Here is a 144,179-nt window from a genome sequence, read left to right as displayed (position 1 = left end):
ACGTGCGGCGCCCCTCATGGTGGCTCGTGGTGTTCGTCGTGGTGGTTTGTGGTTAGCTCGTGTCTCTCTTCTCCGTTGAAGGTTGATTGAAGCGTTCAATCACGACTAACTAGCATTAGTGGAGGTTTAACTTGTGCCCGTGGACCAAGTAGAGGAATCACGCTTGGGGTTCTTTATCTCCCATTGTTCTTGCTCGATCGCACGTGGAATCACGCTTCAAAGGTACGATTATTTGTTCTTTATGTGTTATGCATTAGATCCTTGGATTAGGTACTGTATGAATATGATTCATGTTATTTCCGCTGCGTAGTACCTATAAACTCCTACAAAGGCCCCGTACTATAAACAAATATCAAAACCCTTACCCTTTGAGAGAGGAATCGAGAGATCTACGAGAGTTGTAACCCCACAAATTATCAATGAAATAATTGTTCCCGTATATTGTTCTACCTCTTTAATTATGTATTGCAGGTTTGAATTTTTATGGTTTACAGTAACCTCTATGTTAAATGTTGTCAAAATTAATATAGTTACCTTATTTTTCTGTATGGTGAGCTCTATGTAAATGTTGTCAAATCTAATATATATATATGGGAGTTTTTTTCCGAGTTTTTAGAGAGCCACATAGGATCTAATTGTCTTAGTGTGCCAAATAGGATTATAAATTTTAGTAGTACCAATTAAATAAAAGATTATTAATATCTTTTATAATAAAATAATTCAAATGTCACGTAAGAAATATTGGGAAATGAGATTTTAAAATTTAAATTATAATTAAATAATTCAAATGTCATGTAAGCAATATTGACGAATGAGATTTTAAAATTTAAATTATAATTAAATAATTCAAATGCCACATAAGTAAAATTGACGGATAAGATTTTTAAATTTAAATTAATTAAATATAAAATATTGTCTTTTCGTATTAGAAATTTTATCTAAATACATAACCAATTTTAGCTCATTAATTAAAAAAATTTGTTTTAAAATATTCAAACAAACCGTGCATTGCACGGGCTTCAGCTAGTTGATATAGTTACCTTGTTTTTTTTTTTTTATATATATAGTGATCTCTATGTATATGTTGGCAAATTGATATAATTAGTTAATTACCTTATATTTACACGACCCGGCTGACCCCTATACTAATGCTATCAAAATCTATACAGTTACCTTATTTTGTGGGTTGATTATTTATTGAACATTCAACCGCTATGATTGCCATAAGCTTAAGTTGACTAAGGGCCTGTTCACATTTACTGAACTAAGCTGAACTGAACTGAACTGAACTGATTGGAGCTGAACTGAACTGAGCTGAAATGAATATTTTATGAGAGAGGGAAATTAAGAGCTGAACTGAACTAAACTGATTGGAGCTGAACTGAACTGAACTGAACTGATTGCAGCTGAACTGAACTGAACTAAACTGAACTGAAATTAAGTAAATATGAACAGGCCCTAAATAGATATAGCATGTGTAATGTAAACCCATATTCATAAACAATAACAAATTGTCTCTTAAATCTTGCTGTAATATTTATACTACCCAGCTAAACCCTATACTAATGCTATCAAAATCTACATAGTTACTCTCTCCGTTTTAGAATAATGTTCCTGTTTCATAAATCGATGTAAATTTTTACCCAATTTTGACCGCAAATATAATTAATCTCACACTAGCAAAAAATATAAAAGTTAGATTTTAATAATATACTCACCAATACGAATCAAACTAGATCTCACATGACTATATTTATTCTTATAAATTAAGAGAAATTTAGAAGGATTCTTTTTTCCTTAAAAAAGTCAAAAATTCCATACAAGAACATCAATGTGAAACGGAGGGGTACCTTATTTTGTGGGTTGATTATTTATTGAACATTCAACCGCTAAGATTGCCATAAGCTTAAGTTGACTAAATGGATATAGCATGTGTAATGTAAACCCACATTCATAAACAATTACAAATTGTCTCTTAAATCTTGCTGTAATATTTTACAAGTCGAACGACTTTTCGAAACAAATAAAATATATTGCAGTAACAAATATTAAATACAAGTTGAATTGAGTTTTCCAAAAAAAAAAAAAAAAAAAAAAAAGGAAGTAGTCAAAGAGAAATGCAAGTTGAACGAGTTTTCTAGAACAATTTTTGTTGAGCAAATAAATGAAGGATAATGATATATGTAACTCTTCTCGTCAAAAAAAATGATATACGTAGTATGTAATTCTTAAGGTCATATATAAGCATTAAATATGCATTCTAAAATGGAATTAAGGTTGAGAATTTATGATAAAATTACGTACAAATCGATGTAATTAATATTAATTTATCTTCAATATTTTCTTATTTAACTTATACATATTCAGTAGGGCTACGTTTAACATTTTCCATTTTATGAATTACAAGTTGAGTAAGAAATATGAAAATTATGGAGCGCACAAACGAACATGGGGGCCACTATCCCACTATATGGTAGCATTCCAGTAACTTCTTTATTAAGAGCGCGAGCAACCAAAGAGAACTAAACCAGCATTTTTTTTATGCCTTTTAATCTCACCTACAATTACAAATCTTTTGTCACAAATGGCAGAAGCAATCATATTGCCGATTGCAAAATCAATAATGTTTAAGATTGCTTCATTCACCGCCGATCTAGCCTCTTCACATGTTGCTGAAGAAATCCAAGCTGCCAAATCGGCTAAGGAAGATCTAATAGTCATAGCTCACGTGCTCACTGCTATTTCCGCAGTCCTCCATGACGCGGAAAAGAAGCAATACACCAACGATTCCATGAAAGTTTGGCTAAGAGATCTCAAGAGTCTTGTTTATGATATTGATGATCTTTTGGACGAAGTGGCCTTCGATGGTTTACAACGCCGTGTCAATGATTGCCATTTTCGCCGCCAGCTTAGGTATTATTTTTCTTCCTCAAATCCCTTGATTTCTTCTTTTCGTTGGAGTCACAAAATAAGAGACCTCCGTAAACAACTAGAACTTATTGTGAAAATGAAAGAAGATTTTAATTTGACCAAGGAACCTGTTGAGTACTTAGTTGATGACATCATGAATCCTTTTGATGGAATTGCATACGTCCATGTACCAGATATTGTAGGAAGAGATGATGATAAACAGAATATATTAAACAAATTGACAAACGCAATGATAATAGGAACCTCCATGCACTTCCTATAGTTGGGATGGGTGGGATTGGAAAAACTGCATTAGCTAAGTTGGTGTATCAGGATGTCCAATTCTATGATCTAAAGTTGTGGGTATGTGTTTCAAAAGAGTTTCACAAAACCAAAATCATAGAGGACATTCTGAAAAGTGGTGGAGTTGAACTTGGTGACAATACACCCAATCACCGATTATATAATCCACTAATAGAAAAGCTCCATAAATTGCTAAATGGAAAAAGGTTCTTGCTTGTGCTGGATGATGTTTGTGTAGAGGATTTTACGGTGTGGCAAGAGCTAAAGAACTTGCTAGACGTTGGTAATCCTGGAAGTGTAATTTTGATCACTACAAGAAGTCTGAAGGTTGCTTTTATGATTGAGACAATTAGTTCTTATAACTTGAAAAGTCTTTCAGAGGATGTTTGTTGGTCAATTTTCAAGAAATTGGCATTCAAGGATGATGAGGAAGACAAATATCAGAAACTTAATGAGATTGGGCAGTCTATTGTTAAAAAATGTTGTGGCATCCCTCTTGTTGTGAAGACCTTGGCGAGTTTGTTGAGAAGTGTAAGAGATGAGCAAGAATGGCAACGAATAAAGGATATGGAAAGTTTTATTGAACTTGATCAGCATTATGATAATGTCATTCAACTATTAAGGTTAAGTTATGACAAACTTCCATCTCACTTAAAAGCGTGTTTTGCTTACATGTCACTATACGGGAAGAATGTGAAACTTTCATCAAATAGTGTACCATATTTGTGGAGCGCGCTTGGCTTATTGCCAGTAGAAAAGAAAAACGAGAATATTTGTTTATTGGAATATTCTTATTTCACAGAACTGGAATCGAAGATCATTATTGATGAAGATAAAGATCTGGATTCTCACGTTGATGGTGTTTTATCCCACTGTAAAATGCATGATCTTTTGCATGATCTAGCTGTGAAAATTATGGGGGAAGAACTATGTTTTGTAACTTTAGATAAGATGACAGGTTTAGACTTTGCAAGACATATTGTTTGGGGATACGAGAGTTTTGGTAGGTTAAAAGATAAGGAGTTTCCTAAAGAGCTTCTCAAAGCGAAGAAAGCCCGCACGTTTCGATTTGGTTATCAGATGAATCAGCATATAAGTCGATCCTTTCTTGAGGGAATTATATCTAACTTCAGCTGCTTACGCATCTTGGAATTTGGGAATCTTTGGTTTGAAGAATTGCCAAAGTCAATAGGGAACTTAAAGCGCTTGAGACATCTTAACATGTCAGGGAATCCTATCATCATATCTCTTCCGGATACAATTTGCAATCTGTTGAATTTGGAAACATTTCTTATCCACGAATGTGAAAAACTAGAAATGCTACCTAGAGATTTGTCTCAGCTGCAAAACTTAAAGAAATTCATGGTGACAACATGCTTGCAAATGAGCTTGATTGGCATAAAGCTCATCGAATTGAGTTCTCTACAATTCTTGTCATTTCATTCATGTCATGGATTGACATCATTGTGGGAGAATGATAATGCTGGGTATCTCACTTCTCTTCAAAGTTTGCACATCTACAATTGTCCGAATTTGACAAGTCTTCCAAATAGTATGATGGGCCTTGTTAACCTTCAATACTTACTAATTACAAATTGTGCAGAACTAAATTTGGAGATAGGAGAGGGCCTTCAAGGTCTTCAAAGACTCCGCCTAATGTGGATCGAGAATTTGAAACTGACAAGTTTGCCAAATGGTATTCAATCTGCTGCAAAATCACTTGAATATCTCATAATAAAAAATTGTGGAAGTTTGGTGAAGCTTCCGGAATGGTTCGATCATTTTATCCGTCTACGTACAATTATAATAATTAATTGTCCTAAACTGTTGGGTTTGCCCAAGTCATTTTGCCAGCCTTCTTCTCCGAAACAGCTATTCATCAAGGATTGTCCGTACTTATAAAACAGGTTTCGGTTTCCATACCCTCTTGTTATTTACTGCCTGCATTCTATTTGCTTGACGAACATTGACTTTGAGCATTATTTTTTACAGTATTCTTTTGCTTAAACATAAACTTGCATTAAAAATAAAAATAATGTTGATAATAATATGTTGTTGATTTATGTGGTTTTATCTTAATGTATTCAAGGTAAGAAACACACGCATACGTGTGTGCGATATAAAAAACTAATTGGTTTCAAAAAAAAAAAAAATACAAGTATATATATATAAGAAACTAATTAAACTATATTCTCCTCTTTATCAAAACCTTTCTGAGTTACTATCAGTTTGTTCTGTGTAAAATAAATAAACGATAATAGTAAAAAAATTAAGAGTAGTTTCAGTTATTATAGGAATATAGGGGGTGGGAGCAGTTGGAGTTAAGGTAACAATCGAGGACTAAACTTTTTTATTTTTCACTTTTTGGGACCTTAACTTTTTTCTTTCACCCTTTGAGACCCGTGGTTAATAATCATCCAATTTAACCCAACTTAAAAAATTTACTAACCTACCTAAGCATTAAAGCCTAGTTTATCATGTTTTTATTATCCTTAACTGACGCCTAGCATGATGCATATTAAATGCCGAAAAAAAAAAACTAAACCAGCTTTTTAACACAGGTTCTTAGATGGCAAAGTTTCAAAGTTGTCTTCCATTCATCGTTTTAACAAATTGTAGAACATCTTTAATCAAGTTGAGCCATCTTGAAACAATTCATTTAATAATACAATAAAGTTATCTAAAAACTTGTTTGCTCCTCACAACTCCCACATAAAGATGGATATACAACAACAATGAACCTTTTTTTTTTTTTTTTTTTTTAACCACAACAACAATGAACCTCAAGTTGTGGATAATGTAATCCCAAAAATGTTGTAAATTAACAACAAACCTAGATAAGCCACATGCCTGCTAACAAGTAACAACTATACAGGACAGGGCTTCAAAGTTCAAACCAGAAAATAAAAATTTGGAGCACGTAATCAAAGCACATATCAACTCTCACATCCTTGCTAATTAGAGTTTAAAAAAAATTGTTCAATAATTTCAAACCAAAATAAGTTGAAATGGAACCTTATTTAATAAAATTGTTCAATAAAAATTGTTTCCACTTTTTTGTTGTCAGTTTTCAAAATTATTATGATTTTAATAAGTCTAAATAATTTTTGATCCATTATGTGACATATATAATATACTTTTAAAAAGCAAAAAACTAAAAAACAGAAAACCACAACGATGCTAAACGAACCCTTAAGATTATATGTTCAAATTTGTGAAGTCAAAATTTGCGAGGAAAAAATAAAACAAAAAAACTTGATAAAGGTGTACTTATACGGCCAATACGGGGATATCAAATCAAATTATATAAAGCAAAATGATTTGAGTACGTGAGTATTATATACTTCCTCCGTTTTCTTTTACTTGCAACACGCCTTTTAGGCACGTAATTTTAGGAGATGATTAGTGAGGGTAAACGAGCGATTTTTTCAATATAATTTTTACACGAAGATTAGAATAGGGTTAAGTGTTATTTGTAAAAATTATAATGAATAATTTATCCGTTTACATTACATAAACCCGACCTCAAAACATGTGCCACAAAGCTGTGTTGCAAGTAAAAAGAAATGGAGGAAGTATATGGTAGGTTACACTTGAATTATATAATATCATTTGTGTGTGTATTTATTTTCATAAAGGGATATATATTTAGTGTATTTGACCATGATACTTACAATTATCTGTTGTACAGATTTGGGATAAAGGTCCATTTATTCAACTGGACTATTTGTTTCAGTGAAGATGGATGTTGTACATGGTTGCTTGCCTCAATGCAATGACTAGGTTTGCGGAAGGTTCAAGGAAAATAATGTGTCTTCATGTATGAAATAAAATTCTTTTGTTAATGTGAGTCATCAATTTGTATTTCCATTTATAGCATAGTGGATGATGCTATGCAAACTATTTTTTAAGTCATTATAAGGAGTTACGTGGTTTTACCTTACTCTTAAAGTGAGGGTTTTACACGTGACGAGCATGGTTAATTTGGTGTACATTTATGAATGTTTGAGATATATATTTGTTACAATTGGAGTGAAATGTAAACAAATTTTACTTCTAAATAATTCACATGAGAAAACACACAAGCAGGTGTGCAATGTGATTGATTTACAATTAGTACCTATTATATACACCTGGAGTACAATAGATCATGGTTCTCCTTACAAATATGTTTAAGTTATTTTGTGTACACTTTGTGTTATTTTGCTTAAATGTTGTGTTATTTTGTTACAACAATATGTTATTTACTTTTTACTTCAACCTCCATTCATGCTATTTTTAATTTACAAAATAACAAGTACTTATTTAAAAGTAACATGTACTAGCATATAAATTGAAATAATAATAAGTTTTACATCAAAATAACATTAGCAACTTTGAGTTTAAAGAAAATCGAATACTTCAGGAGGTACTAAATTTCTTGACATGAATACATTTGAACCCTTAAATGGATTCAAATAAATTAATTTCTAAGAAACCCAGAAAATTGGAAGAAGAAAAGAGGCGATAGAAAGTGTCTTTGATTTGGAATTGGAGTAGTGATAGGAAGAGACAGAGTGAGAGGTTGATTTCTGGGAAACCAGAAAATTGGATGAAGAAGGGAAGAGAAAGTGTGTGATTTTGAGTTGGAGTAGCTGAGAGAGGAAGAGATAGTATGGGAGGAAGATGACCGAGAAAAAAGGCAAAATAACATACATTTATTTAAAAATAACATATATATAAACTGAAATAATCAGAAGTTAATATCAAAATAACATGAATTTATAAAATCTGGAGTACCATGTGCACTCCAGGAGTAAGATAGAAATTGCGTTGATCTAGTTAAACTTGTTTATTTATGCTTAGCCAAAACAACTAATGGCAAGAGTAGACATGTACGGTTGGAAAATGATCTTATTTTAATATTACAAGCTAAACGAACACAGAAATTCGTGTGTTAATATATTAGGCTCGATTCTCAGGTTTTTTTTTTCAAATGGAAGGTTTTTTTTTTTCACGTGATATATAGTTTTTTTATAGGTGGTAATTTTTTTTAGATGGTTGTTTTTTTTATTTTTATTTTTATTTTTTTTAAAGAAATGTAAAATTAAAAAAGACAAAATTGAGAGGGGTATTTTGGAAAAGTGAAATTTATCATCCAAAACCCCCTTTCACTTTATATATAGTTTAAGTGATAGTTGATTTTTGGGGTTGTCATAATATAAATGAGTTTGTGCTTCTAATGAATGTGATTTATAATATATACTACCGTCACTATACTTAATACAATAGATTAAAGTCCTATTCAACAAAAGTAGAGATAGCAGGTAACTTTTATTGGTCAAGTAGTTGGTAACTTTAGTAGTTAAAGAGCAGGTAGCTTAGTTAGTACGTAGCGCCGACTAGATAGAGGTTAGTTGATAAAGTAATAGTTAATATTATAAGTATCTGGCAAAATAGCGATAGGAATATTATAATACAATAAAAACCATAATATTTTACTATTTTAGAGAAGTAACATAAACGCTACGTCTACAAATAAGCGCTACTTGAACCACTTTCTTGCCAAATATTTTTTTTTTCCCTAGTAATGTGGCAAGCTAATCAAAATGCTAGCTAATATCTCAATGCTACCGTCAAATAGAGCCTAAGTGAGTTGGATCATCTAGCAAAGTAGCTTGCCACAAAGTTAGTGCTCTGATTCTTCTGTAGGATAATTCAATTCTCACTTCAAAATGTGCTGCTAGAACTACAGTTGTTGATTCAAGAATTATTAGCACCCTGATTTCAAGTTTGCTGTTGATCTCCTAGGTCTGGGTCTCTGGGATATGGCTTTCCATCTGGTGACTCGTCATGGAAATGCCACAAGTCATCGCATGGTAAGAGCATAAGAGAAACCAATAAGAATCCAAGGCTTCAGGGCTTCCAATATACAAAGAGACATCCACAACCAGCATTTTCAGGATTAATACCCTGTGGTACAGAGATGAATATAGCAGAATAAGCCACAAAATCAGTCATCGTAAAAAAAAAATAAAAAAAAAAAAACTAATGAAAACTAGTTTCAAAGTGACCGTACATGTTCATAGGACTTACATAAGCTCAAGGGTTTTGACTTTTGAGCATATAAGAGCATCTCTGATCTGGTCTGACTTTTGTAGCACTGCAAAAATTAGAAAGTTATTTAGTACAAAATATATATCTTAAGCCTACATGTAAGCAAAAACACATTTATTTACCTGCTCTTTGGAATAACAACCTGCAGCAAGTAAAGTGCCATATTTCTTCCCATTGTAAAGGCTTCACTGCATATTACTCGTACATATGAAATCTCTGCCGTGTCAACAAACTATTGCAAGTAAATGTTTCTACAAAGGATCACAATACTTAAAATTACTACTAGTTACAGAATGTTTTGTTGAAAACAAGTATAATAATCTAGAAAATTCTTGAATTGTCTTGTAAAAAAAAATCTAGCATAAATATCTAGTTGTTAGAAGGACCTAGATAAAAGACTAGCACCTAGATTTATCTAGATAAAAATAGAAAGATGTAGAAGTAAATTGTTGAGGTAAGTCGGTGGAATTATAACCGACATTACTTAGTATAAATAGGAGCATACTTGCATGTACTCACTCCACTCAAGCCATGCAATAAACACATTATTTACATCATCATCATTGACTCCAATACTTCATCAATTACCATACTACTACAAACCCACTAAGTACTACTCTTCCCATCTCCAACATTTGGTATCTAGAGCCACTTAATCCAAAGCCTCCATTTTACATTCATCATCCAAATTAAAATATAACAACTCCACATAAATTCAAATGGCCTCCCCTATTCCAAATCCAAACACAAACTTAAACACAAACACAAACAATTTTAATCCCCAAGTAAATTGGGTACCTACATTTAAGGGGGAGAAATTTGATCAATGGAGTATGCAAATGAAATCAATCTTCATCACCCAAGACATTTGGGAAATTATTGAAGATGGTTATGAGAAACCCAAAGATGCCAATGAAGAGGCTTCTTGGGATGCCTCTAAGAGAGGCCAATACAAACAAAACATAAGAAGGGATCATTATGCCCTTTCCATAATTTATCGTGGGGTAGATGAAACAATACTACCTACGATCATGGCCGCTACAACAGCAAAGGAGGCGTGGAGTATCCTGGAGACAAAATATAGAGGCTCGGAAAAGGTAATACTCTTTAAACTTCAATCTTTCTGGGGTCAATTTGATAGTCTACAAATGGCCGATAATGAATCAATTCAATCTTATGTTGATCGAGTCTCAAATATTGTTAACCAAATTCGATCTAACGGAGACACAATTGAAGATGTTAAAATAATCCGGAAAATACTACGTACTCTCACCAAAAAATTTGATCACATAGTGGCTGCTATAGAAGAGTCTAATAAAGATTTAAAATTGCTCAGCATGACTGAGCTAATGGGCTCTCTACTGGCTCATGAAGAAAGAATGCGTAGATTTGATGAGCAACCAGTAGAACAAGCCTTTCAGGCTAAATTAAAATTTTCTAATGGTGAAAATAAAAATGGCCATGAAAATAATTTTCAACCAAAAAAGAAAATTTTTAATAATCGAGGTCGGGGAAGAGGAAATTATAAAAATCAAGGGAGCCGAGATAATAACTCTTTTTGCATATTATGCAAGAAAAATGGCCATAACACAAGAGATTGTCGGTACAAATGCAAAAGATGTACACGACACTCTCATTTTGAAAAAGATTGTTATTTCCGGCAAAAAGAAGAGGCCAACTTCACTGAAAATAATGATCAACTATTTTATACCTGTCTAAATGCTCAAGAAGAGAAAAACGACATATGGTATATAGATAGTGGTTGTTCCAACCACATGACCGGAAATAAAAATTTCTTTGTAACTCTTGATGAAAATATAAAATCACAAATTACTCTTGGTGATGGGAGTAATCAAGAAGTTTCCGGAAAGGGAACAATTGTTGTTAAAACAAAAAATGGCTCCTCTAAATTCATCCCCGACGTCTTTTATGTTCCTGGGCTGGCACAAAATTTACTAAGTGTGGGCCAATTAGTCCAAAAGGGCTATATAGTGAAATTTGATAATAATCAAAGTCACATATATGACAAGAAAAAGGGGCAATTAATCACCACCACTAAAATGGCTCCAAATAAAATATTTCCACTTAAGATGCAATTGGAGTCAAACATTGCCCTAAGCACAACAGTGGATGAGTCCACCTTGTGGCATTTGAGATTCGGGCATTTAAATTTTGACAGTTTAAAACTGTTAAAAAACAGAGAAATGGTGATTGGGCTACCACCAATCACTAATGAAAAGAAAATTTGTGAGGGTTGTATATATGGCAAAATGCATAGATCACCATTTCCAACTTCATCTTGGAGGGCTAGAGCTCCATTAGAGCTTGTCCATGCTGATATATGGGGTCCTACCAAGAATCCGTCTCTTGGCGGAAAAAGGTACTTTCTGTTGATTGTTGATGATTTTTCACGCATGATGTGGGTATATTTCTTGGAGAAAAAATCAGAAGCATTATCCCACTTCATGCAATTTAATGCCCTCACAGAAAAACAAAGTGGGCATTCAATAAAGGTTCTAAGAACCGATCGTGGGGGAGAATTCAACAAATTCTGTAAAGAGCACGGCATAAAAAAGGAGCTTACAGTCAGACGCACACCACAGCAAAATGGTGTTGCAGAAAGGAGGAACAGGACAATTGCTGAAATGGCTCGGAGTATGATGCAAGGAAAAAATCTGCCTAAACATTTTTGGGCAGAAGCTGTCCGCACAGCTCTTTACATCCTGAACAGGTCTCCCACGAAAGCAATAAGAAGCATGACGCCGTATGAAGCTTGGCACAAACGAAAGCCAAGAGTTGAGCACCTCAAAGTTTTCGGGTGCATTGCATATGCCCACGTCCCGAAGGAGAATCGGGATAAGTTAGATGGAAAAGGAGAAAAATGTATCTTCATTGGATACAGTGACGAGTCAAAAGGATATCGTCTCTATCAGCCCGAATCCAAGGAGTTGATTATCTCCAGAGATGTTATATTCAACGAAGGAGTACAATGGCAGTGGAACGAGAGCAATTTAGAAGTTCACGATCTAGAAGTTCCAGCAGCTGTCATTCCACCTTCAAGTCCATATCAAGACGAAGGCCCAAGCAGCCCAAGATCAACACCAAGCAGCCCAAGATCACCACAGAGCAGCCCAAGGTCACCATCAAGCTCAGGTTCAACACCAGAATCAAGTCCAACACAAGAAGTTCGACGATCACAACGACCAAGGCGTCGTCCAGCTTACTTGGATAAATATCAGTGTAATCATGCTATCATGGCCCTCATTGCCAGCGAACCACAAGGCTTCCAAGAGGCGGCGCAAGAAGAAAAATGGATTGACGCCATGAATGAAGAAATCAAGATGATTGAGAAGAATCGCACATGGGAGCTTGTTGACAAGCCACAAGACAAAGAAATAATAGGCCTCAAATGGGTCTACAAAATCAAGTACAATGAAGATGGCTCCATTCAAAAATACAAGGCTCGCCTAGTTGCAAAAGGCTATTCACAACAACCCGGAGTTGATTTCAACGAGACATATGCACCAGTTGTTCGAATGGAGACGATCAGGTCAGTCCTTGCACTCGCAGCTCAACTTAATTACAAGTTTTTCAATTAGATGTCAAGTCTGCTTTCCTTAATGGCGAGCTAAAAGAAGAAGTATATGTTGAGCAACCGCAAGGATATGTAATCGAAGGCAAGGAAGAAAAGGTGCATCGCCTTCGAAAGGCCCTCTATGGGCTCAAGCAGGCTCCTCGTGCATGGAATAGCAATATTGATGGCTATCTTATTCAAAATGGGTTTACAAAAAGCCCAAGTGAGCCATCACTCTACATCAAGACCTAAGGGTCACATGATTTTCTCATCTTGTGCCTTTATGTAGATGATCTTATCTACATGGGCACTAACTCAAAAATGATCGAAGATTTCAAGAAGGCTATGATGTCGGAATATGAGATGACCGACCTTGGAGCTATGAAATACTTCCTTGGCATGCAAGTCAAGCAAAGTCCAGGAAGAATTTTTCTCTCACAAGAGAAATATGTTGAAGACATGCTCAAAAATTTCAACATGAGCGATTGCAAGCCAATGGCGACACCAATGGCTACGAATGAGAAACTCTCCAAGTATGACGGAAAGGATAAAGTAGATGCGTCGCTCTATTGTAGCATGGTCGGATCTCTCATCTATCTCACAAACACAAGGCCCGACATAGTACATGCAGTCAGCATTGTCTCTAGGTTCATGTTCATGAGTGAACCTAAAAAGACACATCTTGCAGCAGTAAAGAGGATTCTCATATACATCAAAGGGACGAAGAGCCAGGGAATAATGTACGAGACCGAGAACGACTACAAGCTCACAGGCTACACAGACAGCGACTGGGCTGGAAGCATCGATGATCGAAAAAGTACGAGTGGATACGTGTTCCAGATAGGATCAAAGTCCATCTCCTGGTCATCAAAGAAACAGGCAACGGTGGCACTATCATCATCAGAAGCAGAATACATATCGGCTACAAGTGCAGCATGTGAAGCGGTCTGGCTAAGGAGAATTCTTCAAGATCTACGGCAAGACACTGAAGAACCAACGACCATCTACTGTGACAATATGTCAGCTATTGCCATGACAAGGAATCCAGTATTTCACAGTCGCACGAAGCACATCGAGATACGACATCACTTTATTCGAGAACTAGTTGAGAAACAGGAGATCGAGGTGCAATTCTGCAAGACGGGAGAGCAGCTTGCAGATATATTTACCAAGGCATTACCGACAGATAAATTCCTCCACTTCCGAAGACAACTCGGTGTTCAAGAGTTTTCTGATTAAGGGGGAGTGTTGAAAACAAGTATAATAATCTAGAAAATTCTTGAATTGTCTTGTAAAAAAAAATCTAGCATAAATATCTAGTTGTTAGAAGGACCTAGATAAAAGACTAGCACCTAGATTTATCTAGATAAAAATAGAAAGATGTAGAAGTAAATTGTTGAGGTAAGTCGGTGGAATTATAACCGACATTACTTAGTATAAATAGGAGCATACTTGCATGTACTCACTCCACTCAAGCCATGCAATAAACACATTATTTACATCATCATCATTGACTCCAATACTTCATCAATTACCATACTACTACAAACCCACTAAGTACTACTCTTCCCATCTCCAACATGTTTTGTATTGTTTCATCTTATTTTATTTTTGTAAAAATAAGTTCAGATTTTTTTTTTTTTTTTTGAGATAAATTAAAACAAAATTTCAGGAAATTCAAATGAAATAAAGGCCTGTTCACATTTACTGAACTGATTGGAGCTGAACTGAACTGAACTAAGCTAAAATGAATATTTTATGAGAGAGGGAAATTAAGAGCTGAACTGAACTGAACTGAACTGATTGGAGCTGAATTGAACTGATTGTAGCTAAACTAAACTGAAATTAAGTAAATATGAACAGGCCTTAAATTTAGTCAAAATAAAATAATTTCAGATATATTAAAATAAAGTATGCTCAAAAAAATTAAAATAATTTCAGATATAAGTCCATATAAAATAGAAAAAATTCATACTAGAATTCTATCAAAAGAACCATAAAAGGCCTAATTATTGGGCAATTGATTGTTGATAAATGTATAGGGTATACCTTCACACAAATTTGGCCGAACTTCTCACAACGCCAAAGCAGACAATCAGTCAAGTGTGCAAACAAGCCCCTTTATCTGATTCAACACCAAATATAGCTAGGGCATTTCATTGAAATACATGCAGGAGGACAGATATTTTCAAGTCAGTTCATTACAAGGCATTGGAAAGAAATCACTATACTTCTATTAACTCAGATTGCAAACTAACATGAGCCTAGGTTTTTTCTTCAAATACAATCGATCTGTGATCATCTAATCATATCTCCGATTCGAGAGCTGCAAGAAATGGCAATGCATACATTATAATTCGATCTTTGTTTGCAACGACAAAGTCTTTCGCAGAAAAAAAAATTGCAGTAATAATTTTAATAAAGCACCTTACAAAGCAAGAGCTTCTTGCCAAGGTCATCACAAAATTTAATCATCACTTTGCAGCTCAAAATCAACATAACTTCGCAATGTTGCTCAAAATTCAATGCCAAATGACCATTACCGATAGAATTTCTACAGAACCGTAAAACAATTAGATTGATTGACACATCAAAAAGCAAATGTAAATGTAATACTTGTGCTTATACAAATGTCCCATGTATATTTTCAGTTCCTTAAAGGGAAACTGCTAGTTTAGTTGAATAAGAAACATAGCACCCGCTATTGTTTAAAAATATTATATAATTTAAAATAAATAAGTAGCAAATTTTCTGCGAAAACTTTTTGTAAATACCTCCTTGAGTTGGTGATGTGAACGGTAGTAGATTGAGAGTTTATTAAAGGAGTGTTCACGCTTTTGTCAAAAAAAAAAAAAATGAAAAATAAAATAAATGAGTGTTAACAAGGGAAGCTGTATTTATGGAATTTCAAGTCTTCCCAACATTGCGTAGACCATTAATTTCGGGGGCACCCCAGTTTCTCTTCTTGAGAAACAAGGTTTGTATCTCTAATGGCATTTCTGAAATTTTTTTGCATTGGAAATTGATAAATAATAATATTTTAATACATAAGATTGCTGATTGTAATATTTACTGAAATAGCTGATGTGTATCGTTAGTCACGACGTTAATTGTCGAATTCAATAACTATGAAAGTCATTTTTCCAGATCTAAGTTCTCTGTTACAAAACTGTCTTCAAATCAACACTATAAACCTTCCTCATCGGCAGCATATGTGCTCAAAATGCCCTGTTAACAATGAGGATCACTGTTAATTATTTGATTTGATTTTTATTTATTTAATATTTGATTTTATTTTTTTTATAGAAAAAAAGACCTGAAAGTTATTTAGGACTATATTTTGGGATTTTATGATGTCAAGAGCATTTATTAAAAAAAAAAAAAGAAAAAAAAAAAAAAATTGGAACATAAAGTATAAAGATTTGCATAATCCATTAATTTCCACTAGAGATAAAGTCAACTTTTAACAGGGTTAATTTTAAAAAGACACTAATAAATACATAAGAGTATATAAATTAAGTAGGTAATATGTTCTGTTACCTTAACTCTTTGAGTACGACGTAACTATATATGTTGATGATGATTGACTTCACAAAATATCCAGATTCGGGATGTGGCATATTTTGGGCCAGTCTTCCCCGACTGATTTCTGACATCTATCCTTGAGCTGAGGGCCGGATAATCTTATTTTAAGTGTAGTGAGGGAGGTGAGGTGTCGCATTGCTTCCGGCAGTGATTTGAGCGAGCAATATTCTATTTCAAGTGTAGCGAGGGAGGTGAGGTGGCGCATTTCCTCTGGCAGTGATTTGAGTTTGTAGCACCGGTTGAATTTAAGAAGTTTTAGAGATGTAAGGCAGTTGAAGCATTCTCCAAGGTCTTCCAAATTGCCGCAGTCATAAAGAAAGAGGGAGTCAAGTGAGGTTAAGTACTGAATCTCCTTTGGCAGTATTATTACCTGTTGGCATCAAGTTATTTCCAAGAAAGAAAGAGTGTGAAGAGATTTCCATGGCATCCCTTCTATATATATTCCTAATGTGAGGGATTTCAAGTTGAGATGCTCTATTTCCAGATTCTCCAATCCCCTGCAACACCAAATCTCGAGGTATTTAACAGAGGAGAAGCTGTGTAATCCCTCCCTAATTGTTCCCAAATTTTCTATACCCATCAACTTGATACTTACAGCGCTTCCAACAAACTCCCTAAATCGAGAATTGAAAACGCATGAATTATCTATGCTCAATGACTCCAAAGAGAATGGATTGCTTTGAACAACACCTCCTTTCATACAAAATGTCAGTGCTTCATTGACGCTGTTAAGCTTCAGTTTTTTTACAAGTGGACATGAAGGAATGTATGTCAATCTCTCACACTCTTCAATTTCCAATTCACTGAGACGAGGAAATGATGGAATGAAAACAGCTTCCTTCTCCATCCATCTTATATCCCTCCACCATCCCTTTAATGCTGTCATCCATATTAGCTCTAACTTCTCAAGAGAAGGGAAAAATTTCGCTGATGGAGATGGTATATCACTGTCTATGTACTCCAAATTCCTAAGACGATCGAGGTTAAGATATCTGAGATGGCAAAGTTGACTCAGTGATGATGGCAGATATTGCAACTCATCACATTTCTTCAAGTCGATTCTCACAAGCCCTGCCGCCCAACTTGGCAATTTGGTACCACCATAGTTCTCCACACTCATCTCCTGAAATTGGACGGCAAAGAACAAGCTCTCCAGCAACATCTCTTGACCTTCTCTGTGAGCATCAATTTCAACCCATAACTTTAAAGGCTGAAGTTTCACAAGCATACGATTATGTGAGAATGCCTTTATGGGCACATAATTTGAGTTCACATTATGGCCAACGTAGAGATAACCTCTGAGGTTATTACTGATAAGAGCTATCAAGTCCATGAGCTTACCTTTTTTATCATCCCCACCCACTATGAACCTCCGTAGCGTGTGAAGATATGTTAACTTACCCATCCCTGCTGGCATATGAGTCAAGCTGTCACATCCAAATACATCCAACACCCTAAGATTTACTAGTTTGCTTGTGTGTCCAGGCAATTCCTTTAGTTTCTCGCAATCAACCAATTTAAATGTTTGTAGATTGTGAAGCTTAGTGATCGATTCAGGGAGCATCACCAGTTCATTATTATGTGAGAGATCAAGGTACCTCAGGTGTAACAATTTACCTATTGTATCTGGTAAGTTTCCAATTGTCAAAGAATTCCGCAAATCCAATACCCTTAAACGACAACAATTTGAAATGATTGCATCCACATCAGTAGCCGAGCATACAGAATAAGTAAAATAGGTACGTAATGTTTTAGTTGGATAATTACTTGAGTGAAACCAGGTAATCAGACCTTCATTACTGTCAACTAATAGATGACGAGCTTTCCCTTCTAAATCATTTGTACATGCTGTCAATGTCAAGCATTCTTTTGCTGCTACTTTTCTAGCAAGCTCATGCATGAGATCATGCATTTTAAATGATTTAACTTCATCAAAAGGACCCTTTATAATGTCTTGAAAAAAACATCTATGCAATAAAATTGATACATATTTTTCACCGACATCTTCCATGCTCTCATATTTAGCACTTGGAACAAGATATCCTTGTGCCATCCACAAACGAATTAACTCTGTTTTTTCTATGTAACAGTCCTCATGAAAGAGTGAACAAAAGCTAAAACAACTTTTTATCCCAGGAGCAAGGTGATAATAGCTAAACATCAATGTTGGCATTATGCCATCCTCACCTACACACATGCTAGCCAAATCATTACTTTTGAATGACTGCCAAGTTGCTATATCTTGATTACGCAACAAACTAGCTACCACCCTTATGGAGAGAGGCACATTGACACATTTTTTCACAATTTCTCTTCCTATCTCAACAAAGTCAGTGACTGCTTCGTCTTCCCTTTGTCCAAGTGAAATCTTCTTGAACAATACCCAAGAATTCTCTACTGATAGCCCTGGTAACTCATGAATTGGATAGTTTCCAATAGCTCCTGCAACCTTTCTAGAACGGCTAGTCACCAAAATCCTACTTCCCCTTCCACCTAAAATCAAGAAGTTCTTCAACTCATCCCATTTTCTACCATTCTCATACCATACATCATCTAAAACAAGCAAAAATCTTTTACCTTCTATCTTATTTCGAACTATTTTGTGCAGGTCCTCAAATCCTAGCTCACTCATCCCAATCATCTTACCTAGTATATCTTTCGTGTCAAAATCTAAAGACACACAAACCCAGTACATCTCATCGTTGAATGCTTCTTTAATCCTATGATCCCTAAACACAAGTTGGGCAAGAGCAGTTTTTCCCAAGCCCCCAATCCCCACAATAGTCACAAAAGAAATATTTTTCTCTGAGTCATCTTTTAATAACAAATCCACAATGGTCTCCTTGTCAGCATCTCTCCCAATAATACTCTCTTCATACACATAAGAACACGTTTCCTCTCTAATTTTCACAGGCTTATACAGCTCACTAAACCCAAAATCCCTACGGTTTTTAGCCAAGCTATCCAACTTCTCCCTAAGCTTCTTAATCTCATTTGACTTATCAAAAGCAAATAGGAGTTGGTTTTTAGAGGAGAAAAAGCGGCGTACCTTCTTAAAAATCTTACCACCGGGCATTCCTTTCAGCTGATGAGCAATGGTGTTGAACTCATCCAACAGATCATCAGCATCATAGACAGCATCCTTGAGGTTCTCAACCCAGTATTGGCCTTCATTTGTGAGCTCCTGGCACTTGGAGTCGGCATCCAGGAGGCACTTCTTAATGATTTCAACAGTATCAAGCAACTTCTTAAGCTCAGATTCATAATCACAGATGGAGCATAGCTTTCGAACTTCTGCACACTGTAATGTCGCAAACAGCGTCTGAGCAACAGTGAGAGCAGTAGCGACATCCATGTCACAGTAAAGTTTTCAAGAAGAAAAAGCAGAGAAAGAATGATGAAGCTAATAAGTATAGAATGATCAATATACTTTTTGTGGTTGGTGAGAAATGCAAGCTCTATGTCTGTCTATAAATAAAGGGTAAACCTTAGCTTTTTCGACTACATAGGATGCTTAACGGTCATCTTTAAAATAAACAGAAAGAAACAATGATTTTAACATTTTAAAACTTCATTCACATGAAGTTGGACTGCCCAATGATGAATGGTTCCCTTAAAAAAAAAATACAGTTTAGTTAAAAGTGACATACTAGTAGTTGGTCCTGAATTCACACGCGTATAGAATGAAACAATCCTCCATGTATAGAATGAATTCGACGCAAGTATCCAAACTTGTATCTCTAACAATGTGCCAAGTATGGCAAATAATTGTTTTATATCACCCTATTATTCCTTAATAAAGTATCAGTTTAATTTCTTAAAACTATATTCACACGCAATTGAACTGCCCATTGATCAGTTTTATACAAGTCCCTAAAATAAATAAATAAATTATCAGTGCAGTAAAATACGTAGTAAATATATTTCTTATAATCTGAAACTTCAGGTAGTAAGCAAAGTTCATGTTACCACTAAGCAAAAGCGATTATTGATAATGGATTAAGGTCTAATTATAAAATTGTAATCAAAATTAAACACCACCAGATTCATAATACATACGGAGTATATAATTCATACTGAAATCAAATGAAAATGAAATAAACATCAACAAACTGAAATTAAAAGATGAAAGTAATTGGGATGCATTTTGTAACCGAAGATATTATTAAAGATGTTTGAGACTTGGGAGTATCGAACTCGGAGACTACTAAAAATTGTGGCATTGAATTTGATGGTGAGAACTGAGAACAACTTTTGATGTAATTGTGGGGAGAATTTACCCCAGGTATAGGAAGATGAACTGATGAATGCTTTTTTTTTAATTTTTTTTAGGGATAGGGAAGTGTAATAAAGGGTGAATTTATAAGTAGTAACTAATTAGCTCGGCTTGTTTGCATTGAGAGCTGAAGTGGTGGTTTTTTTTTTTAATGATAGCTTAAGCTTTAAGGGCCTGTTTTCGTGAACTAAACTAAATTTATTAAGGATGAATTGAAGTGAACTGAATATTTTATAAGAGAAGGAAATTAGGAGCAGAACTGAAAATAAACATATGAGAATAGACCCTAAGTAGTTTGTTGTTTGTATGAGCTAGTTTCACAATAAGAATATATTTTTGCATAAATAAATATAGGATAAATAATAAATCAATCTATTGTTATATACTACCTCCGTTTCTTTTTAGTTGACACGTATTCCTTTTTAGTTGACACGTTTCCTTTTTGGGCAAATTTTTTACCTTGCATTTACAAGCTACCCCACTTGCTTTTTCATTCTCTATCACTCTCTCTCCTCTCCTTAATATTTGTGCCTAAATCAAACGCGTCAACTAAATAGAAACGGAGGAAGTATATATATATATATATATATATAAAGGGGTATTATTTGTGAGACATAAAATATTCCTTATTTACTCGCAACAAAGGAATATTTTATGTCTCACAAATAATACCCCTTTATATATATATATATATATATATATATATATATATAATGCACAAAAAAATAAATGGAAATTTTTTTATTATTGTGCAATTATTAAGAAGTTACATTTCAAGGAAAAATTTAAATGGCATGTTATGCATATGAAGAGGTTTTCAATTATATCTATATCTATATCTATACTTATACATTAAAAAGCGTTCCTAAATTTTTCAATGTGCTACGTTTATCTCATTCTTGCATCAGTGTAATGTCACATCATCATTCAACATTCCACGTGTATCTCTAGCATATATTTGTTTCATGTCATGGTTAACCAAAAATCATACAATGAGGTTTGAACACAATATCTTATTGAATGAAGACCATCTTATTACCATCTAAGCTAGAAACTAATCATGTTCTATCTATGCACATAAATATATAAATACATATTAGAAATAAAAGCAAAAATATTCAAAACTATTTATTATTGTAAATGTATTATTATACTTTACTGACAATAAAAAAAATCAAATTCTTTAATAATAATAAAAAAAATATACTCAAAGTAACACCCAGAGCAACGCCCTGGCTGAACACTAGTTATACACATTAATACATGGAGTTTTTTAACCATTAAATGACTGGTAGTATGAGGCGTCACATCATATGCCAAATGGCATCCTGACACGTGGCAAAATAGCATGTCTTGCCATGAGTTTTGATAATATACTAGTGCGTACCCCGGGCGATGTCCCATGTTGCTAGTTTGTGTACTTCTTGCTTTAATTTAACAATTATGTTCGACTATTTGTATATAGATAGTGTGTGTAGTAGTTCAAGCGTTGCCTCAGATGTATTTTTTTTTTTTACATCATATGTATTTATATATTAATCTTGTGAAAAATAAATGAATTATATTATCTCTAATTTACTTAATAAATGAAAGGATTATGTAATATTATGTGAAACTTGAAACATTAATAATAGTTGGTTAAGATAGTAAATTATTACCTATATGTATTGGAGGTTATGGGTTCGAATCTTGTTGAAAGCATATAGTTTGAATGATGATGTGGCGTTGTGACATAGTATCTTTTAAAAAGAACACCTTTTAATATATAGTAAGATATTGATTAAACATTCAAACCAAAACCCTAGCCGTCTTCTCTCTATTTTTTCTCTCTAGGGTTCTTCAAAAAAAGTGTTTCATAGGCCGAAACATGTATAGCCAAATTTCTCCTAAAAAAATTATTGGCTATATGTATCCTTTATTGGCTGGATGATATTGATTGTTATTAAATTATTGGCTATATGTGTTTTATAGATGAATTTAATGTTACTTTCTATTTAGTTGCATGTTACTTACTTTGTATAGAAGTAATATTTGCTTTGGCTCCATCATAAGATTATGAGTAATCTACCTACTAAATAGAATAGCAAATCGAGAGAGCATAAATAAAACTCGTTGTAAAACTTGTAATATTGTATCAACGTGTCATATACTTACTCGATTGTGTCTCAGCACTAACAAGCTCCAAGAGGATGGATTTACCCAACAAATCAGTCATATCGTCAAGCCCTCAGTTAAGATTAAGGTTGCTCAATAAAAAAAAAATTATTGGCTATTTGTATCCTTTATTGGCTGGATGATATTTATCCTTTAACATGCAACACAAATAGAAAGTAGAAACAGAACGAGTATATAAAAAAAATGCATTTGCAAAGGATTTATTTTAACCAATAAATAAAATGATTTGTCATTTATTTTTAATTAAAAAATTAAATTGTCACCTAAGAAAAATTAAAGAATAAGGTTTGGGATTTTAAATTCAAGCGCCACGTAAAGTAAATAAACCTACGAAAGATAACTTTAGTGTTAAAATTAAAAAAAAATTATCTTATAATATTAGGAATTTTATCCAAATATCTAATGAATGATCTTCATATAAAAAAATCTTAAATTAATAAAAAGATTTACTAGAACCGTGCATTGCACGAGCTTATATCGATCTAGTATATAATACTAAAACAGACACTAGTAATGATGACACGTGTCAATTCCTGGTGTAATTTTTTCCCTCCAAAAAAACACCTTTCCTTTTTGCTAAAATCTCCTTTGGGAATTTTTGTATAATATAACTATCATAATATTATTTCAAATCTTTTATATGTATCTTTTATAATACATATATTCCTTTATCGCCATTATTACTCCATTTCTCATATCTTTTAATAATAGGACAATTAAGCATAATATATACTTCGTATTACTCTGTATGTCACATATGTAAGACATCATAATTTATTCTTCCAAATGATGAATTTATTTTAAAATACGTAATTTTGTAACAGTATTTAAAATGATGAATCTATTAAATAATAGATTCGTACTACACACAACAACATAGCGTAACATTATAAACACTTTATCTATGCATGTATTCATGTAAAAAATTTTGATTAATTAAAATGTTATTCTTTTTTATTTGAATCTCTAATACTTTCATATATTATCATATTTTAGGAAAAGTTTACCAAATATCATTAATTTGGGTTATTATTCTTGTCCATTAGGTGTGATAAATAATTTAAATACTTATAATAATAATAATAATAATAACAACAAAAACAAAGAAATGATATTAATTATCATTGAATTTTTAATGCATTCATATGGTCTAACATGTTATTTTAATATACTCACTTTTCATATCGATTATTTTCATTATAATTCATGTTTCCTTTCATTATATATGCAGAATAGGATAGATGATAATACATATGTTATAGTTGTATTTTCTCTATGTTATTTTTAAATAAAAACAGAAGTTTATTGATTAAATGTAGTGAAATTATCATGCATGGTACGGGACCTAATCTAGTTATTTTGGCTATTTCCGACCCTTTCCCTTGAGTTTCTTTATGTTTTTGTTCTTGAATTCAATAAATATACACTCTTTGAAGGTAGTAAGTACTCCTATAGTGGATTTGAGTGTAGTAAGTGCCCCTACGGTGGGCTTTGTTCTAGTTTTGTTTTTGTTTTTTGGGTTTAGTATGGTGCAAGTTGTTTCATGGGTAAAGATTTATATGGGATCGAAGAAAAGGTTAATCATTCGATTACAATCAAATGAATCAGACGGAAATTTTTTTCACGGGTACAATAGATCGATAGACCCCCTCATCGAAGAAGGTTGTGAATTGATTACATCGATATGAAATAGGGTATGAAGAATGTACGATTTGCAACAACGATCGCAGCTCTGCTAAAAGGATGTTTCTATTTGATTCAATTATCATGTGTTTATTAGATTTTAATCTCTTTGTAGATGTCGTATGACTTTTTATTTATGAATCAATATTTTTCAAAAAAAAAGGGTGAAATTATTTTTTTATTTTTAAACAATAGAATTTTCATTTAATATTTTACTGGGAAAAAAAAGGAAAAATCCAAGTTGATTTCTGAGATAAATCTGTAAATATATATCCTCTCACAATATATTGTTTTTATTTTATTTTTAAAGGAAAAATTAGAAAATAACACCCCAAAATTGTCAAAATTTTGATTATAACACCACAAAAAAAAAAAAAAAAAAAAAAAACCTTTAATTACAATACCATAAAAAACCAAAAAATTGGTTTCACCACCACATAACTTTGCCATCCAAAAAAAAAAACCATTCAGTGGGCCCTACATAGTACACGTGTCAATCAACTATTGGATTTAAAAAATTATTTTTTTTTAAAAAAAGGAAAACCCTATAATCCTAACCTAACCACCACCTCACCGCCGTCAACCTTACCCTACCACCGTCACCCCAACCCAGCCTCCATTGTTGTCTCCCCGACTTGAAACCGTCGCCGAACCACCTAGACCCCAACCCAAACCAACCCAGCCCCCATCATTGTCTCCATGACCCGAATCCATCACCGAACCACCCAAACCAGCCTAGCCACCGTCGCTGAACTCCTCTACCCTACCCAAAGTCGACGCTGAACTCCTTCTCCCTACCCAAAGTTGTCGCCGAACCACACTGGCACACTCGTACCTAAACCCACAAACCGCCCTACTTCTTTCACCTTCACTTAAAACCAAATTGGGGCTGGTTTCGTGGGTACATTTTGGCTGATTTCGACGGTTAAGGGTGGTTGGTTGGCTGGTTTATGGGTTGAGGGTGGTCGGTTGGGATTGAGTGATGGCGGTGGGGGGCTGAGTTGGGGTAAAGACGGTAGGAACCGGCAGCTCCAATGGTGGCCGGGTAATTTTAGGGGTTTTCCCTTTTGTTTAAAAAATTTCTTTCTTTTGGTTTTTTTTTTAGTTTTTTAATCCAATAATTAATTGACACGTGTACAACATGGGACTTACTAACGGTTTTTGGATGGAAAAGTTAAGTGGTAGTGAAATCAAAATATTGGGTTTTTTTGGTGGTGTTATAATAAAAGTTTTAAAATTTGTGGTGTTATAATCAAAATCGTGACAATTTTATGGTGTTATTTTCTAATTTTTCCTTTTTTAAATAATAAAAGTGAAATAATAAAGTGACACAGAAATCAATGCATAAAATTATGAAAGGATATAAACTAGAATGTTAATCTCCTAGAATAATCTAGTCTCCCTCGGGAAAAAAAAAACAAAACAAAACAAAAGTAAGTGGTGAGCAAAGTGTAATAGCAATATATGAGAACTATTTAGTGAAGGATGATGAACTAATACAACATTTTTCTTTTCTTTTTTTTCTTTTTCTTTTTTATTAATATTTTCATTTAGTGTAATAAGATAGTGACAAGTGATTTTAAAATTTGTGTTTTTATAGACTAAGTATAAATAGTGCTTGGGTCCAATTTACTCCAATTAGCCCGGCCCACAAATGATTCAATCAAGTGTCAAGGTTCAACTCTCCTACAAGCATGCCAAGTTAAGGTAAAGTGGCTCAGCCCACATGGCATGCCCATATGACTAATGAGCCCAATATCCCTTTAAAGTGTATGGTATAAAAGACTTAACCCTCTCACTCTCAGATTTTTTTACATTAAGCCTCAAGCATTAAATTCTCTTGCATAACTTTATCTCTCTAAAAAGTTACTATGCTAAATTCGGCATTGGAGAGGCCTTCTTCGGCAAAATCCCCAAGACTAGTTTACGTGTGTTTGCTATACAGGGAATTCTCGTCCTAGCCATCACTTGAGCCGAGTCCAGTCTTCAACCCACAAAAAGGGTCTAGCCGAAGGACCTATTATTTACACCCGAAGCAAATAGTGATTGTTATATTTGATTTTTATAAGTACAATTGAATTGATTTTTCTTAATTATGGACGTTACAAAATCTCCATTTCCAGATTTACCTCCATTTCTTATGGATTGTAATTGAGTCACATTATATCTTTGATTTTATCTCTAGTTGTTACACACTTAAATCTCGCTCTGAACTTCATACTATTTCAGTATTTCCAAACTTCGTGCTACTACTTTCTCATTTAGGCATAACCGCATAATAAGTGCCTTCAACATTTGTGTTTAGGTGTTGTGTTAGGAAAGACAATATATTTTCTCTTTGCAAGTCATTGCAGCATTGTCGAGTGATCTGGATAAAAGATGATCTATTGAAAAATAAAGGTTTATACACATATTAGTGTAAGGATTAAGGGTTCAAACTTTTTTTTTACAATCCACCCACAACAACAATGAACAAGCAAGTATAACAATCAAGAACAACCATGAAGAAATTAAAGCAAGTAAAAGTGAGACAATATTACCGTGGGAAACCCGAGAACCGGGAAAAAAAACCCACCCTTGCACTATGGAGTAGTATTGATGATGAATGAAATCAAGATTACAAGCATGAATTGTATGGAATTCAAATGCTCCTCAAAAACTCTCTCAAACCCTCTCTTAGTGTTTAATGTTTGTGAATAATGAAATAAGAGATCTAAAGCAATATATATAGTCTAGGTATTAGGAGATAATCAAAGGCTAAGATTAATCAAGAGGGAGGAGAAAGTTAATCATGACCACAAAAAGAAAATCGGGCCCGTAAAACAGAGCAACCCCGTGAAACCCATTGGAGCGGGAGCTCCAAAGAGCATGAGCGGCTGCTCAAACAAACTGAAAAAATAGCAAACGAGCCTCGAATGATGCGGGCGCTCCTCAGATAGGTGTAATCCCCCGTAATTTTATGAAATTTATAGTTATATTTTAACATATTTATGTGAATGTTTAATTTTGATTATTTATTTACATAATTTATTTTACTATGATATAAGCAAATTAATTTAATATTTATAAAGTTAATAAAAGTATTTTATTAAATTATTTCTCTACCCATATTTTAATCATGAGTGATTATGCAAGACCAATCCATTATTTACTAAGCCTATTCTTTTTTTTAAAAACTCACTCACCTTAAGTTCAATACTACAATCTTAGTCTTATCTCCTATTAGAACTAGCTAATCACCAAGCCCATATTTAATAATAATAAAAAAAAACCCTCAAACATAACCCCTTACTTATTCTATTCTACGTACATAAGCAAAGAAACCTCAAAAATTTTCCTCAGCTTTCCCCTTTATTCACGAACAGCAAGAAAAAAAAATCGGTGACCATCACCACCACCTGCTGCCAACGCTAGCCCACCACCGGCGTCCACCTTCTGCCGCACCGCCAGCACACCACCACCGTACACTAATAACAGTTTGCCTCTTCTCCTCCCTCCTTCCTTCTTTCTTATCTTTTGTTAAATTGTGTAAAGTTATAATCTTTATTAGGTTTTTGTTTTGAATTGTTACAATCGTGGTATAATTTTGATTTTTAACACCACAAAAACGCCAAAAAATGGCTTTTAACACCATAAAAAAAAACTTATATTTTAACACCACTTAAAAAATTGAAATTTAGAAATTACCACCTAAATCCAAGTATTGTTAACGGAACAGTTACATGGGCCTACTCCAACGATTACTTTTTGATTTCTTTATAAGTAGTCACAATATACTCCTTCTTCTTCCTAATTGCGCTTCATATTGTCATCAAATATGTAGGTTACGAAAATTGCAAGAATCAAAACAGGGGAATTCAACCTAGCCAACTAATAGATAGAGGTATGTATGGAATTATTTTACTAATTACTGCATATATTAGTGAATTTGCCCAATTTCAGAATTAGGGTTCATGTAAATTCAAAATTGGGTATTTTTGTAAGACTAAGTTATTGTCAAAATTAGTGACGTAGATTCTCAATTAGGTCATATATACATCATTAATTGTGTTTGCATGTGTGATACGATTGCAGATTATGTCGGTTATTAGTTTATCTCCTTCAAAGGAACCAAAATGCCAATGTGGTGTTCCTATGGGCAAGCTAACTAGCTGGACAAGGGAGAATCCAGGGAGGAAGTTCAGGTCCTGTAAGTTTTATGATCTAGTTATAGAAACAAGGGGATGCAAGGCGTTTCAATGGGTTGATCAACCTGATGGAACATAGTGGCAAACACAGGTTATTAACAACCTGTTGTTGGACAAGAAGTTGTTGAAGGCTGAAGTGAATGAATTAAAAAGGGAGGTTGATGATATCAATGGACAAAGGATGTGCTTGCTGAATGAAATTGACAATCTGAACATGAGGTGTAAGGCTTTAACTGCTGTCAGGAAGAAAATGAACAAAGAAGTGAAGCAAGGAAAGAGGTCCTCCATTGGATGTGTTGTTTTTGTTAGCACAATTATTGATGTGGCAATTGGAGTCTATGGGCTAGGTGTAGTACTCAGGGGTGTTTAGAGTTTAATCTAGTTGGAAGTTGTAATGTGTAAGGGTTGTTTTATTTGCTTAGAACAATGTATGTGTGTTTGAAGTATGAAGCTTTGAATTCAATAAAGTGTCAAAGTATTAACTAATAAAGCACTTTTCCAAACAACACTTTCCCTTCAAATATATCAATTATAGCAGTGTTTGGCATTCAATACCTTACAAAAGTAGTGTTGTGCAACTGTTCAAAAAATAAGCAACTAAAGTAATGTTCTTCAAAAGCATGTGTTAATTGGCAGTTATTGCCTTACAGAAATTGATAATAATGTTCTAAGTTAGACTTGTAAATGTTCAAAAGCATGGCAACTAAACTAAGCACTGAATTCAACACAACATCACTGAGTCAGACTCATCTTGCTCCTAGTTTGGAGCTTTTCTCTAGTAACATGCCCACTTGGTGCAGTAGTTGGTGGTGGTTGACTAACACACAGTGCACTAACAACATATTTAAAAAAATCAACATATTAAGCAACTAATTATAATTTGAAGGCAGCAAAATCAACAGCTCCAACACACAATGCACTAACAACATAAAAAGGCACAAATAAAACCAGTAAAAAATTCCGCAAACCCTAATTCGCGCAGTATCATTTAGGGTTTTATGTCCAGTTTCCAAAATTGCCCCAAAATTCAACAACAATTTGCAACTATATCATCAATTATACCCAAAAAAAGCATTTAAAGGATAAAAAAATACCTAATTTGGAATCTTCCGCCAGTCATTGTCAGTAAAACAGCAACTTTGGCCTTTTTCTTTGAGGAAGATGATGACGCAAATGGCTGAGTTGTTGTTTTCGTACGACCTTGAATTCTCACCTCTCAATTTCACTCCTCAACCACACAAATTTAATAAGATTTGATTTTGGCAGATGCTTTTTTAAGTAGATGAACAAATGCAATTCAATTGCATGCAGAAGGTGGGTGAGAAATTAATGGAGGGAGTAATGAAGGAAGTAGAATCGTAGAAAGAAGGTTGAAGTTTGGTGGGAAAACATAACTGTGGGCCCCACGAACTTTTCTAGTGACGGAAATCGTTATGTGGTGGTAATTTCTGAATTTCAATTTTTTAAGTGGTGTTAAAATAAAAGTTTTTTTTTCTTTGTGGTGTTGAAAGCCATTTTTTGGCGTTTTTGTGGTGTTAAAAATCAAAATTTCCTTATAAAAGAGTATAAATTTATAAGTTTATCATGTTTATTTTATGAAATAAAATTTTAGATTTGGTTTAATTAAGAATCTATACTTATATTTATTATTTATATATTAAAAAGCGTTCCTAAAACAGAATATGTGTCACGTGTCACCCTTTTAAGCTCTATAAATGTGCCAAGTCATCAATATATGCCACGTCACCTCCACAACAAGAATTAGATTTGACATCTAAAAAATGTCTATAGCAAGACTTGAACTTGAGACCAACAAGTATTACTATGCAAGTCTTACCGCCTTATCTATACATATATTGTGTTAATTTATCCAACAAAATTATAATTAACTTGGATAAGATGATTAGTCCTTAATTGTACTATTCATTACATATCATAGGATAATTTAACAACTTGTATTAAATTTTGTTACAAATATTAAATATGGTTCTTCTAAGACAAATCTTTTTTCAAAATATTAAATTTTGAAGATGATTTTCAATATATTAAGCAAAAATTAATCTAATGTTAATTACAAACTAGCAACTCGGGGCATCGCCCGAGCCACACGCTAGTTAAGGGTTTAAACCTTGGTTTTTCACGATTTTAGGGCTTAAAACGTGTTAGTCAAGTTTCTTAAGCATATAGTGTTTATATTATGTTAAAATTATATTTTTATTTATTAAAACTAATTTTCAAATTATAAAATATGGATTTTTTTGGATTTAAACTATCCTAAATCATATTTTTAGAGTTCTATTTATACTAGCTACTTGGCTATTCTAATTGAACTATGTTGATGGGTTGCTAATAAAGTTTCAAATTTAAAGTTTTTAATTAAATTTCAGACTTTGTGATATGAATTGTATTATCTTAGTAGCAAATAAGACGTTTTTATGTTTCTACATATTTTATTAAGCTACTACTTTGTTATTTATTCAAGTGTAGATTGTTGATTTTCCAAAAGATAATAACAAGCTAAGTTTTCAGATTTTCTTACTAGCTTAAGTATACTGTAATTTTATGTATAAATGTGTATTTTAAGGTTTTTATGAAGGAAATATAAGGAACTATATATAAGCTTTTGATTATAATAAAAGGGAAGGTTTTAAAGTGTTGTTTAATTGGATTTTGAAGGTTTAAAAGTCAGTTAGTATTGCTGTAAATTTGGTTGTTTGAGTATTGATTGAAATTTTATTGTTTGGTTTAGGAGAGGTCTTTATAGGAGGTGATTTCTAGTTGGTTAAGTGGCCAACCAATTCGTTTACTCAAGGTACGTACGAGTTACAGAACCTTGCCTTTAGAAGCATGTTTAGGAATGAAACGAGAACTTAGTAGCATGTATAGAAAAGACTGGGAATAACTGCTTGGTTATACATTGTGAATTCCGAATGATGTGTACTATTTTACTTGGCAAATATTATTTATGTATTAACTTTGCAAGGTGCAATTAGAGGCAAAGGTATGTAAGTATGTGGAATGGTTTATTTATTAATCATTCATGATTATGAAAATAGGATGAGTAAAGGAAGAATTCAAGTCTTATAAGACGAAGTTAAGGTTTTGGGGTGCCCTATGCACTCAAGGTGTTTATACACCGAGATAGTTAAAGGATTAAATAATAAATGTTGCTTGTCACTAATAAATCAAGAAATAAAATTGAAAACTTGTTTTACTTGATTGAATTGATATTGGATTGATTGTATTGTTTGCATATGAGTCATCACCAAGTCTAAACTCGTAAATCACGTAAAGTGCAAGATAGATGAGCAATAAAACTCTGGATTGGTGCACTTCTGGAGTAATGACAATCAGGGGTTTACACGGGGTATTAGCCGTGTACTTTTCTCGAGGCCGTCTGATCTACGAGTCTCTTATTTCAAATACTTTTCAAAACTAGGAGTTAGGTGAGATCTCATACTAACTACGGTCACGGAGTCGCGACCGTGGTCGTTGGATGTTTATTGATGTTTCCGAAAGGAGGCATGGGGTTTTCTTTATTGATGTTCCAAATGGAGCATAGGTTGGACAACCTTGTCTATTGCTTAATCCAATGAGTAAATTGAAATGAGTTAGCTATTATTAACTAGTGAAGTCTTAATAAAATTGATAGTTGAGTCGTGTGTTGAGTCTATAATTTAATGATGCATGATGATTGATTATTAGTAGTATGATAGAGATTTCTTAATTTATTTCACAACTTGTATGTACACAACTTTGCTGATTGCGTGCTTTTGTATGTGTTTTTCTTTGGTTATGGCCTTCGCCTTTCAATGACCCTGTGACGATCCAATTTTTACACTTGTAATATTGGGGAGCAGATTAACCACATGTTCTTACACATGCAGCATTCACATCAGGGTTGTGGGATTTTGAGTGGAGAGTTGGTTATTGTTCGCAGTTTATTTCTTTTCGCAAGTTTGAATTTATTTAAACTCTGGTTTTATTTATTTAATACTTTTGTTGAGTTTTGAATTAGGGCCTTAATAGTTCCAACTTGTAAAACTTAATCAGGTTTTGTTTGTTGGTTTTGAAACTTATTTAAAACAAATTTAGTTTTTCCGCTGCTAATATTTGATACAGCCTTAACGTTTGAACACGTGGCGGTAGCACGCTAGTAATTCTCTTGGATTTATTCAGGGCATTTACAGGTTTTAAGAGAGAATTATTGGGGTGTTACAATAGGAGCGGGCTGTCACGGGTCATCTCCCTTGCCAACAATGGGCGTCACATGGGTCACTAGGCAACAGGGCATAATCGTGGCTAGGGGCTTGCCCTTGGTGCTCAGCTGAGCACTTCCCCCTATAGAGCTTTATTTAGTACCCTGCTTAAAATCCTAGTGAACACCCAAGTGACAGTAACATAATAATGGGTCATTTGGAGACCCAAATGAAGTCCAAGTGGGCCCAAATTTGGGGGTCCACCATATTTTGGGCCAAGGAAAACGATGGTGAAGTCGGTTTTCCGAGATGAGGTCCTGAGATACAAGTATTGGCAGCAGGTAGCCCGGAAAACGAGGGAAGCTTCTAGAAGGTTCCGGAGCTATCTACAAGGTTCTTTTGGAGACTATTCTAGAGTGGATGACTCTAGAATAATCAAGGAAGGTCTGGTACATAGTAGGAGTCTTCTAGGTTCTTCTACATATGTACATAACTCTTGTAAATTTCTAGAATGTTCTAGGTTAGTCTTTAACATTCTAGTCTTATATGTGTGTAGAAACCTCCATGTATGTATGTTCCTAAGGAGGTGGGAACTCTCTAGATTGTTGTAGTCTAGAACCCTCCATTTGAGGAGGTTAGGAACGTTCTAGAGAAAGCTTGTAAGTAGGGAGGAGCACTATAAATAGGCTCCAAGGCATCATTTGTACATTCAAGTTGAGAGCAATACAAAAAGCATTCCATAAGCACTTGTGTTCTCTTGCAACTCAATCATTTCCTCCTAAAACTTAGAGAGAGTGAGGAAAACTAAGGCACAAGGAGTGAGTGGTCGGGCATACTAGCAAGGGTGATAGCTTGTGTGCTCAATTATCTACGACACTTAGTCGTAAATTCGGACTAAGGCACTAAGGGTAAGTGCTTAGTTCAACCAAGGGGACTTGTTAGCACCAAAGGGACGTGCTAGCAAATATATTCTAGCAGCACAAAGGGTTGTGCTACGTGGGCACAAGGAGTTAGTGCCAAGGGAGAAAGCCTGACTCGTCTTACGACGGACTGTAAGTGGGTGGCGCATGGTGCGTGACTAGGGCAAAGTAGTCGGCACGTGACAGGGCGCTCCTTATAGAGGAGCGGCCGCTCCGAATTCCCCTGCTGGATAGCTTCTCGTAAAACAGCCATAACTTTCTCGTTTCTTGGCCAAATTTAGCTTATGACCAGTCGTTAGAAAGATCTTGAGATAAGCTATCACTTCAAACTTAAATCATCTCAAAATCATTCCTAGATTGAGAGATATGCTCATTTGAAGTCATCCCTTTACTTAAAGTGGTCAAATTCTTCACCTCATTGATTTCACCTTATGCCTCCTTGATTTATCCATCTCCACACTAATCCTAACAATTAGGGTAGGTCTTGCTTGCATTAGGGTATCATTTTAATACCAACATCTAATTATTAATACCAAAAAATAAATTAGTGTTTGTTGGTACTGACAAGGATGAATTTTGATATCATAATAATACCAACGGGTGTTATTAGAGTTCTCTAGGACTTGAGCTATTTGATCCCAAAGAGCTCTCCATATTCCTTATGTAATTGCAATTGTATAACTGAAGCCAAGTGTTAATTAACACTTGATGTTCAACATAGAAATTGTCATTGGATGTAGTGGAGAACCAATCAAAGATGTCACGTACGAGTAGACCTGGAAGACGGGTCGTGTTCTGGTTGGGTCAGTTCGGGTCGGGTCAATTTCGAGTCCATTTTTAAAAGCTTAGAAAATATTCACAATAGTTAGATTGCCCAATGATGGATATATTCATGGCTTTGAAACATAATGTTCCCTTAAATGTTGCATTTTCTAAGTTGCATATTTTAGAAGCTTAATGTATCTATTAAACTTAGAAAATGCAACATTTAAAAAAGGACCAATTGTAAACGCTTAGAAAAAAAAATTATAGAAAATGTTACAAAGATGATATTAAAAATGTTTTTCTTAAAAAATGATATTAAAAAGGAAAATTTGAAACTAATACTCCCACCTTTGCTCGATCTTTCCAGGACAATCTCACATTTGAATATTGCTAAAATATTCACATCTTTGGGAAGATCGAGCAAGTTAAAAAAAAGTTACAAAAATGATAAGCAAAAGTGGAAAAGAATAATCCCACCTTTGCCCGATCTTCCCAAAACAATTGTTATTGTTCGTTTGATTTAGGGCCTGCTTACATTTACCGAACTGAGTTGAACTGAACTGAACTGATTGGAACTGAACTGAATTGAACTGAACTGATTGGAGCTGAACTGAACTAAAATGAATATTTTATGAGAGAATGAGATTAAGAGCTGAACTAAACTGAACTGATTAGAGCTGAACTAAATGGAACTGAACTAATTGGAGCTGAAGTGAACTGAAGTGCACTGAAATTAAGTAAATATGAACATGCCCTTAATCGCCACAAGAGTTGGGTTCTAACGGATTTTAATAGATCGATTAAGGGTTTGAAATTCTTCACGTGAATAGTTGAATGGATGATTAGGAAGCTAAGAAATGAGCTTAGTTAATGCCTCTAATTTGCATGATTACACGAGAGTAGGTTTGATTGTGATTAGGGAATCCATTGATAAATTGAAAGAGACCTTTGGTACTATCTAGCTAAGGATTACTCTTTCTAGTGAACATATAATGAATTGATTGTCTGGTTGGGGTAAGAATTTGTCTTGTATTTATTATTATACTAGTGGTGATACTTAATTCTAGATGTTTTTATTATTTGTTTTTCATGCTTTGGTAGTTTGATAAATTTCAGCCTACATTTGATTGACTTAAGTACTAGTTATAATTCACAGCAACCCAATATTGATAATACCTTCTCTATAGGATTGACCCTGACAACTTTACATACTATACCCTATTACATAATTAGAAGGATTAGTTAGGTTTTTATTATTTTTGTTTGGTGTGAAACCGTCTATCAATAAGTTATGGTAAATAAAACACACACAAGGTCTTGTTAACTTCACCTAGCCTCATTCGTTCTTTCTTAACTAAAATTATTTTTGTAGTTTTTAAACTATGTGTACTGAATAATGAAATTAATTTTATTGAAGTAAACTTAATTTTACTAAACTGAAAATAATTTTACAAAATTGATTTAAATTATCTTTATTGATTCTCTAATATATATCATCTTTAAAGATTTTTAGCTAGTGAAATAAAATTAATTTTACTAAACTTATTTTATTAAATTGAAAGTATATTCGATTGAATAGGATGTAAGAGTAACTCTTTTTTTTAATTATTTTTTTTTATTTTTTATTTGTTTGTTTGTTTACTTAAAGAGCCACAAGGGCGGATAATAAAAATCGATCCAAGGATCACCTGAAATCGAGAAGGGAGCTCTAATTTAATCACCTGAGCTATCCAACACTCTCTAGTAACTTTTCTTTGTAAGGTGTCCTACTTTACATGATCCATTCCATCAAGTAATCTATTATAGAAAATCAACCAAAATCATTAGGATAACCGCAAAACTTCATATGTGAAACTATTTAATTTGATTTTGGCGAATAAGCCCGTGAAGGAGAGCACTATATCTAACATACTGACAATTCACTCTGCTTGAAATTTCAATTCCAAAGCATAAATAACGTGGTAGGAATATTAAGTTAATAATAGTGCACCTTTATTTTGATCTTATCATCCATTAATATTTGCGGCATTTTAGTTATTTCTCTCATACAGTACATCACCTAAAAAAACAGCTTAAGGAACAATTACAGTCTTTTGACTTTATATTTGATTGATTTTTTTTATTATCCATAATCAGGGTACACAATTATTGGTCTCTTCATCTGTTTTTGATTGATTTTTGTATCTTTCTTTTAAACGTGTTTCTCAATTCGATCATAATGATTTCTTGCCTTAGCTTTTCTTGTTTTCTCCGTTACTTGTGGGAAAAAAATAAAATGCAAGTTTATCACCTAGTAAATAAAAGAAAGATATAGGGCCTGTGCACATTTACTGAACTGAGCTAAACTGAACTGAACTGAACTGATTGGAGCTGAACTGAACTGATTGGATCGGAGCTGAACTGAACTGAAATGAATATTTTATGAGAGAGGGAAATTAGGAGCTGAATTGAACTGAACTGAACTGATTGGAGTTGAACTGAACTGAACTGAACTGATTGGAGCTTAATTGAACTGATTGGAGCTGAACTGAACTGAACTAAAATTAAGTAAATGTGAACAGACCCATAATACACAGGGCTATGTATAAAGAGCTAAAAGATGAAAGTATTGTTGAAATATCTTGATTAATTACACTGATGTGTATAAAGTTTTCAAATTTGTAATGATTGGCTGAAAAAATAATGGAAGTGTTCTTCTCGTCCTTATTTAATTTTTAAACAATAACTATGAGATTATTAATTGCCCAAAATTCCCCGATTCAATAATGTTCAATGAATATCAAATGAGGGTGTATGTTAAAGTAATTTTGAGGGGACACCACATTCTCCCTTCTTGATTTATATAATAGAGATTTCCTAAAAAAAAAAAATTATATAATAGAGATTTAATTTAAACAAACATTTCCGCAACATTAGATAAGGTGACTAAAAGTAACAATTTTAAATTGAAATTGACAACAGTTACCTCAAATGACGTGTGATTTTGTGTGATTTTGAGTTTTAAAAAGAAATTATATTAGACTGTTATCGTTAGCAGCAAGATCCTTTAAAAATATTTCTTGCGAGTTTTAGTTTAAAAAAGTGCAATGCAGTACAAACCTAGTATAATCAATGCATTCCTTTATCATTCCCCTTAACTAAACAAAAATATATTCTAAAAAAAAAAAAAATCGTTCAATTAATGACTTGTTTGAAATGCAATCATACTTTTTTCTAAATTTTGCATATCTATTACGGAGTACTACATGCATGTTCTCTTCAGCTTAATTTCAGTTTAGTTTAGTTCAGTTTCAATCTTTTCAGTTCAGCTCAGTTCAATTCAGTAAATCAAAATAGGCCCTACGTACGTTAAACATAGCATCCTGTGAATCAATTAATACTGCTATTTTGATTGTACATGCATGTTTACTTCCTTACTCTTGACTAGAGCTCTATAATTTATTACGTTTCAGTGTAAGCAAGCCTACTTATATCCAATAGATACTATTTATAGTCAATTAGTCATCAAATATATACGTGAAAATATACAATAGGAATGTTGGGCATTATAAAAACATGCATGCAATAATGCATAGTAGCTAATCCTCCCACGCGAGGCCATGCCTATAAAAAAGACACCCTCCCTTAAACTTTAATCTCACAAACAATTTTCTTCTAATCCTTCAACACTCTAAAAAAAAGTCCTTCATTCTCTAAAACTCGTTGCAGCATACAAATATGTACGTAAACTTCTTCTTCACAACACCTTTTTTTTTATAAGTATTTGTATGTATTTTTTAATTCTTATTGGGTGCAATTCTTTGATTTCAATACATCTATGCCATACTAGTGAGTTTTTTTCATTATTTAAGTAGAATTATTCTCCATGAAATTAAGATTATGGGAAATTAAACTCAACTCCATGATCATCATCTTTTGTGAAATTTAATAACCTTTAAGCATTTCATAGGTAAATAGCTCGATTATAAAATGGTACATTTTTCAATTTTGACGGCTAGAGATGTTTCAGATTGGGTAGAGCTTCATCTCCACGCATCCATTCCTCATTATTTCAACTACTCCGATCCATTCACATCCATCAGTCACTTGTTTCACCCATCATCCATATATATACGTCGTCAATTCGTTATCCGAGGATGAAACGGGTGGAGCTGATGACTTATGATGATTAAATATTTACGGTGAAAAATTCCACAAATTCTAAATTTATGGCTATCTGATCTCTACAATAAAATTTCCAATTCATTAATTATAAAGGAAACAATAACAAGTTGCTTATAAAAATTTAATTTGCAAGAAAAATAAAGTATTTTTTTTATATTCTTTAATTTTATTAAAATTCTTAGATTAAAAATAATTAATTTATGTTAATTGATGGTTGAAGTTTAGAGTTGGTGTAAATACACTGCTACGCTCTCACATCATAGCCTTTGAGCTTGAAATATGAATGCAACATAAGGTTCCCTATACTCCGCACTAAATATTTTACAGGAGTGGGCTGGTGAGATTTGAATCCATGGCCTTTTGTCATCCTTAATTTGCTTTAATCAATTAGTATTATGTGCACCATGGTGCACCTAGAAATAGGTGCACCACGACTATACTTTTGAACACTTAGTAAAAAAATTTAACATTTTACAAAAAATGAACATTTAGTAAAAAGAATATGAACACGTCACAAAAATTGAACATAAACATGCAATTTTTATGTTCATATTTTATCAAGAAATGTTCATTTTGTATACATTAAATGTTCAGTTTATTTTACAAAACTATTGAATTATTACGAGTCAGTTCAAAATTTGTCTGACTCGTAATAATTCAAAATTTGCGATTGTTCAGATTTTTTTTACTAAATGTTCAAAATTTGTTATTGTTCATATTTTTTTACTAAAAGTTCAAAAATTATAGGTGTGGTGTATTGCGATTGTTCAGATTTTTTTACTAAATGTTCAAAATTTGTAATGTTTAGATTTTTTAACTAAATATTCAAAATTCTTGATTGTTCAGATTCCTTTTACTAAATGTTCAAAAGTATAGGCATGATGCATTGCAATTGTTCAGATTTTTTAACTAAATGTTCAAATTTTGCGATATTCAGATGTTTTTATTACATGTTCAAAATTTGCAATTGTTCAGATTTTTTTACTAATTGTTCAAAAGTATAGGCGTGGTGCACCTATTTCTAGGTGCACCATGGTGCATCTTAAAATTTGCCTTGCTTTTATATCATGTTAATATGCTATAGAGACTTAATCAAAAGGTTAAGCTAATGCATGGTTAAGTAAGAATGTTTTTTTTTTTTTTTTTTTTTTTTTTTTTTTTTTTTTTTTTACAGGTGGTTAAGTAAGAATGTAGAGTGTATATTAAATTCTAGAATAATGAAGCTTAGGGTTAGGATTAAAATTCATAGTAGTTACAAAAATTAGTAAAGCCATTGTAAAACTATAGATCGAATATCCATATTGGCATATTGCGTTTACCAATTTATAAGTTCCACGTCTATTATAGGAACATGTTCTCTCATCGTATTTTGATGAGTAACTAGTTTTTGGGTCCGGGCAATGCCCCGGGTCATCACACATGGCTAACAATTAATCTACATTTTACTTATGACTCAATTAAAATATGACTTAGCTTGGTGGTAATACATTAAGTGTTTGAATTGGAGGTCACATATTGTTAAATTTCAAAACAATATGAAATGGGCCTAGGCAACCCGAACAAGGAGGAGGAGAGTTAGGTCCACAAACAAGGCTTTGGAGCTTCCATACTAAACCAATTGGCAATAGTAAAAATTACTCCTCTACCTTATAAAGTGGAACCACCTCTCCTCTTTCTCCAATGTGAGACACTCACAAGTGATATACATTGGGTTCCAACACATATTCGATCAAATCTTGTATTGGCAACTTTTTTTAATAAGAGAGTGACACGTGTCACGTATAATTACTGAGAATCATGATGAGGAGAGTGACACGTGTCATGTATACTAATTTAAGAACGTCTTTTAATATATAGAGTATTGCTTGATTTCATAATTGGTTAATCTGAATTGTGAAAATTTGAAACAGTTGCTAAGCTAAGAAAAACATGAAGCTGTTGTGGGTTATAGCCGTGTGTGCTTGCTGGTTAGCCTTACTGGTTCAACCACAACAATGTGTGGGCTTCACCAAGGAAACCATTGAAAGACCAAGGAATTCAATCAATGTTCCAAGTAATCATCCCTTTGATTCGTCGTTATTGTCAGTGGTATCGCCGTCAAATAATGATCAGGGTGCTGATTCAGAGCAAAAGGTGCACATCACAGGATTTAATGGCCTGTGTGTTTCTGTGAAAAACGGAGAATATCATAATGGAAACGATATAGTTCTAAGTGGATGCAAAGACTCGCAAGAAGATCAACTTTGGATCTTTGGTACAGACCAAACAATTCGATCTAAAGGAAAGTGCTTAACAACTTATGGATATACTCCAGGAGACTATGTAATGATCTTTGATTGTAAAACTGCTGTTCCTGATGCCACCAAATGGGAATTTCAAACCAATCTCGGAAAGATTGTAAATCGCAAATCCGGGCTCTCCTTGACTGCAGAAAAAGATGATAATGGCATGTATAATCTTGTAGTTGAACACTATCACTATGTACCTAGACAAGTTTGGCTTCCCACCAACAATACAAAACCACCAGTGACTAAGATTGTTGGTTATAACTCACTTTGCTTAACACTAGATGGCGTCCAAAGTGTAAAGATGGATGTGTGTAATGAAAACAAAGAAGACGATAGGTGGGCATTGTACCCTGATGGTACTATCAGGCCGGAACAGCACCAAGACAAGTGTCTACGTTTCGAATATGGGCAACATGAGATAAGTGTAGGAGCATGCGGTGGATGGACTAATGAGCCATGGATTGTTAATGAATCCGACGGCACCATTTTACATGTGGCCACTGGTATGGTGATGGATGTCAAAGTGACTCAACTGCATCCTCCTGTCTATTCACTTTATCTCAATTGTTATGACGGAAGCTCCGTCTCCCAAATTTGGGATATCATTTCAGCTTGATTTCAGCTTATTTCAAGCTTACATAGTTTGATACCTTCTACCAGTGTTTACACTACTAAGTGTTTATCAAAAATAAGAACAAACTTTTATAGTTTTGATTAGATGTTATCTGCCATATCTACTGTATGATCAGAAGTGTTTGTGTACTATATGTATTGTATGATGTATTTGTGTTCTCGTTGCAATAATATAAAGTGTTGTAATTATGTCTATGAGACTATGACCAAAGCCTGTTTAATTTAAGATGTGTCTATGACAAACTCGCTTCAAGATTCCAACATGTATAATACTATTACTCACTACTTTATTTATCTCTATTTACTTGCCCCATATAACTGTCATAAATAGGGCGAGTAGTAAAATGCAAAACTGAGATAAAGGCAAAGTAAATACCACAATCTGTACCAAGCTTTTCCCAAAGTTGCACACAGGGTATTGAAGTTTACAATGTTGCAGTTAGAATACTGGAGTAGGACAGGGTATTGTGACAATGTTAGTGCTATTTATCTCTCCAGTAATCCAGTTCAATATCAGCGCACGCACTAATTACATTGAGATGAACGAATGTTCGTGAGAAGGTTCAACGCGGCGAATTTTGTGTCCTACATGTTTCATCCCGTTACTAGATTGCAGACATTTTCACGAAAGGTCTGCCAGAGGTTTTATTTGATGATTTTCGAGACAGTCTCAGCGTTCGTAGTCCTCCTGTTTAGACTGTGGGGGTGTGTTAGATTATGGAAATAATCTTTTGTAATAATCTTGCATATATTTTGTGTATATCTTTCCTAGTTTAGCTTAGCTTAACCTAGATGCCTAATCTGTATATACTAATCTTTGATGAATGAGAAGCCTATGGCAAATATTCACATATTCTCTCAAGAAACTCTTTAAATCTTTAACAACCGGTTACTTGTAATATAAAAAATAAAAAATAAAAATAAAAAAATAATAATAATAATAAAAAATAAAAATAAAAAAATAAAAAAATAAAAAAATAAAAAGGGAAAAATGAAAACTAATACTTCCACCTTTATTCCGTCTTCCATAAACAATCTAACCTTTTGAAATTCTAGAAACAATCACACCTTTGACGGTTTTTCCACTAACAATCCCTGATCGGTTGGATTGCTTTGGTAACCGATTTTATTAGGTTACAAGACACATGTCGAATTTAAAAAAAGCGGATTAAAGTAATGTAATAATCACTCAATTTTGCTAATAAATAAAGCCGAGAGGTGCAATAATCCAAACATTACTGGCCAACCAATTTGTGTATGTCAATTGCTAGCTTCATCCTTAGGCCAATAGCCCTTAAAAATCAAGTACGAGTATAAAATACTAAGAGAAAATATTTAAAATTTATGCTAGATCTACAGAAGAAAATACATAGTGAACATTACCAAAATATCTCGGGGTCTTAAGCATGTAATAAGCTAGTGGCAGACGAGACGTAAAACACAAGGCTGCGCTTCAAATGAAATCATCGTGCAAGTCTAGATATAAATTTGCAATTTAACCAAAAAAATGCTTTAATTTTCTTCAAGATGATGTTGAAAGAACTATGAAATGCATCATCGAGTAACTCGGTAAGGTTTCCTCCCCACTCCCATCCTTTTATCTTAATATTGAAAGGTTTCAAATCTTTCAATCAGGGTTTTGCCTTCAGAAAATAATGCCTTCAGAGAGTAAATACAAAGCCCTAGGGTTCACCAGCTTGTGGATCAGATTGATTGACCACACCTGAAAAAACAGTGGGCTCGTCTTTCACCCCTAACTTCGCCCCAGCATCATATACAGGTATAGAATTATTATTGGTCATTTGTGGTTCTGCAGGAGGGCCAGCATTATTTGCTGCTAAATCCTTCTGTTCTTGATTTTCTGGTTCCGGAAGCTTATCAAATCCAGAAGGACGACGTTCCCGCCTGACAGGCCTCTCAATACTGCGGCTCCGGCTACGACCACGACTCCGACTGCGGCTGTAGCTACGGCTATAACTGCGGCGGGGACTTCGGCTGCGGCTCCAACTTCGACTTCTACTTCGCGAACGACTACGGCTCACACTTCTGCTATAACCTCCCCAAGTACGAACCTTCTCAGGGCTAGAACTGTAACTCCTTCCTCTACTCCTTGGAGTCACATCTCTCCTGTTATTATCAAACCGCCCTCTGCCACGGCCACGGCTAAATCCACCATCTCTACTGTTGAACCTCTCATTGGACCCAAAATCATCCCTGGACCGACCTCCATACCCACCACTAGGCCCACCAAATCCTCCTCGCCCTCCCCTATTATTTCCACGGCCACCAAAATCTCCTCGCCCCCCACGTCCAAAATCATCTCTATCTCTCATGCCACGCCCTCCAAAACCATCATTTCTCATGCCACCACGAAATCCGCCAAAACCACCACCACGACCTCCAACATCACCATCTCTGTCTCTCATGCCACCACGACCACCGTCCCTCATGCCTCCACCACGACCACCAGAATCCCAGCGTCCCCCGCCAGCAAAAGCAGGACCAGGGGCTGATTCATACCTATTCATTCCATTACGGTCTTTATTGAAAGCAGGACCACCACGGAGAGCCATGTCTCTCACTTGTGGAGGGACTTGCTGATTAGCCCCCTCAAGCACTTTAACCAGATCACCAGCATGCTTCCAATCCTGTTCAGAAAGGAAGGTATAAGCTATTCCAATTGCCCCTGCTCTGCCAGTCCTACCAATTCGGTGTACATAGTCTTCAATTCCAGTAGGAAAATCATAATTTATCACCACCCTGCAAACAGAGTCCTTGAGAAGTGCAGAAAGTGAAATAAAAATGATATAAAAAAAATCTAAAAGCCACATCTTTGGGAATATTGACATGGTACTAGAGAGGAGAAGTTAGTTGAAAATTCAGGTACAATAGACTGTTCCAGGGACAACGTGAAGCACAGGAAGTCTTTACCTTATGTCCTTTATATCAAGGCCTCTGGCAGCAACATCAGTTGCAACTAAAATTGGTGACTTCCCGGAACGGAATTGATTCAATACATAGTCTCTCTCACTCTGAGACTTGTCTCCATGAATTGCAGCAGCAGGAAAGCTACGTCCAATACTACGTGCAAGATCATTACAGAGCTTCTTTGTAGAGCAGAAAACAATAACTTTAGATCCCCTTTCCTGGGCCCTAAGAATCTGCTCCAAGCGTCTTTGCTTCTCCATTTGTGGTACAACTTCCACATACTGCAGTTTCACAAATAATAATCATGAAAAAAAAAAAAAAAATCTTTAGAGGGAAACAAGGAAAAAAGAATATGTTGCAAGGGAATCGAGAAACTCTGGTTTGATATAAACATTCCCCACAACAATTGCATTCATGCACACAGGCACACTTCTTGAAAGCTCAAACCTCAGAAAAATCATGATAGGAAGTGTTTTAGCTTGCCCAAAAATAACTAGTCACTAAAAATCTGATGAATACCTGTGTGATAGACTTGTTTGCAGCAAGTTCATCAACATTGCCAATGTTCACTTGCACAGGATTGCGGAGCAAATCACCAGCTATTTTCCTGACTTCTTTTGGCCAAGTTGCTGTGTACATGAGAGTTTGCCTGTGAGGAGGCATTTCATTCACTATCTTGCGAATTTGAGGCTCAAAGCCCATATCAAGCATTCGATCTGCCTCATCGAGAACAAACAGCGAAACTTGTCGAAGATCAATATTTCTCGTCTCAAGAATGTCATTGAGACGACCAGGAGTTGCCACAACAATATCAGCTCCACGGCGTAATTCTTCTAGCTGAGGACCCTTTGGAGCTCCACCATATAAACACTGGGAGATGAAAAACATTTGCATAGAAAAAATCAGACAAATCAATAGCTCAAATAAAATATAAATAGAAAGAGAGCAAACATATCATTGACATAAAACATAAAAAATTATAAAAAAACCCACCGTGCAAGAAATCCGGGAAGATCTACCAAATTTATTGCCCTCCTCTAGAATTTGTGTAGCAAGTTCACGAGTTGGTGCCAAGACTAAGACTGTTGGACCAATCCGTGGATTATTACGCCGCTGCCTTAGATGCATAAATGCAGGCATCAAATAGCCCAACGTTTTCCCAGAACCTGTCTTTGCAATCGCCACTATATCTTTATTTTGTAGTGCAATAGGCCATGTTTGTGCTTGAATAGGAGTTGGTGAAGAAAAGCCAGCAGAATGTATCTGTTACAAGGAAAGACAACATGATCAATCCAAGATCCACCACCCATTTATTGTTCACATGTAACACTAAACTAACGGGGAAAGAAAAGGTTATCTAATTTGCGGTTGCTTACTTAAGCAACGCGAAGCAACAATAGGAGGCAATTAAGATTTATAAGGTAGGGGCCAACAAGCAAGAATATCCCAGTCACATGAGGAGTGATGGATGAAGGCTCCAAAGTCCATTTGTGCAGCCTTCAAAGGAATACTTGTTGCATGTAAAGTGTGAGCATAGCAGTGCAGCGTACGACATATGCTCCCCACCGGAGCAGATATCGCACCTGCGACAAGAAACTTTTTCAGTTAAAATAGTATAACTAAAAAGCTGGATATTGGAAGGGGACATACACCATTTCATATATAAACTTATAAGTTATAATTTATACAATTACGCATTACAAACGTAATTCATACCTCTCTTAGTATCTCTGGCGGGAAACCAGTGGCATCAAAGGTCATGAATGGGGCAGGAACATTTTCTCCCTGTTCACAAAAAAAAAAAAAAAGGCAAAAAAAGGTCAGAGACTACAAGAGAGACTTTCTATAAGATGCATGTTAAAAATTCAAGCGGACAGTACGAGTTATCTAATATTCAGGCCTAGAAAGTCCATATGTGCACAACAAGTTTGAAAGACTATATAGACTGATACTAAATGGGCAATTATTATTGTACAACTGGAGGTACCACAACCAAGGCTGCATATGGGTAAGATCCAAATCAGCAAGAATATGAGTGAGGCTATATCATGTGCATGGTACAACTGGTTGTCTCTTGAATATCTTATCCTTAAAAAAAATTAAAAAAAAAATAGGAATCTATTTTTTGACACCTTGATGAAAATGAATAGAAGAAAAGTTAATTAAAAAGAACAAATAGTATCAAAATGCAAAACATAAGCAGAAAACACTGTTGATTACAATATATAAATAGGTGGACAAGGAGTGGAAAGTAGCACAACAGACTTTGATTGACTCACTTGAAAGCTAGCACACAAAAGTGAGACTAAAATGATGTGAAAGGGGAGTGGCTATAAAGTAGAAGGGGGGTAAGGAGAATTAAAAACTGAGAACTATCAAGATTCATGGTACATTTGATTTGGTACAAACTACAAAGTGGCCAGTGCACATTCAAATAAGAATTTAGATTTTATGTTGTGTTCGGAGACCATAGACATGCTGAACTCAATTTGTTTAGCAGTGCATCATATCTTTCACGTTACCAACCACTCAACCAGAAGCAACAAATGAGCCCCTCACTGGACCATAAACACTACACAATTCTTATCAAACCAAACCTTCAACATTTCCCATAGGCAGGACAAAATACAGATTTAATAAATAAATAAATAAATAAAATTGTGACTTTCTATCCAAATCACAGATCTAATTTTTAGAAGTGTAGTAATAAGGATATTAAGTATATAGATTTGCATGAGGATGAGGCATTGGATCGTAAGGGATAGAGGGAGATTTTTGTCGATAACTACATGGAATTATCAAATTTGGTTCATGTAGCCGACCCCACTTATGGGATTATGGCCTTGATTGATTGAGTAATAAGCACAAGCACACATTTCTTTGGTAATCAATCTCTAGTTTCATCAAACATAACATCAACATCAATAATTATCACATATCATTGAACATGATGTGGATGACACCATATTGAATCTCCAAATATGCATTTAAGGTTAATTAATAGACAAAGCTGAGACAAGAAGGCAAAAGGAGTTTAATGGGGTGAAGTGATGAGCAAAAAAAAAAAGTGAAACAGAATCAAGGTCACTTTGAGTAAATAGTGACATAACTAGCATTAAAAGTGATTTCACATAATTTTTTTAAACATGAGTGTTCTTTCTGCAAAAAGACCGATCAGGGAAGGTTTTACGGGTAGATTAACTATAAACAATGTACGCTGGGGATATGTCAAGACTTAAACATATACTTCAATACATTATTTTTATTTATTTATTTTTTATCAAAACACATTGTGTTTTGCAAACTCTATTTATTTCCTTTGTTAAGGTTTTTCTCAAACATTTAATGTGTTTTTACAAGAATGATTTTCCTCTCTTATTATATCCCCTAAACACTCTTTTAAAAACTTTTTCAGATTTTATTTTTATATCCTTTTTTTCACTTTAGACTGCCATTGTTTTTTTGCTCGCTCTGTTTTCGTCCACTTTCATTTAATCACTATTCTTGCTTAAATGCTTTGTTCCATATTTTGAGGATGGGTACTGATGACTATTTATGTTAGCTGACCCCACATCATTTAGGGATCAAGGCTTTGTTGTTGTTGATTGCGTTGTTTGACTAGCTTCCAAATGCTTCACATAATTTCAGCTTTCAACTTGATCAAAAACAAAAATTCGTAACACTCATATTTATCTTACTTCACACAAGCATATGTTTCATGCAAACTAAAACTGGAAAACAGAAGCTATAGTATCCAATTATCCATACAGATAGGAAATACTACAGTACAAAACTTCAGCAATTGATCATTAATTTTGCTTAGAAATCAAATATTTTATTCAGAAACAATATACAGAGGGTATTAAAACTAATTTGATTTTGTTTAAGGAATTATGGAAAGAAAAGGTCTTTGTATGACTCAAAAATCCTTGAGAAGGAAAAGGAAAAACTTGCTGGTCATGCCTATTTCAGAAGAATTGCTTGTACTCAGGTTTTCAAAATTGAGAAACCATTAACAAGACTTCATAAGAGTTTCTGTGTAGGCTATTGTTCCAACTACAAAGCAAATGGCTGTCATAAATTCTATTGATACTAGTGTCACATACTCAGTTACTCAGATCAACAGGTATCACAAGGGTTTCAGTGCTTCAATCAAGGGCTATTGTTCAAGCTACAAAACACGTGGTGCCTATGAAATAATATTAGTCCATGTATCATATCAACGAGCATCAGAAGAATCTATACCCCATCATGACAGAAGGGATACTAGATGATGTAAGAACAAAAATACTTAACTAACTAATTAACTAAGCACATATGGACTATTGAAAGGGATGAGCAATAATAATTAAAAAAAATAAAAAAATAAAAAATAAATAAGTAAAAAAAGGCACTCCAAAAACAATTTAATTCACATGTGCCAAAACAGAACCAAAGATTTACGTACTGAAGCAGTCACTTCATGTTGCTGTCGATAAGCCTCAACTGAAGAAATGTTCATAACATCAGGCATAATTGGAGATGGCCTCAAAAAAGGTTGGTTAGTAATTGGTAGATCAACATTTGCATGATTATGCACCCCATGTGCAGATATCGCATTCATATTACCATCATGGCCAGGTGGCACATTTTGATGAGGGAAAGCACCCATCCTCAAGTCCTACAACGACAATGGGCAAAGATCAGTTTCAAAGCTTAAAAAAAATTTATATCTGAGAATGCAACTGATACATAAACAAAGTTCAATTATCTGTTGACAGTACGCATTAAGTAGTTTTATAATTTGTTAAAAACAACAGGTTCTATCCACATCAACAATGTCTGACCATCAGGCTTTTCTATTTGTTGAAATTCATTGAACATTGTTTCAGTAACCTTTCTGATAATGGCACAACTACCAAAGTTTCTCTCCAAAGAGGTTCGGGCGCACTTGAGCCCTTCCCAGCTCCAAAAATGTTGCCGGGTCAAAATCTCATAAAGGCCTAGAGTAATCATACTTAGTACGCTTCAATCAAATGAATTTCAAATATAAAAAATAGATGAACAGGGATAAGAGAAAATACTGCCAACCAAAGGAACACCAATACTGCAGACCCCACTAATTCCATTAAATGATTGAAACTCTATCATGTAAGGCAATTGTCATTACTACAAAAAAAAGTAGAACTCTAATATCTTCATATGTGTCACTAAGACTTGACCATTTGAGACTAAAAAAACCCTCCTCCCCCAAATGGATATATACCTTATGGCCTATACCACAAATAGCAAAAGAGTCAACTCCCTCCAAAGAGTAATGTCCCCAAGGTCCTATTCCATATCCATGCCAGTCAGCAGTTAAATTATCAAATGGATGATATTGATACGGTACGGCTGGGTCAAGTCACAAGTCCAAGCATTGTAGCTAACTACTAACTAAGCAAAACAGTTATCAAAGTCAATGAATTGTAGGGCAAAGGCACCAATTTAATAATATACCAATTCAAAACAGAGAATAATGTACCTGTGGATTCCGTGCCATAGGTAGGGCAGCAAGATTAGGATGATGAGGAGCCGTCATTGGTGCTTCCTTGTTCGCATTGAAGTGATATCCTGGCCCGGATCGTAGTTGCTGGGTTTCATCATAACCCAGATTTCGTCCAACAGGAGACAGGCCATGCTGCTGACTATTCATCATGGATTGGCCCATATGATTTTGGTAAGTGGAAGCGTGTTGTGGGTTAACAACATCATTTCGACTCTCCTGTAGTTTGACATTTAATGGAGGTTGATGCGTGTGCATAGAGGAAGCGAAGGGTATTGATTGACCAGAGAGAGGACTGGCCTGCAATCCATGATTGGAAGCATTAACAGATGGTGGAGCACGACCACTTGGCTCAACCTGAGAAATGGAAGTCCCAGTTTGCTTAATCTTAGAAAAATCAGAATCATCTTGCTGCTGGGGTATCGCGTTTCTATTATCCTGTTGATATGAGAATTGTGGTCCTTGTGGCATGAGCTGAGGGTGAGATTGTGCATTTTGCTGCCCCTGTGGGAGCATCGGTGGTTGCTGGTAAGCAGAATAATGCATTTGATGAGGCATAAAATGATGCCCCTGTGATTGTCCTGCAGGAGGACCTTGCTGCCCCGGTGCTTGCTGCCCTAACTGCTGAGAACTATGCTGAACTGGGTGTTGCACTGTCTGTGAGCCTTGTTGTGGTAACTGTTGACCACTTTGCTGTGTCATTTGAGACCCATAATGCTGCTGCTGTGCTCCCTGTCCCTGTTGCATCGGTGCTTGACCTATCTGTGAGCCTCTTTGAGCCAATCCTTGCCCATAATGTGCATATTGCTGCTGCCCTGCTGGGGGGACTTGCGCAGGCTGCTGCTGAGCCATTTGTCCAGTAGGGGGGCCCTGATACTGTCCCTGCTGCTGAGAAATTTGGCCAGCTAGAGGACCTTGAAACTGTCCTTGCTGATGAGATAACTGATTCATATATTGCTGTGGATACTGAGAAGCATCAGCAGCTTGTCCATGCTGTGGTACTTGCTGCACAGTCGGCTGGGATGCAGTGTCAACATGAGGTACACCAGATGGAACTGGTGGAGGTGCACTACCTGGCTTTTCATATTGAGTGATATTTGTCTCCGGATTCCAGTAATATGTAAGGCCTGAGCTCCCATCAATCAACCCTTTCCAAGGACTCGGAAGGGTGGGATCATCTGGCGCATACCTAGGACCAGCAGCAGCAGAAGCTGCTTCTGCATTTGCCATCTTCCACTATTTATAGTAGGAGACTACACAAGATTAAAAGACATAAGCATATCATCATAGCTAATTAGCTAGCACAACAAATACTCTAAAGAAACTCTACAAGCCTTTCCTATGATGCAAGCAAGCAATAACTCCACCATTGACGTTATGATTAACCGTATAAACAAAATTATCCATCACCAATACATAAAATTAATTAATGCTACTCTAATTAAGCTACACCAAATCAATAATTTCAACCCCCCTCTTTCAAAAAAAAAGAATAATTTCAACTCCCCTTTATTCCACACCCCATGTTATTCGGACTCAAGTACTTGCGTCACATTTAGTATGTCAATCTAGTAACACTCGGCTTTTAAAACGATCGTATTCCATATTTTCCGCGAGTCTCCGTACCCATATCGAAAATCCAACAGATTTTATTTAAATTACAAAAACCAAACAAGCTCAAGCTTGAACTCAGATTCAGGCCCGTCCCTGAGCAAGGGAAGGCGGGGCAGCCGCCCTCGGGAGAAAAGGTCTATTTTCATGGCTTCGTCCCAACATTAAAGGATTACTAAATCAAAAGCTTGCAACACATTAATTATCAAAGTAGGCTGGAAAATTACGCTAAATTCTTCTAACAAAAATATGAATAGCAAAATTCTAACAATGAAATCGCTAGTTATAAATCTTAACTTCAGTAATAACCAATACCCAATAGTTGAATAATCCAGATTCGAAGAACCCTAATTTGATGATACTGTCGATTACATTAACGATTACCACTAGATTATGAAATTGATATTCGATTAATCAATATTAAACATATCTTACCTCAGAAGCTGCTTCAATGGAGGAGATAAGCTCACAATCCGCTTCAATGGAGAATTCAGAGAGCGTTTCAATGGAGGAGAGGGAGAGGGAACGAAGGTGTGCAGCGAGGCAGCGCAATCGTGAAAAAGCCCTAAACGGGGGATAAATAAAATAGACCTAAGAGCTAAAAAGTAACGACACGCCACACGCCTATGTTTTTAATTTGTATAGGGTAAGTTTTAACCTCTATCTTGGCCTCTTGGGTGCGGTTGGCCATATGCCTACAGCCTATATCATGGAGTCGAAACCCTTATAAGTTGTAACGCTAACCAAATAATTCTTGTGATTTAGGTTTACGTGGTAAGGAGCTTTCAAAAAAAAAAAAGGTTTACGGGGTAAAGATGTTGAAACTGATCCAACTTAAAATTTTACTAGCAGTTGGTTACATAAATGGGACTAAGGATCTGTTCACATTTAACTTCGGTTCAATTCAGTTAAGCTTCAATCAGTTCAGTCAGCTCCAATCAAATCAGTTCACTTCAGTTCAACTCGGCTCAGTTCAGTAAATGTGAACAGTTCAATAAAAATTTATTTATGTTCAATAAAAATAAGGAGAATTCAATAAAATATATAAAATAATTTCAATTCAGCAAAAATAGTTTAATTTCAGTTCAGCAAAAATAATTTCATAGCAAAAATAATTTCAATTTAGTAAATTAATTTTTTTTTTTTTGAGAGAATAGTAAAATTAGTTTTAGTTAATTTCAGTTCAATAAAAATAATTTATGTTCAATAAAAATAAGGTGAAGTCAACGGGGTGAAGGTGAGGGATAGCTCAAGTGGTTAGAGCTCCCCTTCTAGTTCAGGTAATCCTGGGATCGATTCTCAAATTTTGTCTGATCTGATTTATTAATTTGACTAAACTTTGACCGCATTTTAATACTAATCTCGCATTTTAATACTAATCTATAAAGAAAAACATTATCAAAATGGATATTGTTAGATTCATCTCATTATGAACTTTTCAAATATGTAATTTTCATTTTTTTTCTTAATACGACACACAATTAACAATATTTAGCAATAAGTAAATGATAATTAAAAGTTCTTATATGATTTAAATGTTTCTGGTCTGATCTGAATTTATTAAAGAATAAGTAATAAGTATATATGAAACAAGTTGAAGAAAAACAGTCCTAAGACCCTATTTGCTCCACCTTATTTTTGCTGAGATTATTTTTGCGAAAATTGAATTATTTTTAGTGAAAGGAAATTAATTTTACTGAACTGGAATCGTATTTGTTAAACTGTAATTATTTTATAAATCTTTTATTATATTTCTTCTCTAAAAGTATTGATTTTTACTGAACTAAACTGAACTTATTTTTACTGAACTGAAATTATTTTGCTAAACTGATTTTTTTTCATGCTGAATATTATTTTTATAAGATGAAGTTAACAAGGCTTATTTTTATTGAAAGACGATAAATCTGAAGGTAACTAACAATTTATATACTATGTAGTGACTTTAACTCATTTAAGCGTTTCAACAAAAAAATAAAAAAAATAAAAAAAAAATCATCTAAAGGTAACTTTTAATTTGTAATGGATTTGATTGCAATTTATTTATTTTATTGTGTATTTTTAGTGGATACAATGTTCGTTAAGGCTAATATGATTAATGTAATGCATTATAAATGTTTGTTAAGGGTAAAATTTATGTTGAAAAAATTGTAAATTAAATAGTATATAAGGTTAGCTTTAATTATTTGAGAGTAACTTTAACTCGTCTTATAATAAATTAATGAAAGTCCGCCTTATTCAATAATTTGTATGGTAAGATATGTAGTGTTTGGTGAAAAGCTAAAAGATGAAATTGATCATGTTAGGTTGTTAGCTATTTTGGATAAGTGGATTATATTAACTTATTTAACTAGTTAATCGTACTATCTTAATTTCACTAATGAATTCTATTAATTGATTGTATCAAATAAATACCTAATTAATCACTTTAAGATATTTCAGTATATAAAATGACCTATAAAGACATTAACATATTTTTATTATGGTAGGGTTTTTGGTTTAATAAAGGTATATTTGTTATTTCACCTTTAAATTAAAATACTAAAACACTTGAAAATGAGTTTATTTGGTGGATTAAGTTCTTTGAATTAGCTTATGAACAAACACTAGAATTAATTTTTTGTATTGGTCAATCAACTAAAATTAGTCAAATTAGATAATAATTTTACCTCAAGCTTACCCAAAAAACATTTAGACACCAAAAATACCTAATTTTACCGGACTTTGAAAATACCCAACCTAATTTTATCTAAATTGTTATTGAATCAACCCAAAACTATTTGTAAGCCAAATAGACTCGACTTTTTTTTTTTACCCAGCTTAAACGTTTTTAACTTGACTTTTTTGTCTTTAACTTGATCTCCTGTACAAGTTTTTTTTTTTCCCTTGTAAAAAAAGTTTTTTTTAAAAAAAATTATCTAAATATTTATATGTAAATTGAACAATTTCTTGCAAATTATTTTTTTTGTATCTTTAAGTGAATTTATGCCTTTGAACTTGACCTATAAATAGTTAAAGTCTAATCAATGCTTGGATTTCAAATATTATAAGTTGGTCATCAGTTGCTTTTGTTAATCCATTTGAGAAAATATTTTCTACTTGTAGAATCTAATATCTTTTACATAGTGCATTTTTTTATAAATGTAATTTTGCATAATTGATTATTCTAACTTTGTAAGGTGAATTTAGGAGGGAAGATTTCTTCCAAGAAATTTCACTTTAGTACTTTGTACATAATACAAATTTCAAGGTTTAACATATCTCACATACTAAATAATAAGTTGATATTTGAATAAGTTAAAACTTGAATACTAATTTTATTCAAAATACACAAGGGCAGAAATTCTCAAATTATGAATGTCTCAAGTGGCCTGTAATGGCCACTGATTTGCGCACACCCCAACTTCATAACCGCACACCCCTTTTTGGCCCCACTATAGTTTACTTTCCTAAAATCCTTCTAAGTGCACTGAGTCTCACGTGTCAATGCCAATGTTTTACTTTTTTTTTTTTTTAGTTTGACTTTTGTGGGTAAATTACCCAGCTCCCAAAATCGTAAGCATTGATTTTGCTTTTTACTCCATCCTCCTGTATGCACCCCACCATTAATTTGATACCTCAAAAGCTTCTACCTTTTTATGGAACTTCACCTTTTTAAAATTTCTCAATTGTAATTGCACTTTATTATAATTAGGAAGATGGATGGAGAATTTGATTTTGAAGGGATTAATGATAATGAATTTTGGGAACTTTTTGGGCTAGATGATTTGCAGAATGTACTAGAAGAGAATGACCATGAAGACTGCAATTCTTCACATTCTCAAATTCATGGTAATAATTTTCAATCTTGTTTTATTTTTTACAAGCATCTTTGTAATTGAGGGTTAATTGGATTTCACTCAGTTATACAATAAAATTAATCTAGGGTTTTAAAGGGAATTTTTCAGTGAGTCAAGTTGATTCCAATATTGTTATACCTTAGTATTAAATCAGTTTATTTGCACATTATATATATGTCTCAATTTCAACTTTTAAAGGTTTGGTGATTAAAACAGTATGATAAGATTAGGTTTTTTTTTTTTTTTTTTTACTTTGGTGTTATTAAAAATTAAAAGAGTACTATTGTAAAACCAAAAGAACAAACTCTATTATCAAACTCTCAATAGTAGGCTAAGTGTATAATTTTAATGGCTTATTTATTATTCAAAATATAATTTTGTGACTATTCTTGTTAATTTTTTTGATTGTATAGGTTCACCACAATTTGATAATCATCAACCTCCTCAAATGCCCACTGATATGTATCAACTTTCGCCACAAAAATTTTCAAATAGAGAAACATTGTTGGAGACTGTTCGGGGAATGGCCTACTCACAAGACTTTGTTACGGTGATTCAAAAAAAAAAACAGATGGGTTATTATTGGTTCGATCGTGGTGGATCATATTGAACTAATCGTAGCCATATCCCTAATAGTGGAAAGAAAAAGTCAGGAACTCGATTAATGAATTAGATTGCTCATTTCAAATTTGTGGAAGAATGAACCAAGACACTAGTTGGAGAGTCGAAATTAAAGATCTTTCTCATAACAATGATTTATCAAGTGATATTTCGGGACATCCTTGTGCCCGACGTTTCTCAAGGGAGGAAGTTAATGAGATTAAAGAGATGATTGCTTCCGACATTGCTCCACAGCAAATACTTACAAAACTTCGAAAAGGTAACTCTAATCTAAAAGCAATATCTAGAACACTTTATAATATGAAGGCTAAAATTATTAAAGATGGGCTAGGAGGTTGTTCAATGATCCAAGCTTTGATGGATGAACTTGGTAAAGGTGGTTTTATGTATAATGTTGAGTGTGATAATGAAGGACATGTGACACATTTGTTGTTTTCTTATCCAAGTTCGATTGAATTAGCAAGAATTTACTCGTATACTTTTGTGATGGACTGCACTTATAAGACTAACAAGTATAAAATGCCTTACTTGATATTGTTGAAGTTACTAGTTTTAATACATCATTCTTTTGCGGTTTTGCCTTCTTATTTAAAGAGGAGGAAAGTGATTATGTGTGCGCACTACAAAAATTTGGTAAGATTTTGGGTTATGATAAGCAACCATCGGTGATTGTGACTGATCGAGAATTGGCTTTGATGAATGCAATTAAAGTTGTTTTCCCTAGTACTTGTAATATAATTTGTTGTGTGTATGGCACATTGAAAAAAATATTTTAGCAAAGTACAAGCCTTTTTTTGATGATGGTGATGAATATGATGTGTTTATGTCCGATTGGACAAATTTGATTGATTCTTCAACTGAAAATCAATTTAATGAAGCTTGGTCTGAAATTGAAGTGAAGTATGGGAAGTACAAGGAGATTCTCATTTACATTTAGAATACTTGGTTTCCATGGAAAAAATATTTTGTTAGAGCATGATCAAGTGAATATATGCATTTTGGGCATGTTGAGTCGAAGGTTCACATGCTACTTTGAAGAAGTACCTTGAAGTTTCGAGTGGTGACCTTCGCACAGTGAAGGAAAAAAATTTGTCATGTTGTTGATCATCAGTATAATGAGATTAAAACACAGTTGTCAAGTGAGAAGATACACATTCCTCATGACTTGCGTATCCCCTTCTTAAGTAAGCTCATAGGTCATGTTTCTCATTTTGCATTAAGAAAACTCCTTAACCAATTTGAGCTAGCTTATTTCGATTCTTTGTCTCCTACTTATACTGGTCAGTTTTCAAAAACTATGGGTCTCTCTTGTGCTCACGTGATGAGAAGGATGACAAATGAGGATTAAAGCTTTACAACATTCATTACCAGTGAGAATTGACAACGTATCACTCTCAAAGAACGGAGATAATCAAGATGTTCATGGAGATCGGATTGATGTGCTTGTACAAGAGTTACAACTCAAATATCAGCAATTGCCTCTTACTCAAAAAGAAGGTAATCGAAAACAAATTTCCCAATTTGTTAGCTCTTCAAGTCCTTTGGTTCTTGAACCCATGATTCGTCAATCTAAAACTCTTGGAACTAATTCAAGAAAAAAGAAAAAACAAAGTACTTCTATAAAGAGGGATCCTTCAGGTTTTGAGATGGTTGAAAAGGTCAGAAGGTGCAGCATGTGTGGAAACATGAATGTAGAAGATGTCCTGAAAAAACTAATCAAAATTCTTCAGTGTCCTTCATGCCTCCAATTTTGGATGACTTGACTATTCCATCCACCTCTTTTGTTGTTGATTTGAACCTTTTGCCTCCAAACTCGGTTTATATAACCCATTGTGAGGTAAAATTTTTTTGGTAAGTTGTGTTTATATTATCATGCATGCTATTGTATTATTATAAAAAAGATATTATATTAACATGTTTAAATAATATTATGAAGGTCGAGAATATTTGATATTATTGTGATGTCCACGACATAAAGTGCAGAGACACTAATTAAGGCAGGTACTGTTTTTTTTTTTTTGTAGTTTGGTTTTGTGTTTAATTGTCTAAACTAATTATTATATGCAATTGTAGTTTCGTCATAATGGATGTAGGTTTCGTCATTGGAGTAGTTAATTCGAAGTTACTGGCACAAGATCTTTGGATTAGCTTTGGTTGATAAATCGTATTAATGTAGCTTTTGAGACAATATTTGTAAATTTAACTTTTGCCCAACATTTTTATTTTGTTAAAAACTTAATTTGAGATAATCATAGCTATTAATTTAAGATGTTTAATATTTTATAATATCAAATTGATTATTAAGTTAAAATTTTCATTTTATATTTATGTAAAAAAAAAAGTCAAACTTGACTCAAGGTTGAAAACTACTGCCATTGTGCTAGAAATACTTAAGACTTGTTTCAGACTTAGAACAAACAAGAACAAATAAAGCTACTACTACTACTACAGAGTACAATAATAATAATAATAATAATAATAATAACAATAATAATAATGATAAAAGAAAATAGATTAAGAACTACAGTAAAATAAAATACATAAAGTAAAGAAAAAGTCAAGTATCAATTTGCTTTCTCACGTGCAAAGTTGTGAATTAGGAAAGTAAATTATAGTGGGGCCAAAGGGGTGTGCGGTTATCAAGCTAGGGTGTGCGCAAATCACTCGCCGCCTGTAATAGGTATTTGCTTTCTCACGTGCAAAGTTGTGAATTAGGAAAGTAAATTATAGTGGGGCCCAAAGGGCCAAAGGGGTGTGCGGTTATCAAGCTAGGGTGTGCGCAAATCACTCGCCACCTGTAATAGGTACTTGTATTTAGTCATCACTTTTTCATTAGAAAAACAAATGTATCCAAGGACTAAAGATTTAATATTATTTTCAAATCTAATGAGATTGAAATTTGGCTATTTCAAAGTTTTGTTTACCTTAATTTGTAACAAAATTAAAAAAATATCCAAAGGTGGCGTTGCAACTTAAATTTATTTAATTTTTTATTTATAGAAACCAATTTTGTGTTTTAATGTTCTCACTAGGTTAAAATCTTGGGCAATATACGATTCTTAAATATTTTTGACAATAACATTACAAAATATAAAGTATATAAAAGTTATTCAGAGATATTTCATTTAAGTATATGTGGAATAAGTTTGCCAAACTGGAAAGAAAATATCATAAGATATAAATAGTTTACTTAAAATTTTTGAAAAAAAAAAGAAGAGAGAGAGAGAGAGAGAGAGAAAGAGAGAAACGACGTGAAAAGGGCAGGAAGTTTTTTACAAGGTAATGACAAGTGTCTTGAAAGGATTTGCTTTAAGTATATGTTAATAGATTTTCAAACACATTTTAGAAAAAATATTAAACAGCAACAATGAATCACGAAAATAATATTCCCCCTCCGTTTTTTCAAATGCTTCGTTGGAGTTTGACACGCATGTTGATGTAGAACTATTTCCAATAATATCATGAGAGATTACCAATAAGTATAAATAACAACAATTGAATATTATTCATCGAGATGATTCTTACGAGTATCTATATGACTATATTTTTTATACTTATAATTCACAAACATTTGTTAGAGTGGGATAAGGGACTAGTGCAAAAACTTCTAATAGAGCACTTAAAAAAAACAGAGGGGTATTATATGAGTTCCATTCAATAAATCTATATTCGATTCTTCTATATTAAAACCCAATTTAATTCCCATTTTCCTCCCTCATGCAACCTCACTTGGCGCAAGTTTTTTTTTTCCTATGTGTGCGCATGTGTTTATTATCACAATGATAGAGTACCACACTAATAAGATCATTCCATAAGACCACGATCTTCAAATAAATGTTCAATCACTTCCTTGTATCCTATCATTTCTCTTTGAACAACGTATTCAAGGTACCAAGTCACAAATTGTGATGTATATGCTCATCACACAATTAGATCATGACAATTCCATCTTACCATAAGTTAATTAGGATGTGTTCTTTAGAGCGGCTCTACTTTGCTCTGCTGAGTCATGCTTTATTCTGCTTCAATCTGTTTTGCTCTTCTCTACTAAAAATAATTATTATTATTGAATAATTATTAGGAAAAATTAGAAAATAACACCACAAAAAAACCCAAAATTTGATTATAACACCTACTAAAAAAAAAACTTTTATTATAACACCACAAAAAACTCACAAAAATTGATTTCACCACCACTTAACAGTTTTTTTGGATGAAATCCGTTAATGGGGCCCTAGAAGACACGTGTCAAGTAACTAGAGGTTTAAATAAATTAATAAAAAATAGAAAAAAACCCAACCCCTAACCCAGCCAGCCCACCACCTTGCACCATCCCCAGCGCGACTGCCGCCGGCATCCCCTACCCCCACACTGTCGAAAATCACCCTCTCAACCGCCGCTCCACGTCTTCCCCCCTCCTCCTTCCCTAAAACCCACCCCAGGCCCTTTACACTACCGCAAAACCACTACCTAACCGTCGCGAAATCCACCACCATTTCTCAAAGCGCCGCAACATCCACACCCATTTCCCCATTTTTGCGAAATCGGCGGTCGAAATCAACCAATCGAGGGCTATCATGGTCGATTTCGGCCGTTTTAAGGTTGAAAGATAAGGAATGGTGGTTTTTTGGGGTTGATATTGTGGTGGGTAGTTGGTGATTGGTGGTGGTTTTAGGGGAGGAGGAAGAGGGGAAAGGAGGGTTTCGCCGATTTTTATGGGGCCAGAGGTGGCGGTGGCTTAGGTAAGGCTATCGGCGCGGTTGGGGAAGGTGGTGTCGCCAGTGGTGGGGCTGGCTGGGTTTGGGTTAGGGTTTTTCTTTTCTTTTTTTTTTTTTTTATTAATTTTTCTATATTTTTTATTAATTTTTTTTTTAAAAAAAACAAATAGGCATTTGACACGTGTCTGTTATGGCCCCATTAACGTATTCCGTCCAAAAATCCGTTAGGAGGTGGTGAAATCAAAATTTTGAGTTTTTTTATGGTGTTATAATAAAAGTTTTTTTAGGTGGTGTTATAATCAAAATTTCGGTTTTTTATGGTGTTATTTTCTAATTTTTCCTTATTATTATAATAATTAATATTTAATAATAATAATGATAGTAATAATAATAATGATGATAATAATAATTATTATTAAAATAATAATAATAAATAATTAATATTTCATATTAGTTATAATAATACTACTACTAATAGTAATAATAATAATAATAATAATAATAATAATAATAATAATAATAATAATAATAATAATTGCTCTACTCTACTCTACTTTGATGCAATTTAGTCTGCTTTGCTCTACTAACTCTTATTTTGCTCTGCTCTACTCTGCCCGAAACTCAAAAGAATAGGGCCTTAGTCAATTTTTAAACATGAATAATTAGTCATAAATAGTATAGTACGTACTTCTCATTAATACAATAATTAAACATTCAATAAAGGGAGGGTAAGCGGTTTAAACTCTCCCTTGAATCTGTTCACTCTATACCATCTGAATAATTAGTCATAAATAGTATAATACTATACAATAAAAGTTTGCTTTAAATAATCATGAATCTTATCAATAAACATCATGGGATTTCAATGTTCATAAGAAACTTTACAACCAAGATAGGCAACAAGTTTTGTAGTCAATTTGTGGCCTCGTTTACATCTCACAACCAATATGTGTGGACAAAGAAATCTCCAAGAACACATGTTTTCCTTGTCTTTGCTTGAGAGAAAAGGACCCCAAACCAACTGATCTGCCATTCAAACGACTTCGCTTATATCAAACTACATGAACATTAATTGCAAATGATATAAGTCTTATATACAAAAGCCTTGTTTGACAATTAGCATTTAGCTGTTAGCATAATTGTGTTTAATTAGTTGATTGTAAATTTATAATTAGCTATTTGTGTAAATGTGTTTGGTATATAACTAATTTTTATAATAATTATTTAGTGTATGTAAAACAACAAAAAACTAAATACTCTTTCAAAAAGCACTTCATGTGAGCTCTTTTAAACAGCTCCTAACCAAACGAGCCAGACCCAGTTGATAACAAATATCAACAAACTTTTGTTAATAACACCAATTTTTCTCTCTCCTCCCCTCACATGACCAATTTTTCTTTCTCTCTCCTCCATTCCCATGGCCACTACTTCCTTCTCTCTCCTCCATTCCCATGTCCAAGGTCGACGACATACGCGGATCTACAGCGGCCGGCTAGCCGACCAAAAAAAATGACACCCTAGTAGCAATTTATGAAAATTGGGGCCATATAAACCCTTTAGGGAAGGGATTTGCTCGTACTAGTGGTGTTGCGACAGTCAAATATTGGTGCAGCGGCCTGTGGTGGTCGACTGGGGTCGATTCGTAAAGGCTAGTGAAGCTAAAGGTGTTGCTGTGGGTGGTAGTTAGTGGTGTTGCTGCGGTCGAATGTTGGTGCGGCGGCTGGCGGTGGTCGGCTAGGGTCAATTGGTGGTCGGTAGGGGTTGATTCGTGAAGGTAAAGGTGGTGTAGTGGGTGGTAGTAGAGGTTGCACAGTGGTGATAGAGGGGAGAGAAAGGGGGTGTGGTTGCTAAAATTACAATATTATCCTTGGTGTGGTAGCTAAATTTACAAAATTAGCCTTGATATTAACAAGTTTTGTTGATATCTGATATTAACTTATATTTACTCATACCAAACACCCCAAAAGAGCTTTTGAAAATGATTAAACAACTCTTGTTATTGTTAAAAAAAAAAGCTCCGAACCAAATTAACACCCCTGAAGTTTTTAACTTGATTCAATAAAAAAATTGATACATTAACAATTTAGCATTAAACTAGTTAGTGACCCGGGCAATGCCCCGGGCTTGTTTCTCTTCTTCATATTCAATTACATGACAAATAATTACATGCATTATATGATTATATCGTTTTTTTTTAAAAAAAAGATGTAATATCATTTTCAAATTGGATGCACAAATGAATCATCAAACCAATATTCAACCCCTGAGCATAAATAGTGAATAATAAAAAAAATTACACGCACTAACTTTTGAGTGAATTATATATAAAGAAAATCAACCAATGGAATCTCGTATTAATATATAGCAAATCCTACATATTACACAATCATCAAACCAAAATGCTACTTATAGCAAATCCTACATATTACACCATCATCAGGCCATAATTAATTTAGGGTGATTTATTAAATGTGTAAAAAATATGAGTTAAGTATGCAAAATATATCCATTGCATGCCATGTAAGGTAGAGTAAACATATACTCACCTAACACAATACTGACCCAGTAATAAAATGTTTCTCCAAGAGGTTTAGAATGTTTAGTGTATCATTTCCTTGGATAGTTAATTTATAGGGATAAATATATTGAATACATATTAGTTACATATATTACAAATTAAATGGGTCAAAGCAATTTAAAACATTTTAATTATTCAATTATGACAAAACTAATTACTAATAATGGCTAGTCTATTGATTTGCAAGTAACATCTTCTCTTTCTTTTAAGTTGAAATCAATATTTCAATTGATCATTATTCTAAGGTGTAAACTAAATCAAGCATATTTAACCACAATAGCAAAAGTGACGTGGCAAAAATTTAAAGTGACGTGGCGAAATAACAAAAAAGAAAGAACAAATGGCAAAATGACACTCCTTGTCTTGGAGTTGTAATAATAATATAGATTGCTCACTCTATAAGATATTCACGAATCTTGCCAATTTAAGAGATTTTGGATTCAACTCATACCAAATGAGGTTGTTTAGTTGTAATGAACTTTGATAATAACGGGTGCGGTCCAAACCCGTATTTCAACAGTATTTCGACAAATTGAAAACGGACCTCTGTCGTTTAGACACTGTCTCATTTGTATTTTTTTTCAACTCATCTGTTACTACCTCGATAGAAGAGACCACCAAAAGAAGCGCAGGTGTCTTTTTCCAGTTCTGCTCAACTTCCGTCAACAAAATCTGAAAGATTGTAATTTTCTCTTTTGATTCTCAAGCTGGTACGTTTACTCTAATCTTTGTTGCTTATACTTCAATATATATTCGCAATTTTCCAGGGAATTTCTAGTGCAAACTTCTCAAATTCTAAGCTGTTTTGTACCTTCAATTACTCCCTTTTTTTTAATCATTTTTTGGGTGTTGGGTATATTTTTGTAAGTTGGTATTAGATCTCAATACATTGTGATATTGTTGGGAGTTAAGCATTATGAAGTAATTATTTGTTGTTGTTGTTTTTTTTTTTTTTTTTTTTTTTTTTTTTTTTTTTTTTTTTTTTTTAAATTTTTTTTGCACAATTGAAGTTTCAAGCTGTCTGTTACTCTTGAAATTTGGGTATTTTTGATTGAAATTGCGGATTACAGCTAGTGTAGTAAAGAACAACCTTGAATTAAAGAGTTTGAGTTTGATGCTCTCTTTTGTAGTTCCAAATAACCATTGTACTTTTGATTGGGTTTGCGTTTTTGCAGATATTTATGGGAGTTTGCTGCTCAATGCTGTGCTGTTTATTGTAGTTCAGAACAGCTAGTGTATGCTAGATTGGGTTTGCGGATTTGGGGTTTGATGCTATCTTTATATTGTGCTATCTGTTGTAGTGGGGATAGCTAGCTAGTGTACATTTGATTGGGTTTGCGGATTTGTGGGTTTGATGCTCTCTATATATTGTGCTATATATTGAAGTCCAGGACAGCTAGTGTATGTTTGATTGGGTTTGCGGGTTTTTAGGAGTTTGATGCTCCTATCGTGCACTCTATGGTAGGTCAACTGTTAGTGTACTTTCGATTGGGGTTGCTGGTTTTTGGGAGTTTGATTCTCACTATCGTGTGCTCTATGGTAGTTCAGAACTGTTAGTGTGCTTTTGATCGGGTTTTGCTGGTTTTTGGGAGTTTGATTGGGTTTGCGGGTTTTAGGGAGTTTGATTCTCACTATTGTGTGCTCTATGGTAGTTCAGACTTCAGAACTGTTAGTGTACTCTTGATTGGATTTGAGGCTTTGCGGATTTTTGGGAGTTCGATGGGATGTCTTCTGCTTAGTTGTAATATTAGTGATAGTTGAGTGAATTATCTCTTGGGGATGAAGAAGTGGTCTGGGGGCACCCTTATTTTAGTTTTGTCTTTCGTTCTGGTGGTGAGGTATACCTACTTTGGCAATCAACCACCAAAGCCAATTAAACAATCAGCTTATGACTTCTTTAGACACCATCCTAGTAATGATTCACAAGCACAGGAAATCAGTTCGAGTGCGAATTCTTCTGAGATCAATGTGACAAAAGTAGAAAGGATCAAAGAGAAGCCACATCTTATTGATGTCGAAGGACTTAGTGACTTGTATAGTGCAGTAAATGCATCGAAAGAAGATATGAAAAGCTTTGCGACATGGCCTCAGTTGCGTACTGTGCTGTTAAGGTCAGATGGGTTGCCTGAAACAAGTAAGGGTGTAAAAGAAGCTTCTGTTGCTTGGAGAGAGTTGATTTCAATAATTAAGTGGGAGAAAAGTAAATCTGCAGGTGATGACGGCAATGTTAACAGAACCAATGAAATAAAATGTCCTTTTAGTGTTAGCACTTTTGATGAGCCTTTGAATAGTAGCAGGAGACTTCTTGAGCTCCCGTGTGGTCTGATTGAAGATTCTTCTGTTACTTTGATTGGTATCCCCAACGGGCGGAATAGAAGTTTCCAAATTGAGCTAGAAGGTGCGGGGATTCCACATGAGAAAAAGCCTCCTATTATCTTGCATTATAATGTCTACCTTCCAGAAGAAAACAGTACAAAATATTCTGTAATAGTTCAAAATTCATGGACTAATGAAGTTGGCTGGGGCAAGGAAGAAAAATGTCCTGGAGGGAGGTCAACAAACTATATACAAGGTGAATTTCGTCTTATGTGTGTCAAGATATGTGGAACAATTGAATTGCTGCAATTGCATTCATAAATTTAATAATCTAATGTTGAGATGCTTTGGATTAGTACCCCCACTATCTTTTTTGTATGATGGAGATTATGTACAATCAATTAGGACAGTATAAATCATATCCTCATGTCTTGCAGTCCTGCACAGACTATTCATCTGTCAGAGAGTACAATGAACCACTTAATAGTTCAGAAACATTTCCCTTGACTATATAGGAACCCCTTTCCCACTCTCTGTCTTTTGGATGATAAAGAAAGACTAACTATATTGTAATTGTAGTTGATGGACTGGCTAGTTGCTATGAGCAACTTATTAGAAGCGCTATGGAAGAAAATCAAAATAAGAGTCTTCCTGTTGGTGACAAGAAGATTAACAATTCCGTGGCTCATGCTCATATCAGAGCTAATTTCCCATTCAGTGAAGGGAGTCCATTCACTGCCACATTGTGGGCTGGTTTGGAAGGATTTCACATGACTGTCAATGGAAGGCATGAAACTGCCTTCAAATATAAAGAGGTGAGATCATAATCATAATAAAATATAATGAGCTTTTGGTAACTTTTAGATGACATATATGCACTCTGAATTATTGTGACCAGCTCATGAAGATAAAAAAATAAAATAAAAACTCAACATAATATTTCTGGACAAATTAATAGTGACAGCTGTTTTTCTTTCTTTATGGTTGCAGAACTTGGAGCCGTGGCTGGTTAGTAAAGTCAAAGTGACTGGAGGTGTCAGCATCTTGTCTGGCATAGCCAAAGGTCTTCCTGTATCGGAAGATCTTGATATAGTTTTTGACGTCGGTCAACTCAAAGCCCCATCATTGCTTAAAAGAAGAGTTGTGTTACTTGTTGGAGTTTTCTCAACTGGAAACAACTTTGAACGCAGAATGGCCTTAAGGAGGTCTTGGATGCAATATGAAGCTGTTCGCTCGGGGATTGTAGCTGTACGCTTTCTTATTGGTTTTGTAAGTAATGCTATTATTCTGAAGTATCTTTTTAAGCAATTAACTTATACCTGATCCGGATGAAAAGTGTAATTATTGCTGCTAGTATATAATAGGTACTTATAGCTGATCCGGATGAAAAGTGTATCTAATGCTGCTAGTAAATAATAGGTAGCTATGCTTTAGAGATTTACACCCCTTCTACCACTTATTTTAAAGCTATGCTACTATTCATGAGCATCTATATGAACTTTTCATCTACTTTATGCAGCACAAGAATGCAGAGGTAAATCTTGACCTGTGGAAAGAGGCTCAAGCATATGGAGACATTCAGCTGATGCCTTTTGTTGATTATTACAGTTTGATCAGCTTGAAAACAATCGCGGTTTGCATACTTGGGGTAGGTGGCTGCTAATGCATTTTATTAACCAACATATTCTTCAATGAACAATGTTTAGAGACAATCTTTATTAGCTTTATAACTCATGCAGCTACTATTTGCTTCTACCTGCTTAGATTGTGCTTCAATCAAATATTGCCTTATTTTAGGGTGTGTCTTTACCTTATCTGAACGCCTGTGAATTTATTAGTCTTTAACTTGACTTATCTGAAGTTATCTATTGGCCATGAACTTGAATTTCCTAGCTTGTTAAAACTTGTAGTATTTGTGAATTTTGCTTGTGTAGCCCTTGTTGGTCTTAAATATTGAGTAGTTTGTGCTTTTAAACCCTAAACCTACCACATCTAAACATATTAGCCCTTATATAAACTTATTGGTAACATCTCGCTGAGTGGGGTTTGCAGAATTTGCTTGCTTTTAACATCTTGCTGTATGTCAGTGTGTAGTTTCTAAGCTTCAATCCCTAATCAGTCCAATATTTCCCAATATTTAAGAAAAAGCAAATGAAAGATAAAACTTGTATTAGTACTTAGCAAAATGATCATGTATGAAATTGGGAATTCAGTACCGGGGCTGCAGAATAACGGAGATAGGCTCCAGCAGTTTATGTTTATTTGGATGTTCAGTCTCAGTGAAACGGTAAAAAAATGAGAGGCAGTGAATAAAGATGGTAAGTTATACTCTGGTAGTATCAGTCAAAAAGGATAAACACAAAGATTCAAAGATTGTACAAGATTAGATTGTACAAGATTATAATATATGGTAATATTATAAAGGGGTGAATAAAATTTGATAGATGACTTGCATGCATGACCTTCTTTATTTCCAAAGAGATTATCATGGTATAGTAGGGATGTGAAAAATTTTAAACAGTGAAGTATTGTTATGGTTTATAGCTAAAATTCTAAAAAATAACTGCAAATCCAATGTACCTGATGCCTAATACTTTTGGGACAGTGGGAGTTTTTCATGGGGTTTATGTTCCTGATTCTGCAAAAAAATGGATCCAAGCAAGTGCTATCTTAACTATAAATTATAAATTATGGTTGACTTGCTTTTGACAATAGATGCAAGATGCAACTGGCAAGTAATGACTTCCAACCTTGTGCACGAGAAAAAGAAAAGAACAAGTTTTCATTTTTCTGTTATAATGAGAAAAAGAAGTTGAAATGAAACTGTGACGAAGAATATATTAAATTTAGATTAATTCAGAAGAGTATCTATTTACATTTTTCTCTAAATCGCAGACCAAAATTATCCCAGCTAAATATATAATGAAGATCGACGATGATGCTTTTGTGAGAATTGATGTAGTGCTTTCAAGTCTTAAGGAGAAGTCTGCTAGTGGTCTCCTGTATGGTCTCATATCATTTCAGTCATCTCCCCACAGGGACCAAGATAGCAAATGGTTTGTTAGCGAAGAGGTATCATTTATTGTCCTTAAGTCCTTTACCAAGCTCCTGTTTGACATTTATGCATTACCTTAAGTCCTTTACCAAGCTCCTGTTTTGTAGGAATGGCCAAAAGATTCATTTCCTCCATGGGCTCATGGTCCAGGCTATATAATTTCCCGTGACATTGCCAAATATATCGTGCGTAGTCATCAGGAAAGAGATCTTAAGGTAACTGGTTATATGAGATTTTTTCCCCTTTTTATTTACATAAAGTGACATGGAGCTTAAGAACTAAACAAGGAAATGGGATTATAAACTGAACAGTATGGATAGAATTGTTTAAGAATACAAGAAGTATGGATAAAATTGTTTAAGAATACAAAAAGGTTTCCTTTTGTGTCTCAAATGATTATTACTGTTGTAGTTTAATATTCTTATGACAGCCATCATAATATAAAAAGTAAAGACTTGGCAATGTAGATAGATTTCCATTAAAACATTAGGGGAGTTTATAAATGGTTGTCTATCAAAAGCCATTATGGAAAGGCGATGTAACCCTTTAGAATTAATGTGTGCCCTTGCTGTTTAGCTGGCCTAGCTTTTCTTCAGTTTTTGCATTGATGGAGATTTCTCCTGTGCTAATTGCACTCAATTTAATGCATATTACTATATTAGTGATGTGTTGTTTTTCACTGGATTAAACCTTCTTTTTTCTACAAGACCAATAACTGCACAAGGGCTAAGGCATATCTTCTAATACCACTTTATTTGGATTTGAAAATTTTTAAAGTAATTCTTGATTTGATACCTTGACATCACTTTATATCCAGGTACCCTTAACTTTTAATTATATTCATTTCTCTCCTGATATGTTGGAAAAGCTTTTTTTAACCCCTACTTTCATGTAATACCTCCATTTTTTTGTGTTCTATTCAGTTTTATCACTTCATGTGTAGATTAAAAAAAATTTGGAAAACATGAGTGTTTGTAAGAAAAATGTTGTTTAAGTAGGAGAGAGAGAGTGTAAAAGTTTGGTGAGTATAAGAAAAAAGATGATAAAGTAAGAGAGATTTTATTTATTACTCTGCATGTTTCTTTTTAATTTAACCAATTCCACTTTTCATGCTTGCAAGTGCGAAACTTCAGCTATATTATTAATTTTCAATAAGTAAAAATTATAAAATGTTGATATTTCGAAACCATACTTTGAGATGAATCTAATAATGTCTCATATGACTGTTTTTCATCATATGTAAATCACCAATATAGTCAAAGTGGGAAATGTGAATAGTGTAAAATGTCAAAATGGGTTAAAAAATAAAACCGAGGGACTATTACTAGGTTTTTTTTTTCTTCTCTACTCTTAAATTCAAATGAACATAAACTTATGTTAAACATTTTATATAAGGAAGATCCTATTAAATTTGTTTTTAATGCTTATGTTTGATAGTCTGATTATTATGTACTAATATAAACTCCTTAATCAGAGTGATTTCCATTGATCAATATTTATAGGGTTACAATGAGAAACCTAATCATATTAGGTAACTATAAGATATGTACAGATATCAAAGATAATCTTATACAAAATATATCCTAAACCTAAGATGAGAATATTCTATGGATATTCTCTATCAGTTTTTCTTGATTAACAGATGAATAAAAATCAAGTATAAAGAGTGCATAAAGTGAATAATTATCTTTTGTATCAATACTATTCACTTTAATGTAGTTTTGCTTACTTTTGAGGGACGAAGTTGGATCTCATTTTGAACTTAACTCTAATTGGAACTTTGTTCTAATATGTGTGTGTACATGTATATATAGTTCATAAATAGAAAGACACCTTGGGAGTTTTTTTTTTTTTGTTTTTTTTTTTTTTTTTCAGCAATACAATGGCCATTAAAAAAGGACCCTGAAATCTTGATGCATTAGCCTTTAGCCTGCTTAATATTCTTTTTAACTCCCATTTCAGCTTTTTAAATTAGAGGATGTTGCTATGGGCATTTGGATTGAGAAATACAAGGACAGTGGCCATGAAGTTAAATACATCAGTGATGATCGTTTTCATCATACTGGATGTGATGCTGATTACATCCTCGCACATTATCAAAACCCAAGGAAGGTGCTGTGCTTATGGGAGAAGTTGCAAAAGGAACACCAGGCTGTCTGTTGTGAATAAGTACTGCACCAAGAACTTGCTTTCTTATATTCAGATTTTTGAAAAGTTTTGACTTTTAAGACCATGTATGCTGCTAGAAAACTGCACCTTTTGTATGATATATCTGTAATTCTTTTATTTTATAATTTTTAATTCAGTTCATTTTTGTTTGGTGCAAGATGCAGCACGAAAATTGTTGGACTCAAACTTGATATCTTTGTTACAACCTGCAACGACTTTCTAATTGACTTCAATGGAGTTGTCTGCAAATGTAAGAACCAGTGCACATTATACACATGTAGATATACTGTATTTTCTCTTGTTAACAATTTATTGCAGAATACTGTCTCTTTCGTCTTAATATATCTGGTTCAATTCTTCCTGTTTAGACATTTGTGTATGGAGTTTATTTTATTTTATTTTATTATTTTTTTTATTGGCCTCTTGCACTGATAGACAAGCGGGGGCGGATTATTGTTAGGGTTGAATAGGGCTTGACTCCTAATAAATTTTGAAGAAATAATTAAACTTGTAGTCTAGTACTTAGTTTAAAGGCCCGTTATAAAAAGGGTAATGCTATATACAACATTAAGGGTTGCATATAAGCATAATTCATTTTTTAGTGTTAAGTTGGAAATTTATTAACACTTTACGAGTAAATCGGTGTAATAAATGTTTATTTATTGTCTATTTTTTTTTTTTTTTCATTTTTAGCTTTTTATATGCAGCCTTATGTATCTTTTTCCTTTAAAAAAAATAAATGATTGTTTTCCTAATTTGCCTTGGAGCCTAGAAAAGCTACTTAAATATATATTGAGTAATAGAGCATTTGTCTCCCAAAAAGTATTGAGACTACTGACAACTCAATTCAAGAATAGGTGAACAATATCACTACTCGGTAACTCAAGTATCCATCCTCTATTCGAAATTTCTGTGTAATCTTCATTTTTTGTTTCATTTATTTTTTTTTTAAAGTTTTTCGTTTTCAATTTTTTAAATTAAATTTCTATGTTATATTAATTAATTTGAGCACTAAAAAAAATGATAATTTTAGGCAAAAAGACGTTATCAATTCAAGGTCAATAAATTACTCAGTTAAAAAATAGATTACTCGGTATGTTGTTTTATATTTCTTTATTAGTATCTATCAATTGACAAGTTGTTTTTTTTTTTTTTAATTTGCCACTGTAGACAAGTGATAGTATTTTTTAAAGGGACTCTATATAAAACTGATAAACGGGCAGTTATGTGAATGCAGTTTTAAAAAATATTAAACTGATATATTAGGGAGGATAATAGATATTATATTAAATAAATTACTGTGCTCATACAACTTTGGATACTTGCGCTGAACATGGAGGATTGATTCATTCCATGCGCACGGGTTTGCTTTCGGTCTTCAAACAACCAACCAAAGTACCAAACCATGTGGCTTTTTACTGTACTGTGAATTAATTTAAGGGACTTGTATAAAATTGGTCATTGGGCACTTCAACTGCATGTGAATATAGTTTTTTAAATGTTAAACTTAAAATTTCTTTCCGTTAATCTTAGAGAGGACCGTTAAGCATCCTATGTAATCGAAACTAAGGTCCACCCGTTGTTAAACTTAAAGTACACTTATTAGCTTCATCCTTTTTTCTGCTTTTCTTCTTGAAATTTTATTGTAACATGGACGCTGCTACTGCACTTGCTGTTGCTCAGACGCTGTTTGCGACGTTACAGTGTGCAGAAGTGCGAAAGCTATGCTCCATCATTAAATATGAATCTGAACTTGAAAAGCTGATCGAAACTGTCGATACCATCAAGAGTGCTCTCCGGGATGCTGACTCCAAGTGTCAGGAACTCACATATGGAGGTCAAAATTGGATCAAGAACCTCAAGGATGCTGTCTACGACGCTGATGATCTGTTGGATGAATTCAACACTGTTGCTCACCAGTTAGAAAAAATGCCTGGTGGTAAGATTATGAAGAAGGTACGCCGTTTTTTATCTTTTAATAACCAATTGAAATTTGCTATCAGTATGTCAAAAGAGATTGAGATTCTTAGGGAGAAGTTGGATGGCTTGGCTAAAAACCGTAGGGATTTTGGGTTTAGTGAGCTGTATAAGCCTGTGAAAAGGAGAGAGGAAACCTGCTCTTATGTGTACGAGCAGGATATTATTGGGAGAGATATAGACAAGAAGGCTATTGTAGATTTGCTGTTAAAAGACGACTTGGAGGATAACATATCTTTTGTGACTATTGTGGGTATTGGGGGGCTGGGTAAAACTGCTCTTGCCCAACTTGTGTTTAGTGATTATAGAATTAAAGAAGTATTCAAAGATGACATGTATTGGGTTTGTGTGTCTTTAAATTTTGATACAAAAGATATTTTAGGTAAAATGCTTAAGATGAATGAGCTAGGATTTGAGGGCCTGCACACAGAAGTTCGAAATAAGATAGAAGGGAAAAGATTTTTGCTTGTTTTAGATGATGTATGGTATGAGAACGGTAGAAAATGGGATGAGTTGAAAAACTTCTTGATTTTAGGTGGAAGGGGAAGTAGGATTTTAGTGACTAGTCGCTCCAAAAAGGTTGCAGGAGCTATTGGAAACTATCCAATTCATGAGTTACCAGGTTTATCCGTAGAGGATTCTTGGGCATTGTTCAAGAAGATATCACTTGGACAGAAGGAAGACGAAGCAACCACTGGCCTTGTCGAGATAGGAAGAGATATTGTGATAAAATGTGCCAATGTGCCTCTCTCCATAAGGGTGGTGGCCAGTTTGTTGCGTAATCAGGATATAGCAACTTGGCAGTCATTTAAAAGTATTGATTTGGCTAGCATGTGTGGTGGTGAGGATGGCATATTGCCAACATTGATGTTTAGCTATTATAACCTTGCTCCCGAGTTAAAAAGTTGTTTTAGCTTTTGCTCAATCTTCCCTGAGGATTATATCATTGTAAAAAAGGAGTTAATTTTTCTGTGGATGGCACAAGGATATCTTGTTCCAACTACTAAAAATGAGAGCATGGAAGATGTTGGTGAAAAATATATATCAATTTTATTGCATAGATGTTTTTTCCAAGATGTTGCAGGGGACAAATTTGGTGAAGTTTGTTCATTGAAAATGCATGATCTCATGCATGACCTTGCTAAAAATGTTGCAGCAAAAGAGTCCTTGACATTAACAGCCTGTACAAATGATTCTGAAGGGAAAGTTCGTCATCTATTAATTGACAGTGAAGAAGATCTGACCACCTGGTTTCGCTCAAGTAATTGTCCAACTAAAACATTACGTACCATTTTGGGGCAATCTGTATGCACGACAAGTGATGTGGATGCAATTATCTCAAATTGTAGTCGTTTAAGGGCATTGCAATTGAGGAATGGAAACTTACCAGATACAGTAGGTAAATTATTACACTTGAGGTTCCTAGGTCTGCCATATAATTATGAATTGGAGATGGTTCCTAAATCGATCACCAAGCTTTACAATCTGCAAACATTAATATTGTATAATTGCCGTAAACTTAAGGAGCTGCCTGAGGACACATGCAAACTTGTAAATCTTAGGGTATTGGATATAAGGGGATGTGACAGATTGACTCATATGCCAGCAGGGATGGGTAATTTAAGATGTCTTCACACGCTAACGACATTTATATTGAGCAAGGATGATGATAAAAAAGGCAAGCTTAGAGACTTGGCAGCTCTTATTAATAATGACCTCAGGGGTGAAATCCAGGTTAGAGATTATCCGGAACAGAGTACACCTTTGTGCGTAAATCTCAAGTCTTTAAAGTTAAGTTGTGAACTTAAGTCTCGTCACCCATTTCTGGAGACATTGGTGGAGATCTTGTTCCTCTGTAATCACCAATTTCTGGAGTTGAATATGAGGAACTATGGTGGTACCAAATTGCCAAGTTTTGCGTTAGGGCTTGTGCGTATCGAATTGAGCGAATGTGATGAGTTGCAATATCTGCCATCATCACTGAGTCAACTTTGCCATCTTAAATGTCTTCTCCTCTATCGTCTAGAGAATTTGGAGTACATAGAGAGCAATGCACCTTCATCAGCGAAATATTTCCCGGTTCTTGAGAAGTTAGAGCTACATTGCATGCCAGCGTTAAAGGGATGGTGGAGGGATATAAGATGGATGGGGAAGGAAGCTGTTATCATCCCATCATTTCCTCGTCTCTGGAATTTGCATATTAGAGGCTGCGAGAGATTGACATACATTCCTTTATGTCCACTTTTAACACATCTGTGGCTTAGAGACGTCAATGAAGCGCTAACATTTTGTAAGAAAGAAGGCGATATTCAAAGCAATCCAATCTATTTGAAAGAGTTGAGAATAGATAATTCATGCGTTTTCAATTCCCTATATAGGGAGTTTGTAAGAAGCTATGTACTTATTGTTTTTAAAAATATAGATTTGGGAACAATTAGGGATGGATTACAAAGCTGCTCCTCTGTTAAAGAACTCAAGATTTGGGATTGCAGAATCTGGAAATAGAGAATTTCAACTACTCGGAATCCCTCACATTAGTTGGCAATATAGAAGGCATGCCATGGAAGTCCCTTCACTCTCTTTCTTCCTTGACAATAACTTGCTGCGATAAAGTGATAATACTGCCAAAGGGGATTCAGTACTTAACCTCCCTTCAATCCCTCATTCTTTATGGCTGCGACAACTTGGAAGACCTTGGGGAATGCTTCAACTCCCTTACATCTCTAAAACAACTTATACTTTGAGTTGTGCACAAAACTCAAATCACTGCCTGAAGCGATGCGACACCTCACCTCCCTCACTACACTTGAAATAAAAGGTTGTTCGGAACTGAAATCACTGCCAGAAGCAATGCGACACCTCACCTCCCTCACTACACTTGATATACAACGCTCAAACTCTGAGCTCAAGAACAGATGCCGGAAATCAGACGGGGAAGACTGGCCCAAAATATGCCACATTCCGAATATAAAGTAAGGAAGTCTACCATCATCAACATTGTAGTTACATACACCTCAAAGAATTAAGGTAAGAACATATTATTTTTTTAATTTATTTATTAATTCAACTGTAATTTTCACTTAACCTTCTTAATAACTAGAGTGCAACTTCGTAGTATATGATTTATGTATGTTGAACACTTAACTTTTTCTCTAGTGGAAATTAATGATTATATTCCAAATTTTTTAACTTTATTTTACTAATTAAATTGATATCATAAAATCCCAATATTATAGCATTCAGGAACGCTTCTTTGGGAAAAATGCCAATTACATAAACACAATTACTCTTATGTAAACTCCCAATCTACTACATCACCACTTTAAGGAGATTTTTTTAACCCTTTCCCTTGAAGTAGCAGATTTAAAGTATATTGTATTTTTAAAAATGGTTTATGGGTAACATGGGGTAAGTCAGTCATTCATCAGTTTCTATGTTGTATTTTAGTTTGGATATTGTACTTCAGTTTGGGTCGTTTCACAAGTAATACAATGAACATTATGGATATTGTACTTCTCTTTAATGTACTCTAGCATACTATCTCAATTAAGTTGTATTTTCTTTCTTATGCCCTTGTGAACTTGAGCAGTGGAAAAAAAAAAAGCATGATGTTGTTTGCTTTAACTTGATTTTGTCAGATAAGTTCTATGTTGTTGATGTTGAATAATGTTGCTCTTTTTTTTTTTAATTTTATTTTTTTTATTTTTAGAATGAGTTAGGTGAGGGGAGGTCTACATACCTGACTGATGGATGGTGGTATTCAGGTATTTGTTGCAATTCATGATAAAAAACAGAAATTTACTGATGTCTAGAGGGTATTTAAATACAGAAATTTCTCTTGGAATTTAGCCAAGGGAACTGAGAAGATTACACTTCCATTTGGTTTCTTATGCACTTATCAATCTAACTATATTATGATTCTGCAGAAACTGTGTTGGTATTGCCACACTACACCAAAAACTAGATTAGAGATCGCAAAATATAGAACGGTTATCAAAGGTAGGCGTTCTCCGGAAGAATATAGATCGTCTTTATATAAGAGACGTTCTGTATGTTAATACATATGGAACGGTTAGGATAGTTAACCGTTCTCTATTTCTTTTTACTCAAATAATTAAAAAAATAATTATTTATTATAGATGATATAGAACGGTCATCTTGACAACCGTTTTATATTGTATTATTAACTCTTTTTTAAAAAAAAAATTAGGATGAAATTGTATACGTACCGAGTAATAATTTACCCAAATTATCTAAGGCGGCTAAATGGGAAAGTGAAGCGCACTTCTCTTTCACTTTCACTAGAATACTAAAGCAAAAAATACGTGAAACCTCTTTCTCACTCATTCATCAGCCAAAAAAAAAAAAAAAAAGTGAAACCTCCATTAAACCTCCATATCAAAACCTTCATCAGCCGCTTACAGTGCCGCTCCACCGCCGCTCCACGTCTGCAGCACCGCACCAGTAAATTGAGGTAGGCTCGATGATTTTTTTTTTTGTGGTTCGAATTTTTCTTCTCAAAGAGTAATTGGATTTTGATAATTGTCAATCTAATTGCATGCATCATTCAAATTATGAAGGAAATAGAAGTGAATTCGTAGTTTTCATCTATTAAAGTAATTTGCAATTCGAATTTTAGGTGATTGAAAAACATTTCACAGTTATAGTTTTAGGGATAACTGCCAAATTATTGCAGTAAGTTCAATCAAATTACCCTTAATTTTGTCGAATTTCCTTTAATTTCAATTGTAATCAAAATTAATTTAGCCAAATTAATCTTACCTAAGTTCAATTTAGATCCTTAATCAGATTAAAAAAAAAAAGGAACAAAGAGAGAGGTCATCCTTGCAAAGCATGCTAGGGGAGAGTGTAATTTGATGTACTAGTTGTGTAATTTGGAATGGAATGGAATCACAATAAAGTGCCAATTGGGGAAATAGATGTATCTTTTCATCATACATTGGTGTAGTTGTTCATGAAAGAATGAATATCAATTATTGAGACTGGGAGGAAGTTCCGAAAGAAGTTATTGATGACCTCTTTAAATTCATTACGGTAAGATTAAAGGCTTTTTGATTAGTTCCATGATCATGAGTTAGAGGTGTAGTCCAGCAATGTTGGACTCCCTTTATATGCAAGAACTGATGTTGTGTTAATGATGCTGGACCCTTGTTGCATATGCTTCAGAGCATGCCTAATACATACATACATGAAAATAAAACGTCGATACTCATGAGTAGTGGCAGATTTGGCAGTGGCATCTATTTTATCCCAAATGAAACATGAATAATTACCATAGGAAAAAGGCATAATTTTCAATTTTATTGTACTCTTTTATGTTTAACTCATATGCCTATGTTTTAACACTTTCCTTAAGTAATAATCAAGCTGCAGTGAAGTTAATAGAAAAAAAATATGAATGGTAACAAGTAGTGATTATATAAGAAATAATAATCAAGCTGTTAATAAAATATAAGTACTTAATTTATGCTAGGGATTTTGAACTAGATTATATGTGATGAGGTTTGTGCAAACCAAATAGTCTTTAGCAGGTGCTGCAGGAATGTCTGAGAGTTTAAATGTCAGCCCAACTTTGTTTTGACTGTCTTGTATTGTATCCTTCATTAATCACTCTGTCCCACATAATTGTCTGTTTTTTTTATTTTTATTAATGCAAATTGTAATTAATTAATATTGGAGATTTAACCAATTAGGCTATGGAACAATGGTTTGATGGTAATGAGGAAAAAAATTGATGGGTGAGGCTAATACATTGAGACTAGAGTCAAGTTTATTCTTCTCAAAATATTGAATTTCATGGGTGAGGCTAATACATAGAGACTAGAGTCAAAATACAATAGACTTTGGAATTATTGAATTTCATGGGCGACGCTTATATGTAAAGAAGTACAGGAGGATATTGTGCATACGCATGCTGGGAACAAGCAGCAGGCTGCAGTTTGCTCTGTTGTGATAGGTGGGAACTGAAGGCTGCTGAAGCTAAAGCAAAGCTATCTGGTGGGGTTTACAGCTTGCTAGAGAGGCTGGGCTGATGAAAATAATCATTGATGAAATTCTAGTTCGTTCCATTTCATCATTGATGATATTATTGATGTAGCTAATTTTGATTTATTTATATAATTTCTGCCTTGATGGGGTTCCTAAAAAAAAAAAAAAAAAATCAAGATTGCAGTGTGGCTTCCAGAGAATGATCAAGCCTCATAAAAGCTTGTTTATTCGAATTCAGGTATTGTTTTGATACATGAATTTCGGTATTGTTATATCTGATATCTTTTATTTGAATTTTGTAGAGAGGATTTATAGTGCCGGAAGAACGTAGAAATTATGTATTAGGGAGAGCTTCAATCCGTTGGAGAGCTTTCAAGGCCAGATTAAGAAAGGATTGGATGTACGACACCAAGGGAGTAAATCCAAATGTGATTATCAAATGCCTATACGAGGTAACGTGTGCATTTGATAGTTGCAGCTTTAATGTATCAGTGGTAGTATATGATGAGGTGATATAGAGGATTCTCATCCTCTGTTTTTTTTTTTTTGGTTTTTTCAAAGGGAATTCTCATAAGTGGGAGTGGGACACCCATTTTTTGGCTTCATTTTCGTAGCTTTAATGTATCAGTGGCAGTAGATGTGCACTTTAAATCAATAAAGATATTGATTGTATCAGTGGCAGTAGATATATTTAGCTAACTGCTTATTTTTTTAACTAGTAGAGTTTGGTTATATTAAATAGAAGAACTTGTTTCTTAATGCTAAGCTAGTTAACACGAATAGTAGTGCTCAAGGGAATTCAATTATAACTGTAATGATATTGATGGCACATGAAGAGATCAAATTGTTATTATTATTTGAAATTTGTTACTTTGCTATTGCTATCATGACTTCATGAGATATTGTGTAAATGCTTGCAAGATCTGTTACTCTTGCTTGTTTGGTTGTGCCTTGTTCGCAACTTCGGATGTATACCTATATTGTTGACTGAGGCTTATTTGTTATCGATGCCCCACAATGACACTCTATTTTGAACTAATATATTATTAACTAATATGTATGTATTTTACATTGTTTTGTAGTATATTAAGCAAGTTGCTCATACATATTCTCAACAAATGATTGACGAGCTTAGGGAAAGGTGGATTTCATATGTTACCGGATACCATCAACCAAATGACGACGACGATGATTTATGTGAATTGTAGATCAATATGGTATTGGTATATTTTGGGGCATCAATTTTTTTTTAAATCAACATTACCAGAAAGGTTTTTGATATTTAACTCACGTATTTGTTTTTATAGAACAAATTTTGTATGAATGATTCAATTTAATTGTGGTTGGATGTTTAAAATTATATATATGAAGTATATTTTGATGGCTTTTGTCGTATCTGGAAATATTTTTGTTAATTTCATTATATAGAAAGTTATATTTCACGTACAGGATCTTGGATTTTTTTTACAAAGAAATGTGAAGATTTTCTTACAGGATATATAAATTTACAAGATATAAAACAGGAATACAGGTCTAAAATGAAATACAAAAATAATTCAGATTATTAAAATACAGGAATAATACGGTATAAAATACGTAAAGGGGTAATTCGAATAATTAAATACATATGGCTGGATTTTTTTTTTTTAAAAAAAAATAATTAGAGAACTGTTATCTAACTTAACCGTTCTCTATTGTAATGCAATATAGAACGGTTAAGTGGCCTAAACCGTTCTGTATTCCTTCCTTAGTGTACGAATTTAAGAAGGGAAAAGAGAACGGCTGTGACTAACAACCATTCTCTATTTGTTATTATATAAAACGCCTATACGACCCGTTGTCTATACTTTATACATCGCTTAGCAGAAGAACGCCCCTAAGGCGATCTATAAAGCTTATTCTAACAGTTCTCTAAGGCCTTTTTTGTAGTAGTGCCATATTGAATTTTGAGTAACATTGTAAAGCCGTGGTGATTTAGAAGGATGATAAAGTTTGTGATGACCTTGGCAAGAAGCTTTAGCTTTCTTACATGTAAGCTTCTTTATTACTTTATGGTAAAATTGGTATAAACCACCTTTTTTGTACAACTTTTTTGAAAAAACCACCTTTTATGTATTTTTTTTTATAACTAAACCACCTTTTAAGTACCTAAATTTTTTATTGCACCTCCCTTATTTCAAATCTAACAAATTGCATCTCAACCATCCATTTCCAAATCATCAACCACAGCAAAACCTTACCTTCCATCTCAACCATCCATTTTAATTACCTCAATTTAGGTTTTGAGAATAAACAAATACTATAATTTAATTTTTGTAGCAAAATTAGGTTTGGTTTTTTAGAGCTTTATTTACTCAATTTAGGTACTGTTCACATTTACTGAGCTGAGCTGAGCTAAGTTGAAATGAATATTTTATGAGAGAAGGAAATTAAAAGCTGAACTGAACTGATTGGAGCTGAACTAAACTGAACTAAAATTAAGTAAATGTGAACAGACCCTTAGTCATGCATATATAAAGGGAAGGGTCAAATGTAATTGGAGGTGAAAAAATACATGATTTAGGAGCAAAAGACACAAGTTGTGGGCCCCCTTTGACGTCTTAGTTAATTTTTTTATCAAAATTTGAAATAGGGGTGGTGCAATAAAAAATTTAGGTACTTAAAAGGTGGTTTAGTTAAAAAAAACATAAAAGGTGGTTTTTTCAAAAAAGTTGGACAAAAAAGGTGATTTATACCAATTTTACCTTACTTTATTTATCACTGCAACTTTTTTTTTTTTTCTTTTTCTTTGAAGGATGTCATTTCAACTGAAGATTATATAATACATGCATTCCCATTTCTTGCAGCTGTCAATTAAGAAATATGGTTTTATTTCTTGAAGAAAAACCTTGGCTTTATGCCAGTTTGCAATCCGAGTTACTAGAATTGACACTAGTGCCCTATACTGACTTGCAAATATCTACCCTCTTTACGGTGTTGAATTTTACTCAACTTTGAATCAAACAAGGGGAAGTGTGTACACTTGACTCAATGTCTCCTTTGGAATTGGTCGAAGCATATAATGGAATTGTGAGAAGATTGGCCAAGTCTGAAGGTATTCTCTTTATATAATTTATTAACAATCAATAGCCCTATAATTTATCCACACATTTGAATGACTTTATGAGTTTTTTCGATCATTAAATTTGAATGGGGAACCTTGCAGATTATATGCATCATAATGAGCCTCGTTCTCTCTGTGTGTAAGAGACTATTAGTAATAATTACTTCTGTGAGCCTTTGCAGAAACATTCATTTGCGATGACGCAGCAGAGATTTCATATGTTATATGAAGTGAAGCTCTTACAATGGGAGGAAAAATGACAATTTGCTTGCTGCAAGTTGTTATTGTGATAAAATTATTCCAAAGAGATGCACATAATAGATAAATAGATGCACTTTGTAGGTAAATAGATGTACTTCCTCCGTTTCTTATTTCTTGCAACATTTGCCATTTTGGGGTGGTTTACATTTCTTGCAACAAGCTTATTTTTTTCCTTATTTGGAAACTTTTTTCTATCAAAATGACCAATATACCCTTACTTAAAATTTTTTACCACATAATACTACACATAATTACAACCTATCATAACCCTAATCTAAATTAATTATCCATGAAATGACACCCAAATAATCAAATCCATTATCTTTCTCTCTCCTCCCATCTCTCATTTCATTTTCTTCAACATTATTCTGTCATAATCAAACCAGTGGTTCGACGAATTTTCTTCAGATCTGGTTGTTAGTCGCTTTGGTGGGTAGTCGGTGTTGTCGCGTTTGGTGGTTCATCGTTCTTAGTGGATTGGTGGTTTGTCAGGATTCGTTGTTGCTTTTTGGTGGGTCGTGGACTCGTTGGTGGTTTGTGACTTTGTGCTGGGTGGGTTCGATGGTTTTGCCGGGGGAATTAGGTGGTTTCGGTGGTTTGTCGATGGTTTCGTGGGTTTGGTGGTGTCGGTGGTTTAGTTGGGTGGGTTTGTGGGTCTAGATCTGGTGGTTGTGGTAGTGTTGGTGGTTTTGGTCGTGTCGGTGGTTTTGCGGGGGTGGAGGGGTTTTGGTGGTTTCGTGGGTTTGGGTGGTTCGGTGGTTTCGTTGGGTTTGGTGGCGTGGGTTTGGGTGGTGTTGGTGGTGTCGGTGGGTCCAGATCTGGTGGTGTTGATGGTTTCGCAGGGGTGGAGGGGTGGTTTTGATGGTTTCGCACGGGAGGAGGGGTGGTTTTGATGGTTTCGTGGGTGGTGGACTGGTGGTTCTGGGTGATGGTTGTGGATGGCATGCGTTCCTCGGTATTGGTGCTGGACTTTGGTTGTTTAATTGCTTTTTTAGTTTGATTAATTATTCACCTTCTCTCCTCCTTAATCACATCATTTACATACCCTTATTTTTCATTAAGTGTGCTTAAAATCTTTTGACTTGGGAACCGTGCAACCCCCCTTTGTTGCAAGAAAAAAGAAACGGAGGGAGTAATAAGTTTTTAAAGTTGACTGCTGCAACCAAAGATCTTTGTACTTAATAAATTTAAGATTTTTGCAGTGCCTCAAACCAAATCAGAGATGTTCTTATAAGCTCAAAACCCTTGGGCTTATGTAAGTCCAATGAACATGTAGGTTCACTTGAATTTGGTTTTCATAATTTTTTCCTTTGAATCTGATTTTGTGGCTAGTTCTGCTATATTCTAATATCCATCTCTGCATTACAGGGTATAACCCTTGAAAATGTTGATTTGTGGATGTCTCTACGTATATTAGAAGCCCTGAAGCCTTGATATTGAAGAGCCTCTAGCATTGTTTAGATAAGGACAATTTGGCGAACTCATTAATTAATACAAGTATTGATTAGTGGAAGGGCTTGGTGCTGACTTACAGTACCCGTGGTTTTCCCAAATTGGGTTTCCACGTATATCTTGGTGTGATTTATTTTTTTTATTGCATTTGATCTATTTAAAATTGTTTGTTATTGTCCATATTGTGTTTGCTCAAGATTAGTAGTATCACCCCACTCTACAACACATTATAGAACTATATAGCCTTTAATTCAATACTAGCAAAATACCAGTCAATATACTCAATAAGGTTGGGAACTAGGGATTGGTAGATGCTGCAAAAAAAAATACTTCTGATATTCAAGCAGACTACCTCCAATTCAGGCTGGCTAAGGTAAAAATACAGCACAAAACATACTCCTAGATATAGAAATATCAAATTTACATATTGCATATCCGACTATCCGCTATTGAACATCAACATGACCCCTAAAGCACAAATCTAAGGTAACAGACATGATTAATTTAAGTCCTCCCAGCTCTGCATCATAAGCTGTATGTCTTTGCACACAAAGGGACTTACCAAAGAGCAGGTAAAAACTGCAATGAGGCAGACAATTGCTTGCCTGAACACTCTGAACATTGAACAAGCACTCAAGCAGAGGATTGAGAGGGCTAGCCTCCTTGCAAATACAGCAATGAGGAATTTGCCATGAACTCTAAATGTGGATGGCTTTGTCATAAGTTGCCATCATCGCTTCCTTCAAAGCCTTACTCATGGTTGGGTCATCTTCGCTCGATGCCCTATATTGCAATTGATAGAATATGAGAATATTTGCCGTGTCTTTCTCATTGAATTAACAAGATTATATATACAAAGTATGCTAGGGTTAGGGCTAAGGCTATATTAGTAAAATACAACCTAAATATATACACGATTAGTTACATAATCTAACACACCCCCGCAGTCGAAACGGGAGGACCGCGGACGCTGAGACTGTCCCGAAAATCATCAAATAAAACCTTAGGCAGACCTTTGGTGAAAATGTCTGCAATCTGGTAACGGGAAGGCACATGGAGAACACGAACTTCGCCCCGTTGAACCTTTTCACGAACGAAGTGTATGTCCATCTCAATATGTTTAGTGCGCTGATGTTGTACCGGATTACTAGAGAGGTAAATGGCACTAACATTGTCGCAATAAACCAATGTTGCTTTAGAAATAGGGAGTCGGAGCTCAAGCAACAAATTACGAACCCAACAGGATTCAGAAACAACATTTGCAACGCCTCTATACTCTGCTTCAGCACTAGACTTAGACAAAGTAGGTTGACGTTTAGAAGACCAATAGATCAGATTATCACCAAGAAACACACAGTACCCTAATGTTGATCGACGAGTGTCCGGACACCCACCCCAATCGGCATCCGTGTATGAAAGAAGAGAAGAAACTGATGACTTATAAAGATGCAAACCATAATCAGCCGTACCTTGGATGTAACGTAGGATGCGTTTCAACGCATTCATGTGTTCTACACGGGGATCGTGCATAAACAAACAAACCTGTTGCACCGCATAAGATATATCTGGGCGAGTAAAAGTCAAGTACTGCAATGCACCACATAGACGACGATATCCCGTCGGATCATCATATGGATCACCAGAATCGGCACTTAGTTTACCCTTTGAGTCAACTGGGGTAGAGGACGGTTTGCAGTTAGCCATGCCTGCTTTCTGAATAATTTCCTGAGCATATTTCTTTTGAGACAAAAATAAGTAACTTTTGCCCCGGGAGACAGCAATTCCCAAAAAATAACTCAATTTACCCAGATCTTTCATTGCAAATTCAGAGCTTAGCTGAGATATCACACGACGACGAAGAGACTCTGAAGAAGCGGTAAGAACAATATCATCAACATATAGAATAATGTAAGCAGTTTCGTTACCATGGCGATAAATGAACAGTGAGTTGTCAGATTTGCTATTTGCAAAACCAATAGTAGCTAGGAAGTCGGCAAATCGCTGATACCAAGCCCGTGGGGCCTGTTTCAAACCATAAATAGACCGACGCAGAAGACATACATGATCAGGGCGAGAAGGATCCTTGAATCCCAAAGGTTGATGCATGTACACAGTTTCATTTAGATTGCCATGTAAGAAAGAATTCTTCACATCTAGTTGATGAATAGGCCATGACTTAGATAATGCAATGCTGAGAACCACCCGAATTGTAGCCGGTTTTACTACCGGACTAAAAGTTTCATCACAATCAATGCCCTCCCTTTGAGTTTTGCCATCACCTACCAAACGAGCTTTATGTCTCTCAAAAGAGCCATCAGAATTCGTTTTATGCCGAAAAATCCACAAAGAGCGAATAATATTCACATTATTCGGTCGGGGAACTAATTCCCAAGTACCATTATCAATAAGCGCATCATATTCTTCCTGCATAGCAATTTTCCAATTATGGTCACGAAGAGCATGAACCGGGTTCTTTGGAATAGGTGAGATGGAGGTAGTAGTATGAAGTGACTTGTCATGATACTTTGGATTTGGCTTGACGATCCCGTGACTACTACGAGTAGCCATGGGACGAGGAGGAGGGCCGACTGAAGTAGAGGGAGGAGAATGTGTAGGAGGAGCAAGGTGAGCACCTCGACCATCTGTGTGGGTAGGTTCCGAGTGGGCCGTGGCTGATTGAACAGACCCACGGTCCACAGGGAACCTATTCTGCCCAACAGAAGCCTCGGTGGTAGGAGACAAAGGCTGACTCGAGGGAGGTGGGTTGCGAGTAAGAATTAAAGGCTGCCCACCACCATCACCCGCTGGAAAGCCATCGGGCTGACCAGTAGGTGTGGCGTGGAGTGGCTGCCTCGCACCAGCGCCCGCTGGAAAGCCATTGGGCTGACCAGTAGGTGTGGCGTGTGGAGGCTGCCTTCTGCGAGAGTAGTGAAATGGCAGGGGTTGGAGCAGACCACCCCGCATTGTACCTGCGGCAGAAGAGGAAGCACCGCAAGGGGGCTGCTGTCCTTGTTGTGCGTGAGTAAGAGAGGAGGTGGGAGGATTCGAATGTGCAGCTACATCCGAAAGAAGATGGTGTTTGACCATAGGATTATCAAGAATACTTGTATAGTCATCAAGAAAATCATAGGAATGGGAAGAAGGAGTATAAAGCTTAGAAAAAGGAAATACCGTCTCATCAAACCAAACATGCTTGGCAATAATTATTTTCCGACTAGAAATGTCATAGCACTTATACCCTCGGTGATTTGAAGGATACCCAATGAAAACACAAGGCGTAGAGCGAGATTGAAGTTTGTGTATGGTGGAGGACGGAAATAGAGGAAAACACAAACACCCAAACACTCTTAGATGGGTATAATCGGGATGCTTTTGATAAAGAATTTGCGTCGGAGATTTATAGCCAAGAATTTTGGTAGGAAGAATGTTGTGAAGGTATGTCGCCATTGCTAAGGCATGATGCCAAAAAGAGGGTGGCATAGATGCATGACAAAGTAAGGTACGAACAATGTTATTCAAGGTTTTGATTTTTCGTTCCGATTTGCCATTTTGTGGAGAGGAGTGAGGACATGAAAAACGGAATGTCATACCATGTTTTTCAGCAAAAGAGAGAAAGGGGCCATTTTTAAATTCGGTTCCATTGTCACATTGAAAAGCTTTAACTTCTCGCTCAAATTAAGTCTTAATATATGTTCTAATTTGAATGAACAAGTTATACACTTGAGACTTAGAAGAGATGGGAAAAGTCCATAGAAAATTAGTATAGTTGTCAAGAAACAGAACATAATATTTATGACCAAGGGAACTAGTGATAGGGGAGGTCCACAAGTCACTATGAAGTATATCAAATGGCATAGTAGTAAAAGACATAGAATCGTAAAAAGGCGTTTTCATTAATTTACCCAAAGGGCAAGAGTGACAAGAATGCTTTTGAGCCTTATTACATTTTATTTGCTTACTACTAAAAAGAGAACTAAGAATTGCATTTCCCGGATGTCCTAGACGGGAATGCCACACACTAGGAGATAAAGCAGTAAATGCAGAAGGAGTGGATGAAGCAGCTTGAAAATTTGTGGAAAAAGGATAGAGGTCACCATGGCTATTACATCTCACTATTTTGCTCCCCGTCTGCAAATCCTTCACAGAAAACCCAAAGGATCAAACTCAATAGAGACATTGTTATCAGTTGTAAACTTTCTAACGGAGACAAGATTTTTGATAAGATTTGGAGCATGAAGAACATTTTTGAGATGTAAAGAATTGTGGTTCAAGGAAGAGTGACCATAACCATAAATTGGAATTTTGCTACCATTACCAACAACAATTGCATTTTTCTTATTTTTGCTCAAAGAAAAATAAGGTGCTAAATTACCTCGAGAGTGAGTCATGTGCGATGTAGCACCGGTATCCATATAGTAATTCGGATCATTCAAGGTGAGGGTGTGCATTGCTTGCTCAATGTCGGTCGGCACATAACCCGAAGCAGAAAACGGAGAATTGGTGAAATATGCTTGTTGAGGCCGAGAACCAAGAATGCCGGATTGTGAAGAATACCCGTGAGGCCTAGCTCCCCACTGATTTGGGCCCGATCCTTGTGAGGGGTATGGACAAGGTGGCGTAGCCCAAGGACTTTGACCCCAATATGCCCAAGGTAGGAACATCCACCCCTGCATAGAGCCAGGGGCATACTGCTGCTGCTGTCCAGCACGCTGCTGATGGTGTTGGTACTGCTGCGGTGGCTGGCTAGACCGCTGCTGCTGTGGTGGCTGGCTGTTCTGGCCACTACCTCGGTTTTTCCCCCCTTTACCCTTGCTCTTGCGACCACGAGACTGCTGCCCTCCCCCTCGATTTGCAGACTGATCAGCCAATGGAGGGTTAGTCGAAGAGGAGAGATGCGCCTCTTCACGGGAATCCGTAACAGAGTCAGCGTTGCCTTGTTCCTCAAGCTCGAGCATAGAACGAAGGGTGTCAAAAGAGGGAAGAGGGTCAAGATACCTAACAGAAGTTCGAAAGGGTTTGTAATCCTCTGTTAACCCTTTCAACAATTGAAGCGCCATCCTATTGTCCGAGACTTTGTCTCCTACATTCCTCAAATCATCAGCAAGGGTTTTGAGGCGAGTGCAATAGGGTTTCACACCATCGAAGTGTTCAAGCTTGGTGTTGGTAAATTGCGCATCAAGATGTAATGCCCGGGCAGACTTGTTATTAAGAAAAAAATCCTTCAAACGCTTCCAAGCATCAATAGCCTTGTCATCAGGATCGATTATGGAATTGAGAAGAACAGTCGAAATAGTGTTGTAAATCCATTGACGAACAATGTTATCAAGTCGTTGCCATAGAGCAGGATCAGAAATTTCAGGAGCTTTATCCTTTTCATTAACAACAGGAGGTATGATATGATCGATCACCAAATTCGTGCGGCAATGAAGTTGGAATAAGGTGGACCAAACATTGTATTGTTTGCCATCATAATCAAGGGTCACAGGAATGCAAGTTTTGATGTTGCTAACGAGGGTAGCAGGGTGAAGTTTCTGTTCGGCCATGGAGGAAAAACCGAAAGGAAGGAGAAGAGTAAAAGAGAAGAGAAGAAGAGCGGAAGAGAGTTAGGGTTTTGGATCGAAAAACCTAAGCTCGTGATACCATGATAGAATATGAGAATATTTGCCGTGCCTTTCTCATTGAATTAACAAGATTATATATACAAAGTATGCTAGGGTTAGGGCTAAGGCTATATTAGTAAAATACAACCTAAATATATACACGATTAGTTACATAATCTAACAGCAATGCTATAACAGCTTCATGGATGAGTTCACCGGCATTAGGTGCCATAATGTGCTTTAAAAAAAATTATGCCATAATGTGAGCTCCTAGAAGACTCCTTCTCAGCCAAGATCTTGACGAGTCCTTCGGTGTTATCGATTGCCTTGGCTCTACAGTTGGCCATGAATAGAAGTTTACTGACAAGGTTCTCAATGCTGGCAGATCAAGTACCATAAATTAAACAACTGTACACATAACTACATAAAATGATTTGCATTGTATTTCACATTATGATTTCTTCCTTATTTGGTAAAGTTCATGTCTCTAATAATAAATGTTATGGATCTTACTTAATCTTATACAATGTTCGTGAACTACTCGTGAACAAGCTCGGTCAAAACTCGTTTGTTAAGCTAATAAATAAGCTTGAACAAAATCTTAAGCTCGTCAAAGAGGCGAACAAAGCTCGAACAACATCATGTTCAACTCAGTAACGTTCATGAACGGCTCCTTTACGTACATTTAAAAGTTTTACACACCCAATAACAACTAATTCAATTTATATATCTTTTATTTATACATATTTGTAAGAATTATAAATTATTTCATCATGGAAAGGCATGCAAAATCCGGAGTAAATACAAGTTGATATCTGATATCAACTTACATGGTTAATATCGAGGGCATTTCAGTCTATTTTCCATTTAAATGATGGGCAAATTGGTAATTTCGAAGTTTACATGGCTCTTCCCGTAATGAGTTCCTCGTTTTCTCCAATACTGATGATAACGATGGACGTCACACGTCAGATTAATTTCCCTCATTTGAAACCCAAAGCAAACCTTAGAACTCCTCACTCTCTCTCTCTCCACCCCCCTCATTCACTCCGACGCCGCCGTAGCAACTCAGTAAAATCTCCCCGAATTCGAGTTCTCGAACACGGGTTTGACCCACAATGCAAAGCACTAATCTTTTATCAGTTGATGAGCTTTTCTCCGATGGTTTCCTCCTCCCTCTTCACCGCCTTCATCCGAACCAACCGAACCGAAACAAGATACCGGCCTGAACGAACCGGACCCGTCTCAACCAGATTCCGAACCCGAGCCCTAAAACTAACCGTCGGCTTTGATCAGTTCGAAACTTCGAATAACCCAATTTTAACCGCATCAAAACTGTGAAGGGAGATTTCAAGCGGACCGAGAAAAAACCGGGAAATGAATCCGAAAATAATGTGGAGTAAACCAAGAAGAGAAAGAGCGGATAAATGATGATGAATTTTGCCGGCGACGACTTAGTTGCCTTGTAAGTCCGATTTCGTATAATTGGGTAATTTTTTTTTTTTTTTGAAAGCCGTAAAATTGGGTAATTGAATTTGGATATTGAATTTGGATGCAATTAGGATTTTAAGTTTGGTTATTCCTAATAATCATATAAATTGAAGCTTTTTTATTTGATTTCCTCATGAAGTTTTTTGGTTTGATTTTCTCTCTCCTCCAACCCACATCAGAGTAAAGTGAAGGAGTAAACGTCTGTTACTCTTCCTGTCAAGATCCGTAATACATTTTGTAAAAGAAATGAAAAAAACGGAGTCCAACTCAGCATTCTAATATTTTATGAATACTTTCCAAAAAGCAAACCTATTATTTACAAAATTGCCATGATATTAACATTATTTGTTAATATCCGATATCAATGGGGACAGCCTCGTAAAATCCGTCATTACCTTTTTCTATATAAAGAATAAAAATATCTTATATAAAATTAAATAGACGTGTAAAATTTGAAAAAAAAAACCATTTTTTTAATGATAAATTAGGCTGCTTGATTAAAATTTGTTCAAGCTCGAACTTAAACCCAAAATGTTAACGAGTATGCTCATGAACAAAGCTTGAACAAGCCAAATTCTTAATGAGCATAACTCGAACAAAATTTTGAAAGCTCGTTCGAACACGGATAATTCTTATCAAGCTTAGCTTGAACATATTAAAATTCGGGTTGACTCAGATCGTTTACAGCCCTAATTAAATCAAGCTAGCAAATTATACAACGTGATTGTAGGAGAGAATCATGAGATTGCATGATTATGGGGATTTTAATAATTGTTGCCATGTTTAGAAGATCTGCCAGAATATTCCTGATTGATAATTACTAGTTTTTTCTGTACTTTAAGATCACACCAGGATATTTACTTGTAGTACAACTATACTTGCGCTGAACATGGAGGATTGATTCATTTCTTGCGCGTTTGCTTTCGGTCTCCAAATAACAACCAAACCATGTGACTCTTTATTGTTAATTCATTTAAGAGACTTGTATAAATTAAAATTGGTTACTGGGCAGTTCAACTGCATGTGAAATTATTTTTAAAATGTTAACTTATAATTTCTATGTGTTTATTTAGAGAGTACTGTTAAGCATCCTATGTGGTTGAAAACTAAGGTTAATCCGTTATTTAAAGACTATTGTAGAGCTCACATTTCTCACCAACCAAAAAGTTCGAGTACCATCCATATTATACTTATAAGATTCATCCTTCTCTGTTTTTTCTTCTGAAAACTTTGCTGTAAAATGGACGTTGCTACTGCACTCGCTGTTGCTCAGACGTTGTTTGCGACGTTACAGTGTGCAGAAGTGCGAAAGCTATGCTCCATCATTAAATATGAATCTGACCTCGAAAAGCTGATCCAAACTGTTGATACCATCAAGAGTGCTCTTCAGGATGCTGACTCCAAGTTTCAGGAACTCACAAACGGAGGCCAAAACTGGGTCAACAACCTCAAGGATGCTGTCTACAATGCTGATGATCTGTTGGATGAATTCAACACTGTTGCTCACCAGCTAAAAAGAATGCCTGGTGGAAACATTCTGAAGAAGGTACGCCGTTTCTTCTCTTCTAGTAACCAACTCATATTTGCTTTCAATATGTCCAAAGAGATTAAGAATCTTAGGGAGAAGTTGGATGGTTTGGCTAAAAACCGTAGTGATTTTGGGTTTAGTGAGTTGTATAAGCCTATGAAACGGAGAGAGGAAACCTGTTCTTATGTGTATGAACAGGATATTATAGGGAGAGATGCTGACAAAGAGGCCATTGTGGATTTGTTGTTGAAGGATGACTTGGAGAGTAATATATCTTTTGTGACGATTGTGGGGATTGGAGGTTTGGGAAAAACTACTCTTGCCCAACTTGTGTTTAGTGATCATAGGATTAAAGAAGCATTCATAGATGAGATGTACTGGGTTTGTGTGTCTTTAAATTTTGACACAAAAGATATCCTAGGTAAGATGTTTAGGATGAATGAGCTAGGATTTGAGGACCTGCACAAAGAAGTTCGAAATAGGATACAAGGGAAGAGATTCTTGCTGGTATTAGATGATGTATGGTATGAAAACGGTAGAAAATGGGATGAGTTAAAAAACATCTTGATTTTGGGTGGAAGGGGAAGTAGGATTTTGGTGACTAGTCGTTCGAGAAAGGTTGCAGGAGCCATTGGAAACTATCCAATTCATGAGTTACTAGGATTATCAAAAGAGGATTCTTGGGCATTGTTCAAAAATATATCAATTGGACAAAGGGAAGACGAAGCAGTCACTGGCCTTGTTGAGATAGGAAGAGATATTGTGAAAAAATGTGTCAATGTGCCTCTCTCCATAAGGGTGGTGGCCAGTTTGTTGCGTGATCAGGATATTGCAACTTGGCAGTCATTAAGAAGTAATGATTTGGCTAACATGTGTGGTGGTGAGGATGGCATAATGCCAACATTGATGTTTAGCTATTATCACCTTCCTCCTGGGATAAAAAGTTGTTTTAGCTTTTGCTCACTCTTCCCTGAGGACTATGAAATTGGTAGATTGTGGTTAATTTATCTCTGGATGGCACAAGGATATCTTGTTCCAAGTTCTAAAAATGAGAGCATGGAAGATGTTGGTGAAAAATATATATCAATTTTATTGCATAGATGTTTTTTCCAAGACATTGAAAGAAACGAATTTGGTGAAGTTGAATCATTTAAAATGCATGATCTCATGCATGAGCTTGCTAGAAATGTTGCAGCAAAAGAGTCTTTGACATTGACAGCTTGTACAGATGGTTTTGAAGGGAAAGTTCGTCATCTATACATTGACAGTGTAGAAAATCTGACTACCTGGTTTCGCTCAAGTAGTTGTCCAACTAAAACATTACGTACCTGTTTGAAGTATTCTGTATCCACCACTAGTGGGGTGGATGCAATTATTTCAAATTGTAGTCGTTTAAGGGTATTGGCTTTGAGTTTGAATATTGGAAACTTACCAGATAAACTAGGTAAATTATCACACTTGAGGTTACTAGATCTGTCATGTAATGAAGAATTGGAGATGCTCCCTAAATCAATCACCAAGCTTCACAATCTGCAATTATTAAGATTGAGTGGTTGTAGGAAATTAAAGGAGCTGCCTGAGGATACAAGCAAACTAATAAATCTTAGGGTGTTGGATATATCTGAATGTTGGAGCTTGACTCATATGCCAGCATGGATGGGAGAATTGTTACAGTTGAGGTACCTTAATCTGTCGTCTTCATATAGTTATACATCGGAGATGCTTCATAAATTGATCACCAAGCTTCACAATTTGCAAGGATTAAACTTGAGTTACAATAATTATTGTAAGGAGTTACCTGAGAATACAAGCAAATTAGAAAATCTTAGGATGGGAGAAATGTTACATTTGAGGTACCTTGATGTGTCAGAATGTAAAGAATTGGAGATTCTTCCTAAATCGATCACCGAGCTTCACAATTTACAAAGTTTAAAATTGGGTAATTGTTCCAAACTGAAGGAGTTGCCCGAGGACACATACAAACTTGTAAATCTTAGGAAGTTGGTTTTATATGGATGTGACAGTTTGACTCATATGCCAGCAGGGATGGGTAAATTAACATGTCTTGAGAAGCTGACGACGTTTATATTGAGTAAGGATGATGATAAAAAAGGCAAGCTTAGAGACTTAGCAGCTCTTATCAATAACCTCAGCGGTGATCTCGACATTAGAGATTATAAGTACGAAGAATATCTGTCATCTAGTACACAGTTGCAAGTAGAACTCTGGTGTTTAAAGTTAAGTTGTAAAATTCAGTCTTATCACCCATTTCAGGAGACGTTGGTGGAGAGCCTGTTCTGTAATCACCAATTTCAGGATTTGGAAATGAAGTACTATGGTGGTACCAAATTGCCAAGTTTTGCGTTAGGGCTTGTGCGTATTATCTTGAAAGAATGTGATGAGTTGCAATATTTGCCATCATCACTGAGTCAACTTTGCCATCTCGAATATCTTTCCCTCGAGAGTATGAAGAATTTGGAGTACATAGAGAGCAATGCACCTTCTTCATCAGCGAAATATTTCCCGGCTCTTGAGGAGTTAAAGCTAAAAAATATGCCAGCATTAAAGGGATGGTGGAGGGATATAAGATGGACAAAGAAGGAAGCTGTTTTCATCCCATCATTTCCTCGTCTCTGGCATTTGTATATTAGAGATTGCGAAAGATTGAGATACATTCCTCCATGTCCATTTTTAACAAATCTAGATCTTAAAGATGTCAATGAAGCGCTAACATTTTGTAAGAAAGAAGGCGCAGTTCAAAGCAATCTAATCTCTTTAAATAGCTTGAGTATAGACAATTCATGCGTTTTCAATTCCCTATCTAGGGAGTTTGTGGGAACAATAAGGGGTGGATTAAAAAGCTGCTCAACTGTTAAACACCTCCGGATTTGGGATTGCAGGGAATTGGAGAATCTGGAAATAGAGCATCTCAACAGCTTGGAATCTCTCACATTAGAAGGCAATATAGAAGGCATGCCATGGAACTCCGTTCGCTCTCTTTCTTCCTTGAAACTAACTTCCTGCCATAAAGTAATAATACTGCCAAAGGGGATTCAGTACTTAACCTCCCTTCAATCCCTCATTCTTTATGGCTGCGACAACTTGGAAGACCTTGGGGAATGCTTCAACTCCCTTACATCTCTAAAAGTACTTCAACTTTGGTGGTGCAAAAAACTGATATATCTGCCAGAAGCAATGAGACACCTCACCTCCCTCACTACACTTGAAATAAAATATGGCAATGAACTGAAATCACTGCCAGAAGCAATGACACACCTCACCTCCCTCACTACACTTACAATAGAATATTGCCCACAACTGAAATCACTGCCAGAAGCAATGACACACCTCACCTCCCTCACTACACTTACAATAAAATATTGTCAACAACTGAAATCACTGCCAGAAGCAATGAGACACCTCACCTCCCTCACTACACTTGAATTATCTTTTAACAACCGTGAGCTTGATAAAAGATGTCGGAAACCAGATGGGGAAGACTGGTCCAAAATATGCCACATCCCTAATCTGCATATTCTTTGAAATCTTCCATCGTCAACATTATAGTTAAGGTAAGAACATATTATCTTTTTTGATTTATTTATTAATTTAACTGTATATTCTGTTATTGATGTGCAACTATCTAGTGACAATTTATATCTTATATACTAAATTATATTTTATTTTTACTTATGAATTAATAGTATTATTGAGGTCTTTTTTTTTATATAAAAAAATGTAAAATAAAGTGATACTCAAATGTTGATAGGGTAATGCACATTTCTACTCCGAGTCTGAAATGGAGCAGCTTCTGTATAGTGTATAGTCTTCACTCTTCAAAAAGGCAATCGACTCCTTGAGCAGTTGCAGTTTTAATTTGTGATTGGGGCTACTCCACATGGGGTAAGTTAGTACTTCAGTTTGGATAGTTTCACAAGTAATACTTCTCTCAAGCAGTCTTTTCTTTCGTATGCCCTTGTGAACTTTACAAGCAGTGAAAAACCGAAAAAAAAAAAAAAAGCATAATGTGGTTAGCTTAACTTGTTTTTGTCAGATAAGTTCTATGTTGTTGATGTTGAATGTTGCTTTTTGTTTTTTTTTTTTTTTTTTTTTTGAATGAGTTAGGCGGCTAGAGGAGGTCTTTGTACCTGACTAATGGATTCTGGTATTCAGATATTGGCTGCAATTCATGCTCGAAAACAGAAATTTGCTGATGTCTAGAGGTATTTATATACCATTACATAGTTCATTATCAATTAAATTTAAATGACTTTAAGATTAAATTTACCTTTAAATACAACCAATGGAATTGAGAAGATTAAATCTATCAATCTAATTGTGTTGGGAGTAACATTGTAAAGCCGTGGTGATTTTGAGCTGAATAGGATGAAAAAATTTGTGATGACAACCTTAGCGAGAAGCTCTAGCTTTTATATGCAACTTTGGGGTATTATTTGTGAGATATAAAATATACCAAAGTTGCAAATAAAAGTTAACGGAGGTAGTATATAATATACGAAGTACGAATTTCCATTTCTTGCAGCTCTCAGGTAGGAGATATGGTTAGATAGTTGAAGAATTTATTTCTTGAAGAAAAAAACTTGGCTATATGTTGGTTTGCAATCAGAGTAACAAGAATTATTATATAGTGCTTCCTTTCCAGTACCCTATACCGAATGGCCTTATAATCCTGAAGAGAGGAGGAAAAAAATAGAGGGGGGAAATTGACTTGAAAATATCTTCCCTCTTAATGGTGTTGAACGTTGCTCAATCTGAATTAAACAAGGGAGTACACTAGAATGTCTGCTTTGAAGTCAAAAGTATATAATGGAATTGTGATGAGAAGATTGGCCAAAGTCTGAAGGTATTCCCTTTACATAATTCATCAACAATCAATAGCCCTATAATTTATGCACACACAAATGAATGACTTTTAAGAATTTGTTCGATCATTAAATTTGAATGGGAAACCTTGCAGATTATATGCATCATAATAAGCCTCCTTTCTCTCTGTGTGTAAGAGACTATTAGTAATTATTATTTCCGTGAACCTTTGCAGAAACATCATTTGTGATGATGCAGAAGAGTTTTCATATGTTATATGAAGTGAAGCTTTTACATTGGGAGGAAAAATGACCATTTGCTGCAGGTTGATTGTGATGAAATTATTCCAAAGAAAATGAGTTGGAGATGCGCACTGCAGGTAATTAAAATAGATGTAATTTTTAAACTTGGATAGATGCAGCAATTGAAGATCTATGTACTAAATAAATTTCTGATTTTAGCAGTGCCTCAAACAACAGATTTTCTTATTGGCTCAAATCCCTTGGGCTTATGTAAGTCCAATGAACATGTACGTTTACTTGAATTTGGTTTTCATTAGTACTTTATGTTGACTCTGGTTTGTGGTTGGTGCTACATTCTAATATTCATCTCTGCATTACAGGGTATATAATCCTTGAAAATCTTGTTCATGGGTGTCTCTACTTATATTGGAAGCTCATTGTTGACAGGGTAATGCACATTTCTACTGTGAAATGGAGCTTCAGTACAGAAGTCATAACATCTAGCCCTTAGGCTATTAGCTTAACTTGTCTTTGCCAGATAAGTTCTATGTTGTTGATGTTGATTTTTTATTTTCCTTTGGGAGAATGAGTTAGGTGAGGGGAGGTCTACATACTCGAGTACCTGACTGATTAGATGGTGGTATTGGTCGCAATTCATGCCTGACTGATTGGATGTCTAGAGGTATTTAAATGCATAGTTCATCATCAATCAAATTTGACTGAGTTTAAGATTAAACCTGCCTTTGCTTGGAATTTAACTAATGAAACTGAGAATATCATATGGACCATATGTATATGCTCTAGCATTAGATTTCCATTTGCTCTCTGATGTATCTGTCAATCTGATTATTTTATGGTTCTGCAGAAATAAAGTTGGTAATGGTTATTTTGCATTGAATTTTGAGCAATATTGTGAAGCCGTGGTGATTTTGAGCAGCAAAGTGATGATAAAGTTATGTGACGACCTTGGGAAGAAACTCTTGCTTTCTATAAATGTAACTTTGTAAGCTGCTTTAACAAATTTGTCATGCAACTTTTTTTCTTTTGTTTTGAAGGTGTTTGTCACTGCAACCAAAAATTATAATATATGCATTTCTATTTCTTGCAGCTCTCAAAGAGGAGATATGCTTAGGTGATGGCCTTATGTTGGTTTGCAATCTGAGTTACTAGATTTGCACACTGCTTCTTTTCCAGTGCCTTGTCATAACATTGCCTTATAAGTAATTCTCAAGAAAGGGGAACTCCCTAGCTAATTCGTGTTGAATGCTGTTCAGTTTTGAATCAGACCAGGGGCGGCCTGTACACTTATTGACTGATTGTCTGCTTTGGCATTTGTCGAAGTAAATATTGGAATTGTGAGAAAGATTGACCTAAGCCTGAGAAAAACTCCTGTTCATAATTTATCAACAATTAATAGCCTTATTATTTAAGTCTGAAAGGATTTCTGAAAGGTTGTTATTGTGATAAAATATTCCAAAGAGAATGAGCTGGAGATGCACTCTGCCGCCTGCAGGTAAATAGATGTGATATCTTTTTATTGACTGTTGCAACCGAAGATCTTTGAACTGAATAAATTTTAGGTTTTTGCAGTGCCTCAATTGCCTAAAACCAGAGATGTTCTTATAAGCAAAAAACCGTTGGGCTTATGTAAGTCCAATGAACATGTACGTTCACTTGAATTTAGTTGTGTTTATGTTGAATCTGATTTTAAGTTTGTTGCAATGATGCAACAGAGATTTCACATGTTACATGAAATGACACTTAAAGTTCACTGCAAGTTGTTATTGTGATAAAATTATTCCAAAGAGAAGTAGGAGATGGTAGAAAAGTGGCTGCAACACCTGAATTTGAATATCTTAGTACTAAATAAATTTCCGATTTTTGCAGTGCCTCATACCAGAGATGCCTCCCATAAGCTCAAAACCCTTGGGCTTATGTTAGTCCAATGAGTTTGGTTTTATGAGCATGAATGTACGTTCACTTGAATTCGGTTTTCAATAGTTTTTTTCGTCCTTGATTCCGATTTTATGGTTTGTTCTGCTATATTCTAATATTCATCTCTGCATTACAGGGTATAACCCTTGAAAATGCGGGTCTGTGGATGTCTCTACGTATATTGGAAGCCCTGAAGCCTTGGATTCCTACTAGTTTCTCTTATGCTATTACTATGCGATGACTAGTGCCGTTTGAAATGTCACATTAACGAAAACGTGCAGGTTAAAGAAGCACAATCTGTTACTTGTATTTCTCTGTCTAATACTTGCATATAACTGCTTAACTTGTATACATGTGAAATATTGCTAATTTTTGTACATGCGTTTGCACAGTGGACATTCCAGCTTGCTCAAACAGAAATCCATGACTACTCAGCATATGGAAATCAATTTTCCCAATCGACGTAGAAGATCATGTGGCAAACTTGAGATCATGGTGCTAATAACTTTTGAATCAACAACTGCAGTTCCAGCAGCACGTTTTGAAGTAAGAACCGTCCTGTGGGGTATCGGAGCAGTAACTTTGTGGCGAACTGCTTTTCTAGAGCAACAAGGGAGATAACAGCTATGATGATCCAGCCCACTTAGGCTCTATATGGCAGTAACATTGGAGGTAGTGGTTAGCGTTTTGATTAGCCCTATAAAATGAGCTACATCCTTCAAGAAGAAGAGAATGAATAACCCCAACAACGCTGATATTTTTGCCATTTGACAAAACCTACCTAAACGTTACCTATGTCACTACCCGCTACTTAAACCACTGAGCTGTAGGAAATAAGGAGTACAGAGCAAGCATCTTACGCACAAAATGGAGGGAAGGCAACGAAGGAGATATGGAAGTTTTCCGTAGAAGATGTCCGGTTTTTTCACCTGATTGAGACCCAAAGATGCCAAATCTTGATGCATCATTTCTGCCATCCCATGCTATATAATTTTTTATATATCCAATGGTTAGATTATAGAGTTCTGTGCTCCGAATGTTGATAATCTCCATTTGTATGGAGAATGGTTTGTTCCAAACATGTTGTTTGATGTTGTAAAGCCTACAACATTGTTTGGGGAAGGATAACTTGGTGTACCCATTAATTATTATTGATTAGTGGAAGGGCTTGGTGCCGGCTTACGGTACCCGTGGTTTTTTCCCGGATTGGGTTTCCACGTATATCTCGGTGTGCTTTATATTTATTGCATTTGAGTTATTTAGAATTATTTGTTGTTGTTCATATTGTGTTTACTTAAGATTAATAGTTTTTTTTTTCCATTCTACAACACATTAGGAAAAATGAAATCGTTGGCTTCCGCTTGTGATTATGTATTGTGTGTGCATCTTTCCCATTTTTGTTTTCTATCAGTGGGATTGGGCACCGTTTTGTGTTTCTAGTTTCTATTTTTTTAAAACGAAAAACAAATAACCAAAATCAAGAAACAAGAAAAAGGTGTTATCAAATTTAATAAATTTTACTAATTTTTTGTTATTTTGAAAAAAAAAATTAAAAAATTAAAAAATAAAAAACTACAGTAATCACAATACCAAACGTACCTTTAGACATGAAGTCCCTGACGAGGAAGCTCCCAGCTCTGCATCATAAGCTGTATTTTCAGACAAGCAATTTATGCCCCACCGCCGTTGTCATTCCATAAGAAGCTAGCCAATATGCAAACAAATTACAACTTCTGTTACAAATCACGTTAGTTAAATTAAAAGCACAAACTCATTTGCGCCGCAAGTGCAGTACCAAATATAGTTTAGTTCAGGTTCCAAATTAGGTCGTTTCAGAATACAAAACATTCCAATTTGAGTCTTCCAATGCTGACTTCTACTCATCACTCACATTAAATAAATAAATAATAGGCAGAGAAATGCTCGTCTTTAGACTCTGAACATTGACCGAGCAGAGGATGGAGAGGACTAGCCTCCCTGCAAATAAGGTGATGAGGGAGCTCGAACATGCAAGCAATTGTAAGTCAATAGAACACATTGTTCGTAAATACTGAACAAGCATCAATGCAAAACTATTGAACCATTTATTGGCTCGTCTTCATAAGTCAAAATCAATAGTAATGAGATGCATATTGACAACATGTAATCATGTATCACAGTTATTTGCTTCTGCAAAGATAATTATCATCGTATGTGCCACAATGGCATCAAAAATCTTGGAAATTAAGAAATTTGGGACAGTAATGAGAGAATAAGCCATGAAATCTAAATGTGGATGGCTTTGTCATAAGTTGCCATCGCAGCTTCCTTCAAAGCCTCACTCATGGTTGGGTGTGCATGGCATGTACGTGCGATATCCTCGCTCGATGCCCCGTAATGCAATGCTAGAACAGCCTCATGGATGAGTTCACCGGCATTAGGTGCCATAATGTGAACTCCTAGAATCTTGTCAGACTCCTTCTCAGCCAAGATCTTGACAAGTCCTTCAGCGTTATCGATTGCCTTTGCTCTACTGTTGGCCATGAATGGAAATTTACCCACACGGTACTCAACGCCCAGAGTTTTTACCTGCTCTTCGGTCTTACCCACAGAAGCCACCTCAGGGTGCGTGTAACAAACCCCAGGGACCAAGTCATAGTCCACATGTCCGTGCTTTCCTGCAATGAACTCAACACAGGCAACCCCATCCTCCTCTGCCTTGTGGGCCAACATGGGTCCTGGGATCACATCTCCAATTGCATACACTCCAGATACATTTGTAGAAAAGCGCTCATTGACCAAAATCCGCCCAGCCTTGTCCATTTCTACTCCAAGGTTTTCAAGACCAAGCCCAGATGTGAATGGTACTCTGCCAGCAGAGACAAGAACCACATCAGCTTCAAGTACGGTTTGCTCACCACCAGCTGAAGGCTCAACAGTCAGCTTCACACCATCCCCAGAGGTGTCTACGCTAACAACCTTGGTCTTCAGCTTAAACTTCATTCCTTGTTTCTCAAGCGAGCGTTGGAATTGCTTGCGCACTTCACCATCCATGGAAGGAACAATATCTGAAGCAAATTCGACAACGGTAACCTCTGAACCAAGCCGGCCCCACACAGAACCCATCTCAAGGCCAATATAGCCAGCACCTATCACTACAAGCCTCTTGGGGATTTCTTTTAAAGCCAAAGCTCCTGTTGATGATACAATTTTCTGTTCATCAATGGTAACTCCAGGTAGAGACTTGACATCAGACCCAGTAGCCACAATGATATGTTTGCCTTTCACGACAGTATTTTCGCCTTCGAGAGTGTCCACAGACACTTCAGAAGGAGAGAGAAATTTGCCATAGCCCTTCACATACTTCACTTTGTTTTTCTTAAACAAACCCTCGATACCTCGGGTCAGATTAGCCACAGCTTTGTCTTTTTGGCCCATCATGGCAGGCAAATCTACCTCAACTGAAGAGAATTTCACACCGTGGGATGCAAAAGCATGCTTTGCTTCATGATACATGTGGGAAGAATGAAGAAGTGCCTGCAAAAAAAACATGCAACACTACAAAGGCTTAGATACCATAAAAGTGAACTAAGGGTAAATGAATTGGGCGTAGATATACAGAGAACAATTCATCATACATGGAGCTCAAGATGTAGTTGCATCTAGCAGCTGATTATACATTGCGAAATGACAGGCACAAAAATCATTAGACATTCAAAAAGTGTGTTTGATGTGAAAATTACTAGTGAGAAGCTAGCTTAGGTAATAGAGCACCCCATTTCAAACTCACCCTTCAATTAAATCTAACCCATCGACAAATTTCAGCCAACAAACTCAACAATTATGAAATATAATACTTATAGATATACACAACAAGACATAACCATCCATATAAAGAGCCACAAAACATATATGCTAAGCAAAGAAACAGTCATTCAACAAATAGATATCCCATAAATTAGATATGACAAGAATTATATTTTAAAAAAAAATGGTAATGTTTCAACATCAATAGTGAAACAACACAGCTCAATATAATAGAAGTAGAACCACAACCCATAATGACAGCCACTTAAAAAAGAACATGCATCATATGTTTGGGAAAAAATCCAACTTAACCCGCACAACTAAATCATACTTCCGTGTCCTAAAATTTTATACTCATTGCAAAATTTCCTTATTTACACATGAATCATCTGACACTCTTCTCATCACATGAGGACCTTTTAATTTCTCTATATCTCTCTCTTATCATCACATGGACTCCTAAACTGTGCATTCCTAACATGTTGCAATAATAAAGAATGGACAACCAAGTGGCTAAAAAAATACAGCAAACTTTTCAAACAAGCATTACAATTATAATTGTTAAGTAAAATTTTACAATCAAACAAAAATATGTGAATTTCCTGAGCAGCACCATGTGTATAATTGACTTTTAATCAGTATAATAACCCCCAAGATTCAATTGTATACATAGGTTATTCGCACCCTCCCTCTAATGACATTATATAGCACATTATGCTTTCTCCCTTATTTGGACAGTTCATGCCTCTCTAATGTGATGGATCTGCATCTCCAGCACAAAAGCATGCAGTAAAAATCATCAAACTCAATAATAATCATGGTGAGAATCCGTACTGGCAAGGACAGGTGGGGCACACCAAACTTATTACTTCAACTCATTAAGCAAATTTCAAAAGTGTGTGTTCTAGACATGTTCCTTCATTCTTATGCGCTTTTTCTCCTACATATAGGCATAGATCCCCTAGTCAATCCTAACAGTTGCCATTCTTTCTATGTCGTTGAAGTTTACGGAATTTTCTGTCATAAGAACATAAAGGACTCATACAATCTATGGAGACACTTCATCACTTGGTCAAATTAAAATACATTCAATCTCAAAAACGACATGCACAAAAGACTTCAGACAAAATTATTATAAACAAAAAAAACCATGAATACATTCTTTAATAAGGGTTCCAAATAATACACAACCACAAAAAGGTCAATGATCCTAAAATCAGTAGAGACAGTAGCCTGATAAAATCTTGTCATGGTTTTTAGTGCAGCAAGTACTTAAATGGTGCCACATAGACTGAAAAAAATGACACAACTCAAATTGAAAGAAGAATATACACAATTAATTGATTCCAATTATGAGATATGTAGCTAGGTGTAGGCCCAAGTACGTCTCCAGATTTGGTGTGGCTTGTAATATAGAAGTTTAACCGGAAAATATAACTTGTCTTTCTTACACTCCGTAGACGAGCAAGAAAGAATATTGAATAAGTATTAATTAGTAAAGAATAACCATCTTAGTTCCCGTCAAAAAAAAAAAAAAAAAAAAAATAGAATAACCATCTTAGTTTCCTAAGACATAGACTAAGACATAGAAATCGAGTATGGCTAGAGGTATTTTTTTTCATTAAAGGGACAATTCCAAATGCCACACTGGCAGGTTCCTTGTCATATGCAAGGACTGTGAGGCTAACTCGCATTTGATGAAGATAACACGCCTTTCAAAAGAAGATATAGATGTGAAAGGACTACAAGAGAAAATATTAACATGTGTCTGTCGCCAGCCTAAAAGGGTTCGCATTGTCCTATACTCTCGCGTCAATTACAAACCTTTCAAACCATCATTGTCACTCATCAATCATTTTTGTCATGAACTACAATAAGATTGAAGCTTAGGCATCTTACACCAGATTAATATCACTTCCAATATATCACTACCAATTTATAATCAGCATCAAGATTGCAGAAATTAAGCACTACATAAACTGAAATTCTATAATCGCTCAATAAAAACCCAAACCAGAATTAGCTTAACAGTTTCAATTTCTCAAGTTATCTCCAATAATATGAAATTCCTTGAGAAACAAGCAATTGCCATAAAACAATCCTAAAATCCATAAACATAAAATCAATTTTCATTAAATTAGATAACTGGAAAAACAGTACCAACCCACATGTAACCAAATCTACAATATCGCAAATTCACAATCCAGTTGACCAATTAAAAACCAACACAAAAACACCCAGATTTCTTCAACTACCCAAAATCACCCCAATTATCATACCCAGATCTAAATCAAACCAAAAAGATCAAAATTCAACAAACCCTAAAAAACCAAAATAACTAAAATCAAAAATCTAAACAAAATTCAATTACCTTAGAAGGAATACATCCAACATTAAGACAAGTACCACCAAGAGCACCACGCTTCTCAATACAAGTAGTTTTAAGCCCAAGTTGAGCAGCTTTAATGGCGGCAACATAACCACCAGGACCACCACCGATGACGACGACATCATTTTCATCGGATCCAGAAGAGAAGTAGCGAGAAAAGGAGGAGAGAGAAAGTGTGTAGCGAAGAGATTCGGTGGAACTGCAAAGGTTTTTGGAGAGAAGGGTGGATTTTCTGCGGGCAATGCTCGACATCGCCATTGTTGACGCTTTTTTCTTCTTCTTCTTTTTCTGTCGCTTTGGTTTTGAAAAAATGGGGAAATAAATGGGCTTGAAAATGTGTAGTAGTTTTGTTAATTTGTTATTGTCTTTTAGGCTTTTGGGTGAGTGGGAACGTGTGAGTGTGTTTTTTTGGGGTTATGTAATTTTGGAGGAGATGATAAAGTTTCCAATTTTTTGAGGCGGCTAAGACTAAGAGAGGTCATTTTTTGCTCTTTGAGTGGAGTCGTGACTGTCCCTATGGGACCAAAGCTCGACCCATGAAGAGCGCACTATGAACGTTGGGATTGTTTTCGATTTTGGGTGATTTATGTGTAGGGATGGCAATTTAATCCGAGTGCGATTTGAATACGACCCGATTCGAAGAAAAAAGTCCGATTTGAATCCGTTTAAAAATAGTCCAAATCTGAATTTATAAAATAGATCTAAAATCGATTAGGAGGTGGATCGGACTTTGGATATAATCCCCCGTATTTTTAAATATTTTATAAATGAAAATTTATTTTATTTATAATATTTATTTGTTATTTTTCATAATTTAATTTCAAAAGTTTCAAATTATTAATCTGGGTCGAAAATTATTTGAACAAATTATTTTATGCACCTTTATTCTACAATTTATGTCCAATCATACAAGCCTAACCCATTTGTTTACTTAATCGACCCATTATTTTTATGAGGCCCAATCTTTCTTTTTACCCTACAATAATTCTCTCCTATAAATATCCCATGAATCTTCAAAAATTTCCCACACAAAAAGGTTAGTTTTATTTTCATCCTCCTTTGTTTCTTTATTTTGCTTAATGTTAATTTAATTGTTTTGGGTTTTGATTTTAGTATAAAGATTATATTTTTAGTATCAAATTATATTTTAATGGTATAAAGATTATAAATTTCAGATTATATTTATGTTATAAATTTCATATTTTATGAATTATAAACCTAGGGTTTCAATTTATTGAAAATCATGATTTTAGGGTTTTTATGAACAATTGATTTAGGGCTTTTATAGTAATGATGTTTTGAAATTTTGGTGATTATAACTACTGATTAGTTTAACTTAATTCCAGATTATTTTGAACACATAGATTCGTGTTTTAATTTTTAGATTTCCATTCGTTAATATTAATCCCGTTTTAATCCCGACCAGGTTCTAAACTCATCCGATTTTGACAAAAAAGTAGTGTTTTCCATGTGAAAACCACGTTTTAAGAAAGACTCACTACCTTTGGTAGTGAACACCACCCTCTCGAGGCCAAATTCAGCCTCTAAATATGATTTTCGGGCAGTTTTTGATTTTAACGAAGTTTTTACATACTTAAAATATTATCCTTGAGTTTGATTAATAATATTAATTATGTTTAAAGTTAATTAAGCATAAATATATGTTTTTATTGAAGTTTCAAGTGTTGGAAATAGTTTCTAAGTACTACTTTTGATGTTTTATAAAGAGGGTTTAATCACCCATTAAAAAGAGAGATTTTAGGGGTTTTTATATAATTTTTAGATTTTTATTAGACTTTGAACTTGCTGTAATTTCATGTATAAGAGTGTATTTTAAGGTTTTTACGAAGAAAATTTAAAGAACTATATATAAGCCTTTAATTTTAACTAAAAGGAAGATTTTAAAGTGTTGTTTGATTTGGATTTTGAAGGTTTTAAAGTAAGTTAGTATTGCTGTAAATTTGATTGATTGGGTATTGATTGAGATGTTATTATTTGGCTTAGGAGAGGAGTTTATTGAAGGTGATTTCTAGTTAGTAAAGTGGCATACTAATTCGTTTGCTCAAGGTACGTACAAGTTACAAAACCTTGCTTTTAGGTGCATGTTTAAGGACGGATCGAGAACTTAGTATCATGTCTATGGATGACTGGGTTAAATTGTTTGGTTATACATTGTGAATTTCCTTTGACGTGCACTATTCCTTATTGTAATTATTGGTTATGTTCTAATTATGCAAGGTGCGCTTAGAGGCAAAGGTATGTGAATGGTGAAATGACTTAATTATTACTCATTCATGATTTAATGAAATAGGATGAGTAAAGGAATGGTTCATGTCTTATAAGACAAGGTTAAGAGTTTGGGGTGCCTTATGCACTCAAGGTGTTTATACACCGAGGTAGTAAAGGAATAAATAATAAATGTTGCTTGCCACTAATAAATCAAGAATTGAAATTGAAAAGTTGCTTTACTTGATTGAATTGATATTGGATTGATTGTATTGTTATGCATATGAGTCATCACCAAGTCTAAACCTGTAAATCACGTAAAGTGCAAGATGGATGAGCAATAAAACTCTGGATTGGTGCACTTCTGGAGTAATGACAATCAGGGGTTGGGGTACATGGGGTATTAGCCGTGTACTTTTCTCGAGGCCGTCTGATCTACGAGTCTCTTATTTCAAATATTTTTCAAAACTAGGAGTTAGGTGAGATCTCATACTAACTACGGTCACGGAGTCGCGCCCGTGGTCGTTGGATGTTTATTGATGTTTCCGAAAGGAGGCATGGGGTTTTTCTTTTATTGATGTTCCAAATGGAGCATGGGTTGGACAACCTTGTCTATTGCGTAATCCAATGAATAAAAATAATGATTTACCTATTATTAATTAATGGAGTCTTAGTAGTCGTGTGTTGAGTCTATAATTTAATGATGCATGATGATTGATTATTAGTAGCATGTTATGGATTTCTTAATTTATTTTGCAGCTTGTATGTACTCAGCTTTGCTGATTGCGTGCTTTGTGTGTCTTTCTTTGGTCATGACCTTCGCCTTTCAATGACCCTGTGACGATCCAATTTTTACACTTGTAATATTGGGGAGCAGAATTACCACAGGTTCTTACACATGCAGCATTCATCAGAGTTGTGGGATCTTGAGTAGAGAGTTGGTTGTTTGCATTTTATTTCTTTTGCAAGTTTGAATTTATTTTAATTCGATTTTATTCGACACTATTTCTTTTGGGTTTGAATTTATTTGAACACTGAATTTAATCACTTACTACTTTTATTGGGTTTTGAATAAGGGCCTTAATGGTTCCAAGTTGTATGACTTAATTTGGTTTCATTCGTTGGTTTTGAAACTTATTTATAACTGATTTAGTTTTTCCGCTACTATTTTCTGATAAAGCCTTAACGTTTGAACACGTGGCGGTAGCACGCCAGTAATTCTCTTGAATATTGTTCAGGGTCCTCAGAGGTTTAAAGAGAGAATTATTGGGGTGTTACATTGGACTTGGACCCTATGCAAAGTCCGAGTATGAGGCTATGCTTGTTTGTAGCAAATTCTTGTTATGTAATTAATATTTAGTATGTTATGTTTAGACTTTATTCCTTATGTTTTTTCTAATTTTTTATGCACCAATATGATATAGGAAATAAAGTTTATTAGGGACAATACAAGCAATTATGGTATATCATACATGACAAAAAAAAACGGATCATTCGAATGTTGGAGTAAACGGACCAGATTCGGGTCCAAAAATTATGAGTCGGATCAAACTCGGACGCGGATTTTTCCGATTCGGATCAGAGTCTAGGGTCCATTTACTAAACAAGTCGAATTTGAATTTAGTCGCATTCGATCCGTTGTCATTCCTATTTATGAGGGTTTGATTTGGTAGATTTTTATTTTAATGAGGCGTTCGATATATTCTTAAGCCTTATTTGGTTGTAATGGGAAATAACTTGGAATAGTAATTTACAATTCATGAGAAGTTATTTCACTCATGCAATTCCTATGAAGTTAATCTAATTCGTTTGGTAAATACTAGGGAAATCATAATTATGGGGACCTAGGTTATTTAATTCCTATATTATACAAACTTCAAATTCCCATGAAATTCCAACTTCCTCCATTTTGCACTTTTTTTTATTAACCAAATAACTCACCACTTTAGCATTTTCAAGGAATTTCGAGTGCCCATGGAAAATAAGTGTAACCAAACAACACCCTAGTTTCCTACATAGAGACAAATTTTGCATGATGAAAAGAAAATTGGTAAATGACTAGTAAATTGTCTAGCTAGTTTAGTTTGAAATTTCGGAGAATTGCCAAAGACACTCTATACCTCATCGTATTGAATCTAGCAATGTGCAATTTGTGGCACAATGCACATGCTTCCAACAGTAATGTTTTCATTGTAGAGGGATTTTAAAGGGAGGAATGTTAAGCATGTAAAAATGCATAATAGGGGGCATTCATGTAATTATACATATGTACAAACGAATGCAAAGACGGATTTAGCTAGGATTGATGCATAAGGCGGGCCATACATGATACATAGTATGAAGTAATAGAAAAGGCTATCAAAAAAGAAATTCCAAAGTTGCTAGCTGTGGGATTAGAACCCTCAATCCCACAAATCCTACAACACCATTATACGTACTAAAGGCCTAATAACCATCTCAGCTAAGCACATTTCATGCAACAAGAGGCAATAATATAGGATAGTATATAAACTGAAATTTATGGGCATAGGGGGGGCCATGGCCTGGGTAGGCCCACTCCTAGATCCATCCATGAACGAATGCATATTCTGGTATCATTGGATGATCAAATGGTACCACTAAATATACAGTGATACTATATATGCACATAATGGTATTATATATGCATTCAGTTGTACTAAATTTATGCATAAATAGTACCACTGAGGATTCAATGGTACTATATATTAGTGAAACAATCAGCATGTGGTCCCTCATCACGTGATACAATCCGACCAAAAAAAATAGGTGGGGTCCACCTACATACCTCTCTCTTCCTATCTCTCTCCTCTTTTCCTCTCTACCATGCGTTTTTAAAATATTTTAATCAATGTTATGTATTTACAAATACGTATCATTCCTCCATTTTCACTTCCTCTTCATTATACCCATTACTTCTATTTTTATATTGAGCATAATAACTTGCAAATTTACCGAGGGCAATATTTATTCCCAAGAATGATGTTTGCAAGAATTTGCCTCCTTTTTTTAAAAACACCAGGGAAGCTACCATATTCAAATACATACTGAAATTTTCAACAAAGAATATATCAAAATTGTCCAATAAAGAATATAAATGTCAACTAGCAAAAAAATGATTCTTTATGTCGGCATTACAATTCAAGCAATTAAGATCATAATTGACCGTTGACACAATCAAAGCAAAAATTACAAAACATATTTGTAAATTCACATATTATAAGCTTGAAACAAGACCAAATTTGAGAAACTTATAAGGCCAAACAAAATGATTATATACAGAAATTAATAACAGATTTGAGAAACGAAAACATACCGTTTTTGAACGGGATGTATTCTGTCGGCGGCGAGGGACACCAGAGATAAAATCTTGGCCGGAGATAAATAAAAAATAGGGTTTGAAGAGTGGATTGGAAGTAAAAATGGTGTTTTTTTTTCAAATTTCAATTTCATTGCGAGTCATGATGGAATGTTGAAACTTGAAAAGAAAGTAGATGGAGAGCGTGCGGGCAAGTTTTACACTTAAAAAAAAACAGCAAAAAGACGATTGTAACCCTGGGTGTACGGTACTCCTAGGATTATAACACTATTTCTATAGCATCATAGATATGCTTGGCAAAAGTTGGCACCAAAAAATGGTCTTTATGCCCAAGATTCATTTCTAATCCATAGGCAGCAAGGCTATGAGCAAGCAAATTTCTTTCACGAGGGATATGCCTAATTAGGATGTTTTCTATTTGTCCTGAGAATTTCTGCAACGTCATTAATCACAGCATAGAGTCCGTGATGTGGGGAATGATCAATGTCATTATTTTTCTTACTCAAGTGAATATTATATAGTCATGTTACATTAGCATTAAAACCAAAGCAAGTGTACAAGACTCATATCGAATGAAGAAAAATAAAACATCACACAGTAATATCTTATACCATGGTTTAAAATACGAAGTAATAAGGTAACAATGACAATAAAAAAAATGAGATGCATTATCCGAGTTCGATTGATTAATAATATTTTGTGCTATATATTTAAATATATAAACCTCATTGACAGGGTAAAGTTGTATCCCCTAATCAAAAGTAATACCTAAGTCCTCTAACTAAAGTAGATAGGGAAGTAGGGTCGAATCCACAGGGAAACTGGTCTTTCTACTCCTAATTAATTAATATAATCTAATTTATTAAAGTAACCAATTTGTTGTGTTTAATATGAAACTATACTACGGAGATTAAGTTTAGGGAGAAAATCAATAATAAGAAGGCCTATGGTCACAGGTTCACCAATAATTAATATTCCGGGATAAAACATAACAATCAACAATTAACATTGCACAAATAACATGATTAACAGGCTCTCGCAATTTATTAACCAACATAGATCTAACAAGCTCTCGCAATTTACTATATCTAAGTTCCTATTGAAAATAGCCTTTAATATCAAATTAACATCTGCTCGATTCATCAATTCAATATTGCTAAACATTCACAACCAAATTACATCTGCTCGATTCATAATCTAATTGCAAACAATTAAAACAATTCAATAAGAAATTATCATGCAATATCAATAATCAATAATAACAAATTATCCCTTCATATTAATTATCGATCCCCATAAACCCTAGAATTAAACTACTCACACATAATTAAATCTAAAACATGCAAAGTAATAAAGTAAGCCATAAGGAATTGAAAGGAAGAAATTACTGAAATAAACAATTGAAATAGAAATCGTACCAAGACGGCAAAATTACACAGTAGTCAAGATCAAGAGTAAGGTAGAGAGAAAAGTCTAGAGAGAGAAAATATTAAGTAGAGAGAGAAAGTGAAAGGAAAAGAATAAGTAATAAATTACAATCCTAAACGTACTTAAACGAAAACAATTAACGATCCTAATCAGAACTAAATGCCTCGACAACTTCAGCTCCTAGAAACACGCGCCCGATTGGGCTAAGGGCCGCCCGATCGGGCTAAGGGCCGCCCGATCGGGCGCGCCTTTGCTCGCATTCCCACCGCCTTTGCACGTGGCACGGCGGGCTGCACGGCGGTCGACACGTGGGCCAGCACGCTGGCACAACCCGCCGGCACGGCACGTGACACGGCCGGGCACGGCACGGCCCGTGCCAAATGACCGTTGGAAAACTAGCCGTTTTTGGCCGTTTTCCAACAGCTATAAACGGCTAGTTTTCCACCCCATTTCCCACCCAAATTCCCTATAAATACCTCATATTTTCCTCCAAAATTTTCACAATTCATCAACTCATCTCTTCTCTCTTATTCTCTAATTTTCTTACTCCCAAATTCTCAATTCTCAAATTCCTACAAATCATACAATCTTGCTCTCTTTTGTGAAAAAAAAAAAAAATTCCTACTCTCTTATAAATTTTACATTTTTACTATTATTACTTTTATTAGTCTACTACCAAAAAAAAAATTGTTATATTTACATTCGGGAAATTATAAGTTCGAGAAATTATAAATTTGGGAAAGCATTGAAGCGTCATTGTAAGATCTAACTCAACTTTATTTTAATTTGTTATTGTTATTGTTATTGTTATTGTTAGTTGTTAATCTTGTTGTTAATCTTGATATTTTTGCTATCCAAGTCTCCTCTGAAAGAGCTTTTAGTGCGTCGGGACGAGTTTTAGACGATAGAAGAACAAGACTAAGGGTCTGTTCACATTTACTTAATTTCAGTTCAGTTCAGTTCCAATCAGTTCAGTTCAGTTCAGTTCGATCAGTTCCAATCAATTCATTTCAGTTCAGTTCAGTTCAGTTCCAATCAGTTCAGTTCAGTTCAACTCTTAATTTCCCTCTCACATAAAATATTTATTTCAGTTCAGTTCAGTTCAGTTCAGTTCAGTTCCAATCAGTTCAGTTCAGTTCAACTCTTAATTTCCCTCTCACATAAAATATTTATTTCAGCTCAGTTCAGTTCAGTTCAGTTCCAATCAGTTCAGTTCAGTTCAGTTCAGTTCAGTTCAGTTCCAATCAGTTCAGTTCAGTTCAGTTCAGCTCAGTTCAGTAAATATGAACAGGCCCTAAAACCCGAAACACTTGAAATGTGTGTGTTTGCTTCAAGGATTGGTTGGATGCCGAAACTCGTTCTCAAGATCGTACTTATGCACAAAATGACGACGATGAAGGAACGTCGACTTATTTTAGTTCTCATACTTCTCAATCAACTCAATTGGCGGATGAACTTGAACCTCTAGGAGACGAAGACGAAGACAAAGATGAAGACGAAGGCGAAGACGAAGACGACCAATAATAATTACATGATTACATATTTACATTATACACTATTGTATTCTTTTTGTATTATTGAACTTCGTATTCCGTATAATAAATGAAGTTATTCAATATTCATACACTATTGTACGATTTTTAATTATCATTACTTATTTTGTATTATTGAATTATCGTACATTCGTACCGGCTACCGTCATATAATAAAATAAGTTATTCTTCAATTTTTTGTGTTTTCGGATTATCGCACTCGTATTTTTTTAAATTATATGCATTGTTGTTTTTTGCTAAATTAATAAAATTGTTTTTATTTGTTTAAATAAACTTAAACATAATTATTAATTAGATAAATAATTTATATAACCTAAATTAAAATAAATAAAGTTGTTCAAAAAATGAAAACAAAATATATTAACATTAACATAAACATAAATTAATCACATATATTAAGTTGTACTAAAAAAAAATATATATCGTTTAATTCGTTTTTTTTCATTTATTAAAAAAAAAAAAAGGTGGCACGGTTTGGCTTGCGGCCCGGCACAGCTTAGTTTTAGACAAAAAAACGGCTCGTGCCCATGTTTAGTTTTAGTTGGTTCATATTTTAATCTTTGCTTAATGAATTTGAAAGTTATAATGATCATGTTGAATAATAAAGTATGATGTCATCCTTTGTTGTTTGTATAGATAGGGTAGGAAATTTACAATTTCAAACTTAGGGCCATGTATACCAAATTTGGTCATGTATTGTAACCAAAATTTACAGCTCCCAATTAAGTTAATTTAAGTCTCTTTTTTTTTTTTTTTTTTGTATTGTATATATGTATTACATTTATATAGCACATATATTGCACGTATATTGTGCATATGTTGTACATGTAAATTTATTCACCCATATAAGTTTGTGTGTGTAGACATCCCTACTATCTTTTTTTTCTTAGTTGTCTACATTATGTGACCTATATGATGGGTTTATAAATAGATTGACTACACCCTTTTGCTACAGTTATAACTTTTTGGAGTATTTATCTTTAAAATCACTCTAATATAACCCCTTATTAATATCTAACATGAAAGCAAAATTTTGTTTATGTATATCTATCTAAGTAAATGAAGGTTGACTATGATGAAATTATTATATTTCAAAATGGGTATATTATAAGCTTCAACTTGAATAGCCTGGGAAAAAAAAAAGTATTTTGATCGTCATATCTGGAACCATGATCCTAACCTTTTGCAAGGATTACATAATCTAGATTTGGCCCTCCACGCTTCAACATAATGATCAAGCTAAAAGTGAGCATAGTCACTTGCACCGAAATACTCATCATCAGGAAATTCTTGGATTATTCTTGGTTGTATTAATTTGTTTTACAAGAAGTTGCGAGTTTAATACCCCAAATTTTGGAGTATTTTTAGTCAACGATTTCTTTTCAAAAATAAACTCTAAAACTAATTATTATTATTTTAAAATTGTTTTATTATTATTATTATTATTTCCTGATTTGAAAAAAATGATTTTGGATAACATACAGATTGGTTTGAAAGCTGATAAAAAAGGGATTTTGAAAATCTATTTACTTAATGTAATAAACTCAAAAAAAGTTTGACCCCCTTATCTTGTGAAATTTCTAGAGTCAAAGCTAAACAACTAAAATTATGTAAAGCCCTCTTAACCTCAAATTTCAATACCGTACTTTTACTCCCAAAGAATACTCATCATCTCCTTCATTCTTTTCTAAAAAAAATATAAAAAAATCAAAGCTGAAGAACCGAATTCAAAAGTAATCTGCAACCCGTCACCTTCCTCCTTATTTTGGTTTTGCTTTTGATAACTAATCACTATTTCTTTAAATTTTTTTATTCTTTACCGATTCCCTTAATTTGGTGGAGTATAGTATGTTTGATGTAGTGGATTTTAAGGGGTGAATGTCGGTGATGATGATGGTGGTGATGATGATGGTTGTTATATGATACATAATATCAACCGTTTAACCCCTTAATTAGTTATTAGTTGTTGATAATAATATCTTTGGGCTAGTTAGATTATAGGTGGTGATAAATAAATTTACGCTCATTTTTTTCCGTTAGTCCTACAACTATCTAACTTAGGTTATTTCTTTGTTTAATTGTAGACGGAGGCTACTAGGTGAACGTTTCGGAGGTTAATTACCTTGAGTTTTACGCACGATCAAGGTAATTTTCAATGTCTATCATCTTTTGAATCCCATTAGTAAATTGTTTTGAAATATTGTGTGCCAACTACGTATTTATGTAATTATATGTGATGAAAGTATTATCCTACGAATTTATGGAATTATATTATATACTAGTTTTCTATTTTGTGTACTAGTATATGAATTTTTCAAAAAAAAAAATTGATTATTTGATATCGTATGAGTTTTTAAAATAAATATAATCTTGGAAATTAGATGATTGATTATATGTAATTGATGGTCTCTAAGGCCTACTCATGCGAGTTATAGCAGTCCTAGGGAATTTCATAATCGAGTTATAATTAGGGCCTGTGCTCATTGACTGAACTCAGCTGAACTGAACTGAACTGAATTGAACTCAGCTGAACTGAACTGAACTGAACTGAACTCAGCTGAATTGAATTGAACTAAAATGAATATTTTATAAGAGAAGGAAATTAGGAGCTGAACTGAACTGAACTGAATTGAGCTGAGCTGAACTGAACTGAATTGAACTGAACTCAGCTGAACTGAACTGAACTGAACTGAACTGAATTTCAACATAAGAGAACAGGCCCTTAGTATGTTATGTGGAATGACTATATTCCAATAATATTGGAATTGAAATATTGTTACTTGAGATTAAATTGATTTGTGCAATGCCTGTATGCAATGTGATCGGATAATGTAATCTAATAAAATGTACAGTGAATTTGATATAAGAAGGGAAATGAAACCCGAAAGGGTGAAGAACAGGTTGCCCACTAGTAGTTATGGTTGCTACTAGTTCGTTGAAATTATTGTATATTACTGTTAGTCTTCCTCCTAAACACTGGGTATTAGTGAGGGGGGGTGCACACTAGGGACATTTTGTTTATTTCTTGGCCATTTGGGTTACGCGCGACCCTTTGTAAAGTAGGTGGTGACAGGAACTAGTCGCGGCTTACTGCGTTCTCTTTCCCTTTCTTAAATAAAGTATTAAAATATTTATGAGACTATATTATGTATAAAATTTCTTCGAACTAAAATTATTTATTTTACGGGATGGAGTTGGAATTACTCAGTTTATCTGATTTTTGGGAGTTTTCTCTCTTTTCTTGTTTCTGATTTATTTTGCAGGTTCGTAAGAGGTACTCGGTTACGTGTGAGGAGACGTTAGAATAATCACGTAGCTAAGACAATTTAGTTTATTTCTAAATTTAATTGTTTCCTTTTAACTACGAGTAGTGTTTTTTTCTTAAGATAATTTACAGTTTTGATGTAATGACTATTTTATTTTGCCACAACTTAGACCACTTAGTTTATTAATTATTATCTTATTTTTGCTTTGCATTTATTTTTTACGGAAAATAATTGTAGCAGTAACACTCTCAGAGTTCGATGGTTGGATTTTGAAAGTAAAAAAGGTTACTCTTATTGTTTTAAAAAGACTCGAATTTTGAGGGTGTTACAGCGAGTCATAAAATATTATTTTTGCTGACATTTAATTAAGCAATAACAAGAAGTTTTTATCTCCTCCTTGACTTGTTTTGTAGCATGTTAGTCGATGAGTATTGAGTAGTAGCAGATACATTAATGGTATTCGATGGAATTGAATGTCATACATTCGTCAATAAAGGATATAATGGAAGATTGCTTAACATTTTGAGTAGTATAAGTAGATTAACATTTTGAGATTGTAGAAATTGTGTTAGATTTTCTACATGTCCTGTAACAATATTTGGGTAATTTGGTTTGAGGAATTTTGGTATTGATTTTGTTGAGTTAGAGTTTAAAGAAATAGTATTATGTATGTGATTTATTCCCCATTCCTCTAATGACAATACATAAAATTAAAATTTTGATTTTTAAAGTTAGATTTTACAATTTGAAAAAACACACACACACACTTATGCATATTACATTTTTACCATTAGAGAAACGGGGAATAATTACATACTTTTTTTTATTGACGGCTAATAAATACATACATAATATTATTGGAAACGAGCTATTAGAAAACGGATCTCTATGATGAGTTGACATCACATTAATGATGTGAAAATATATTCATAAACAATGTGTTTTGACATGATTTTTGTCGTTTTGATTTCCTGAATTCCATCCAAGACTACCAATAGTCTGTGTCCACTTCATTTCACTAGTCTCACTCAAGTCTACTATCAAAACTTTTCTTTAAACATGTGATAAATGTATCTTGAATTTAGTTGACATTCTTCAGATAGGAAAATGAAGAAATATTTTCACGTAAGGTTTTATTTCGTAGAGCACAAAGAGCATGATGCTCCTAGGTGTATGCTATAAATTTTGTAGAGGAAAAAACAAGTAAAAAGTAACAAACAGAATTCTTTTTTTTTTTTTTTTTTTTTTTTTTAAGTTTATAATTATTGCCAAGTAATTTAGTAGAATAGATGCAAAACATAAAATTTTCAAGGAATTTTCTCTTTTTAAGGATATCCCTCCCATTAATTAGAGCCAACTAAACTTTGACTAATCAGTTTGGAATAAGCTAGTTTTCACTTGGTAAGATATGTTCTCAAACTCAAAACCTCATATTAATTAGAAATAACCCTCTTATCGTTTTACCATTTATTTGGGCAACAAATAAACAAAGGGATTCAACCAGGTTAAATCTCTTGACTAATATTGTTAGTTCATGAGCTTTGTTGACTTGAGATTTGAGAACCATAACAAACATTAACATAGTTTAAATAGTTATTACTTAGGATATCCAACAAGATATGCTTGATTTCAATGTCTACCATCTTACTATCTCCAAACACTTTTCACCTTTTTCATACTCCATTCGTTCCTAAATAATTAACACGTTTACCTTCAAAGAAAATAAAATAGTTAACATGTATAACTTTTTCCACTATTTATATACTAATTTCGACCCTAATTTTCTTTTAGTAACATATAATTATTTATTAATGCAAAGTTCACAATATCAACTCTACTTTTAGTTACATCTTAATTTCAATTCATTTCAGCTCCAATCAGTTCAATGCAGTTTAGTTCCTAATCTTCTTCTCTTATAAACAGTTCAGTTCAATTCAGTTCAGCGCTCTAATCGGTTCAGTCCAGTTCAATAAATCAGAACATACCCTTAATCATATTATTCAAACTAGTGCATTATGTCTCAAGATTAATAATTATGTCAATTATTCAAAAACCGAGTAAACATAAAATACAATAGATTCATCACTCATAGACTATAGAAGTTGCCTCCAAATGTTACAAAGTCTAAAATTCCAAATCTTCTCACACCCTAAAAAACACAAAACATTGGGGGGTTTTCAGCGCGGTTTCCCCCCAATTTTCACTCACTTTCTCCGTACTCTTTCTCTTCGCCCTCACTCCAAACTATCGGCATTCGGCGCCCAACTCCATTACTCAACCAAGGTAAAACCTTCAATTCATGCACCCTCCCACATTTTCTCTCTCATATTCCCTCTTTCTCTCTCTAAAACTCACCAATTTCTGGGTTTTCCAAAGGGTGAGGAGGGTGAAGTAGAATGATGTCAACTGAGGAAGAAATTGCTTTGCGAGATGTCACTCATGCTGGTCTTGTCGTCAGTGACCGCATTAGCCGAGACGTCTCGACTCGTATCGACCTCGATGAAGCTTTGGATGCTGCAAGATATGCTAGTCATCCTTACACTACTCACCCTAAAGAGGTATTGTTAATTGTTATTTGTGAATTGTGAATTGGGTTTTTAATTTTTCTGGGGTTTTAGTTTTTTTGTGTTTTTTTCTTGGTTGATTGAGTATTGAGTAAACCCAGTTGATGTTTTTAGGGAATATGATAAGAATAATTGGGTTTGCTTTGAAGTGGATTTGATTTGAATTTATTGATTGGGTTTATTTTCAAGTGAATTTAATTTGAATATAGTGAGTTAATTCAATTAATCTTTTTGCTCTTGCTTATTTACATTTTGTTTTTGAATGTAATTTGTGCTTTATTTCGAGCAATTTATTATGATTTCTTGTTTGGAATTGTGTTTTAAGTGTTAATGAGGAAAATATTTTTGAGCATTGGTTTTGTTTTCATGTCAAATTGATTCATTACCCATTAGTTTTTTTGGAAGAAGTGAATGATGAGAAAAGGTAAAGAAAGGATACAGTGGAAATGTAAGGGTCCGTTTGGTATCACTTTATACGAATGTGTCATATAATGAAACAATTGTTCAAACTTATTAAAATCATGTTAATTTTGAAAATTGGCAACAAAAAAGTGTACAAATCCTTTTCTGGTATCCTGTTTTTGTTTTTGTTTCTTTGATCAAAAAACAATGACAAACAAGCTCTAAGGACATTTGGTTGATTTGTATTTAAGAAATTGAAGAAAAACAATGTCAGTATCGTATGTGATCGTTTTGAAAGATTGTATTTTTTCGCCCCGAAATTATAAATCTTACTATCAAGATAATATCCGACATATTAGGTACTTCTCGCGTCACACAATTTGATGATCTTCACATGATTTGATAAGAATGATAAGCACAACCCACATTAAGGCAATAATAGTTTTCACTTTTCTATTTTTTAGCAAACGAGAAACTTAGTAGACCTAGGAAACCTGTACAATTTGGAGAAGATCATGCAAATCCACAAATTTGTTGTGAGGGTAGGATAAGCTTGGGGACTAGGCTATGTGAACATAGAGACTAATTTTTTGAACATTTGTTTGGTAAGAATCAGCTAACAATAGAAAAAGTTATATGACTAATACATTTTACAGTTACTTTTTTTGGGTATTATAAGTGGCCTTTTTCTTAAAAAATGAAGAAATATTTACACGTGTAATTATTTGAAAGTTATTCTTTCTCTTTATTGTAGCTGTTTAATTTTATATACAATACTACATAGTAGACTTGGGACCTATCTAACAGCATAGATAATGTGAAGAAACCTGGACAATCTAAAGATCATGCTAACTTGTAATTTCATTGAAGGTGAAGCGTTACTTGGCTTTGTTAACATAGACACTAATTCAGTGATTTTATCTGGCCCAGATTTTTATCCCTTTACCCCTAAGCATTTTATAAGTATCTTTCATTCCGCTTGCTCTTTCCCTATACTTGTATCTTTGGGAATCAAATTTTGGAATTCCGAAAAGAATTTCATCAAGTTCAAGATATTCATCAAAATTAGAGCATGAACAACTTAAATGAGGAGCTGGAAGGCTTTTCTATGTCAATTTTATTAATAATTTTGTGATGGAAAGTTTATGTAAACCTTGGGTCAATCCTTTTTTAAATGATGGGCCAGTGGTTTCCATATTTGTTGTTAAATCACAGGGTAATTGTCTATTGCAAAAAACAGTATATACTGAGTGAACAGGAAAAGGTTCTCTAACTTTCAGCTAACTACCTCAGTTTTTAAATGTTTCTGCTTATTATCAATTGATCTTCTTTCTCGGGCTTTAAAATTATCAGTTCCTCCCTTAAAATTTCACCTCATTTAATTATTGGACCTTCAGACTATTAATTTATCCTATATATTGTGAAAATATTTTATTCTTTGGCGTCTTCTCGTTTTGTTTCGAAATTATTCAATTCTTGTTTCTGGCATCTTATTCAGTATTTGCTATTCCAATCATATCTTTTATCACTTCAATTTTGACTTTTAATCTCTTTTGGTATAATTGCTCACCTGACCATCCTTATTTTTTTCACCTCTAGCTTATGGTCCTATGATAGCTTTATCTTCCACACCTTTATAGGGTCTACAATAGTTTCTGTGCTATTTAATTTTATAATTGCTTAAGACTTCTCGCCACTTCTCCATCAAGGTTTCTAGCATTAGAGTAATGCACAATATGATCCATAATACCGCCATTTGAATGTCCCACACCTAGAATTTGAATACATAATGTATTTTTGTGTAGTTTGGGGGATAATGTGTATGGTTGAAAGAATCATATGCACACAAGGATAAATTTAAGCCTAAAGGAACCACCAAGTATCAAACAAAGAACACAAGTTGATTACTGCAGTTTATAGGCCATGCCATCCACTAATTAATGCACTTAGACAAGCTTAATGATTTTAATCACCAGGTTAATAAAACAATTGTTTTAAACTAAAACAAACAAAGGAACTTTTATTGATTTAATCTGAAAATTCAATATGAGAACTTACAACTATATCCCTTTATATAGGGCAAATTATATTTCTAGAACATTTCTAAAATAATTAAATAACTAAACATTAATAATTTAAACAAACCTAATTATAAAGAGTTTATTTTGAAAATCAAATCCTATCTCTATCTATTTTCGACCCACTATATTAAAAAATTAGGATTAATAGATAATTTACCTGAGTTTGATTTAATTTGTAAAATACTCCAAGCCTAAAAATTAAAATGACTAATAAAATAACTAATATATAGTCCACGTTAATCCTGCATCAGGGGCCTGCTGAAATATATTGTGAGCAGAATGAGCACGCTGGATTGTACTTAGATCTCAGAGTGGTGCTTATTTTGCTGGAAACCAGATCATTGATTAATGATTATCTGAAGATAACCATTCTCTGAATGGCTGAAAGAATTTTGTATGATGTAGGGAGGAATTGTAGATAAGCATGGAAAAAATTGATTTTGGTGGGCTTTTGTGGATGTAGACTTCTTATCTACAACAATGCCTTCTCACAAGGCATCTAGAGTACAAATTACCCGGACTAGATTTTGTAGCAGATAATTGGTTAGGTAACAGAGGCACATGTTCTATCTATTTAGTTGTAATTTCTAGGGTAATGTTGTGAATATTGTGATTAATTTTTATGCTAAGATTAAAGTGTTTAGAGCATGTTGCTAATCTCTTGCCAATAGAAAGTTGGGGAGCTTTTAATTTGACCAAAACATTTATGTGTCTGTTAAGGTTCCATAAATCACTATAATGATGAACAGGTACAGTTCACATCGAGAATTGGGATTTGTGTAAGGTGATTTTGTTGTCTGCTGCAAGTTTACTTGTGTTTTGTAGAATTTCGATTAAAGTACGACATTCGATTCTTGATTGTGTGTGTGTTTTTTTTTGGGTCTAAAATGAATAATCCAAACTTACGGATGCTTATTTACGTTGCAGTGGCCTCCATTAGTTGAAGTGGTAGATAGCTGGGAGTTACCTAATGTTCTTGTGGAGAGGTATAATGCTGCTGGTGGTGAAGGAACTGCTCTATGTGGAATTTTTCCTGAGATACGTAGGGCATGGGCATCAGTTGACAACTCTCTATTTCTTTGGCGTTTTGACAAGTGGTAATTACATTGATAAATATTTTGCATCTATTCATGATACTTCTTTTTTAATTCGAGGCTACCTAGAAGAACAAAATGATTGGCTTGGAGAATGCACAGGGGGTGGGGTTTCCATCACTTTCATGGATACTTTTATTAATTATTATTTTGATTATTAATTGTTTTTATGAAATTGCTATATTCAACATCAACAAATTACAAGCTTGGCTTAGTGTTATTCTGATCTTTATGAGTTTTTATTGGCCATGTGCTGGGTTCATTTTTCATTGTCAGTAATTTTCTTTTTCGACCTTTTTTTGCACTTGCCTTCAATCATGGTATGGTTTGTGATGTTTCAAAAAAAAAAAAAAAATGGTATGGTTTGTGACTTTGTGTGTTGGTTTGTATCTTAACAATAGCTTTACTGTTTACTGATATACTATGTTACTTCGTCACAGCTGTTTTGGCTTGTACTCGGGTTGACATGACACGACCCTATTCAGGCATGTAATCTGTGAGTGGTATGAAAATGAACTGGCACAATGTCTTAAATTCGCACTATAGTAATGTTAAACCCTAGATCTAAAAATCAAAATATCAATCTGAGAAAAGAAAATATTAGAGCATGGACCTTCTGTTTCTTAAAGAATTGGAGAGAGGAAGACCAAACGGGGGTGGCGGGGGGGGGGGGTTTCATTTTTTAGACTTCCCTCGGTTTATAATTTTTATATATCTCCATCGTACCAATGTAGTCTGTATTGAAATCTTAGTTAACCATATCATAAAAGGGCATATGAATGTACAAAGAGTAGGTTAGTAAATTTAAAATAATTGGCCTATTGCTTAGTGATGAGGAGAAAATAGCTATGTTTTATTTTATTTTTTTATTTTTTTTGAATAAAAGAGAAAATAGCAATGTTTTATTGTTCTTTTTTAATTCTAGTTTTATTTTATATTTTTATATGGGGGATGGGGGTGAAGGAAGGGAATTTTTTTTTTTTTTTTTCCCTATTTAGTCTTTTACACAACCACTGTCCACTGGTTATGTACACCACCACCACAATCATCCTGTGTGAATCTTAGGTTTTGGGTGACAATGATTTTTTTATTAGAAAAAGGAAGTGCATGAATTGTATAACATCAAAGAGAATAAGAATATGTAGTGTGTTTTGTAAAACTGACTAAATCTGTTGGTCATTTCATTTTCTGAAGTTTGCATGTTCTATCTGCCTTGATGTTTGATTTCTGCCTTTGAGTAACTAGTCTTATTTAATCTCATTGTAATCTATGTGTAGGGATGGGCAATGTCCTGAGTACAGTGGAGAGGAACAAGCTATATGTGCTGTGGGCCTAGTTAAATCTAAACCTGGCGTTTTTGTTGAAGCTATACAGCATCTTTTGGTGTTGGCTACACCTGCTGAGGTATTTAAATTTTTTGTGCAATCATCCAGATAATACTCCCTCCGGTTTTAATGAATGTTCCATTTTGACTTTCATGTTTGTCAATGAATGACTTCGGCTATTATAGTTATCTCTAACTCTTATAAGGCTATTATTATAAATTGTGAAAATTTGATAATTCTTATTCTTATATGGAGACAAAACAAATAATAATTTACCTTATATTTAGTTTTATCTATTAGTTGAAAAGGTGGTAAAAGTATGACATGTAAACAGTGCAAAAGTGAAAGTGGAACAATGAATTAAAAAAAAAAGAGGGAGAACTACTTTAAGATGATATATTGGATTTAACCTTTCATTAGTTAGATCTCTTACCAAGCATCAACTTAAACAACATTTTGCATATGCCACTTGACATCTCGCTTGTTCTTGATATACATTTTTTTCCTTTCACTCCCATATTACCGTCTGATTTTCTGTTACTTGGATGTGAAACATGCTAGATCTTTTTTTGGCATTCTATTGATTGGATGGAACTTGAAGTGGTCAGCTGGATTATCTATTATGTGTTCATCTGTTATTTGCTAGTGGGTGGAGACATTAAAGTGCTCCAGTGTGCTCAAATTGAGCTACCTTTGTAATTTTGCCTTTTTTTTTTGGGATATTTAGATAATAACACCACGTAAAAAACCCCAAATTTTAATTAACACCAAAAAAAAAAAGGTTTCACCACCGCTTAACTTTGCCATCCAATATAACCGTTAACTATACATGTGTCAATCATCTATTGGATTATAAAAGGAAAAATTGCCAAGAATAATACAACCTTTGGCCCATTTTTTAAAACTAATACTCCCTCCGTTTTTTAATACTTGCTCCACTTTCCCTTACGGTTGTTTTTAAATACTTACTCCATTTCCTTATTTAGAAAATTTTTACAATATTTAATTTATTTCTCTCAACAAGTAGACTCAACATAAATATTATTTTATTTTTTTCATATTCTTTCTCCAATTCTCTCAACTACTTTTGCTTTTTTATTTTTTATCAATTCTCCTAAAACTCCGCGTATAGAGAAATGCAACAAGTATTCAAAAACAAAGGGAGTACAACCTTTGAATTATACTTGAATATTACAAGTTTACAACCAGTGGGGTCTCAATTTTAAACAAGACAAAAAACTTGTAACCGGTTAAATAGGTTGGGCATGACACGTGTCGTCATATAATTGGTGACTTTTTTCCCTTTTCTCTTTCTTCGTCCTTGACTCCTTTCTCTTTCCCTCTCCATACGACCATACTTCTGGCCACCTTCCCCTCCCCGATACACCTCCCTTTCCGGCCACCCCTCCCCTGCCCACCTCTCTTTCCCTTTCTCGCATCCCCCGCCTAGCCCATCTCCCTTCCTCGCATCCCCTATCGTGCCCCCGCGAGCTCGCCGCTTTCACCTCTCCGTCAAAACCCAGAAAAAACCCACCACCTTGCCGCTTTCTTCCTTTCTCTTCCCCCCTCCAATTGATGTTGATTTGCGATTGTTGCTGCTGATGTTGATTTGCGATTGTTGTTGATGTTGATTTGATTTGGATTACCAATTGATGTTGATTTAACTGCTGAATGGGGGTGGCGGATTGGTGCTATTTGGTGGCGTTGGCTATGATTTGGTGTGCAATTGGGGAATCGGTGATGCAGGGCTGGTATTGTTGGTGCAAGGAGAAGGAACAGCTGCTGGTGGCTGCTGTTCGTGAAGGAGAAGGGAGTTGTGGTGTTCAGGTAGGAAATTCCGGCTTGTTGGTGGCTGTGGGAGTTTTTGTTGGTGGTAGTTGGCTGCAGTGGCCGGGAAGGGTGCTTGTTGGTGGCTGTGGGAGTTTTTGTTGGTGGTAGTTGGCTGCAGTGGCCGGGAAGGGTGAAATTGGGGCTGCAGAAGGGTGGGGGTGGAATTGAGGATGGTTGGTGGGTTATGAGGGAGTTTTGGCCTGGTAGTGGGGGTTGGCAGCGATGGTTGGGAAGGGGGAGGGGCGGTTCTGTTGGTGGAAATGAGAGCGAGTGGTGCAGTGGTGGTGGGGATGGAGAGAGGGGGTGGTGCAGTGGTGGAGTTTAGGGAAGGAGAGAGAAAATGAATAAAATCTTATATGAGCCAATTATAAAGACACGTGGCATGATTAACTTTTTTATCAGGTTGCATCCGGTTATGTCTCCTTTAAAATTAAGACCTCTAAAGGTTGTAATATTCAGAAATAATCAAAATGTTGTATTATTTAAAATAAAAAAACGACCCAAAGGTTCTATCTCTGTATATGTGTCCCTTAGAGCTGTTTAATGAATTTTTGAACTCTAGAACTATTTCATTTGTTGCTTGGTTGAAAAGAAATATTGTATACGAAACATTGTTTTCACCCACCTTTTGAATTTCAACATTTTTCCATGCATCTTTGGTACAAAATAAAGTGTGTGTGCTTTTTTTTAAAAAAATTATTTATTTATTTTATACAATCTCTTTACTTTGATGAATTCACTTTTTAGTTTGGATAAGTGTGAGATTTTAATTTTTCATTTAGCCACATTCTCTTGTCTTGATAAAAAGTGAGAACTTGGTAAGTGGAAAGGTGACCTGGAAGTGTCATTACTGTCATTACGATACTTCAGCCTATAACAAGGAAGATCATATAAATCACCAGAGAAAGCTATGCCCATTTGTGATTTTTGTTATTGCTATAGCTCACTTCTAAAGTCTGGTACTTAAGTCATATAAATGCGACTTTTAAAATAGTGGCCATTTCATTTTTGTAAATGAGAAGATTATTTCATTAAAGCTTGAATAGGAGTTCTATTAGAAATATAAGAATAAAGAAATTATGTTTCACCTCTTATTGGATAAATTATTAAATGTACGATCGTCTATTTGATGTTAAAATAATGTGCCTAATGGAGTCTCTTACTTTCCATGTATACATTTACTTCTTTTGGCCTTTAATATGATGTTTCCCTTGTATTCTTTTGGGTGCTGTTGGTTGCTAACAAGATAAGATTTCAGTTAATTCTTGTAGGAGTTTGCTGTTCAGGAACAGCTGATGGAACTGATCCATATGCGGAGCTCTCTTTACAGCCACTTTCTGAATATACAATTTCATCTGAGGGAGTCACAATGACTTGTATTACGTGCACTGATAAAGGTCGTATTTTCTTAGCTGGTCGTGATGGTAACATTTATGAGCTGTTATACACAACAGGATCTGGTTGGCAAAAGCGTTGCCGTAAAGTATGCCTTACTTCAGGTCTTGGTAGCGCCCTTTCGAGGTACAAATCATCTATCTGGTGTAGCTGGATAAAACTTCGTCATAATGTTTTCATTACAACCTGCTATGTCCTTTGATATTAATCTATGGTTTATATACTCTTATTCCACATGTTTATTGTTTAATCACTTTAATGTTGAACCGAAGCCATTCCATGATCTAAAGCATATTTTTTGCTTATACTCTGCTTTTGTATATGTCCAGATGGGTTGTGCCAAATGTCTTTAAATTTGGAGCCGTTGATCCAATTGTTGAGATGGTTTTTGACAATGAAAGGCACATATTCTATGCAAGAACTGAAGCTATGAAACTTCAAGTTTTTGAGTTGGGGCCAAATGGAGAAGGACCTCTCAAAAAAGTGGCAGAGGAAAGGAACTTTATAAATCAGAGGGACCCAAATTATGGAGGTAGACAGTCAACAGGGGCAAGAGCTACCAGTGGATCTGCAAAACCCTCTATAGTTTGCATTTCACCTTTATCTTCACTAGAGTCAAAATCTCTTCACCTCGTTGCTGTATTATCTGATGGGAGAAGAATGTATTTTTCTACTGGTTCTTGTGGGTTTAATGGTTCAGTTGGAGGTCTGCATGAATATTCTGGTAACCATCATAGGCCAAGTTGTTTAAAATTTGTTTCAATCAGACCTTCTCCTCCTCTGGGGGTCACTGGTGCACTTGGTTTTGGTTCTGTTCCTCTTATTGGTCATGCTCAGAGTGAAGATCTCTCTCTGAAAGTTGAAACAGCATATCATTCTGCTGGAACTCTTGTGCTGTCTGATTCCTCACCTCCAAATGCATCCTCTCTTCTTATTGTTTGCAAAGATTACACTGCTCAGTCTTCTCCTTCAGGGAATATGGCGACTAGTGTCAGGAGTTCTCGTGCTTTGCGGGAAACTGTATCTTCTCTGCCTGTAGAAGGCAGAATGTTGTTTGTAGCAGATGTTTTACCCTTACCAGACACTGCATTAATGGTGCAGTCTCTTTATTCAGAAGTTGAGTTCTTTGGTTTGGGTAGCTCAGGTGAGTCACTGGAGAAAGCGTCTGCAAAATTATGGGCCAGAGGTGACCTTTCGACTCAGCATATTTTACCAAGGAGGCGGATTGTTGTATTCAGTACCATGGGCATGATGGAGTTAGTTTTTAATAGGCCAGTTGACATCCTTAGAAGGTTGCTGGAATCCAACTCACCAAGAGCAGTTTTAGAAGACTTTTTCAATCGCTTTGGGGCAGGAGAAGCTGCTGCAATGTGCTTGATGCTGGCTGCAAAAATAGTTGATACAGAAAATATTACAGGCAATATTATTACTGAAAAAGCTGCTGAGGCATATGAGGACCCTAGATTTGTGGGAATGCCCCAACTAGAAGGTAGTAATGCATTGTCAAACACAAGAACAGCTGCTGGTGGGTTTAGTATGGGGCAGGTAGTTCAGGAGGCTGAGCCTGTATTTTCAGGTGCCTATGAAGGGTTGTGCTTGTGCACGGCAAGGTTGCTTTTTCCACTGTGGGAGCTTCCTGTTATGGTTATAAAAGGTGGTTCAGACTCTGATCAATCTGAAAATGGTGTTATAGTGTGCAGACTATCTGTTTCAGCTATGCAAGTTCTTGAAAACAAAATCCGTTCCTTAGAGAAATTTTTTAGATTACGTAAGAATCAAAGGAGAGGAATGTATGCACGTGTTGCTGGCCTTGGGGATTTGACAGGCTCGATTTTATATTCAAGTGGTTCAACGCTAGGGGGTGGTGACAGAAGCATGACAGGACATTTATTTGGGGGTTATTCTCGTAATATGGAGTCTGCTGATGGACTTGCATCTAATAGAAGACAAAGGCTGCCTTACAATTCTGCAGAACTTGCTGCTGAGGAGGTCTGCTTTTGCTGTTTTTCCCTTATTAACCATAAAATAATGATTCTTATCTGAGTTTTTTTTTTTTTTTTTCCTCTTCTTTTTCCTGTACCCTGCAGGTAAGAGCAATTGAATGCCTTCGGCAGCTGCTGCTCAGATCCAGTGAAGCTCTTTTTCTGCTACAGCTGCTTTCATTGCATCATGTGTCACGGTTAATTCAAGGTTTTGACGCTGACTTAAGGCGTGCATTAACTCAAATGACTTTTCATCAGCTTGTTTGCTCTGAGGAAGGTGATATGCTACCAACTAGGCTCGTCTCTGCCTTGATGGAGGTAATACGGCTTGTGGGACATTAAAAAATGAGTACCAACTCAGTTTTGTTGTGTCTTCCTTCTGCATTAATTAATCTTGTTCTTTTGCTGCTCTATTCCCACAGTATTATACTGGTCGTGATGGTAGGGGGACTGTGGATGATATTAGCGGCAAACTGCGGGAAGGTTGCTCAAGTTACTATAAGGAGTCTGATCATAAATTTTACTTAGCTGTGGAATGTCTTGAGAGAGCTGCTATATCTTCTGATGCTGAAGAGAGGGAAGCTCTTGCTAGGGAGGCCTTTAATTTTTTGAGTCAGGTCCCCGAGTCTGCGGACTTGCGCACAATATGTAAAAGATTTGAGGACCTGAGGTAAGCTTATACCAAAATTCTATTCCATATGTGTCTTAGTCAAGCGTACTTGCTAACAATCAAGGAGTTGCAGATTCTATGAAGCTGTTGTGCACTTGCCTTTGCAAAAGGCTCAGGTTCTTGATCCTGCTGGTAATGCATCTAATGATCAAATAGATCCAGCAATCCGAGAACGTGCTCTTGCTCAGCGTGAACAATGCTATGAAATTGTTACTGGTGCTTTGCGTAACCTGAAAGGAGAAGCATTTGGTTCTCCCACTAAATCTGCATCTGCAAGATCTGTTCTTGATCAGTCCTCTAGAAAGAAGTATATATGTCAAATTGTTCAGCTCGCTGTCCAGTCATCTGATAGAATCTTTCATGAGTATCTCTACCGAACTATGGTTGATCTAGGTCTGGAGAATGAGCTTTTGGAATTCGGGGGTCCTGATTTGGTTCCTTTTTTGCAGCATGCAGCCTCTGAACACAAAGATGAGGTACATTTGAAACTTCTACTGTCATATTTGTTCCTCAGTTTTTCTTGGTGCCAATTCCTGCTTTTGGTATTGCCTTCAATGAATAATTTTTGAACCTTAAATCATTTGGTTTGATCTTCTTCGTTGTTGTATGACAATGTACAGTGGGTGTGATCTTTTACTTCAGTTTTTAATATTCTTGTTCCTATATGTATATTTTTTTTCACGGGTAGTGGGTGCGGTCTCTAACTTACAGGTACGTGCTGCTTCATCAACTACATACCCTACTTCTGCAATGGGTCATATGGGTGTCCGTAATTCTTTTAATCAAGCCAAATATCTAGATCTCCTGGCACGTTATTACATCATGAAACGCCAGCATTTGCTTGCAGCTCATGTGTTGTTGAAGCTGGCAGAAAGGCGTTCCATAGAGGATAGAGATGTCCCCAGCTTGGAGCAGAGGTTAGTGCTCTAATTCTGTATTTTAACACATACCTCTCCCATTAAACAACTTTAAAAATAAAACCAAACAAAACATCCTTTGTTGGACCCTGTAGAGCAGGATGACATAATGAAGAGGGAGGCTCTAGCCATTCTACTACCATAACATTATCTTTTCTTGATTGCTTACTATTTCTTGATATGCCAATTAAACTATACATGATTAGTTTTTGCACATTGTCATTTCAGGTGTCAGTACTTAAATAATGCTGTTTTACAAGCAAAAAATGCAAGCAATAGTGATGGTTATGCGAGTTCTGCAAAAGGTGTCTATGATGATGGATTGCTTGATTTACTTGAGGGAAAGCTTGCTGTAGTGCGCTTTCAGATAAAGATCAGAGAAGAACTGGAGGCTATTGCCTCACGGTTAGAATCACGCACTGGAACATCAGAGTCTGGTGAGAATGAAGAGACTACTGAAAGACGTGAAGTTAATTTGGCCAGCTCCATGAGGGAGAAGGTGAAAGAGTTATCATTAGAATTGAAGAGTATCACTCAGCTGTATAATGACTATGCTGTTCCTTATGAACTTTGGGAGGTAGATTTCTCCTCTCTCATTTGCTGATACTACTACCCCCCCCCCCCCCCCCCCCTCCCCCCTCTTCCCTCCCCTGAACATATATAATTTAATACATAGTGCTTGTCTTGGAGTATGTTTCATTGAATTCATTCTACCTTTCTATATATGATTGTGAGGCATGTTTATCTCTTGAAAGCTGCCACAATGTTTTGTTGTTGGATATGCTATGCATACATGGGTACCGTGAGAAGTATAAATTTTAGATACATGACACTTTTTTTCGATAAAGTTTCTTGATGCGACTGATAGTTGATAAATAGTTGTGAGGAATACTTTGTTTAGGGATATGCTTTTAAGATTTTCTATTTTGGAAATTGGAAGAGGTTTGAGTTTTTGAAGTTATAGTATATTAGTGCTTAAGATATTTCCTTTGAAATTTGATGTCTTATGGCATAGCATGCCTTCATGCACAAAAAAGTAGTTGTGCTCTTTTAAGTAATGTTAGCATTGGAAAATCATTCCTGTGTTCTCTTCACTGTTATTTTTCTTCTTTGGTATAGTACTATAGTGTAGGGCTCGATTAATTGCTCAGGTGGAGCAAAATTTTCTAAATTTCTTAACATAATATTGTATCAACTCAAGTACTTTTTATTTCTAGGGCTACACAATTTTTCTGATGAAATTCCGCTTTGATGGGGGAGGGATCCTTCAAATTTAGAATCAATTTGAGTAAAATAAAAAACCTAAGATTGCATGCTGTTGTAGGAAGAACTGTTAGAGAAGTATGTTAAGAATCTTGTGGGGCTTCTTTCTTGGCAATATCAAACTGATGTAGAATTTTCAGGAGCAAGTATATCCTCAGGTTCTCCATTTCTCCTGACCACCCCTTCAGTAAAGTATTTGAATATGCATCTGATTTGTTTATATTAACTACTAACCATAAGCTATAATTTTCTGGCTAAACTATGATTTTGAATGTTCTTAAATCCTTATCCTTAATGCCAATTTGATCCTTTGCTTAAACTTTGAGGTGAAAGTTTACTTATTTATTTCAAAGTTTCTTCATCAAGCAATAAATTGGGGGGGCAAGGGAGTATCATTTTTCTTTGATTCAAATCAAAATGTCTTTCTTTTAAATGACATTTTGGAAATTTTACTGCATAACTTAATTTCTCTCCTTTATGCTTTGTTATTCAATCTTAAGTTGTTTTGGCTCTGTATTTGATCCGCAGGTTTGTCTTGAAATGTTGTATTTTGCAAGCTATTCTGGTGATACTGACAGCAATATTATTAGAGAAACTTGGGCCAGACTTATTGACCAGTCTCTTTCAAGGGGTGGTATAGCCGAAGCTTCTTCAGTTTTGAAGAGGGTTGGTCCTCGTCTATATCCTGGAGATGGAGCTATGTTGCCGTTAGATACATTATGTCTCCATTTGGAGAAGGCTGCACTGGTATTGATGTTTACATGAATGACCTTTAGTAATGTTGCTTACAATAACTGTATTTTTTGAAGCTGTGGATCAACTAATTTAAACTTCTGTTTTGTTTCTCAGGAGAGATCTACTTCTGGAGTTGAGTGTGTTGGAGATGATGAGATTCCACGAGCTCTCCTTGGTGCCTGCAAAGGTGCTGCAGAGCCTGTCCTTAACACTTATGATCACTTGCTATCTAATGGAGCAATTTTAACATCACCAATGCTCAAGCTACGGCTTCTTCGTTCAGTTCTAGTGGTGCTTCGAGAATGGGCTATGTCTATTTTTGCACAGACAATTGGTACAAGTTCTGTTGGAGCTTCGCTAATCTTAGGAACATACCTACCTGATCAAACTGCTGGTGGTAACCAAGGGGTCAGAGATAAAATCACCAGTGCTGCAAATAGGTAGCAATTCCTTACTTTTATTTATATTTATTTTTCTATAAAATTTGGGTTAGTTGGATTGCATGCACTTAGGTACTTCTCTTTCTATATAATCTTCTACATTTTGTCTGTGATTAAATTTTTATTCTCTTAGTCTGCTTGCTACTCAGAAAAGAAAGATGGTACCAATCCTTCTTTAATTTTTTTTTTATTCTATCAAATGACTATTGGCAGACATTATATGTTTTGGCTTTGAGTAAGTTTGTACCGCCGTGGGAATTTTGGTTTGACCTTATGGTATCTAGAGGGTGGTGGGTCTAGTGGTCTTTGTTATTTTTGGAACCTGGTACCTTTGTGACAAGGTGAGGAGATATGTGAGGAATAAATGGGATGTTGACCATCTTTGAAAGCTCCTTGTAAATTGCCAGAGCCTTTTCCTCTCTTGGTTTTATACTTTTATGCAGAGTAGGAATTAGATTTCATTTCTGTTTTAGGAATATTGTTTGGTTGCTATTGAATTTTAGTTCAACCATAATTGGTCTACAGGAAGGCCTTAGTCTGATTTGCTATCCCCTAAACATTGATATCTTTGTGTCTTGCTCTCCTCCATTCAAATGTTCTTCAGACAAACCTGTCCTTGTAGACTTGTGGCATTATTGTCTTGTCTTTTGTGATACTTTTTGTGCATTGCCTAAACTCAGTTATGTGGCTTGTTGGCTTCTTATAAGCAATTACAAGTAGTGATCTTGCTCAAACTTGAAGCATATTTTAACGTCCAAATGGCGTTGGGCACAAGAAAAGGAAATTATTGGAAACTTACCTTGTGCTCAAGAAAACCCTGCAAAGAATGTAGTTATTTGGAAAAGAAATGTAAGCACAACCCACTCGTGCTGAACTTACCCTGACTAAATGCACTGATTCTCCTTTTGCAGCTGATGCTAGTGTTCCCTCGATGTATTCTATTTGTTTCTTATTATCTTGGGATTTATTCTTATTGGATAGCAACATTGATGTTCGAATAGAAATATGGTGACTTTGCCTTTTAGGATAACAGGCTTTACTGCACTTCACAACTTGTCTAAATAGAGTGAAAGGCTGCTTACTAACTATTATGCTTACAGTTAGATGAAACTTGTACACTAATTTTTTGCCAAGACTGCCAACTTTCTTCATTAATTCTGATCTGTCATGTCAAACTTGGAATTTCAGGTATATGACTGAGGTACGAAGATTGCCACTACCACAAAGCCAGACAGAGGCAGTGTATCGTGGATTTCGAGAATTAGAAGAATCATTAATAAGTCCATATTCTTTTCCGCACTACTAAAGGTTTTGATTTTTGAAGCAATTTGTTGTATGTACTGTATTAGTATCAGCATTGATCCACAGTTCTGAAATATGATGATTGTGATTTCTGAGTCTTTGAGGCATGATTCAAAAGTTTTTCGTGTACTTCCTGCTTTCAGTTAAATCATCCCGCTTAGACGCCTTAGTTTAAGGAATAATTTGACATCATATGCCATATATTATCACCGCGTCAATCAAACCACTGATGAGGGTCCAAAATCCATTGTCCTAATACAGTTCTCTTTCGATTAGTTACTCTGTAATAGTGAAAGCCAGATTGTATCTATTCAGAACTGATTTTTATTTTTGGGTGATGAGAATATGTCATTGCACACTTTTCAAGTACATATTTTGGAATGAAATTCAGTATGTATAAAGCTTAACTTATTCTCACTACCCGTAACTCCACAAGTACGTACTAAAAAGTGTGACATGTTTGCCAATGCATGTCTTTACACACACGCATAACATTAGGACAATCAAGCAATTACATTGAAACGGAAATAGCTTACTTAATCTGCTCAAAGGGTCATTTAATCCGCTATAGTTTGCTTCCCATCTTTTTTACAGGGTGGTGAAGTATTTGAGTCGATCAACATAGCCCAGCAATTAATCCCATTTGGAAAACTTTTTCTTGACTATTAAATTTAGTTGATAAAAATAAAACTAAAAACACAGTTGATTTTATGAGATTTACATTGCTATTAGGAAGAAAATAATGAATTTGCTGAAAAGAAGAAATGTGGAAATGGAGTAGAGATGTCAATTTGAGTCACAAGATTGGATTCGGTTTAGTCACGTAAAGTCTATTTCAAATTTGGGTCATGTTTTTTTCATACAAGTTAAAGTCTTGACTTTTTTTTTTGGATGGGTTAATTTGTGTTAGTTTTTGACACTTTTGAAATGAGTTTGATGAAGATGCTGACATAAGTGATCATGAAGTGCTAGTTCAAGTGATAGGATTTATGGTTGGAAAATTTGTTAAGTATATTATGACCTTTCAGCGGCCCGCTAAAAATAAAACGACCTTTGAACTATTTCGGAATATTACGACCTTCGACCCTAATCTGCCATAAATTGGATAAAAAAACCGTTTACCCTGTTAAATAGGTTAACCTAGACACGTGGCACGTTATTAGTGGTTAAGTTTTTTTTAAATTAAAATATAATAATTTGTATTTTTTTAAAAAAAAAGGGAAAAAAAAAACCATCCCACCCTTCCCGTACATGCAGACCCCACCCCCATCCCCGCCGGCCAGCCAGCGTCGATACAACCCCCTCACCGCCGGCCGGCGCCAATGTAGCCCACAACCCCCCTTCACCGCCGGCAGAAGCCGATAATCCCCCCTCATTCATCACCATCTCCACTGACTGTCGGGCTCGAGTCTTATCAACCTCCTCCCTCTACTCACCCACCACACCCACCAACGACATGGAGCAACCATCCGCTTCCACCGCTTCCTCCTCCTCCTCCTCCTCCGTCGTCCTTTTCATGACCCCCTCGTCGAAACCATGCCCCACCTCAAAGACCCCAAGGTCATGTCCTTAATTTGATCGGTGATGGTTTTTTTCGAGTGTAGAATAAAGGTTAGGATGTTGCAGATAGCGCCTAAAGGAAAGGAGGAGGAGGCAGTTCAAGAGTAAGGGTCGGGTGGCGCCGGCGTGGGGTTTTAGGGTGGTCGGACTGACGGGGGTAGGGGTAGGGAGGGTGGCGCTGGCAAAAGGGGGTGGTTGTGGGTTTAAATCATTTTTTTAAGAAATCTGTAAAAATAAAAAATAGCTAACCTATTACAAAGTGACATGTGTCACTCTTAACCCATTAAACAAGTCACTAACCGGTTACGCCCCATTTATGGAAGATAAGGTCAAAGGTTGCAATAATCCGGGATAATTCAAAGGTCGTTATATTTTGAGCGGACCGTGATAATTGGTTTATTTGACCACTTATTGTGTTAATTTAAACCCGGTTTTGCATTCATTTCCTCTCTTTCTAACCCGTTTTTGAATGAAAATCTTTTATCTCGGCCTTGCCCCCTCTTGGTTTGTGTTTGTCCATGATTTGCAAGTTTATTGACTCAATTTGGCAAGCATTCGATGCATGAATTGTGTTCAAGGCAAGGAATTAGAGAAAGGAGAGCCCGCTCCAGGTGAGGAATTTTTTGGGCCAAAGGAATTTTTTTTTGTACATTTATTAGGTGAGGTCATTAGGAGTAGGTGATTGGGTTGGGCCTTATCATAATTGCTTTGGGGCTTTATAAAAGCTATAGTAAAGATTAAAAGTTGGGTCATTAGTTGTATACAACAATGTACAACTAGCAACTTCTAAAGAAAATCTTTTCTCTCTTCTAAACCTTAGCCTCCATTGTTGAATTTTGAAGGGGCTTCCATTGGTTTTAATCGGCGGAAAGCCCCAATCCTTGTTTATTTAAAGTATTTTTTTTAAGATTATAATAACGCTTCCTCCTTTTGGGATGAAATTTTCTCCTCCGAAAAAAGGATTTCCGATCTCCTTCGAAAGACAAGGGTTTTTCATCTCCTTCAAAAGACAAGGTTTATCTCCTCTTTTCGGGGGAGAAATTTCTTAGTTATAAATGTCCGGCTTTTCTTCGTTTTTCACGTCCACAACAAAAAGGAAGATATTAGATCTAATGGATTTGCCGTGAAATTATTTTGTTGGTGAAAAAAATTATCCTGTTTTCTAATATAAACTGATGATTCAGAAGAAAAATATCCTCACGGGCTCACGGCTATAAAGGATTGTTATATTGTCTCTCCAACAAGGCTGTATTTTCCAAAGATATAAGCGAGAGATGTTCCACAATGCAAAATCTATTCGACGATTGTAGTTTTTATGAAAGAAAATTTTATTTGATTCAATATCTAATGTATTTGTTAACGTTGAATTTCTATTGTAAATGCGCATGACTTTTAATTAATGAAATATTTATTGCTATTAAAAAAAAAATGTACTACTAGCTACCATTTCATTAAATGGATCACAATCATCTAAAACATGCATAATATTATTTTATTAATTTTAATTTTTTTCCTTTTTTATTGATTGTAAATGATGTCAATGATATTTGAAGATATTTTCCTTTTTCTGTTTAATTTTATTGATTTTAATTTGTTTCTATTTTTTATTAATTATAAATGATATCGATGATAATTGAAGATATTTTCCTTTTATGGTTTATTTAGTTGGAATATATTTGGTAATATTAATTATTTTTAATGAAATTTAATGTAGGCTGAGATATGGTTTTGAATAGTCAGTCATTATTCCTACTTTACATTAGCGATAAAGGTCTGTGTTCAAGTAAACATCATTTTTTTTTCTTCATAATTTTAAAACAGAGATGGTTCAAAATGTTGGATTATTATGATTGATAGGTTTGCTTAATATTAGCTGAAAAACTAAATGTTAGGTAGTTTTTGATAAAATTTCACGATTAACATTAACACTATTATATAAATTGTACCTATGGAAAAGTTTATTATTAAATTTGTACTAAAATCTATGTTAAAATTTATCCTTTCATATTTCTATTAGCAAAACACTTCTCATATGCATAAAAAAGTGGCATATAGTATGTATAAGTTTATTGTATGATGGTTATTTATAAGATATTAACATTAATAATTAACAATAATACATCTATATTGTTCTTATTGTTATACAATCGAGTTTTGACTGGGCGGATCTATGTATCGATTCATTTGCACCCTTAGCTATATGTTTTGTGTGCAATTTTTTTTTTTTTTATGAATGGGTGAACTAGACATGGTCCATTCTAGCCCATGTGTCACTACAACATTTTGTTTCGTGCTCATGTGAATAGGCCAGATTTTATTATATTAAGCATCATGTGAATAGCAGAATAGGCCAGATTTTGTTATATTATGCATGCATTAGAGTCGTATTGTGTCGTATCTTGTCATATTTGTCCACAATCCCATGCATAATAACATGTATTGGTTCTGCAATACGCAGGCCTGTCTGTCGGGTGTCCTTGTTATGCTGTGTTTTTTTTTTCTTGATTGTCTTTCTCTGTGTTTTTTTTCTTGATTGTCTTTCATTTTTCCATTGTTAGTTCTCGTGATTGAAAATGATCATGATTTAAGTATATTATATTAGATTTAATATAAATGGTTTGATGTAAAATATATACTTCCTCCGTTTTTTAATAGTTGAAACGCATCATTTTCACGCCATAAAAGAAAAGTGGGTCTCATGTGATTTAAAGCACTTAAAATGGAGGAGAGAGATTGTTTAGAGCATAATTTAGTGGGTCATGAGAATATAATAAGGGTAATAGTACAACTTTTGACGTGAAATAATTTCCAATTATAGTATGCTGTAATCATTATGACATTTTATTTTAGAGAAGTGTTGCAACTATAAAGAAACGGATATATATCCCTACCTTATAAAAAGTAGAAACATTCTCTTAGGAATATTGTACTACCAATCATACCCTCAAAACTATGTACAAAGTTATGTACAAAATGTGTATTTACTTTAATACCCTCATTAATATGTTTACTATCATTAATATATTTAATGTTTTTTTTATCATTAAACATATCATCAATTAATTTTGTTTTTGTTAACAACTAATTTGTAATGATTTTTTTTAAAATTAAAAAATTCTAATGCTTTACACTTATATGATATTAATATTATTATTATTATTATTTAAAAAGAAAAAATTTGTATGTACAATGAAACGGTTTATTACCAAGTGACTGTTTTTTTTTTACTTCTTCATAGTTGCTCTTCTTATTTCCGCAAAGTCTCTTGACTCTTGCGAACTTTGATTTGGACGGAATAATATTTGATTGTTTTCCATCCCTTCATATTTTAAGTGGCCATTGTTAGTTTAGAACTCTTAATTGTTGTGCATGTTTCAATAGTACTTAGTAAAATATTTCTATCGTGTTTTTCTTCAAATGAATTTTTTTGGGAGCTTTGGTCATGTGGAATAATAATATGTAAACAAGTTCTTTAATGTTCTACGACGACCATCTAATATCTATATCAATACTAAAGCAATAGCCAATTAGTTATATTTTTCGTCTTAAATTCTCTTCATAATTAATACCTGTAGGGAATATTTCAAGCATTATGATCCCAAACTTGAACCCCACTGTGATCATACACTTAAGTATGGTGGCGTGTCAAAGGGAAAGACAAAGAGCAAAAAGAGTCGCCAACAAGTTTTAGGAACTTGTAAACCCAAAAGACAATCCAAAAGGACCATCAACTACTCCATAAGGTCTTGAACCAAATAGGGTCCGGGGATGAGGGTACGAGTCTAATCTACAAAAGAAAGGACCCTCCCTATAAAATAGGCCTCTACTTTGTTCTGCTCGTATTCATGTGCGCTTTTCGAATAACATACAAACATTATATTAAACCTACCCTGTTTATCTATGTTGGTTGAATATTAATGCACAAATAATACTATTATTGGCGATCACTTGAGTTAAAATCACATTAGCCTAAACCAAATTATTAATTATCTTATTAAGCGTGATTTCAAGTACAAATTCCCTTTAAACCTGCATAAAAGGCGTGATCAAGCAATAACAATAAAATATATCAAGCAACATAATAATAAACAAAATAACAATAATAATGATGATAATAGCATGATAAGGCATAATAAAGCTTGATAATAGCAAGATCCTAGGCATGATACTAATGAGATTAATAACAAATCCTAGCATGTCACTAAACAATAAAGATCAAAGCTTTAAACCTAACATGGTACTAACACGATATTAGAAAGGATAAAGGCACCCTAAACATGATACTAGAAAGCATAAAATAACATCCTAACATGATACTAGAAAGCATTAAAAGCATCATAACATGATACTAGGAATCATAAACAATAATAAGCATGCAATCTACATTGTGAAAGAAATAGGAAGTAAGCTAATCTACTTACTTTGAAGCCTCGTACCTCTTTCTAATAACAAAATACACAAGTTAGTAAACTTCAATGAAAATAAATAAAGAATAATTAAAGAATTAAATTGAAATCAAATAAAATAAGGTTTTGACTAGTTTTGGACCAAACCCTCAGAAAATATCAACCTTGCACGTCTAGGGCGAAGGCAACTTCGAACTTGGCTAAGAGATTCTAAGTCTTGTGAATGCGGAATATTGTGTGTAAAAAGATAGTTTAGAAAGAGAGGGAGAAAGAATAAGCTATATTGCTTAGAGAGAGAATAGAGAGAATTGAGTAAGAGATGATGAGAGTTGATTGAGAGAATTGATGATGCTTAAAACAGAGATTCAGACCCTATTTATAAGAAAATAGTCTGGAAAATCATAGAATTTGATAGGGAATAAAACTCCACTCTGTCGCTAATCAAACCGACCTTGTCGCCAAAGATTTATCTTGTCGCCAGGCGACAGAGAGTCTGTCGCGAGGCGACAAACCTGTCGTTTGGCGACAGAAACAGTTTTTGCGGATTTTGTTTTTATCATATCTTTTGATCTAGAAGACCAAATAAGTCATATAATATGTCGTTGGAAAGCTCTTGAAGTCTACTTTCTAATGAAATTGGAATTAGATTAAAATATTTTGTAGATAAAAAGATATAGACAAAATAGTAGGACGGTGTCAGTTTTGGATAGAGTTTCGTATTTCTTTCATATCTTTTTTGTTATAGCTCGGATTTAATATTATAATACATCATTGGAAAGATAATTTCAAGATATATCCAACCATATAAAATTTGGATAAAAAATATGAGGCACGAAAATAATATCTGACTATCTTTGAACATGTTTAAATCCGAATAGAATTAGGAAAGTTTTAAAAAAGGAAAGTTTATATTCAAATCAAATTGTATGATCTTATCTTTTCAAAAAAAGGATAATTAAGATATTTTAGAAACTTATAGAAGATTCTAATCAATCCTAATTTGTTTAGGAATAGGATTAAACCTTTGGACCTTCCTCATGATCATTGGGTCGTAGGTAAAATCTGGTTTGGGCCCAGTTTAGTATTTTGGCCATAATTCCTCATTATTCATCGGAATTGGGCTTATAATATATCGTTGGAAAGGTCTTTTAAAGCCCCATCCAACTACACAATTATTGGACCCTTATCATGGACCAAAATAAACTGAATTGGACGTTTTCATAAAATAGAGTGGGTTTTCGAAAACAGAAAGAAGGATTTTAATAAAAACTAAACCGCAACACTTGACTTTTCACACTTTCACCTCATTCGATTATGGTTCGACGCGAAAGATATTCATCACTGGGTTTGGTTTTGGGGAGACACAAATGGGTGTCTACAATACCATTTTTTTCTACCACCGATTTCCCTTGATTTTAGGATATTTAGTTTTTTATACCTCTTGATAACATATGCCTGCTCAAATATCACCAAACGATTTAATATATGAATCTCATTCAAATTCTATGATGGCTGTTGTTTATATGTAGACTTAAAAAGCTAATAAACCACATAGTGAGGGATAACTCAAGTGGTTAAAGCTCCCCTCCTGATCCAAGAGATCTTTGAATCGATTCTCATCATTCTCCCTTGTGGCTCTCTAAACACCAAAACAAAGCTAATAAACCTTAACAATAGTTGTAATTAAAAAACGACAAGATTTTTTTTTTTTTTTTTTTTTTTTTTTTGGGGGGGGGGGGGGGGGGAGGGGATGATAAGTTAGTAGGATTTTAATAATTTTGATATGACACTATCAAACTTTTGAGGATTTAAAAAATAATTGTCTTAAAAGATTTTGGTGGCTTTCTTATAATTCTACAAATTCATCACATATGCACATAAATCAAATAGTCAGTATTAAAATTACTAGGTCCACCACCCTAACCAAAGGTGTAAATACACGCCAATACAACTTTTCCGCAAGAGCTAGCCCCTCCGCGCGCATCGCGCGCGTAGGATACCCTAGTATATATATATATATATATATATATATATATATATATATATATATATATATATATATATATATATATATATATATATATATATTGAAACAAGCAACTTATTTATACTCGATATACTAACATTAATGAAAAATGTAAAAAAGTATTTTTTTTTCATAAAGAGGTAAACTACTTAGCTTTTCTCTCTATAGCCGCAACCCCAACAAAAATCCAAAAAAAAAAATCCCCAAAAAACCAGATCAATTGGGGCTGCCATGGGTGGAAATATTCACGGTAAGCCCCAATCCCCTCTTTAGTCTATAGTTTATGTAGTTTTTCATAGTTTATTGGTCAATAAGTGAGTCTCTCTTTATGAGAGTTTGTGAGTCTCTTTTTATGAGAGTTGTTTCTCCCCTTCTATGGGGTTACTCTGTTATCTTTTTCTGTTTTAGGTTCTATTGGTCAAGAGAGACGAAGATAGCAAATTTTCGGCAACGGAACTGTTATGTCTCCTTTGATGCTGCACGAATTTGTGAGATTGCTGTATTTTGGAAAGACGCAAGGACGTCATCCATTGATATGTTTATAGCCTGTTCTTCAGTGGAGAAGTTAGTAGATTAGGAGAAAAATATGTTATGATGTGAGTGTTCTTAGTAGTCTTTACTTGATTTCTGTAAGTGCCATTTGGCTTGTTTAATTTATGCTATTTT

The 144,179-nt window shown here is 34.7% G+C and overlaps 10 protein-coding genes and 3 long non-coding RNA genes across 18 annotated transcripts; 9 read left to right on the top strand and 4 right to left on the bottom strand.

Moving 5' to 3' along the window:
* The first annotated feature begins 3,198 nt into the window (after positions 1-3,198).
* LOC145607258 (putative disease resistance protein RGA3) lies at positions 3,199-5,115 on the top strand. The gene has a single exon (XM_081662974.1). The coding sequence runs from the start codon at positions 3,199-3,201 to the stop codon at positions 5,113-5,115; it is 1,917 nt and encodes a 638-aa protein (XP_081519100.1).
* A 10,675-nt stretch (positions 5,116-15,790) lies between these two features.
* On the bottom strand, positions 15,791-19,823 carry LOC145607256 (putative disease resistance protein RGA1). The gene is made up of 3 exons (XM_081662973.1): positions 17,064-19,823; positions 16,839-16,965; positions 15,791-15,882 (listed from the first exon to the last, which is right to left on the bottom strand). The coding sequence occupies exons 1-3, from the start codon at positions 19,821-19,823 to the stop codon at positions 15,791-15,793; spliced, it is 2,979 nt and encodes a 992-aa protein (XP_081519099.1).
* A 20,943-nt stretch (positions 19,824-40,766) lies between these two features.
* Positions 40,767-41,741, top strand: LOC145607255 (agglutinin-1-like). Its single transcript, XM_081662972.1, has one exon. It carries the CDS (start codon positions 40,767-40,769, stop codon positions 41,739-41,741), a length of 975 nt encoding a protein of 324 aa, XP_081519098.1.
* Positions 41,742-42,977: 1,236 nt separating this feature from the next.
* Positions 42,978-52,411, bottom strand: LOC145606628 (DEAD-box ATP-dependent RNA helicase 40-like). Its single transcript, XM_081662436.1, has 8 exons — positions 52,257-52,411; positions 50,190-51,463; positions 49,134-49,346; positions 46,403-46,471; positions 45,680-45,949; positions 45,206-45,556; positions 44,690-44,967; positions 42,978-44,518 (listed from the first exon to the last, which is right to left on the bottom strand). The coding sequence occupies exons 2-8, from the start codon at positions 51,438-51,440 to the stop codon at positions 43,441-43,443; spliced, it is 3,510 nt and encodes a 1,169-aa protein (XP_081518562.1). The 5' UTR covers positions 51,441-51,463; positions 52,257-52,411; the 3' UTR covers positions 42,978-43,440.
* An 11,744-nt stretch (positions 52,412-64,155) lies between these two features.
* Positions 64,156-71,485, top strand: LOC145607708 (hydroxyproline O-galactosyltransferase GALT3-like). Of its 4 annotated transcripts, none has more exons than XR_014105612.1 (9): positions 64,156-64,284; positions 64,750-66,146; positions 66,470-66,705; positions 66,881-67,159; positions 67,410-67,538; positions 68,786-68,962; positions 69,053-69,160; positions 70,908-71,179; positions 71,279-71,485. XR_014105612.1 is itself a non-coding variant. In XM_081663301.1 (9 exons), exons 2-8 carry the CDS (start codon positions 65,354-65,356, stop codon positions 71,112-71,114), a joined length of 1,929 nt encoding a protein of 642 aa, XP_081519427.1. In that variant the 5' UTR covers positions 64,156-64,284; positions 64,750-65,353; the 3' UTR covers positions 71,279-71,485. The 4 variants fall into 4 exon arrangements, 3 of the variants coding, with proteins under 3 accessions (XP_081519427.1, XP_081519428.1, XP_081519426.1); XM_081663301.1 differs by having other exon boundaries at positions 70,908-71,114; XM_081663302.1 differs by having other exon boundaries at positions 66,881-67,138; positions 70,908-71,485.
* Positions 71,486-72,764: 1,279 nt separating this feature from the next.
* Positions 72,765-75,702, top strand: LOC145607254 (putative disease resistance protein RGA1). The gene is made up of 2 exons (XM_081662971.1): positions 72,765-75,449; positions 75,514-75,702. Exons 1-2 carry the CDS (start codon positions 72,765-72,767, stop codon positions 75,700-75,702), a joined length of 2,874 nt encoding a protein of 957 aa, XP_081519097.1.
* Positions 75,703-77,428: 1,726 nt separating this feature from the next.
* LOC145609447 (uncharacterized) lies at positions 77,429-80,486 on the top strand. Its single transcript, XR_014106029.1, has 3 exons — positions 77,429-77,565; positions 79,403-79,552; positions 80,183-80,486. It is a non-coding gene; the product is annotated as an uncharacterized LOC145609447 (long non-coding RNA).
* A 7,569-nt stretch (positions 80,487-88,055) lies between these two features.
* LOC145607253 (uncharacterized) lies at positions 88,056-89,459 on the bottom strand. Its single transcript, XM_081662970.1, has one exon. The coding sequence runs from the start codon at positions 89,457-89,459 to the stop codon at positions 88,056-88,058; it is 1,404 nt and encodes a 467-aa protein (XP_081519096.1).
* A 2,788-nt stretch (positions 89,460-92,247) lies between these two features.
* On the top strand, positions 92,248-96,078 carry LOC145607252 (uncharacterized). The gene has a single exon (XM_081662969.1). The coding sequence runs from the start codon at positions 92,248-92,250 to the stop codon at positions 96,076-96,078; it is 3,831 nt and encodes a 1,276-aa protein (XP_081519095.1).
* A 1,936-nt stretch (positions 96,079-98,014) lies between these two features.
* LOC145606581 (uncharacterized) lies at positions 98,015-99,438 on the top strand. Of its 3 annotated transcripts, none has more exons than XR_014105390.1 (5): positions 98,015-98,049; positions 98,196-98,283; positions 98,467-98,604; positions 98,710-99,114; positions 99,192-99,438. It is a non-coding gene; the product is annotated as an uncharacterized LOC145606581 (long non-coding RNA). The 3 variants fall into 3 exon arrangements; XR_014105388.1 differs by having other exon boundaries at positions 99,182-99,438; XR_014105389.1 differs by lacking the exon at positions 98,015-98,049 and having other exon boundaries at positions 98,154-98,283; positions 99,182-99,438.
* A 60-nt stretch (positions 99,439-99,498) lies between these two features.
* LOC145609747 (uncharacterized) lies at positions 99,499-100,694 on the top strand. The gene is made up of 3 exons (XR_014106059.1): positions 99,499-99,572; positions 99,673-99,817; positions 99,954-100,694. It is a non-coding gene; the product is annotated as an uncharacterized LOC145609747 (long non-coding RNA).
* Positions 100,695-101,597: 903 nt separating this feature from the next.
* Positions 101,598-106,033, bottom strand: LOC145606808 (dihydrolipoyl dehydrogenase, mitochondrial). Its single transcript, XM_081662639.1, has 2 exons — positions 105,694-106,033; positions 101,598-103,052 (listed from the first exon to the last, which is right to left on the bottom strand). The coding sequence occupies exons 1-2, from the start codon at positions 105,967-105,969 to the stop codon at positions 101,802-101,804; spliced, it is 1,527 nt and encodes a 508-aa protein (XP_081518765.1). The 5' UTR covers positions 105,970-106,033; the 3' UTR covers positions 101,598-101,801.
* A 13,659-nt stretch (positions 106,034-119,692) lies between these two features.
* On the top strand, positions 119,693-135,650 carry LOC145609712 (nuclear pore complex protein NUP155-like). Its single transcript, XM_081665174.1, has 14 exons — positions 119,693-119,804; positions 119,898-120,079; positions 123,496-123,665; positions 124,940-125,066; positions 128,076-128,338; positions 128,542-130,201; positions 130,300-130,512; positions 130,617-130,864; positions 130,938-131,340; positions 131,576-131,781; positions 132,010-132,358; positions 133,573-133,791; positions 133,894-134,219; positions 135,408-135,650. Exons 2-14 carry the CDS (start codon positions 119,918-119,920, stop codon positions 135,523-135,525), a joined length of 4,464 nt encoding a protein of 1,487 aa, XP_081521300.1. The 5' UTR covers positions 119,693-119,804; positions 119,898-119,917; the 3' UTR covers positions 135,526-135,650.
* Positions 135,651-144,179: the final 8,529 nt, after the last annotated feature.

Source organism: Chenopodium album, chromosome 23 (assembly GCF_948465745.1).
Source record: "Chenopodium album chromosome 23, dcCheAlbu1.1, whole genome shotgun sequence".
Lineage (NCBI taxonomy): Eukaryota > Viridiplantae > Streptophyta > Magnoliopsida > Caryophyllales > Amaranthaceae > Chenopodium > Chenopodium album.
Note: the sequence above shows the minus strand (reverse complement) of the source record. Positions and strands in the feature narration are given on the sequence as shown.

Bases quoted from the DNA above. Each gene is read 5' to 3' on its own strand.
- LOC145607258 (XM_081662974.1), top strand. From the start codon at position 3,199: ATGGGTGGGATTGGAAAAACTGCATTAGCTAAGTTGGTGTATCAGGAT.
- LOC145607256 (XM_081662973.1), bottom strand. From the start codon at position 19,823: ATGGATGTCGCTACTGCTCTCACTGTTGCTCAGACGCTGTTTGCGACA. The intron at 16,966-17,063 runs GTAAGTATCAAG...TTGGTGTTGCAG, and splicing joins GGGAGTTTGTTGGAAGCGCT to GGGATTGGAGAATCTGGAAA. The intron at 15,883-16,838 runs GTAATAATACTG...AAAAAATTTCAG, and splicing joins AAATAACTTGATGCCAACAG to AAATGCCATTAGAGATACAA.
- LOC145607255 (XM_081662972.1), top strand. From the start codon at position 40,767: ATGAAGCTGTTGTGGGTTATAGCCGTGTGTGCTTGCTGGTTAGCCTTA.
- LOC145606628 (XM_081662436.1), bottom strand. From the start codon at position 51,440: ATGGCAAATGCAGAAGCAGCTTCTGCTGCTGCTGGTCCTAGGTATGCG. The intron at 45,557-45,679 runs GTGGGTTTTTTT...TTCATCTCCCAG, and splicing joins CTTCCCGGATTTCTTGCACG to TGTTTATATGGTGGAGCTCC. The intron at 44,968-45,205 runs GTATTCATCAGA...GTGAAACTGCAG, and splicing joins CAAACAAGTCTATCACACAG to TATGTGGAAGTTGTACCACA.
- LOC145607708 (XM_081663301.1), top strand. From the start codon at position 65,354: ATGAAGAAGTGGTCTGGGGGCACCCTTATTTTAGTTTTGTCTTTCGTT. The intron at 67,539-68,785 runs GTAGGTGGCTGC...TCTAAATCGCAG, and splicing joins TCGCGGTTTGCATACTTGGG to ACCAAAATTATCCCAGCTAA. The intron at 69,161-70,907 runs GTAACTGGTTAT...CTCCCATTTCAG, and splicing joins ATCAGGAAAGAGATCTTAAG to CTTTTTAAATTAGAGGATGT.
- LOC145607254 (XM_081662971.1), top strand. From the start codon at position 72,765: ATGGACGCTGCTACTGCACTTGCTGTTGCTCAGACGCTGTTTGCGACG. The intron at 75,450-75,513 runs GTTTTCAATTCC...TTAAAAATATAG, and splicing joins TGAGAATAGATAATTCATGC to ATTTGGGAACAATTAGGGAT.
- LOC145607253 (XM_081662970.1), bottom strand. From the start codon at position 89,459: ATGGCCGAACAGAAACTTCACCCTGCTACCCTCGTTAGCAACATCAAA.
- LOC145607252 (XM_081662969.1), top strand. From the start codon at position 92,248: ATGGACGTTGCTACTGCACTCGCTGTTGCTCAGACGTTGTTTGCGACG.
- LOC145606808 (XM_081662639.1), bottom strand. From the start codon at position 105,969: ATGGCGATGTCGAGCATTGCCCGCAGAAAATCCACCCTTCTCTCCAAA. The intron at 103,053-105,693 runs GTAATTGAATTT...TTTTTTTTGCAG, and splicing joins TTGGATGTATTCCTTCTAAG to GCACTTCTTCATTCTTCCCA.
- LOC145609712 (XM_081665174.1), top strand. From the start codon at position 119,918: ATGATGTCAACTGAGGAAGAAATTGCTTTGCGAGATGTCACTCATGCT. The intron at 128,339-128,541 runs GTACAAATCATC...GTATATGTCCAG, and splicing joins CTTGGTAGCGCCCTTTCGAG to ATGGGTTGTGCCAAATGTCT. The intron at 130,513-130,616 runs GTAATACGGCTT...CTATTCCCACAG, and splicing joins TCGTCTCTGCCTTGATGGAG to TATTATACTGGTCGTGATGG.